The following is a 111,254-nucleotide window of genomic DNA, read 5'->3' on the forward strand; positions in this document are numbered from 1 at the left end:
ATTGATGCAGTAATCATTGGAAGTTTGATTTCACACATCTAACATAGAAACAGTGGCTTTCTCAGAAATAAATAATAATAATAATAATAAAAGGAATGCAATTGGGGATGCGATATTACATATAAAAGGCAGGTGGGCGAAGGGGTCGCGGGTCGCTTGTGGGCGAGGAGGTCACAGAGAGAGAGAGAGAGAGAGAGAGAGAGAGAGAGAGAGAAGAGGCGACGGCTCAGAGGAGAGAGAGAGAGGCAGCTTGGTTTTAAAAAATTTAGGATGCTTTTCCGGTTCCACTTGAAAATGTGGTGAAAAGAAAAGCGAAGTGAAGATTTCATATATTTGGGTTTATGTTATTCGGCATATGAGTAAATTCTGTACCTATTAGAAAAACAATGGTCCTGTTATTGGAGCTTTATTCCATCCATCAATGGGTTAAGGTTAAGCAGAAGTGAATTTCCACTTTTATGAATTTCGAGCTGGCCTTGAGGGTATTGTTTTGAGATGTGATGATGCACGAAAGAATGATGTCATACCAGTTTAGTAGTAAATTGATTAGCAGACTTATTTTAGGTATTGCTGCTTCGAGAGTATATTCTTTTCCTCTTTTATTATTATTGATGATGTTGATGATGGCGGTAGGAGTGAAGAAGTTGTGTTTGTAATAGATTAAGATGGGGTGGTATGCAAGAAAGAAATAAGGTCCACAAAGCAATATAAGTAGTAATTGGAACAATCTTATTATTATTTTAAATTAAAATTATTACATATGCAAGACCTAATTGTCATTTATTTTTCTAGAGCGCAAGACATTCATGCTGCATGCAGCTAGCTAGGCAACAATTGCCAATCCCTTAATTAATATAATTATTCTTGGAGCAGCTCTCATAGCATGATTCCACGAAGCCTTTCACATAGCGCTTATCTACAATATCAAGCAAATAAAACCAAAATACAAAGCATATCAATGACCGAAATATAATTCAAAACGAACATGATAAAGCTAGAGAGAGAGAGAGAGAGAGAGAGAGAGAGAGAAAGAGGTAGATCAAATGGAAATATGTATATTACCAGAATTGGAAGTGCTTGTGGTGGCAATAGAGTTGGCACAGTTATGTGTACAATTATACACAACATCTGAAGGCCTATGTTTGCATCTGATCATGCACATGCCAAGGCATATTGGATTCATCAGGCACTTTGTTGCACATTTTAAACCACAAGAAATAAGATGACTATTTGGAACCACATGATTTGTATTGGAAGGATCAGAGACATCATCAACTTGAGCAAGAGTGTTGCCATCATTTGGAACCGCATTGGTATAGGAAGGATTAATATCAGCTTGAGCTATTGCAAGCACAAGCATGCTCATCAAAAGCACTGCCCTCAAGACACTAGCATCCATACCTCCTCTTTCTTTGTTTCAACTTCTGTTTTTTTTTTGGGGTATTGAACTCTGTTTGATTGCCGGAGTTTTTTGGTGGAGGAAGTGGAAGCTACAAAGCCACAATTTATAGGGAGACCCTTGGGCCATCTATGGTCGTTCTAAGCATGATTGTAGCTAATTACATGAGCTGTAATGCAGCATATATTGAAGCGATACATGCAGGACTATCATTTTGAGCATAATTGAAGGTCTCTCTCTTTTGATTTCATTTGATTAAGTCCGAAATATTTATCTGGTGAGCGTCAAATTATTATTAATTGGCGGATGTAATTTAGGCGGTTTGGTAGTATTCATAATATATATTGTTTTCTCATTGTACGGAAATGACAGAATTATTGTTGATTGTCTTGATCAATTGCAGGTTTGCTTTGATTTAGTTGATCTTGACTGTAATGGAGCCTTTTTCTTTGAAGATCAATTGCATCGAGTCCCTTTTGATTAAGTCTTTTTGTCAGGACAATTATGTGCCTGGTGAAGTTGGTTTTCTATGCTTTTATTTAGTCAACGGGGTCTAACTTAGTAGAAAAGTGTTTTGACTTGCAAACGAGAGGTTTCAAGTTCGAACCTCTATGGCATTTTGATTGTGTGTGTGAGAGAGAAACTCTCCTCCCTTGTAGTTTAGACTATCGTTTGTACTAATAAATAAATAAAAAGCCTTTTTGTCTGGACAAAATTCCTTCATTAATTGGGTTTCACCTCAAAAGTTAATTTATAATTTAGCCATTTTTGGTGTCTATACATCATTATATATATAATTCTAGAGAAAAATAACTTCATATTGGGTGCCTAAATATCGATGATTAATATTTGACGAATTTGCAGTTGTTGGGCAAATCATTATTATTATTTTCACTGTTTTATGATTTACAAAAGAACCAAGTGCCGCCTCTATGTTTCTGAGTAAGAAGTAGATTCACAACTTTTCCAATATATATATATGTATAAATCTTGTTCTTACTTTTTTCTTTTTCTTTTTAAATAAAAGCTAAGTTTCATTAATTCTATATGAACTACAATTTAACATTTTGTCATGCCTCTTTAAAAACAAGTCCAGCTACTCGATTATGTAGTCTAACTCAGAGTAATATAGAAAATTTCAAATTGTTAGTTTCTTTGTTTTCCAGTCCTTGCTTAAAGAAAATTCAATCCACAAAAACCGATTTCCAAATTCTTTTATATGTTCATCCCCAAGTTTGTCTATACACCATTTTAATATATTAATTTTTTATTTATATGATCATCCTGTTCGAACGATATACTATTTGATAAGGGTGATGTTATTTAGCCTGCATTGCTGACCACCTCTCTAATACAGGTGGGTCCTTTCCACAAACACTGTCAGGGCTCATCTCTCTAATAGAGGTGGTTAGCAATGTGGTCAATAAATGTGATCCAAATAACATTATTGATTTGATAATGGCAACAATATTCTGAGTTCCTCATCTGTGATTCTTTTTGAGGTTTTTTAGTAATGTATAACTCAATGTGGATGAAAGCAAACGATGCTAATTAAATTGACTATATTAAAGAATAGATGTCGATTGTTTGGATCTTCAGTTGATTGTAGTACAAGGCAAATATTGCGCATGCGTCCAGCGCCCAACTTTTTAGAATGGTGATGAGGTAAGGGTATGGTTTGAAGGTGCTCAAGCTTGAGTTTCTTGACGGTATGGCTAGAATGAATGAACAGATAAATAAACGAAGAAACTACAGGTACGGCATGGTGAACCCAAAAAAAAAAAAAAAAGGGGCCCATAAAGCAATATAAGTAGTAATTTCGTAAATCTATTTTTTTTTTTTTAATAAGAAGTTTACATATGAAACACATAATTTGTCATTTATTTTCTGCAACAAGACATCCGCATTGAACTAGGGAACAATAACCAATCAATTAATTTATCTAGTTATTCTTGAAGCAACTCTCATAGCATGAATCCACGAAACCTTCCACATAGCACTTATCTACAATCAAGCAAATAAAACAAAAATACAAAGAATATCAATAATAATAAAAAATATAATTTCAAACAAACATGATAAAGTAAAAGTAAAACCGAGTATAGCCACCCAGTGATACTATTTCTTAAATAAAAAAAAATAAAAAAAACAATAAGTCTTTACATTTTTCAGTCTTTCTTCCTATGTTTGGTTGATAATTATGAGGCAAATTAGCTGTCAACATGGACCATTGATTTAGGACTTTAATATCAATCTTCATCTGAGTTTCCATTCAGTTTGGTTGTATTTGGCATGATATTCCTGTAAGATCCTCATGTACCCTTCTTAGTGCTTAGTGTGAGTGAAGATGACCCAGGTCTTCTATGTTTCCTGATGTTCCTGAAATTCATCCCTTGCAATTGTTGAATAATTTCTCTCTTTTATTACGGCATCGGTGAATTTTCTTTCTAATCGTGAGTTAAGGCTTGAATTTATGCTCGTCCTTTGAGTTTAGTTTGGCTGTTGCCAGAGTGTTCATGCAATATTTTTTCATTTTGTATAGTTTACTAGGTTTCGTGTTGGTTCTCTGAAACTCGGTCTTAGCTTTTGTCCTGCGGATTGATGAAGATATTGGTAGTACATGGTTTTATTGCCTTCTCTGGTTGTTGATTTCATCGAGGTCTGGAGGCTGTAGATACCAAAAGCAAACTATTCAAGCAAGCTCCCACTGAGCACTGACAGCCTAAATACTGATAGAATAGAAACTAAAATGCCTTAAAGCAAGATGAAAGCTCGTTACAAACCAGTCCACCAGCAACTAGATAATCAAGCATCCCTGAATATGTATAATATAAGTGGGTTTCTTTTGACTTCTGTTCGCTATCCATAGAAACTTCTTCCCATCCTTCTCAACATAGCCATCATGTGCACTCCATATAAGCCTATTCCAACAAGAAGTACATATAAAAAAATGTTAAAAAATGAAAAGTTGCAAGAAAATCAAATGAACAACAATAAAAGAGTTAGCTGGCTTCTTTCCTACGTGACCATTGAAAAAGCGACCAGACTCAATGCTACCACTGAAATTTCTAACCATACAAAAAATCTTATATTCCTATCTAGCCAACACTACAGCGCACACAGTGTCACCTCCAAAACCTCATCATCAAGCCCTTTCACAGAACCTCCATGTCGATCTAATAACAAACTACGTACTGCTAGATACATATATAGCACCAATTCATCTAATGAGCCAGTTACCATTCATCATACAGATTAATATAGCCAAAATAACTTGCTAGAGATGCATCAAAATTTGATTATAATTCACTGTTTAATCACCTAGACCAAGGTTAAAAAAAAGGTGGCGCAAATCGCGGAAACAAACCGTAGCTCATTCCTTATACCTGGACTATGTTCTTCCCCAAAGCTTTTGATTACATCTCCCACAGCTCTCATCCTGTGCTCAGCGATGAATGCAACGGCCATTAGAGTTTGAATTTTCTGGTGGGAAAGTAATCACGTCCTTGAAACTACATAAATGCTCAGCAAAACTAGAGATTTGGGAAAATTGTTCAGTGCTATATCTGAGCATGAAAGGGGTATTGAATTCACAGAATTTGAGCTTACCCTTTGTGAATGGTCCTCAATTACAAAGGGAAGGAGCTCAGAGTGCGATTCCTGCAAGCAGTTTCAATAAAATGTGGAGTGGACTGTGGAGAGATAAACGAACAATTGGTCTGCTTCTGTTTGGCAGCTGAGAAAATGTATTGTCTAACTTACCAAGGAAAGCGCGATTGCATCGTTTGATCTTTTCCAAGTAGCCCGTGAGATCTGAACCGGTTTGGATATCCTAACGACGTCGTCACAAGTGAAGGCATCATCGGAGGCTAAGACTGATGCAGTACGACAAGTGACAACTTTGTGAAAAGATGGCTGGTTGGAACGAACTGGGAATGATGTCGTAAGCGCCTTGGTGAAAGCACGAAAAGCTTTGGGGGGTAAAACAGAAGGCCAGAGAGTCGACGAGTCTGTGAGAGATGAGGAATGCGGCTGTGCTGCCCATTGGAGCGGGTTCCAAAAAAAAATATTCGAAAAATCAGCCTAGGCGGGTGTTTTTTTTTTTTGGATTCAGGACTACACAGGGAGAAACAATCACCTAGGATTTGCTACAAAGTGTTTGCACTGACTTTCTCAAGTTCCAACCAATCAAAACTCAAGAACCTATATCGCTAAGAGATGATCTCATTTTAAAGAAAAGAAAAAACTACTATGTTTCTATTGTATGTTTGTATTCTCTCTTTCCATGTATAATTTCGTTCTTTTTTTTAAACTACATTCAGACTGAAGTTTCTAAAATAGATGCTTGAACTTTACACTTTGAACGCATGAAACTTTTTGCCTGAAAATGACAGATCACTTTCATGGCTTTCCACTAGTCGAAAGCTCACATGAATCGGCTGACAATCCAAAATGAGCAAAACCCATTTCTAGAAAACACTTATAAAACCTCAAAAGATCACTGAAATTTGCAACCACCTCTAAATCCAAAGTAAAGATAATAACAGTAAGCGGTGCAACCACCTCTAAATCCCTCTACGTATAAAATATTATTATTTTATATTATATTTAAAGCGTATAACCGTGCGGCTATAGTATTTATTAAAAAAATTTAGAAAAACTTCAGTATAGCCGCCAATTATAATAGTATTTTATACGTAGAGGGATGCATTCATCTGTTAAAGACATGTAGAGAAGCATTTTGAATTTGATACGGCACATAGGATTTTAGGACATGGCATGCTTTTGCTTATGCTTCACTTTTCAAACAACACTTTACATAAAGAATACTACCTTATCTCTTACTACTATACCCATAAATCTTTGTTTGAATTTGAAAATTTTGTGAAAAAAAACACGTGTATTAGACATGAAACATATGTACGTACATGTATTGTACATTTGCTTTTTTAAAAAAGTGAATTTTCTAAACTACTCTTATCGATAAACGAAATTCAAGGAAATGTTTTTTTTTTAAGTTAAAAAAAAACCCAGTATAGCCGCCCAGCTATACGATTTATTAAAAAAAACTGAAGTATAGCCGACTGGCTATAGTATTTAATTATATTATATTTAAAGAGAATAGTCCCGAGGATATACTATTTATTTATAATAATAAAATTTTAAAAACTTACGTATAGCCGACCGGCTATACTAATAGTATTTTATACGTAGAGGGATGCATTCATCTCTTAAAGACATGTAGAGAAGCATTTTTAATTTGATACGGCACGTAAAATTTTAGGATATGACATGTTTTTGCTTATGCTTCACTTTTCAAACAACACTTTAATTACATGAAGAATACTACATTCTCTCTTACTACTATACTCATAAATCTTTGTTTGAAATTGAAAATTCTGTATAAAAAAAAAACACGTGTATTAGACATGTAACATACCTATGTACATGTATTGTACGTTTTCTTTTTAAAAAACGTGTATTTTCTAAACTACTCTTATCGATAAATAAAATTCAATGAAATTTTTAAAATTAAAATTTGAAAAAAAAAAACTAAAGAACCCAGTGTAGCAGCACGGCTATACAATTTATTAAGAAAAGTTTAAAAAAAAACGCAAGTATAGCTGCGCGATTATACTATTTATTTAATAAAACTGACATTATATTTAAAGCGTATAGCCGCTCGGCTATACTATTTATTACAACAAACAAAACCTTTAAAAAGCACTGAAGTATTGCCGCGTCGTCTGATTTTCAGGGTTGTCTCATAAGGTTGCTCACAAAATAATTCCTCTTTTTTTTTTTTGGTCGATAATTCCTCCTTTTCCAGCCCTTTTCAAGCAACCAAAATAAATGAATAAATAAATGGGGCAGTTTGGGAATGATTATTATTGCAAAGACTAACCAAAAACGACCAGATTGTGAAAAGATAAAATTCTGAACTGTTACTAAACAAGTCATAGCACAAGATTGGAGATTATTGCTGGTACATACATCTTTGATATACGCAAGGCTTCAAACTTTGACCAATTGCAAAAACAATATAATACCATGAAAGCAGAGCGGGAATTAACCAATAAGTAAATCAGTTGCGACATTTGAAAAATAATAATAATAAAGAAAAAAAAAAAAAAAAAAAAAAAAGGTAAATCAGATGATCATCTCATCAGTTCATTTATTTAGTCTTGTGGAACCAATGATACAATACAACAAACCCACTTCTGTATGCCATCTGTGATCAATAACTAATTCACCTAGAACAAAATTCAAATGATTCCTACAAATAAGATAATCCAACAACTTCACCTCCTGAGTTTGGAGTAGCCTCAACCACTCCATGTGCCCATTTCCTCTATATTAAGAGCAACATCTGTTACCCATCAGAGTACTTCAGCAAGAAATCTTCAGCATTCAATTCTACATATTTAGATACCGAATTTCAGGATGTTCAAGCATACATTTTCATCTGTTTTCATCATAATGCTGATTGCAAATATGCACAATGCAATTGTACTTGTGTCTGCAGTTGATCCTGCACCAGTTGGCAATGAACCGGTTCTTGAAATATACATGCATGACATTCTTGGAGGCAGTAGCCCTACAGCTAGGCCAATCACTGGCTTGCTAGGCAACATCTACAGCAGCCAAGTGCCCTTTGCAAAGCCGATAGGGTTCCTTCCTCCAAATGGTGCGGTGGCTATCCCTAATGCCAATGGTGCCATTCCAACTGTAAATGGTGCCAATGGTCTCCCACTAGGAACCGGCTTATCTGGTACAGCTTTTGCAGGAAATCCTAATGCTCAACAGAATGGCAATCCTGCTACCCAACTAGCACCGGATGGGTTGGGACTAGGCTTTGGGACAATCACTGTCATTGATGACATACTGACCTCTAGTCCCGACTTGGGGTCACAAACGATTGGAAAAGCTCAAGGAGTTTATGTGGCAAGCTCTGCAGATGGAACAAGACAGCTGATGGCATTTACGGCTATGATGGAAGGAGGGGAGTATAATGACAACCTCAACTTTTACGGAGTGTACAAGATTGGGAGTACCAAGTCACAGTTGTCAGTGACTGGAGGGACGGGCAAGTTTAAGAATGCCAATGGGATTGCAGAGCTGCAACCACTTATTCCTCCAGGTCAACATGCAACAGACGGTGCAGAAACATTGCTGAGGATTACTGTCCACTTAAAGTACTGAGACAAAGTGGTCTGTTTGTGTCGATGTCGATGTCAATGTGAGTGTCTGTGATTGTATTAGCTACATGTGTGGAGTATCTTTCAATTGTAACTGTTCTGCTTAACTATGGTAATGCCTAATGAAGAATATCTTGTCAACTGATCTTCTCACTCCTAAAAGAGTAAGGAACAAGATCAAACAAAAACTCGAAATCACCATCATACTAAATGTCATACACCATTACCATATCATGCAAGATGCATTACTGCAGATCACAGCCACCATATAAGTAAAAATTGCATGAGAACATCGCATATAAAACCAAACCTTATTGTCCTCACGGATGGATGACCAGTAACTTACTATCCAATAACGAAAACTATGGCAATGTAATCTTTGGACTACAATTTTCTCTCTAAAGCAAGAGACTCATAAGAGTATTCAATGCGAGGCAACACAAGGTGGGTGCTGCCTATTATTGTAGACTGTAGATGTCAAAATTTTAGTAATTGTAAAGAACGTTAAAAAAAAAAAAAAAAACAGAAGAAGAATGATTAGGGTAGTTCCAGAGAAAAATGATGTGGAAAAGAGAGATGAAAAGTACATGAAATATCAAGGCAGCAAGCTTTCAACAATAATTCCCTTCATTGAGAACTGATTTGTATTCATCGAGCTTCCAACAGAACCCCAAAGAGTCATTATATAATAGAAGATTCTTATAAACTTGAAAATTACACCGTTCTAAGACCTAGAACCATTGACTCAGAGACATCGACTCTTAAGTAGACTCTCTGATTTTCTTAGTTCTTTTTTAACTGATTTGTTGTAGACAACTGTGAGCATTTTCTTTGGACCAAAATGGCCTCATAACCACCATCTTAGTCTTCGACTTTCAAAGAGGATACCTCATCTAAAACCAAATTGTTGCTACGCTATGTAACCCATATAATTAATGTTGGAACAGGCACAGCAGCTTACAACTGGAATGAATTACCAAATTTTTGCTTTTAAACTATCTTTGTATATTTGGAGACTGTTTCTTTATATTACGAAGGAAAAGTTTAAAATACAGGGGAAAAAAATCATAAGTGAAACAAAGTTCAGTTTACAAGGGAATCTTCCAATTACTGTTGTACTTGCCCGTAAATGACTCAGGAACTCTACTTCTAAGAACAAAGTATATGTTATTCGTCATTCACGTAATTGCTCAACATATGGCAAATCTACAAAAAAGAAAAACACAACAAAACAGGTCTAATGGTAAGTAACATACCACACATACAACTCCTCGTCGTTCACGACAAGCTGGTGATTTTAGCATGAGAAAGCACACACGCTTCATCGATCCCATAAAGTGAATCTATCAAATGCATCCGCAATGACGCTGGACCATTTGCCATTTTCATTCCCATCTCACCAGCAATCCCAAATACCGATAACGCCGAAGCTGTAGCTTCCAATACATGTGATTGATCAACCGAAACAAAGGCAGCAATGAGGGCAGTGACTGAACACCCTGTTGCTGTTATCTTTGTCATCATGGCAACCCCATTGTGAGCACCAACAATTCTCTTCCCATCTGTAACAATATCAACAGCTCCAGAAACTGCCACTATGGCACCACTGGCTTGAGCCAGTGACTTTGCTGACTCTATTGCATCTGTTGACTCATGGGAACTGTCTACACCCTAAAAACAACAAAATTCAATTAAAATTGATTTTTAACAACTTTAGTATGCACAAAGAAAAAAACAAAAAAAAAGCAAAAATTTTATCTTTGATATTCAATGAACTGAATCATCATCTTTACTAATAACATGAAGCCAAAAACTTTGACTCAACAATTTAAACACCTAATTTCCCCAACAAAAAAAAAATCAAATTAACAAATTTCAACGGAGTTTTTTTGGTATCAGAAATCCGATTCAAAACACAGGATAACTTGTTCTTCATAACACCTCATGAAAACATTGATCAGACTATTTTTGTGATAAAGCAAGAAAATTTACCTTGGTGGGTTCCACAGAAGCCTTGGCGAGGGCGATTATCTCGGACCCATTTCCCCTGATAACAGTAGGCTTAAGCTCCACAAGCTCCAAGCAAGCCTTTAACCGGAAACCGGAGGCACCGGCCGCAACTGGGTCGAGAACCCAAGGCTTACCGGACTTATGTGCCAGTTCAGCGGCTAGCTTCATGGCCGGTAGCCAGCCGGCGGAAAGTGTGCCCACGTTGACGCAGAGCGCGTGGACCTGAGGCGTGAATTCCGGGAGCTCTTCCAAGGTGTGGAGCATGGCGGGTGATGCACCCGCGGACAAGAGAGTGTTGGCCATCAGATCCATTGACACGAAGTTTGTGATGCATTGGATGAGCGGTGATTGGGATCGAACTGTGGATAGTAGGGCCCATGCTTTCTGGGACCACATGATTGCCTCTGGTGCTTCTTCCTTGTAGTTGGACTTGATTTCCATGCTCTCTCTTTTGCTTGCCTAGAGCTCTGTTTCTGGGGAAGACTCGTTTTAGTAGCAGAAAGAAATCGACTTTATGTATATGTATGTTATAACTTATAAGGCTAAACTGCCGTTTTGCTTAATCATAATTGTCAATTTTTCCTCTAAATAATTTTTTCCATAAATTAAAGGGTATATTCAATTTAGATTTTAAATAATTTTAAAAGCGTTATAAAGTTGATGGAGTTTAATTGAGTTTGACTGAATTATACGAACTCAACATAAATTTTGATTGAATTCATGTATAGATTTTAACTGAGTTTATAACACCCAAAAAACTAAGAATAGAGGTGGTGATGATGGTGATGGCAGTTTGTGGGTGACAGTGGAGATGGTAGTGGTGGTGGCGTTGGTTGTGGGGGTGGTAGTGGTAGTGGTGGTGGCGGTGGGAGTGAGGTGGTGGTGGTGATGGAGCTCGTGGCGGTGGCGGTGATGGCGATGGTGGTGGCAATGATAGTGATGGTGATGATGCTAGCGGTGGCAGTGGTTATCGTGGGGGTGATGGTGGGGTTGATAGTGGTGGTAGTGGTGGTGGGAATGAGGGTGGGGGTGGGGCTGGTGGCAGTGATGGTGATGGTGATGGTGGTGGAGGTGATGTGGAGCTAGTAGTGAGGTGGCGATGGTGGTGGTAATCCTGGGGTGGTGGCGATGGCAGTGGTTGTCATGGTGGGGTGTCAGTGGTGATACCGATGATAAGATGGTATAAAAGTGGTGAAATCATATCTTGAGAATAAAAATAATATATCTATCAAAATCTTGGGGGGAAGCAAAGATTTGTCATGGCCTAAAATTAGTCTAGAATCAAAAGAAATCCAGCACTTTTTATATTTCCTTTAAAATTAATGAGTTCTTAATTCTAAACTAATTTTAGGCCATGACAAATTTTTGCTTCCCAAAATTCAAAGGACTTGGATCAAGGTCTTCATATATATATATATATATATATATATATACATATAACATACTCCCTTAGAAAAAAAAACAAACAAAAAAAGTTATTAATTGACTTGTGTTTTTACATTCATGAGATATAGGTACCACATTTTTTTGCCTTTTTGTTTATGAATCTAAGTTACAGGTAGCATACACTTTACCACTTATCTTTTTTATGTACCGAAGATATAGGTAGCATATAACGTTCGACTTATATTTTTATGCACCTAAGTTATAGGTAATTTAATATTCTGCTTGTCTATTTTTCCAGCTTATTTATAGGTAAGATGTTTTGTGGTTTGTTCACCCAATGGTGTAGATATATTATCCTATGGTATAGGTATATTGTCCTATTGCCCATTACATAGGTATAATATGTGGGTCTTACTTTCATTGATTAAATGGTATATATTAGGTAAATATTATTATGGAAAGAATTCAAAATTCAATTACAAGGAAATAATGCATTAAATTTAGGTTTTCAATATGAAAGTAAATAAAGTCAAAGGACCTACATCTAAAACCAAAAACAAGTGGACTAAACCCAATGACAACTAATCGTTTTGAACCTAAATCTAAGAACCCCTGTTATTTTTGTAATTTCCTAGTTTTAATGTTGAGGCGTATATGCTTCTATTTACCAATCTACCTACTTTTGTTTTTAATAAGTATATCAATTTTAATTTCTTGAACTAAATAAGAAGAGAAGTCTTGAAGAAGTGTATTTTCAGGAAGCACTTTAAATTTTCCAAGTTGTGAATTTCTTGGAAGCATCATCATCATTTTTACTCACCATTTTAAGCCAAATTGTACCATCATCATCATTCTCAACTTATGTTTTTTGAAAATATCATTCTCAACACTTGACAGGTGTCTATGGGCATAACCATGTTTTTGCCCATGAACAGTGGCAGAGCCAGGATTTCACATTAGATGGGGCCTTTCACAAAATTTTAATAATAATTCGAATAGGAGCCCTCAAGCGCTAATTGGTTAATAAAGTTAATAATATCATTTCATATTGATTAATAATTCATCCATTTGTTACAATCATAATTGTTCTTAATTTCATATTTTAAAGTGGATGAATATTAATCTCATCATCTACACTATTAAAGACTCAAAATTTAATAAGTTATACTTCAGCAGAGAGAATAAATACAAAAAATGTTTATAAACCCCGATCTTAAGGTGCCCTACTTAGACATGTAAAATGGGGGAGAGGAGAATTCACGAAGCTTAAGCTAATCAAAAGAGGAATGGAATAAGAAGAAAAAAAGAATAGTTTTTACTCCAAAAAGCAAACATAGAGCAACATGTTGACGTGAGTCTCCTAATTAATCAAGGAGATTTATTTCCTTGATTAATTAAGGGATTTACTTTCATATGCAATATAGTTGACAAATCATTGTATAATTAGGAGATACTATCCTAATTGATTACTGTATCTATTTCCTTGTAAAGCACTCATGTGAACTCCTATATATACCTCCTTATGGAGAAGAATAAAACTCAACCCAAAGTATTCAAACCATATTCATATTTTAGCATGGTATCAGAGCAATCGGTCCTAGATTGTCTCTAAACCCTTATCTCAAATTTCTCATATTCAAATCCAAAACCCTAAATCAAATTCCTCATATTTTTCCCCAAATCCAAATCCTTCAAATCTAAAGTCCTCAAATCCTCTTATCAAAATCCCTAAACGCATACTCTCAAATCTTATACACATACATCTCAAATCCAATTCCTACATCAAATTCCTCAAATCAAATTCCTCCAATCACAATTCCTCATATTCTCATATCGCATCTTACTTCCGCTGCGATGTCAAGAACCCCTACGATTCTCGCCCTTATTGCAGACTCACAAAAGCATGCAGTCAATCCTGTTGACCCAGCTACCAGGACTCATGCTTCTATTGCCACCACCAAAGGTTCTACTTTTCATACGTCCTCTCAAAAATCCACACGGATTATCGACTCGGGTGATACAAATCACATGACATTTGATCCTGGCCAACTTATTAGTTGCAAATCATCCACTCTATCGATGGTGTCTAATGCTAATGGTACCCCCTCCCATGTGGTTGGGGATGGCTTTCTATCTCTCTCTACTTCCCTGCATCTGGATTCTGTATTATTTATTCCATCTTTAGACCATAACTTGCTATCTGTTGCACAACTTACTACTACTTTGGGGTCTACTGTAACATTTTGGCCGAATCATTGTGTTTTTCAGAACATCCTCACAGGAAAGACGATTGATTGTGGTACTCAGCGGGGCAAATTCTGCTACTTGGACTAGGCACCGAATAGTGAGGTCAAGGTTGGTCAAGCTTTCACAACCAGTGGAACTCGTTCTGAGGAGGAGAGAAACAAAATTTGGTTATGGCATAAACTTCTTGGGCATGCCTCGTTCAGTTATCTTAAGAAGTTGTTTCCATCATTATTTTCTAATCTTTACGTTTCCAGCTTTCAGTGTGATACGTGTAAATTGGCTAAGAGCCATCGTGTCTCATTCCCATTAAGTTCAAATAAGAGTTTGGTTCCATTTTCTCTTGTTCATTCTGATGTTTGGGGACCTGCTGAAATTGTCACTCCTGCAAGGGCGCGATGGTTTGTCATGTTTATAGATGATTGCACACGCATAACTTGGGTTTCCCTTCTCAAAACTAAAAGGGAAGTCAGTTCTAGGTTTCAACAGTTTGATCAAATGGTGGAGACTCGGTTTCATCCCAGAATTTAGGTTCTTCGTTTTGACAATAGCAGAGAATTTCTCAACTATGATCTTAACCAGTTCTGACAAGATCATGGCATCATACATCAGCGCTCATGCCTTTACACACTCCAACAGAATGGGGTGGCCGAAAGAAAGAACAAACATTTATTGGAAGTCGTTCGTGCCTCTCTCTTTGGTGCCAATATGCCACGATCCTATTGGAGCGAAGCCGTCGTCTCTGCAACATACCTTATCAATCGGATTCCCTCTAGTATCCTAAATTTCCAAACACCACTTTAAACACTTCACCACCATATCCAAACACCTCCAACCCCAAACCTGGAACCTCAAATTTTTGGTTGTGTTGTATTTGTCCACTTACATGATCACTAACAAAGCAAATTGGATCCCCGAACCGAAAAGTGTGTTTTCATTGGCTATGCACCTCATCAGAAAGGATACTATTATCCTCCTAGTTAAAAGGTCTTTACCTCCATAGATGTTGTATTTTGGGAATATGACTTATATTTTTCAACAACCCATGAGGAGAATCTAGAATCCACCACTGCCCCAATTCTCGATTTTTTTTCTCCAGGACATCACCCTGCATTAAAATGACCATTCGCTAGTGAAAATTAACCGGTGGCCCCCCTTTAGTTCTTCAACTACAAAAACCTGCTTCAAAACGACTGGCCGCTAGTAGACAGCGACCAGTCGCCAGAGGAAAACGATCAGTTGTCTCCACGTTAGCAAAATCAAGATGAGGAAATTGAACCGTTTTATGAGATTTTGCCCGCTTCAGCTCCAGTACTGCACCAATCACCTGCTGAGGAAGTCATTCAGGTAACATCTTTTCCTGAAACTGATAACACTAATGAAATATCCCATGATGATTTGATTTCAGAATGCATAGAGCCTACATATCAGCTTCCAGAAAGGAAGAATCGTGGCAAACCTCGAGTACAATATGAAGCAAATCTTAAAGCCAAAGGGAAATACCCCATCAGCCAATTATCAGAGTCACGTGTGCACTATGTGAAGCAGTTAGCTGACATATCTGTCCCCAATAGTGTAACTGAAGCACTAGAAGACCCAAAATAGAAAGAAGCTATGAATGAAGAAATGCGAGCTCTTCAAAAGAATATCACATGGGAACTCGTGCCCTTACCTCATGGAAAGAAGACAGTAGGATGCAAGTGGATTTATACTGTGAAACTCAAAGCAGATGGATCCGTTGAAAGATATAAAGCTAGATTGGTGGTGAAAGGGTACACACAGAGATATGGGATAGACTACGAGGAGACCTTTGCCCTAGTAGCCAAGATTAACACGATTAGAGTCCTTTTGTCTTTAGCAGCAAATCTCGATTGGCCACTACATCAGTTTGATGTAAAAAATGCATTTACATAGAGACTTGGAAGAAGAAGTATATATGGACTTCCCCCCAGGATGTAATTCAGCTTCTGACAAGAAAAATCAAGTTTGCAAGCACAGAAAGTCATTATATGGGTTAAAGCAATCTTCTAGGGCATAGTTTGGCAGATTTACTAAATCTATAAAGAATTTTGGATATACACAGTAATTAAGATCACACCCTGTTCTTGAAGCGTGATGAAGGAAAACTTACTGCATTGATTGTTTATGTAGATGACATAATCGTAACTGGAAACGACGCAGAAAAGCAACTGAAGTTGCAAAAGTATTTGTCTCAGGAATTTGAGATGAAGGATTTTGGTGATCTGAAGTACTTTCTTGGAATCAAAGTAGTAAGGTCAAAAACTGGTATATTTTTGTCTCAAATGAAGTATGTAATGGATCTACTCACTAAAACAGGAATGCTTGGATGTAAGCCTGCTGACACACCCATTGAGATGAATCATAAGTTGTGTGAAGACATGGACCAAGAACCAACAATAAGGAACAGTACCAACGCCTTGTTGGATGGTTGATATACATGGCACACATAATACCATATATTGCATATGCTGTGAGTGTGGTTAGTTATTTTATGCATTCGCCAAGTGTTTCTCATAGAAATGTAGTTGATCGGATCTTAAGATACTTAAAGTCAGCCCCTGGAAAATGATTAATGTTTTCAAAAAATGGAGATCTTGAAGTTGTTGGATATATATATGCTGATTGGACTGGTTCCATTATAGATAGACACTCTACTTCTGGTTACTTTACATTCGTGGGAGGTAACCTAGTCACTTGGCTGAGTAAAAAGCAAAATGTGGTTTCTCGGTCTAGTGCAGAAGCAGAGTATGGAGGAATGGCTCACAAAGTTTGTGAATTATTGTGGATCAGAAGACTCTTGACAGAATTGGGCTTCAAGCCAGAAAAGCCAATGGAGTTGCATTATGACAACAAGTCAGCTATCGATATTGCCCATAATCCAGTTCAACATTATTGAACCAAACATGTTAAGGTGGATAGACATTTTATTAAAGAAAAAATTGAGAAGAAGACCATCCGCCTACCATTCGTAAAATCATAAGATCAACTTGCAGATATCTTAACAAAAGCTGTTTGTGGCAGAGTATTTCATGGCTCACTTACCAAGTTGGGCATTGGTGACATATATGCACCAACTTAAGGAGGAGTGTTGACGTGAGTCTCCTAATTAATCAAGGAGATTTATTTTCTTGATTAATTAAGGGATTTACTTTCCTATTTATATAGTTGACAAACATTGTGTAATTAGGATATACTATCCTAATTGATTACTGTATCTATTTTCTTGTAAAGCACTCATGTAACCTCGTATATATACCTCCTTATGGAGAAGAATAAAACTCAACCCAAAGTATTCAAACCATATTCATATTTTAGCACAACACATATAAAGTAAAACTTTGTGAAAATAAAAAATATGAGAGAGGGCCTGGGCTCACCCTGGTCCTTAGGTGGCTCTGCCACTGCCCATGAACATGCATCAAGTGTTGAGAAAGGTGATGAAAATACACATTGGGTTAAAGTGATGAACAAAATGTTAGATTTGACAAACATGGAAGGAAAATTTTTAAAAACATCATTTACTCTATATTAAATTTTCCAAGTTGTGAATTTTTTGAAGAAATTGGGCTTCCATTTGGATGGAGATACTTTAAAGAAAGAGCTCATTTTTACTCACTATTTTAACTCAAGTTGTACCATAACCATCATTCTCAACTTACTTTTTTTCGAAAATATCATTATCAATACTTGACACATGTCTATGGGCATAACCATGGTTTCACAAATATAAAGCAAAAAAGTTAACTATGTTTTTGCCCATGAGCACTTATCAAGTGTTGAAAATGGTGATAAGGATACACCTTAAGTTAAAGCGGTGAGAAAAATGAGTTGGATTTGACAAACATGGAAGTAAATTTTTTACCAATAACCAACTTACCAAAAACACTAGAAGACAACAACCAACATAAATTTTATTCCAAAAAACAATTGTTACCAGGTTCTGTGAACCTCATTTAATTAAACCATAAGGAACCTTTATATATAAAAGAAGAAAAAATACCCAAGTGATCTTCCACCAAGAAATACTCCACTACTTTTCACACAAACAATATCAATATGGCTTTGCTCATAAAAAATGTATTGTTGCCGCTAATGGTGTTGGTGTTGTTCCGAACTACTTGCGGTTTAAGTCTTCATCAGCCTACACAAACCGTTATAGCCACTAATGATTTGGGCGCAGAGATGAACATTCACTGTAAATCCAAGCAGGACGATCTTGGTTCCCATCTTATCCCCATTAAAGGCAAGTATGAGTTTTCACTTCGACCCAACTTTTGTGGGACAACACAATTTTATTGCAGTTTCCAATGGGGAACAGAATTTCACTATTCCGATATATGCATAGATTCTAGAGACTTCAAGTTTTGTGATACTAATAAGTGTTTGTGGAGCATAATACCAAAAGGTCCTTGCATGTGGAACTATTAACTGGTTATATTACGACATTTGCTACAAGTGGAACAAGAGTCTGAAATCATATGCTCCTTAATTACTTGCAATTTCTTTGTTGTTACGCGAGATAGAAAATGTAACTCATATTATGCTCTTCTTCATATCTGTAATAAACAAGAGCTTGATTGTACTTACTTGGTATGGACATATAGGCATTGGTTATCTCCCATTGTCGAAATTCACTCCTAGTTATGGACTGACCTAGGACACCAACAAGTTGGACACTGCAAATGGTTAAGATTCCTTTAAATGCACCGATGTTAAATGAAGAGGCTTATAATTCGTGAATGAATGCTATATTAACTTACCTTGATTTTAGAAAATTTAAAAAAAGAAAAAAACTAGGAAATTACTTAACAGTCATGCTCAGAAATATTACTCTGGAATGTTATAATTAATTTTCTTTTTATTCCCACAGAAAACTGTTACTAGGTTCAATGAATCTCATTTAATTAGACTATAAGAAACCTACTATATGAAAGAATATTTTACAAATGTTATTCCACCAAGAAACCCTAGTGTTTTACTACCAAGGAAAACTTCCAACAAGCAATATCATGGCTTTATTCAGTAGAAATGTATTGCTGCTAATGGTAGTTTTTTTCATGATTACAAGGTGCCAGGCAATATTTCGTCACCATACACAAACTATTAGAAGTACTAATGATGTGGGTGCAGAGATGACTGTTCATTGTAAATCCAAGGACGACGATCTCGGTTCTCATTTGATCTCCGTTAAAAGTACATAAGTTTTCATTCAGACCTAATTTTTGGGGGACTACACTGTACTTTTTGTTGGTGTATAAGTGTGGCTGCTGAAATGAAATTAGGATAGGAAGGTTCTATTCTAGTTAGGAAGGCTGCATTGGATCATAGTCCAAGTGTACAGCAGAGAATGTAATAGCTTTAGCCACTTGTCATTATCTCATAGGGTAATGATTAAATGGTTAAGATTGAGTGATGTGTTAGAGAATATACTTTTCTCTAACGGTTTTGTCAGAAATGATATATGCATGATTTTGGTGCTGAGCTAATTGACAGCCAGCTTCTTCTCCAAGCTCTCTCTCTCTCACACAAAAACTCACTACTCTATTCTCTAAAACTCTCTGCATTTTTCTTTGAAATCTATTACATGTTTGATTGATTTAATATGCAAGATAATGGTCTGCATATTCTAACACTTCTGTAGGTTCGAATGGGGGTCGGAATCTCACTATTTCGACATATACATATCGTATAGAGACCACCCACCGTGCAATGTGTGCCTGTGGAGCATAAGACCAAAGGGGCCATGCATGTGGAACTATGAAACCCAGTTTTAGGACATTTGCTTTCAGTGGAACAAGGATAATCTGAGATCATATGCTCCTTAGTTTTAATTTCTTTGTTGTTACGTCACGTTATGCTCTTCTTCATCTGCAATAAACAAGAGCTTTTTTTTAGTACAAACAATAGTCTAAACTAAAGGGGTGGGTGATTTCTTACACACACACAAAACTAAAATGTTATGGGGGTTCAAACCTAAGACCTCTTGTTTGCAAGTTAAGGCCATTTTCTACTGTACTAGATCCCGTTAACAATAATTGGACTTTTTAAAGGTGTACGAACAGCACACACATGCCTTTCGTGTAATTAGTAAATTCCAGGAATCAAATTGCAACAATTGAAACTACAGACACCCCAAACTCAAATTTCACAAAACTACTGGATCATAATCATACTTTGGCCTCCGAAATATTTGTACGGAGAATTGACATTTCTGGTCTTGTTGTTTGATCTGGATTTCAATTTGGTCCATTTAGTTTCAATTAATTGTTTCAATCCAATCAATTCTCGTCCATTTGTTGTTCGTTTTAACCAGGTCCTAACTTCATAATTTCGTTAAGTATTTTGGTGACAGAGTCTGTTTGTAATTGTACGGGTAAGGTCAAAATCATCATTTACTCTATATTAAATTTTCTTGACCAACATGAATACCATCAACATGAATTTTCTTCCCTTTTTGCTGTAACTTATTTCCTTTTGTTCCAAAAGAAAATTGTTGCCCAGGGTCTGTGAACCTCATTTAATTAGACCATAAGGAACCTCTATATAAAAGAAGAAGAAATACCCAAGTGATCTTCCACCAAGAAATACCCCACTACTTTTCACACAAACAATATCAATATGGCTTTGCTCATCAGAAATGTATTGTTGCTGCTAATGGTGTTGGTGTTGTTCCAAACTACTTGCGGTTGGAGGTTTCGTGAGCATAGACTAACTGTTACCGCCACTAATGATTTGGGCACAGAGATGACCATTCACTGTAAATCCCAGCAGGACGATCTTGGTTCCCATCTTATCCCCATTAAAGGCAAGTATGAGTTTTCATTTCGGCCCAACTTTTGGGGGACAACACAATTCTATTGCAGTTTTCAGTGGGGAACTGAATTTCACTATTTCGACATATACATGGGAGATAGGGACCACGAGAATTGTGATAGTTATAAGTGCATATGGAGCATAATACCAAAGGGTCCTTGCATGTGGAACTATTTAACCGGTCATTACGACATTTGCAAAGACTGGAACGATAGTAGTCTGAAATCATATGCTCCTTAATTAGTTGTAATTTCTTTGTTGTTATGGGAGATGGAAAATGTAACTCACATTATGCTCTTCTTCATATATATATAATTATAAAGAGTTTCGGGCTGCTGAATCAAGGGTTTGAATTTTTGTTGGTTTAGGCGTAATTCTCTTCATATCAATTCATTTCATCACTAGAGATGTTGTACCCATTTCGGCACTTTTGTGGCTTTGTATTATGTTCTATTTCTTCAAAAAATACTATCGCTTATTTCAAAAATAAAAAATAAAACTAAAACCAAAACAAGAGCTTGATTGTATTGGTATCGGCATATAGGGATTTTTATTTTTATTTTTATTTTTTTAATGCGAGGCATATATAGGAATTGGTTATCTCCGATTGTTGAAATTAACAAGTTTGTAATTTGCTCGTTTTAATGTTGAGGACTTTATGCTCTATTTATCAAATCTATCTCTTTTGTTCTCTTTACCAAGTGTACGAATTTAAATTTCTCGAAATTAAGAAGAAGATAGGTTTCAAGAAATTTTATATCAACTTTGATTTCATTGGATTTAAATGGAAGATGAACTTATATTTTGTACTTGGCATATGCTATGATAAATTGATTTGATTCACTGGCTTTGTTCATTTTGGTTCCTTCATTTTCATTCAAAGTTTCTCGAGCAGTGCTCGTAGGACCAGTGGTGTAGACAGAGGGTGGTTGCGTTTCGGTTACCGCAACTTTTCAATGAAATTGTGAACCAACCGACATATTGTGGTATGATAAAAAGACGAACCATGAACTGACCGACATATTGGTATAGGGAACAACATAACATTACAGAATTTGCTATCAACAAAAAAAATAAATAAATAAATAAAGGTATGCTCATGCTTAAAAATACTGCTGAAATAAGCAGAACTTTCTATCACTGGCCATGATTCTTTAACTCATATACGGAGAGAATGAACTTTATTATTAAAATAAACCAATAGAATCCACAACCACAATCCTGCTAATGCACAATTAATCAACTAAATAGTTGATTAAAAGCTAGAAATTATCTCAGCTAACCCACTAATAACAACCTAACAAAATTACCAACACAACCGATGTTGCTGCAATACTAATTAAAACCTAGGTTCCTATTAAATAAAAGTTTAATTATTGAAACCCACTAATGCCTCAGATTGAGCCCTAATCCTCACATCGACTTCGAGCCTAGACTCATTCGTGGACAAATTTGGGGACTTCGAGATTTGCTCCACGGACATGGTGGTGCTCTAAATGTCCTGATTGTAGACCATGTCGACCTTGACTTTGTTTGACTCTCTCTCTATACCTGCGACTCCAATTTGTCCAACTTCTTCTTCAGCTCGTTGGCATCAAATAGTAGCAATTATGAGAGAAACAAACAACTGATCAACAATTGCTCAAGTACATATATGTCGACGGCGTTTTAGTGGCGATAGAGACTGTTGCAATAAGAGCTTAGTTCTTTAATGGAGGACTGTTGAATTTCTAGGGTTTTTCAAGGGGAAGGGGGAAGACGGAAAGGATGAGTAGTGTATCCCTTAATCTAAAATCGCTGGGTTTCTTTTTTTTTTTTTTTTTTTTTCTGTTTTTATTGGATCTGTGTGAAATTCTTTTATTTTTCATAACAAATTATGTAATTAAAACAGATAAAATGGCAAATGACATGGGTTGTCATGACATGTGCCACATGTGTTGGTATCCAAAAGTTGGTAAATAAGTTGGTGCCCTTAGCGTTATTGTATACATACAGTGATTATGGACCGGCGGTGGACAACATCAAGTTGGCCACTGCTTTTGGTTCATGGGAAAGGAGACTTGTGGATGGGAAATCAATTACTTTCCCATGTTTGGTAAGTCCAAGCATAGGAAATCGTTGTCTGGCCCATGGGAAAGTAAGGGGGAAAATGAAGTCCTCCTCCCAACTTGGGTTTTGTTTTCCCTGGGAAAGTTTAGGAAAATGAACCAACATTAAATACACATTTTTCATGACCATTTTGTCTCCATTAACAATTTAGAATTACAATATATCATTAAATTCATTTTTTATTTAATTTAATATGGGTATAATTGAAAATTTATACAAACTTTGTTTCCATTCCTACTCAAAACAAACATGGGAAAGGAAATAAAGTATTATCTCCAATTTACTTTCCCAGCATTACCAAACGTGGAAAAGGGATCTTCTATTTTCCATCCCTTGAGAAATGACATGGGAAATGATTTCTCCTCAAATTCATTTCGTGAACCAAACGGGGCCTAAATGCATGTTAAATTAGAGGTTTGGGATCCGTTGATGGATGCTATATTAACTTACTTTGTTTTTATAAAACTCAAAAAAGAAAAAAAAAAAAAAAAAAAAAAAACTTAACTTGTTATATACAAATCATCAAAATTGAAGGAAGTTGAGGCTACACTCTAAAATCAATTGGCAATGGGGGAACCCAATACATTATAAGCCTTTGCAAGGTTTTCTAACTTTTCAATGTGGGACATTTTTCACTTCACATATTCTCACAAAAATCAAGTATATTTTTGCTTCTTCCTTTTTTCCATCTAAATAATTGCACTCGAGTGTTTAATTTTTTATACTCAGTCAACATAACTCAGCGATAATCATGTTTCTATGACCTGAAATTTTTTTTTTTTTTAAAATACAAGCGAAATTGGGGAAAGGGAGAATTGAATTGACATCGTATGTATGAGTAAATACTATTACCTTCTTGAATTACAAGGTTTATGGGCCAATATAAATGTGCATTAATTGTGCTCTTATCCTTATGAATAATTCCATTTTATTCCAATAGAAAATTGTTACCTCATTGATTAGGCCAGGAGGAAACCTAGTATATAAAAGAACATGATGCACCCTCTCGTGGTCGTCCCTCAACAAACTCCAAGTGGTTTGGAGAAAATCCAACAATCAATATCATTACATGGCTTCGCTCATCAGAAATGTGCTACTAATTGTGCCTGTTTTGTTCCTAACTATGTGCCATGCAGACAGCAAAACAACTGTTAGAACCATTAATAATTTGGGTGCAGAGATGACCATTCACTGTAAGTCCAAGGACGATGATCTTGGCACCCATGTCGTCCCCGTCGGTGGCTCTTACGAGTTTTCGTTCAGACCAAATATTTTTGGTAGAACATTATTCTTTTGCAGTTTCGCTTGGGGAACTGAATTTCACTATTTCGACATATATAAAGCAAAAAGAGAGTTCCCGCCATGGCACGACCGCACGTGGAGTATATTGCCGAGCGGTCCCTGCATGTGGAATTATGAGTCGAGTCAATATGACATTTGCTATCAGTGGAATAAGGATTAATCTGAAATCAAATGCTTCTCAAATTTAATTGCTTTGTTGTTAATTATGAGAAATAAGTGCTTGGCAAGGCAAGTTCGTATGGGAGGATTTGGCTCCACCTTGCCTAAGGATGTTCTTGGATAAAGACACAGGGATATGAGGGGTAGTTTTGTTTTGCTGTATTTTGTCTATTGAATGGTTATGATACTCATTTTTCTTGACCGAATTTTCTTCATTTGAGGGATTTTATGACATAGTTTTAACGAGGTTATTGTTATGCCCTCATTTCTTTGGTTCAATCTGATTTGATTTAATGTTTCACCTTTGATTTTTTATTTTTTATTTTAAAAAGTTTTGTGGATCATAATACCAAAGGGTCCTTGCATGTGGAACTATATGATTTGAATAAGTATGACATTTGCTAAGCGTGGAATAAGGAATAATCTGAAATCATATGCTTCTCAATTTCTTTGTTGTATTAGAAAAGGAAAATTTACCTTTGGTTGCTGTTTTTTGTTTTTGTTTTTGTTTTTTTTTTTTTAAACATCTAGAATAAAAAACCTGAAAGATTATAATCTAAATCTCATCCTATTTCTTTCTCTATATTCTCTCACATAAATTTTAAAACCAAGATCATATTTTTCCTTTTGTATTCATGGTCATCATATATGTTCATATTGTTGAGGCCCAAAAAATCCACGGTTCGGCCCAAATGAATTCCCGACCTAGTGCAATGTCTTATTAAGAAAAGACCCAATTTGGAGCACGCAAAAGTTCGTTATTCACGTTCGCACGAGTCATGATCCACGTGTCATACCAAATAAATATGCAATTCGTCATGCTAAAAATTGAAATGAGCTTATAAAAGGCAATGGCTTTACAAGCCCATGCTAAATTGAACGTCATGTCCCTCTTCAAGGACGATGAAATTAAAGCATGCCAAGCGACATGTCATGCCAAGCAGGAAATCATTATTTCACACTCAACCACACTACAAGCCTAAGTGGTCCCAAGCCACGCAAGATGCACGGGGCTTGCTTGAGTGGGTTGTGGTATGGATGGTAATAAATTGATATGAGGCCCATTGATGGGCCGAGAAATGAAAGTCCCGGGGTTGCTTGGGAGCCTCGGAACTCAAGCTCATTTCTTAGGCTCAAACATGTGGGTGAGCACAAAAGAGAAAATAACCCATTACTTCAACCAAAATAGCCCAACACTTGATAAGGTTAATCCATTTACTTTATAAATCAACTTGTTGTCTTAGAAGACCCATACAATTAGAATAAGGAGCTGCAAAAGCCCCAGCACTTGGCTAGAGAACAAAAGCCACGAAGGGAGCCTGGAGTCCACGTACGCAGAGCTGCTGGGAGGCTCCAGCACATAGGGGAAAACAAGTTTCAAGCAAAAACATCCAAAGGACCGAGGGGTATTGGCCCGCAGACTGTTATGAGGGGAGTCACTCTTCGAACCAACGTGCATTCCCATTTCTTTCCCTCATCAAACCTGGCCAAGGAAGAAGGAAGGAAAGAAAGGAAGGAGATGGCTGGGAATAGGAGTTCTCCACTGAGGCAGCTACGGGAAGAGCATTGAGCTCCCAAAATCCTTGTTTTTGTGCAATTGGGCAGAGAGAATTTCACCAAATAGGTAATTCAGAGGAAGGGAGGAGAAAGGAAGGAAAAAGCTTGGCCAAATTGGATAGAAACCATTAGGGTTTCTTGGAAAAGAGTAGCTTCCAATTACTATAAATGAGGCCTCTTCTACCCAACAACCACATCCAGAGAGCAAGCTTCCTCTCTCACCTGCAAAACCTAGCAAATTCATGCTCTATTAATCTTTTTCCCTCATTTTCCCTCTTCTAGCAGACTGTTCTAACACTTGACAGAGCCTCTGTTAAGCTGCCGGAAAAACACTCAAGCCACCCATTCCTTTCTCTTTCCTTTATTCTCAGCCAAACCTTTCTGTAGACCCTTATTCTCTTACCTTAACACCCCCTTTTTCCCCCAAGAATGCATAACTTTCTCTTCAATGCTAAACTCATATCAATTTTTGCTTCCATGCCACAAGCATCTCATGCCAAGCTAGAAAATCTATCTGTAAGCTGTTGTTATTTTTGTTGATGAAGGTAACCAATGTGTTTCCTAAGGCATCTCTGTCATTTCGAAGCATTTTTGGGGCTTGATCTTCGAACTCAGACACAAGGAATAATTTCATCCATTTGCTTTTTACGGCAGCTCGGCCCACAATAGCTATCGGAACGGAAAAACCCTACACATATTTAATTTTCTTAAGAGGATTTGTATAATTAGTTTCTACCGTTTTAATGTTTTACATTAACACCATTTTTTTCACCAAAAAGAAAAAAGAGGATGAAAACCAATTCCTTTTTGCCTATATTTTCATCAATCAAAAGGGAGAAAGCGGACCCATGTTTTCATACAACATGTTGATGTAGTGTATCGGATTCAATCAAATTATATTACCTATATTAGATTGAGTTCAACCTACAGACTTTCAAGTTACAAAATTAGTAATAGTGCACGTCTAAGTTAGGAGGATTCGATCTGTGACACGTGCCGTATCATGTTTCTTTTGAAAAAAAATTTACAACAAGAAATAACAAAGAGTTATTTACACTGACACTCCCTAAGATTTTTGGCTTTTTTTACAAAATTCCTTGAGATTTAGAAATTACACGAACATCTCCTGAGGTTTTAAATTGTTTTCACAAAACCCATTTTCATTAATTTTTCGTCCAAAGATTGATGATTATATACAAAACAATCTCAAAATAACAAAATTGGCCCTTGAGATTAGATTTCATACTTCATTGAGGTTAATTTTTTCATTTGCATAAATTTTTTTATATAATAAAATCATCAATTTTTGGACGAACAATCAACGAAAAGAAGTTTTGTGAAAACAAACTAAAACCTCAAGGAGTATTTGTGTAATTTTTGAGACCTGAAGGGGTTTGTGAAAATATAAAAAACCTTAGGAATTATTAAGGCTTAAATGTCGAAATGGTCCCCGTGTTCTACCTTATCGGCCAATTTAGTCCCTGTGTTATTAATTTGGCCAATTTAGTCCCTGTGTTTGTATATGTTAACAAATTTGATCTTTTCTGTCAAAATTATGTTAAAACCTATAAATAAATAAAAATATTTAAAATTAATTTAAAAATCTGTAATTAATTATAAAGATTTAAACTCAAATAATAATAATGCTAAAATGATTAAAAGCCACACAACCTCAACCTCAAATGGTCTCGATTCCTGTAGGAAAAAAAAGGGTTCTTAGTTGAATTGATGCCAACTCTTTTCTTGCTGCAATTTTACTCTTTTCTTGCTGCAATTTTTCTTCTCTCTTATGTTTAAGATTTTCTCATACTCTACCCTTCATCTCTCTCTCCTCTTCGATCCATTGGCCTGAATATCGTTGACTTTTGCTGTAACGAGGATGATCAATTGGCGGTAGAGCCATCAAGGTTACGGTGACCGGCTATGAAGATCTTCGTGATTTGTCAGAGAGGAAGCCAAGAGAGAGAGAGAGAGAGAGAGAGAGAGAGAGAGAGAGAGTTGTTGTGGTTAGGTGGGGTTGGAATGGTGGTGAGGGTGGCTATGGTTTGGGGTTGGAGTAGTGGTGGTGAGGGTGGCTGGGTTTGGGAGGTGGTTGAGGTGTGTGTGCGAAATTAGGGAATGTGAAATTTAAAAAAAAAATATTCCATTTTCAGATTGAATTTAAAATTTTATAATCAATTACAGTTTTTATTTTAATTAATTTTAAATATTTTATATTTTATATTTTGAAGGGAATGGACCACATTAACTAACATATACAAACACAAGGACCAAATTGGTCAAATTGATAACACAGAGACTAAATTGGCATATAAGATAAAACACAGGGACCATTTTAACATTTAAGCCAATTATTAATGTAAATAAACATCTTCAAACCTTCTTATTAGTTTGTACCTTCCTAGTTTATATAATATCAGACCGTAGTTATCGTTTGCTAAAAGAACTTAATAAAGGCTGAATAGGTTTAGAGTTCTATTCACTTCTTGTTTAAATAAAAATAAATATTTTTTTTTAGGACTTTTCTTACTGAGGGGACTATAGTATACTAAACTCACACATACTACACGAATGTTAGAACTCGATTCAGAGTAATTGCTGCAAAACACTACATCAGTGGGTCTTTTGCAAATCAAACAAATTAAAAATAGAGCAAAATAGAGGAAGAAGACAACTCGATTAAAAATATATATATATAAAGAAAGGAGGAAGGCGATAAAGTAAAATCAGAAAACAGAGTAGGCAGAGAGAATCAAAGTGTGAAAGAGAGAAGCCGAAAGCGAAATTCTAACTCAAACAAAACGCAAGCAACACTCGCAGAGACTTTCACAATCCCAGAGCAGCAATGCAAAACTCAAGCCCATCGCCACCGCCATTATCACCACCTTCATTTCTCTCCACACCCACCGCCCTCTCAGTCAAAGACCCCAAAGCTCTCCTCTCAATCATCCTAGTCTCTTCCCTTTTTGCTCTCCTCCTCTTCCTCTCTTCCTCTTCCTCATCCTCATTCTCATCCTCCTCTTCTTCTCCGCATTCTATACCCGACCCGTATCTCTTCCCGACCCGACAAGCCCACCGCATCGTTTACCACGACAACAACTCCTCAGATCCCATCCCTCCCTCCATAGCCTACCTCTTGTCCGGGTCAAAAGGCGACTTGGGTCGGATCCTCAGACTCCTTTACGCCACTTACCACCCCAGAAACCAATATCTTCTCCACCTTGACCGCTCTGCTTCTGATTCTGAGCGTGAAAAGTTGGCTCTCAAAGTCCAGTCACTCCCCATTTTCAGAGCTGCCCAGAATGTCCATGTCATTGGAAAGGCTGATTTTGTGTACCCAACAGGATCTTCTGGTATCTCCTTTACGCTTCATGGCGCGTCGATTCTGCTTCGCTTGTCGCCCATTTGGGATTGGTTTATCAGCCTCAGTGTTAGTGATTATCCACTTGTTACACAAGACGGTATGGATTTTGTGGCATTGTTGTTGGATTTGAATTACTGTTTCTGTTTTTTTTTTTTTTTTTTTGTATTTTTTGGTTTTATGTCGGATTTTTTATATGGGGTTTTCTGGGTTGTGTAAATCTTCTTCACATTATGTCATTCCTGCCCAAAGATCTAAACTTTGTGAACCATTCAAGTTATATTGGTTGGAGAGAGTACGATCGTATGCCTTTCAGATTTATTGATTTCACATTTGTGTTTGTATTCAAGTTTTGTGTGGATGCTGTAAATGAAATGTAAGGTTTGAATGTGTTTGCTGTTTACAGGTCTAGGAGATTGAAACCGATAATTGTTGATCCGGGGCTTTATCTTTCTCAGAAAACTGAGATGTTCTATGCTGCACAGAAAAGGGTGTTGCCTAATGCTTACCGGTTGTTCACAGGTGCATTTTCTTTGTGAACTAGTTTTTGCTTAAATTAAGTTCTTTATTTCAAGAGGAAATTGTACTACAAAAAATGTGATTGCCTGTGTGTTAGTTTGAGCTTCATTTGCACACAGTATGAGTTGTTTACAGAGCGAATGAACATCAATAGTCTATCTAACTTATCCTCGCAAAATTTTAGTTGAGATTTAGTTATCCATTGTACTTCCATCAATTAGTACTATAATTTGGTCAATTTGCAACGTGTTTAAATTTGAAATTCGAATGATGTTACCAAAGAATAACCTATAAAGTGGTGTGAGCTTCTAGATTGTGTGATTAGGCTAGGTGAGTCCCACTGCTGGATACATAAGGATCCATCAAGCAGTTATCGGATTGAAGCAATCACCTACCCTTGAGCATCTAATGGGTTATCACTTTGTGCTTGCATTGCTAGAGCTGGAGAAAAAGCTGAAAGGTAACAGCCTTCCAGTTTGTTTTTCACTGTCATTGGTGCCAAGAATTTTTTGGGCAAGTGTTATGGTTTTGGTGGTTTAGGATCAAAACCAATTTTGGTTAGAAAAGAATCCAATTCTAGAACACTACTCAATTGGTCTTTTCTATGGTGGTGGAGAACCTGGAGATGCATAGAGGACCTAGGTTGCTTTGTATGAAGCCCTGCAATTTCCATTCGAACAAAGTGAGTTTGAGTTCTTAACTCAAAATTTATCTACTGGTTCCTTTAACTTTGTGTTCAGAACTAAAATTATAATTACTGGTTACTACTTTCCCATCCATAGTGTCAATTGCAGAAAGATATTAGGAATGAGTCAGTTTGACCTTTTAGTTGCCAACAAACTTAGAGATGGAATTAGTGATTCTTCTTTTTTCTTCCCCATAAATACTATGTAATATGTGATATTCTTAAGTTTTGCACACTGATGATGTAAAATATGTATTCTTCTTAAATTTAATTTTTGAGTTCTGTCACAAAGAGGCAGTCTAGATGAGTTAATATCAGCTTTTTACCTGGATTAAACTGAATAGATTCAAGATTACTTGCCTATACAGCAATGACCACAATGTTTTCCAATTACCATATAAAAAAAGGAATAGGCATTGAAGAGTCAGCATAGAAAGACAATCAGAAAGAAGATAAGCATTTGGCATAAACTTTTGGCAAAGAAATGTAACATCCACCCGGTGACCTTCGTCACCGTACTCTCTTGATAGCTTCAATAGTTCACCGAAAGGCTTGAAAATGGGATATAGCGTTGGAAAGGTTATTAAAGTGGGCAGAGAAGCAAAGTAGGGTGATCCAGTCATGAGACTATCTGATTGAAGATCTCGTAACTCTGGTGGTCTTTGGGACTGAGACCATGGACCAATTGATATGTGCCAGTTATGCCTACCGTGATGCCCTTACGCTATCCTGAAATTTGCACTACTACTTTGTAGATATGAACTGTACTGTGCTTAACTGTTCGCTGATCGTTGTTATGTAAAACTTACCTTTTTTGCTCTCTCTTTTTTCCAATTGAGATAGGGATCATTTTGGAAACTTAGTAGTAGCAGTTTATTAAAAATAATTGTCAGACTAACTCGTATGATCATTTTTCTCTGCAGGTTCTTCTTTTGCGATTCTAAGTCGTAATTTTATTGAGTTTTGTGTTGTTGGTACTGATAACCTGCCAAGGACTGTATTGATGTATTTTTCTAACACACCTTCAGCCCTTTCCAACTACTTCCCTACCATTCTTTGCAACTCCTATCAGTTCAATAAAACTGTCATAAACCACAACTTGCTATATGCTAATTTCGACACACCCTCCCGAAAGAAGCCCCAGCCAATCAGTTCCGATGATTATGATGTTATGATTCATCATGGGGCTGCCTTTGCCACAGGATTCCGGTTAGATGATCCAATGCTTGACCGTATAGATAGAGATGTATTAAAGCGCGGTCGAGGAAAAGTTGTGCCTGGTGGCTGGTGTTTAGGCGGGTTTGGAAATGACACGTGCTCAGTCTGGGGAGATGCTGATATTTTGCGGCCTGGTCCAGGTGTAAGAGGACTTGAGAAACTTATGGTTGGATTGCTCTCAAATGGCTCATTTCGATCTCATCAATGTATATATGAGTGATCTGGATCCTCTGTCCCACGAGAGATTGAATGAAAACGATAATGTGAGTTGCCCCTTCAGCATTTGAAAATTTGGGAGAGGAGTATCTGATAGGGACTGATTTTGAAAATTTGGGAGAAGAGTATCTGATAGGGACTGATTTTAGCGAAACTAGGCTTAGTTAAATTGAAATTGTTGTAAAATGTATTACAAATCATTGTGCTTGGAGTTGACCAAGGTGTCCTGTTGTACAAGTGATGTATTACAAAGCATATAACTTGAAATGAATGTCATATATCTCCTTTTGCTATCGAGGTTGAGCTCCAAGCATACAGGTTTGTTGGTGAAAATGCGCCATGCGTTCTGAACCATTATTTTGTTTTCCTTAAAATATGTATTCTGAGTCATTATTTTGCCAGAGTGTTCCAATAATATATTTGCGTGATAATATTAGTTTGTAATTTTTTATTTATGAAATTGACTCGTTTTACTATTGAAAGCCTAGCTCCTTAAAGCTAAATTTGTATATAACGTTGACAATTAAGGTTATGAAATAAAACTGATTTTTTGAAAAGCAAAGGGCAAGGGGAGCCTTGGATGGCTGGATCATTAGGGTTTTTCTTTTTGTAATTCTTTAAGCACAATATGACACTGCTAGCATCCATAACATTAACACCACTAACATTGGGACAACAGCTGCAAATACAAGTGCCGACGATACATTACGACCATATTTATTGTCATTCCTTTTCTAACAATGGCGTTCCCTGGAATTGGAGGAACATCATAGTACAAAGCATCTAGGGAAGCCAATATGGAGATGGTGAAACATCTGCCTCCCCCTTTGTCGAATTTTTGACACACTTCACTACAAACCTGTGCAATATGAATAAGTTCTAGCACATCCTCAGGTCTTCTCTATCTCTACAATAACAATTCCTCCGCCGTCTCCATGAGCAGCATGTTTTCTCATTATTGCAATCAAATCTATCTCTCCCTCTCCCTCTCTTGGGCTTGCAAGAATTTTAGAAAAATCCAAAAAATATGGCTACTGCAAAAACTAGAAACAAACCACCGCCCACATAGCCAACCTGATTGAAGATACCGTGAGTTTAATGTTGTAATATTATAACATCAAGCTACAAGTTTCTAATATTAATAGTATCAAGGGAAGGTTATGGATCTTACCAGTTTTTCAGAAATGTAGTTGGCAAGAAATGCACCTCCTAGAACAGCGATAGATGTTGCAAGTACGTGCCCAGCAATGGCTCCACTTGCTACACCCCATGGAGACTGTATTCAGGAATTATTTTAGGCAAAAACCATCACCAAAATATAGTAAAACATGGAAGGAAAGATATGCTCTGTCTTAAACTAAACATGGTTGCACCTGTGCAGCACCAAGAGCAATCGTGGCAAGCATTGAGCGATCTCCCCATTCCTAGAAGCAAAAACAATATAGTAAAGTTGACATCTGTCCTTCAGGCCATAGTAATACGCATGTAAAATGATTCTGCAAATTAGGCAATATGCTTACAGCAACAAATATAAGGGTGAATGATTTCCAGACAATTTCAAGCGGATTGGAGAGCCTCTTTGACACCTGAGAAAGTGTAAATGATAAGAATGGCTCAGAACAGAATCTTCTAAATGGATTTGGGAAAATATACCACACATGGACACAGACGCACATGCGCCAACACACAGCCAAATCATTGAGAAAAACCAAAATTTGAATTGTGCCCCTGCAATAAAAAATTGCCAAAGGCAGAACTTTGTATATGCACAAAGCCTGAGTATTATAACCTTGTGAACTACTAGACTACCTTCTCTTTCACAAACTCCTCAGCTTCAACATATTCATCAAGCTCAGGGCTGCTCTTATCACCACTCTTAGCAACATTTGATGGAAGGTCCCATGCATCTTTTATTGATTTGAGACCGAAGAATAGTAGAAGAGTTACAGCTGCATATTCTCCAATTGGCAAGGCTGTTGATATGGCAACAGAACAACAAAAGGATGAGATTTAATGTCAAATATGGTTTTACATAATTTCATCAGGCCATTAAAAAATGCATCTCAAAATTGATATAAGTTCATGACATCATTAAAATATCAAGCACAAGTATTTACTGTTCAAATTGTTGACATTCACTGAAAACAGCCAACTATGAAAGGAGTTTAGAATAGAAACTTGCGACTGATCATCCAATCTCATACAATTATATCCAAGCACATACAAATCCATAAAATTGCATAATCCTCATTAATCAACTTACAAATAAATCCACATCAAAAGACACGAGAATTTTATCTCAAAATTCAAATTCTTCATACAAAATCTATAGGCATCCATGGCGGTTTAACATTGGCTTCGATGCACCATGCACAGGTAATTTGGAACTTGGGTTTCTCTAATTCGGTGATTTTCTGGTAGATTTTTGGTTGAGAATTAGGATTGATAGAGAGCAATGATGAAGAATATGATGTCCATTTGGTTTCTTTACAACCCATTTTCATGAAATTGTAGTACTCATCATCATGTGTTACATGCTTCATTTCTGTTGAAATTGATGATTTTGCATAAGAGAGAACCACGAGAAGTATATGTTAGAGTATTACAGAGCATTTGAGCACATGCAGTCCTCCTGTCCGACACACACCAATAAATACTGGGACGAATCCCACTAGGGGAGACCCCAAGAGGTCGGGGTGGTCGAAATCAAGACCATCTCGGAGTAAATCAAAATTGAGTCAAGGCTAACATATCCAGGAACATAATGTTTCTTTGTTTAACATCAATTTAGGCACTATCTAGTAGACATAACCAACTAAGATGCATGAATAGAGAACAAGACAGTTTGCATGTGGAATGGGAAAAAAAAAAAAAAAAAAACCCTTTTTCTTTATAAAAAGCTTAGTTGACTGGCAAGCTGATTAGCATTGGAAGACTATTTACTATTATCTAACTGATCTGCCGGATAGCAGCACATTAATATTCGCCAACCTGTTTTCTGAATACACCTGCAACTATGTTCAAGATGAAGAAATGCCAAGAATTACAACTTACTTGTCTGGAATTGAGCAGGCACCGAGTTAAATATTCGCCCAATAATGACAGACAGGATTGTCATAAGTGAAAGAGCACCAGTTGACCCCAACAGAACCTGTTAAATTAAAGCAAGTAACCCAAGTATTCGTCAATTAATACTGAATCTGTTTTAATATGGCTGTCCGAAATAGCATTTGCAATTTCATCAACACCATTTAACTAAGTTGTTCTCAGAATGACATTTCCATTGTTTTGTATTAAGGGAGCGTGAAGATCCTAAACACAGATTTAGTTCACCAATGGCACTCCAAACTCATGTATTAAGAAAAGGATTTTGCATTAAGTTTTCAAGTTTCTTTTGTCTCCTAAATATCTAGATTATAGGGAGGGTAACATTATGCTTGAACCATTTTGGTTATCAACGTAAGAGGTTCTTGGAATTAATTTCATCTCACTAGTTTCATCAAATTACATGCTGTTGTCTCTTTTGTAATATATGCATTGGGGTTGGTAATTAAATTACTTCAGAACAGTTCAGGCTTTTTGAGATCCTAAGCTATGTATAAACACAATAGAGAGAAAAATAACGATTAGCTCAACTAGAACAAACTAAGGACAACAAAGCATTGTTAGTTGTTGTTTCCTTTTGGGGTTTTATCCCCCAATCTCATCCAAACAAAAAGGGGGCAACAAAGCATTCCTCCATGAATCTTTTGAAATTCAGGACTGAGGAACTCCAATTCCTAATTAGGAATCTACAAAAACAAACTAATCAGTATATTGTTTCTTAATTCAAGAGTAATTCCATATCTTCAAATGGTTTACTAAAGATAACTCTTCCAATAAGGGTTCAGCTACCTTTAGGTTTTAATTATGTCCCGCTTTATATCCAATTACAGTTTTCCCCTCTGTTGCACGTTAAGGGAAGAAAATCAGAAAACAATATATTTTCTGTTGCAAGGAGAAACCACAGTTTGTTTCCTTTTCCATAATAGAAATCAAGGGTTTATCCATATATAAGTATAAATTTGTCAGTTACTAGGTATAAACACTCATCCAACAAAAAATATACATGTATATATGTGTGCCCATACAGATCGGCGAAATAACTGAAGAAAGAACATAATCAACCTTAGTATAGTCAAAATTTAGAGAAGTTAGAAAAATTCATACCAGTGCTTTGTCATATTGCATGGCCAGGAGTGCAGCAATGAAGAATGTCTGGTCAATAAACAGAAAGTATAACTTAGGTCCAACTTTCAACTCTAGTAGCACACATAATAGAAAAATTACGGAGAGTTTCACGTCTTGGAAACTAGCTTTATGACATAGTTTTCAGGTTCAATAGATTAAATTCCTTAATTCATGATGATAGTATATCCAATCTCAGCCAATTCAATAATCAAATGTTAATGACAGTCAACAAGTAGTTAGATCTAAAGGATAATTAAAATTTTCTAAAGGTGAAATCTTCATAATAACAAAATAGAAACTATTATTTTCTTAACCCCAGTACTCAACTTTACCAAAAATTGTCATCTCTCTAGGTTTAGCTACATGAATCTTTCGTGCCATACCACATTACTTAAGGTCACTATTCTGCTCTACTTTGGATTATATCTTGGAAATGGAGACGCATCTTTTACATGTAAAATTCCCAACATCCTTGTCACCAATTGACATGAATATGGAAATAAAATAGAAGACAGCTAAAAAAGTTGAGTTACCTTGTCACCAATTTCAGAAACAAATATTAAAGAAAATGCAGCTGTGAAGCCTGATTTTGCAATTGCTGCTAAAAGTGTTGAAGGTCCTCCTTTCACAAAGGCAATCAGAGAAAAAACTAAGGCACACCCAAGTAGCACAAGACCCACAGATAGAGGATAAGGGATTTGAATTTGACGCTTCTCACTGCCAAATCATGAAATATGAGTATGGTTCAGGTAGCTCATTATGGACTGATAGCAGTTTAATATGCAACAATTCAAAGGAATCAAGTCAGATGATATATAATACACAGCCACACACACTACTACATCATCAATTCAACAGGAAATCAAATCAATTCAATAAAGCTCACATTTCAGATGAACTGTCAGTGGGTGCATCATTGGGAACGATTTTCTCATTCTTGTTTTCCTCCCTGCCATCATAGCCTCCAGATCCAATACTAACGTTAGATGCTTGAACTTGTACTTTGCTGCCCGTGGGCCTTGATATCTCTCTATATCTTACTATAAATAAGTTAGGCAGTGTATTACTCAGAACATGCTATAAACGCACAAAATATATGACCTTATAGATCAAAGAAGAAAGGCAAACAGTATGGCCTTCACAAGTATTACAAGAATTAGCACCTTTGAAACTAGACAGAGTGATTTGTTCAAGAAAAGTCAATAATGTATTACTTCAAACATTTGTAACTAATCACAAGAAGTAAATATACAATGCATTGTTATTGGGTATGCCGTATGCATCTGGATCAACTAACTGAAGCAATTCATGAAAAAACGGCAACTTGTAAACAATCATATGTACCTGCCATCTGAACTGAAACAATTTATGTCCACTACCACCAATAACTGAAGCAACCAGCCTCCTAAACCGAATTCTCACACACTTAACTATACATAAAATTGTTAGATTTACTATGATTCTCCCAACCCAGATGGCACAATTTTCACAAGAATCAATCTACAAGGTCAACCCAGATAGCCAATGAATCTTGTAATTGGTGTCTTATTGGGTAACTGAGTCTAAATTACCAAAAACAATATAGCTCAACTTCCACTAAAAATCTTCTAGCACTCACATTGTATAGGAAGTCATAAAACAAATGTGAATCCAAAAACTAACCAATATGCAAGAAGTCCCTCTTTGAATTCCAGTTAGACAGTAAAGATTCCAACTTGAAAAATAGAAGTGTTTCAGAGAGAAATAATTGGATGAGAACTTACACGAGGGTGAGATGGGCTTTCTAGAAACAGTGGGACAGCTTGGTAGAGTGTCCACCAAAGCTGACAAAGGAAGCTTCTTTCCTGGAATGAATGGTGTATGAGGAAGCCCCAATCCCTGCATTCTTTCTTTCCTGTAAGACTTTTCTTTTTACAGTTTTTTCATCTCCACCCAAAGGACTTTTTTTTTTTTTCTCTTTCCCTCTTTTGTATGTTGGGTTTTGAGTTTTCGCAAAGCAGAACTTGGGATTGAACTGAGAAACCGTTGCCCAGTTGAGCAAGCTCTGTTTTTAAAGCTTTCAAGATGGGTTCCAAGTTCTGAGGGTGGGGATTTTCTAGGCTGCCACGTGTGTTATGGGAGAGATAAAATGGAAGCTTGGTAACGTGCCCACCGAACGACGATGGATGGCTATGTGTACTGGGGCCCGTAGGCTACAAATTGAAGCAAAGAAAATTTGGATTATGCTAGCAATCATCAAAACGCGTTTGAGTGACTGTAAACTGTTAATTAATTAGAAAATTCACATATATCAATGATTCATAATTATTTGAGCGCGTAATTGATTGCAATATTTAAAAATAATAAATAAATAAACTTATCTCCATTTGGTTCATTTACCACTCCTTATGCAATGCTTGACAAGATTTGCTAGCTCTCAATTATAAGAAAAAAACAAAGAACTATAAATAAGAAGGGTTAATTTCAAACGGGAACAACTTGATTTTGATGCAACAAACTCATTTAACTAGCATCGCCATCATTACAAACTTCTTTGTTCTTTTTCAACAATTTCTAAAGAGGCAAGGAGCTGTTTTGGCATGTTGTTTACACACTCTCCTCCTATATATGATTCTTCACGTCACGGCCGTTTTTGGCCTTTACTGGGGCCTTCTGGCTGGTTCTCTTTTTGTTGTAAAGTAAGGCCTTGTGTTTGGATGTTTTGTCAGAGTCCTTCTATGTGTGTTTTTGGTTTCTTGTGTTGGGCTGGTGTAGACTTGTGAGTTTGGACTAGACTTTTGTGCAATTTATGTTCTTATCAATGAAGTTCAGATAAGATGGCCCAAAATTGAAGAAAGGTAAAAACTCTGTTGATCTATGGCTGTCAATCCCACATTTTGGAGAGAGTGTCGATAGGTTGGGGAGTTGGACCCTTCCCTTCATGTAACGCAAAACCAACAATTTACAAAAGGACCGGCGCTTGATGAAGATGCTACCATTGAATAAATTGTACAGGTGCATGTGTGCAGTTTGTGCTGTTGCTGAGTGCTGATTTACTATATAGTAACGAGTTCTCATAACAAGCTATATAGAGTCGCAAGGGTTTGTAACTCAAGTAGTTAAGAACATTTACTTCTACATAATATCACACTGTCTTGAAAAGCTATATAGAGCTTGCCTAACTTAGGATTTTATTTTCCTTTCTATAATTTATTATTTTCATTGGAGATGACTTTTTTAAGAGTGAAGGGGAAAAAAAAAACAGTTCCAGACTTATGGCCATTTTAGCTGGTTAACATTCTAGTAGACGGAATCTTTGAACATTTTAGAAGGGGCAAAGGTGGCTCAATTTTTCATTCCACTTTCCTTCATCCATGTTAGAGAAATAGTCAGACAAACATAAGACTGGAAACAAGTCTCCCAAAAAGCAAATGTGGGGATATTTCAATGTCAAATTTTCCCTTGTTGGATCTATAAACTAAAGTTTTTTGTGTTATATTATCAGTATGCTCGGTTTTCGTTATAATTCGAGTAATGCTACAGACACCAAATCATGTTTGGAGGACTATTGCAAGATTTTTTGCATGGTAAATTAACTTGCACAATCAATTCTTTGAACCTTACTTGTGAGAAGGAGGAGTTTGCTCCAAATGCCATTATATAAATGCCAGCCCAAGTTCTTTTTTCCGAGGTGTGGTCTCCTCTAGGTTTAATAATTCTGCCAAGTTCATCAATCTTACAAATTTGCATCACGCAAGGTAATCAACAAATCAACCTCATCATCATGATGACATTGGATATTTTTGTCAGTATCTTCACATAGATTTGAAATTATACATTAAATACATGCATTCTATCTGATGGAGGGTCCAGCCTCCACCGCCCAATCTCATTACAGTCCTTGACAAATGACTATTTTACTCATAGTTTTTGAATGTATCGTATTATTCAGAAAAACGTGTGAGTTGTGACTTTTTACCATTTATTTGTCTGAGAAACATACATGCATAAAGACATACAAATCTACAGTTTATTTCCTGTAGCAAATGAGGGCAATAATTTGAGTGCTTTGAAAGATTGTGGGGTTGTCTTCAGGGACGGATCTAGGAATTTTGTGTCGTGGGGTCATAGTGTAAAAGTTCAATTTTTTTTGAAAGATTAAAATAACATTGAAAATAAAACTAGAGTACATTCATTCATAATTCATGTAAAAAAAACAACATTACAAATTACAGTTGGCCACGACGAGGCTTCATATTTTGAAAACGTAGCATTATAGCTTCATTTTCAATACAATCAAAAACATCCTTCTCAACATAAACAAGCAAGCTATCACTCAACCATTGATCTCCCATTTTATTCCGAAGTGGACCTTTGATAATATTCATGACGGAGAATGCCCTCTCGACTGAAGCAGTAGCAACCGGTAAAACTAGAGCCAATGTAATAAGCAAATACACATAATTGAATGCTCGATGCATCCTTGTCTCCACCATTTTTTTTGCAAGATCACCAATCCCTTGCAAGTCAGAGAAATCACTACTCGAACTCACATAATGAATATAAAGCTCAAGTTGATCATCAAGTGCCAAAAGATCCCCATCCGAAAAGTCTTGAGGATAAAATTGAGCAAGACGAAGTAACTTTTGTTTATCAAAAGCTACAAATGAATCATTTGGACTCAAACATGCCAAACAAATAAGCAACTCAGTATTTACCTCATTAAAACGATCATCTAACTCCGTAAGTTGCTCGTCAATGACATAAATAAAGAGCTCCACACGATAATAATGACGATTTGTCTTTATTGGAGCATTACGCCTTGACCTCCCTGGAAGTACGAAGGCCTCATCCATGGTAGGAACATCAATATGATGTTTGTCACAAAATGAAGAAACCTCTTCAACCAATGCATCAAACCCATTATTCCTCATCCAATGTAGTTTTTCCTTGCATGATTTCACCAAAGCCATTGCATTCACAATTTCTTGATCTTTCTTTTGCAATGCTTGTGACACATCATTTGTGAGTCCCAATATAGCCTTCATTAAGAATAGGTGAAACACAAACTGAAAAGTAAGCATTTTCCTTTGAATCTTATTTGCTTCACCGGCACTATCATTGGGATTATCATCAATAATCATTTGAAGCACATGAATCACAGATGAAAACATAGAAATGATGCTAATAATGGTACCGTAATGTGAGCTCCATCGTGTGTCACCGGCACGTTTGAGACTTGTTTCTTGATGCAAACCTCGCCCCGTTATAAGACAATCATTTTCAAAAGCTATCACAAGTTCTTCTTGGAGTTGTGCTCTAAGTGCATCACGCCGCTTACACGATGCTCCAACATGGTTAACCACACTATTAGTGGTTGTGAAGAAAGAGGCAATATCAATATTCTTCTTTGCTACGGCAACAAGTGCTAGTTGAAGTTGATGAGCAAAGCAATGAACATAGTATGCACAAGGTTGTTCTCTCAAAATCTTTGTTTTAAGGCCATTCAACTCACCTCTCATATTGCTAGCTCCATCATAACCTTGTCCTCGTAACTTGGAAAAGCTCAAACCATTGGAAGAAAAGAATATGTCAATGGCATCCTTTAGTGTACTTGAAGTGGTGTCGGTAACATGTTCAACCCCCACAAACCTTTCAATTACATGCCCTTTGTCATCCACATAACGCAACACCATAGCCATTTGCTCTTTCACAGAAATATCACGTGCTTCATCCACCAATATAGAAAAGAATCTATCTTTTAAACCACTCATGATGACATCAAGTGTTTCCCTGGCACATGCATTCACAATATCTTTTTGAATCTTTGGAGCTACTAACTTGAGATTCCCCGGAGCATTTTTCAACACAACTTCTTTAACTTTCTCATCATTGTCTGCAAGGAATTGCAATAACTTCAAGTAATTTCCCCTATTGCTTGAAGTGGCACTTTCATCATTTCCACGAAAAGAAAGACCTTGTCTCAATATAAACTTAGTGCACTTGATTGATGCAATTAAGCATCTTCGATATGCCATACGAGCTTGTTCAGAGTGTTTGCTCACAGCCGTTTCAATATGTGTATTTTGATTCATCAAATTTGTAGCGGCTTCTCTAGCTTTATTATGAACACTACCAACCGGTCCAACATGCACCTTCATTCTTTCTCTCCCTTTCTTCCAATTCTTAAACCCTGCTCCAGTGAAGGCTTCACTACCCACTTGTTCAAAATTGGATTTAAAGAGATAGCAATAAAGACAAAATGCAGCATCTTTAGATACACTATACTCCAACCAATCAAATTCATCAAACCATTGGGGAATGAAGCGTCGATTAATTCCTGAGATATTACTTTGTGGGAAAGAATGACCTCTAGGTTGACAAGGTCCTTTTTGTAGATATGCTCTTCGAACCTCATCTCTAATATTAGCATCATACTCAATCATACGAATTCTTAGTCTCGGGTCTGCCTGAAGATTAGCCAAAACCTCATCTAACTCACTTTGTCTTGAACTTGAAGTTCTTGAACTTCCCACACTATCCGAACTACCCAATGATGACTTTCTCTTAAAAAATCTTTCCATAATTCTACATAAATTAATCAAAATAATAACTAAAATCAATTCAAGAGAACACCAAATTTATACCAATTAACCACAAAAAATTCATAAATGAAACATCCAATAAATCTAAACAACACCAAATTTATACCAATTAACCACAAAAAATTCATAAATGAAACATCCAATAAATCTAAACAATATAATACAATCATAAATTCAATTTCAATTTAAGTAATTTAGGTTTAGAGTTAGAATTTACCTTGAATTGTGAGGTGGTGGAAGTGGAGGCAAGCTTTTGGAAGTGACGGAGCTGCTGGCAGCGGCGACAATGGAGGATTTGGGGCTTCAAGGCTTGGTGGGGAAGAGGGTTAAAGGTTTGTGGGGGGTGGAGATTGGGGATTTAGGTTTTAGGGTTCAGAAAATAGGTGTTTTGGAATGAAAATTCGGGAGGAAGAAGAAGGGAAACTGATCTGTGTTTTTTTTTATAACACCTGGACCAAAACGACGTCGTTTTGGCCAGGTCTTTTAAAAAAAAATTCGCTGGTCCAAAACGACGACGTTTTGGCCAGCGGGTTTTAAAAAAAAATTCGCTGGTCCAAAACGACGCCGTTTTGGCCAGCGAGTTTTAAAAAAAAATTCGCGCGTCTAGTCCAAAACGACGCCGTTTTGGCCAGCGCGTTTTTGTCCAAAACGACGCCGTTTTGGCCAGTCTGTTTTTTAAAAAAAATTAGAAGCTGGGCCAAAACGACGCCATTTTGGCCAGCTTCTTTCAAACAGAACAGAGCCCTGTTCATCTTCTTCTTCCTCTTGTCTGCAAATCCCCTCTCTCATGGGGTCATACCCCATTTCAAAGCCACCTTCTACCTCGCTTCCATGGAGTCCATGGGGTCGTTTGACCCCATTGACCCCACTGTGGGTCCGTCTCTGGTTGTCTTACTTAAAAGTTGATCGTCACAAGCTAATTTTCTCTCTTATCACGTGTTGGGATGAAAACATCCGAATTTATAGGAGAAAGGACCAAAAGATAAAAAAAAAAAAAAAAAAGAGGGCAGCAAAGCAAGAAAAGGAAAGCAAAGTAATTGAAGGCGTGACGCAATTTATGAGGCACTAGTTGAAACCCCAGGTGAAGAACGTGGAATTCTAAAATTGTGAGGGGTTAATGCTACAAAGTTATAGATGCATATATTTAGTTGGCACGTGAATTTTTGTCTTTATCATAAAAGTGGGGGGAAAAAAACAAGGACAAGAGAGGAAAGAAAACCCTATGGAAAACAGATCCATCTATTTTGAGAATCAATTTTTTCTTAGTGTCTATAGAACTACGGAATGGTCACGTGGTACATTTTGTATATGTGTTATAATATAAGTGGATATTTATTGATACTATTCTCTAAAATGGGGGAAAATAAACCTATAGTCCACACATGTTATAATGCATGTATAAGATGTATCACGTAGTATTTTATAAGTTCTCGGTCATTTGATCTTACATCGTTTCTATATTATACAAGTACTTATAGTATACTAATTCTTTTTTCTCTCATTTAATTTACTTAATTAGTTTTTGAGAATGAGTACAGATAACCCTATTTAGTTCTGTCGTAGTCCATAAAATTGGTAAAGAGAATATAATAAGCGTTTCCAGACTAAAATAACACCAAAAACAGTTTTTAGGAACAAAGTCAAACCGGCCTTTGTATGATCTGTATGATCATGAGTGCAATATAGTATATAATAAATTGGAAAATTTGTTAGAGAAAAATAATAAGCAAATATTTCTAGACACGTTATATAAGAGGAGGCAATAAATCCAGATCTACTTCCTTACGCGGGTACCTTAATTACTACCACAAGATCTATAAGCTGGTGTCACGAGGTCGTGGCTCCCAGTATGGCCAATTGCATGAGCAGCACGACATCGTGTATGTTAAGCCTTGCCATAGAGATTGATGTCCATTAATTTTTTTTTTTTTTTTTAATCACGATTCTAAACTACTCTAATGTATGAAGAAAAAGAGATCCAACTCGATGTAAAAGGACGCGCGCACACTGCTTTGATTAATTGGCTTAACTCACGTCTGCAAGTCCAACGATTGAATCGATCTTGAGTCCCTTTGGATTAATCTGTCTATTGTATCTGAATCAACAGACTGACGCCGTTTATATGCACCAATATTGCAAGTTCTAAATTGTGTAATGAATATCGTATCTTAGTGGCTTCCACGCCACACTATATATAAAGTCTAGACAAGAGGTCAAGAATGTGTAAAGCAACCATCACATTACCTTGCGGTATGTTTCGAGAAAATTTTGCATCAATGGAAAAGGTTTCAAATTTTGCAATAATGCATGTGACCACACTTTTTCTGAAGTGACGATGAACAAACTACTTCTCCACAACTTGCATCGATCTCACCTTTTTTTCTAACCAGCAAAACCCCAATTTTGACAAAGATGTTTGCACATTTTTTTTCCAAATGAATCACAGTTTTCCCGGAGGAAGATTTGAAGAGGATGACCTCCCGATTTGCTAGGATCATGATGACATAGAAAGGGATTTCAAGTGCAAAAAGAACTATGAGGAGCAATCTCTCCCATCACCTGTTAACAAAAAACTAAAGAGAGCTTTTATATTTTGTTTGGCTTTCATGTTTTTCTTTTAAAATTGCTCCAACAAAATAAATTTGGTGTTAGAAGTGATATTAAAAGTGATATATGTGGTAAGGCGCTTCAAGTGGTTTAGAGTTTTTATCTCTGCACTCGAGGGCTTAAGTTTGATTCCTCCTTTAGTACAGAGAAGAATTTACATGTAACGGGGATGCCACCGTGACGCTATCTCAACCCTATCACGCATTGTCATGTCAGAAAGTTGCATTGACATAAAAAATTTAAATACGCATAACAATGAGTGATTGACTCAGAATAGCTCTCCAGTTCCCTGGTATAAGTAAGTTTTTTCTTCAAAGTGCAAGAATCGTAGCCCTTAAACTGACTCAATAACAAGTTAAAATAAACAGCACTAGATAATTTAACTATGGTTACCAGTGCCAGATACATCACACATGACATCATCTAGCTGCTCTTATTTTTTAATCATGTGTATAATACTATAATATATTATATAACTTTCCACTCATCAATTCTCTTTCCCCCAACTTTGATGAAAGAAATAAAACAAGAAATATTTGTATCCTCTTCTTTTATGCAATTGAAAAAGAAAACATTTCCACGAGGGTGACGGAACTTTCTTAAAGAGTGAAAAATCCAAAACATAAACATGATCCGTAAAATTATTGAGTTATCCAAGATGATCCGTTTTAGCAGTTAACACAATTAAAATTGAAATAATTTTATTTTTAATGGTTGAAACGGGTGATCCGTGAGTTGACAAAAAACAACCAGTTATTATAGCTAAAGTGACTCTCGATTCCACTCGTTATCAATTCTATTCAATAAATCCCAACCCAAACTCGTAAGTTTCTGTGCAAATTTTATCATATAAATGTTGAACAAGGGTAGAATTAGGAATTTTTCGAATGGTGGGTTAGCTAAAATTTTTAGCTTAAAATATAATGATATGTTTTAACTTACAATTTCTATATATTTTTTTTTAGAAATAAAAGTATACATTAAATCATATAACCACGCTAGTTCATAGCCCTATGAACTAATTTCTAATAAGTTTAGCATACAAAAAATACATATTAAATGCAACAAAATGGTTAAAAGAAGAACAATGGAGAAACCGCCAAGAAGACCACATAACATACTTTGGAAAAATAATATTTCCCTATTGGGAAAACTGCCAAGAGGACCATAAACGAGGGCCTCAACCACAAGTGGGAATGGCAAGTTGATGTGCTATATAGGTTCAATTTTGTTTTCTTTAAAAACAGCATATGCTACAATAGGTTTTTAAAAAATCTTCAAAAAGCTACTACAACACAGGATAGCCTTGTACGTAGTTCTGCCCGTGGTGTTAAAGAATACAAAAAGTCTCATATCGGAAACTTAATAAAATAGAAAGTCTCATATAATGAATGGCTCCACTCCTAATAACATTGAAGCATTTTGTATAAAAACTCTACACCTACTAAATAGGTAATTAAATTAGACACAATATCAATGTTGTTAATAATGAGTCATAAATTCATCCCTATAAAATATTAACAATTATTAGTATACTATTTTGCCAGTCTATGCATCATGCATTGGTTTGGTATTAGGAGAACACAAATTTGAAAGGACATCACAAAGAAATAAAAATGAATATAACCTCTATTAACCAACAAAAAAAAATTTCGAAGTTACACTCTTAGTTAGAATACGTATATCAGAGATTTTCTGAATTAATAATTTTTTAAATTAAATTATGATGCAATTCTAAAATTTCTCAACGAAAAAAAAGGTTGGCGGTGCAGTCAAGCTTGGCAGATGAGCCTCCTAACTTAAGGGTCAATGCTAATTAAACAATTAAAAGAAACTCTTCTTTCCTTCCTAATCTTAATCGAATTTAGAGTTGGCACTGAAACCCATAAAGCAAGCACTGCTTCCTATCAAATCAAAACCCGATCTTGTTATCTCATGTGTGAAATTAAATGGTTCTTTTTCCTTTTTGCCATGTTAAAAATCATGTTAGTTGCAGCATATTTATTAGTGGTGGGCAAGTTTTCAATTGTGGAATTGAAAATAGTTTGCAATAGAAAAGGTGTAAAGGAAGGTATCATTGTTAGCAAAGATGAGGGTCATCACTGACATAGTAAATTATAGCTAAGGCATGTGCGCATTTGAAAAGAAAAAACTGATAAAAAGGACTAGACCTAATAAAATAGTTGCTGCTGGGACCTGAAAGTTTAAAAAGTAGAAAAATCAATCAATTAAGCAAATAATCCGATGCTAAATTATTGTTTACAAAAAATTAACTATTGTATAAAAATCAAGCAAGGCTCCTGTTTATTTTTTATCTACAATATAGGATAATTACAATATACTTTTATAATGGATTAATACACCCATAATAAGACTACAATACTACTAACTATACATCAAACTCATCACGAATATATATCGTCTTCGTCATCCATTCGAGTATAACCTAAGACCTCTTCTAACTAAATGACAAATATTTTAGACCAAATGCTAGTCGGTAAGGCTGAAGTTTCAGTTCAGCAACAGTTTTTTTTTACATGCTTTTTTGTTGTTGTACAGTGCTCCACTACATCAGGTGCTTAATTATCGGCTATGGCCTCATTCACACTCCTTTTCAGGTATGTCTAAATATTTATAGATTAAAACCTGACAGTTATAACTGATAAGGATGGAGGAGGGAAGGACATGCTTGCTTTATTAAAAAATAATAAAGGAAATGATAAGCATGGTTTGCACAAAATTCAGAATGTTAATTGGAAATTAACCAACTGAAGTGACATAATTTTGAACAAAGACCTTCGAGAATGTGAGAACATTTAAGCCACAATACTCACATAAATTTTTTTGTTTGTTGCCTTTTTAAGTTTTGTGGATTACATAATATGCTAACGATTAAATATGTCTATTTTCTCTAACACTCAAAATCATAGATTCAATTTCTCCTATCTTAATATTGAAAAAGAGTCTATTTTTTCACCTAAAATGGTAACTGATTGAGTTTTTAGTGGAGGTGAGCCAACCCTCAACATTGTCCAAGTCAAACGGATGTGGCCAGCAAAGAGCCTTACCCTTTTGCTTGTGCCCCAATAGTTATCAACATCTTTCTATCTATAGACCTTTCTTTCTTCCTTTTTGTCTCTGTCAAATTGTGATGTTCTTGAATTTTCATACGGGACCCTCTGATATTCACCTTTCAACATTCCATGATTAGATTAGACATCAGACTCATAACCCACAAATATGGACTGGTTGATGATATGGACATAAAGCCATTGCCTAGTGGTTGGGCAGGCTAGGGATCTATCTCACCCAATTTCCAATTTTCCTACGTCCGTATCCGTTAGATTTGTGGACCATGTGTATTTAACTTTGCCTACCTTGGATTATGATGCTCATTTTATTCATTTATTTGTTTTTGTATTAATCTGGTTTTGGCATAATCCGTTATTTAACTCTTTTGGTAATGTACCAAAACATTAATTGATGTATTTTTTTTTAAAGTAGATAATCGATGGTTGAAAATTAATACTCCGTTGACAAAAAGGAGTATTGCTCATTTTAAAGAAAAAGAAAAAATACCGGTCAAACAAAATTAGAACTAGAAAAACTTTAAAAGAAAAAAAAAAAACTGACATACAACAAATTCGTTGGATAATTTTTTAGAGTCCTATCAAATCTACATGGTTATTTATAGTTATTTATATATATATATATTTTGTAATACAAGTGATAATCTAAACTACAAAAAGATGAGATTTTCACGCATACTATCAAAGCGTCATGAAGATTCGAACTTGAGACTATTGAACTGAACTCCGCTGGTCATTGATAATTATTAAAATAAAAGACATTATTTATTTTTATATGTGCATAGGCTCTTAAAAATAGTCATCATACATTTTAAAATTTCATTTAATTTAACTAATTTCCAATAACATCTCTCTTATAAAAGCGTGTTTAAAGAAAATAAAAATAAAAGGAAAGTGCATGATTACTATTTTCAAATATAATTATCAACTGTTCAATGCTATATGTTGTACATTCTTACAGTGCTTAATATTTTTTTTTTAAAGCATGTCTTCCAAAAAAAAAAGAAAAAAAGAAAAAATATATATATAATTAACAACTCTTACTGAATATATGCAAGAGTTACAATTAAATAAGAAATTTCATAATCTAGTAACTGATAAAGATGAAGTTAAATTTGTATTAAAAAATAACTTGATCAATACAGATAGATGTGATACAAAACGAATTTGTTTTAGAGTAAAGTAGCTACCTACCAACTCAATCTAAGAAAATCCTAAAGCTTTTTACTGAAAAGGATAAAAAAGAAATTCAAACTTTTTTGGTTGCCTAAAAAGTTCACAGTTCCCCTCCCCTCCCTTTCCGAAGCACTAAAAAAGAGGAAAACCGAGTCCCCACAACCATCTTCTTCTCGCGAGAACCAGCATCACACACACAGCGAAAGAGATAGAAGAGATGAGAAAAATATGAAGGCATGCTTTGTCGGCCATTGAAGCTTCAACCCAAGAGCTCTGGTCCCTTCTCTTCCAAAAGATCATTCATGCCCATTATTCCATTCCCGACTCTGAGCCATGAGCTCCAACTGAAGGACTTGGCTTTCCCTCTGTGTGTGTTGCTTTTCATAGTTTGAAAGGGTATTGATATTTCTGGAATAAAATATTCTCAACGAGATCTTTTATATGATTCTATGCACTTTGAGCTCTGAGTTTCTTGGTGCAAAAGCCGCAATAAAGGGGTGGGCTTTGAGATATTTGTGCACAAATCTTGGCCTGTAGACCGGAGATCCCCACCATTTGTGGAAAAGGCGAACTGGGTTTGCCTCACTTTTGTCTTTTGGTTCATAATTCGATGGTTTTCAGCTTGTCATTTCAGGGAGTCAGTGCCAAGAGGTGGACTTGCTGCTTGCATTATCACTTTTTTGATGAGTGATGATCATAGACTTTGAGAGGTATGCTAAAGCTACTAACTTTGTTGTTATTGGTTAATTTATTTTTCAGTTTTGGTGTTTTGGGTTGTTCTTCTTGACTGATTTGTCACTGTTTTCTCTTACACTGGTTAATTTGAATCATTCAGTTTGAGTTCTTGTTGGAAACAGTTCATAGGTTTGCTAAATTCATTAGTTTTGACTTTTGTGTTATTGGGTTGTCCAAAATGATTGTGTCATTTCTTTCCTTTTAGGTGTCAGAATTTGATTTTTAGGCTCTCTATGTTATCTATATGGGTCGCTGAGTTATCTAAATACCGAGTTTTGTTCTTTCAAATGGTTGGTTCCTTAAACTCTTGATATACTTGGATTTTGTACCGTAAAACTGGCTTCTTTAAAGGCAGTTCTTGAATTATCAAATTCTTTTGTGGTGAAAAAATCTGATTGTATTTTACTTGATTTAGTTTTACCGCATTGCATCTGAAGAGTTGTGCATTTGCAGGTGTTAAAATATCTGATTATGTTGTAATTGATCGTTTCAGGGTTACTAAAATGTCCAAAAAATGGGAGTTGAGGAGGGCTTTGGAACTGGAGTTTGCAGGAATTTTACTTGCCTTGACTCTACTTGCTTCTACTTCAGAGGGGCTGAATACCGAGGGGCTGTACCTTTTAGAGCTAAAGAAAAGTATTCAGGATGAATTTTATTTTTTGGGAAATTGGAACTCCTCTGATCAAACACCATGTGGTTGGATAGGTGTAAATTGCTCTTCTGGTTATGCTCCAGTGGTCAAAGGTCTTAATTTAAGTTTCATGAATCTGTCAGGAGTCCTCAGCCCTAGCATTGGTGGTTTGGTTCATCTAACTTTTCTTGATCTTTCACACAATGATTTCTTGGGAGGCATACCCAAGGAGATTGGAAACTGTTTGAGTTTGGAACAACTTTATCTGAACGATAACCAGTTTACGGGCCAAATACCTGTGGAGGTGGGTAAGCTGTCAAATTTAAGAAGTTTGAATATTTGTAATAACAAAATCAATGGTTCTCTTCCTGAGGAGCTTGGGAACTTGTCTTTACTCGTTGATTTTGTGGCATACACCAACAATATTACGGGTTCAATACCCCCATCTTTTGGAAATCTCAAGAATCTGGTAACTTTTAGAGCTGGGCAGAATGCTATTTCTGGTAGCATGCCAGCCGAAATAGGTGGATGTAAGAGCTTGAAACTGCTTGGTCTTGCCCAAAATGCTATAGAGGGGGAATTGCCTAAGGCGATTGGGATGCTTCAGAGCATGACAGATATGATTCTGTGGGGTAACCAGGTATCTGGGCCTATACCAAAGGAGCTTGGAAATTGCACTAGCCTTGAGACTATTGCTTTGTATCAGAACAATCTTGTGGGGCCTATACCTCCAGAACTTGGGAACCTGAAGTCATTGAAGAAGTTGTACATCTACAGGAATGGCTTGAATGGAACCATTCCACAGGAAATTGGAAATCTTTCTTTTGCAACTGAGATTGATTTCTCGGAGAACTATTTGATAGGTGAGATCCCAACAGAGTTAAGTAAGATAAGAGGTCTAAGCTTACTGTACCTTTTCCAGAACCAGCTAACAGGTGTGATTCCAAATGAACTGAGTAGCTTGAGGAACTTGACAAAGCTTGATCTTTCAATGAATTACCTCAAAGGTCCTATTCCAGATGGGTTTCAATATTTGACTGAACTGTACCAGTTACAGCTGTTTAACAATTCTCTAAGCGGTAGCATACCTCGGTGGCTTGGACTTCACAGCGGACTTTGGGTAGTTGATTTTTCCGATAACTTACTGACAGGAAGAATACCTCCATATCTCTGTCAACATTCCAATCTAATTTTGTTGAACCTGGAGGCTAATGATCTTAATGGAAATATTCCACCTGGAGTCGTGAACTGTAAATCATTAGTGCAACTTCGTCTAGTTGGAAACAGGCTAACTGGGAGCTTTCCTTCAGAGTTATGCAATTTGCCAAACCTTTCTGCAATTGAGTTGGACCAGAACAAATTCACTGGTCCAATTCCTCCAGAGATTAGGAACTGCCAAAAGTTGCAAAGGCTTCATATTTCAGACAATTACTTTACATCTGAGTTGCCAAAGGAAATAGGATATCTGTCTCAATTGGTGACTTTCAACATATCATCCAATTTGCTCACCGGGCGGATTCCGCCTGAAATTGTTAACTGCAAGATGCTTCAACGACTTGATCTCAGTAGGAATCGATTTGTAGATGCTTTGCCAAATGAGCTGGGAACCCTTTTGCAATTAGAGCTTCTCAGGCTTTCAGAAAATAATTTCACTGGAAACATACCAGCAACACTAGGAAACCTCTCCCATTTGACAGAGTTGCAGATGGGTGGCAACTTGTTTTCTGGTGAAATACCACCAGAATTGGGTTCGCTTTCAAGCTTGCAGATTGCAATGAATCTCAGTTTTAATAATTTCACTGGGAGAATACCAGCAACGCTTGGAAATCTTAATTTACTTGAATTCCTGCTACTCAATAACAATCACTTGACTGGTGACATTCCCAGCTCATTTGAGAATCTGTCGAGCTTAATGGGCTGCAACTTCTCATACAATGACCTTACTGGACCTTTACCTCCCATCCCACTGTTTCAGAACATGGCAATTAGCAGCTTTATCGGGAACAAAGGTCTTTGTGGTGGACCTCTCATTGGTTGCAGTGTAAATCCGTCTCTTCATTCTGTTCCATCTCTGGAAAGTGGGGGTACTCGACGCGGTAAAATTGTTACAGTAATTGCAGGTGCTGTGGGAGGTGTTTCTCTTATTCTCATTGCTATTATCTTATATTTCATGAGACATCCAGGTCAGACAGTTCCTTCCTTGCAAGATAAAGATACTCTATCTCCTGATATGGATATGTACTTGCCTCCAAAGGAGGGATTCACATTCCAAGATCTAGTTGAGGCGACAAATAACTTTCATGAAAGCTATGTTATTGGAAGGGGAGCTTGTGGAACCGTTTATAAGGCAGTAATGAGAACTGGACAGACAATTGCTGTTAAGAAGCTATCATCGAACCGGGAGGGCAACAACATTGAAAACAGTTTCCAGGCTGAGATTTCGACTTTAGGAAATATAAGGCATCGAAATATTGTGAAGTTATATGGATTCTGTTATCACCAGGGTTCCAATCTTCTTCTTTATGAGTACATGGCAAAGGGTAGCTTGGGTGAATTGCTTCATGGTGCCTCTTGTAGCTTGGACTGGCCTACCCGTTTTATGATTGCCCTTGGAGCTGCTGAAGGTCTTGCTTATTTACATCATGACTGCAAACCCAGGATTGTCCACCGTGATATAAAGTCCAATAACATTTTGCTAGATGAGAAATTCGAAGCCCATGTAGGTGATTTTGGTTTGGCAAAAGTGATTGATATGCCTTATTCAAAATCAATGTCAGCAGTTGCAGGATCGTATGGATATATTGCTCCTGGTAAGCTTCCCATTTGTTCTTCATTATTTACTTAAATAGTTACTGAATTGCCATTTACTCCGAGAATACTGCTGAAGAACAGGTATTCTTTAAGGCTGAAAGAACTAATTTCTAGTCTCCTAAGACCCATATTTCCCCCCCTCTTTTCCCTGATGATTTATTTTGGCGATTCTTTTAAAGTTGGGACATCTTTTCTTACATATTGTAAAGTAAAACTAGAAATCAATTTTCCTCCATGTTGATAGATAATGTTACAGCTACAACTTGGTTGTTGAGGATATGTAAGAAGAGGGAAATTAATCCCCCATTTTGTCATTGGAACCCTTGAATGAGAACGTAAGCAGCAGAAATAATCTGGTTAGGATATTTTATTCTTTTCCTAGTCTCTTTTGAAAGGTGCCAAGGGCAATCACCAAAGTTCAGAAGCTGTCTACAAAAATTTAAAAACTAAAGACAAAACAACACCTAGAAAAGAACTAAAGGATAAGGGAGGAGCCTTATGTGTCCACTAGGAAACTCATTTGTGGATTGGCTTGATGTATGCATATTGATTTATGTGTTTTTTATCCATGTACTGAGAAACATGATAACTTCTCATAAATAAATGGATATATGTTAACTTATCTACGAGGTGCTTGCCCCAATGGCTGGCTGTTGCTGACTTGTTAAATTTGTACTTTTTGGATTTTCATTTGTTCCCTTTCTCTCTCTGCAGTTGCTTAGTTCATTCCTGTTTATCATTTTTAGAGTCAATTTTTTTATTGAATGGTTGATAATGTTACTCTTCTTCATGGCAGAGTATGCATACACCATGAAGGTTACAGAAAAATGCGATATCTATAGCTACGGTGTTGTTCTATTGGAGTTGCTAACTGGAAGAACTCCTGTACAGTCACTAGATCAAGGAGGTGATCTTGTCACCTGGGTGAGGCATTATGTTCAAGACCATTCATTGACATCTGGGATACTTGATGGTCGGTTAAATCTTCAGGACAGAAGTATTGTTGATCACATGCTTAATGTCTTAAAAATTGCTTTGATATGCACAAGCATGACGCCTTTCGACCGTCCTTCAATTCGAGAAGTTGTGCTGATGCTTATTGAGTCTAATGAGCAAGCAGGGGACTTTTCTCCAACTTATGATCTTCCTTTGAAAGTTGATACAGATCTTCTGAAGGATGATGAAGATCTTCCTTTGAAAGACGACACCCGACATCCTCCTTTGAAAGATGATACCCGATGAAAGTATACGACACATCCCTAGATTTTAGTAACTCAGATGATTTTTTTGGGTGCTGATTCTTCCTCGAATTATTTGCAACAAGGAAATGGTAATATCTTGTACATTTTTTCCAACTAGAAATATGAATACTGGAATTTTCCTTTCTAATTTATGAGGGCATTTAAAGTTGCTCTCAAAGTTTGTTTCTTTTCTTACTATACAGTGTATACAGTATAGTAAAAATCAGTGTACAGTTATGATATGTGCATTTTAAATGGCATTATGCTCACTTTTAAATCTTAATCCATTGAATAACAAAGAAGCCTGAATTTAACTTTTGTCATCAATTCAAAACTACAGATTTTGTGGTCACATTTTGTAATTTGATTTTTTTTTCTTCATAAATTTAAAAATAAGAAAAATTAGGCTTGGGCTTCAATGGTGCACAAGGCCTGGCCTGAAGTGATCAATATTTCTCCAATCCAAAATTTTCACAAACCCAATCAACTAGGCGTTGCCGTCAAGTTTGAATCCAAAAATTCGAACTCGAGCCGAATCGGACTGATCCAAAAATTCCACTTGGTATACGCATATTCATTGAAGTACATTTTACAATAAAGTGAAGAGAAGTAACGTTATATTAATAGCAAGTTGAAATCCATGCCCCATTTAGTTGTGGCCTATACACTACAACTTGCTAGAGTAGATTATGAGTTCAGATTTCATGAACGAGGATTCTAGTAAATTTTTCAACTACGAATTTCTTGAACTTGGAAAAATTAAACTTTCATGAACGACAATTCCAATAAAATTTTCAACTGTGAGGAGGAGTTATGTATCACGGACTCATCCAATGATTTACGTGAATGAGCTAGACCATGGTATTTGTTTGCAGTTTAGAATCATAGGATTTGATGTAACGCAAGGTTTAAAGGGATTATATACAAAACAATTAAATTACCAATTGCAAAGCATCAAAATTTTTAATTCAAAATCAATGCACTGGCCAAAATCAGCATTCTTGCACATTCACAGCCTAATGGAATGGCCTAGGGGTTGATGAACCGGCCCGACTGGACCGGCCATGGATAACAATTCTGATCATGAAAACAAATGCCAAGAAAATAAACAGTCCAATAACATTTGCTACATCCATCTCTATCTGCTCTGTAGACATCGTAGTAATGAAACTCTCTTGACCATCTAAAGCTGCAAAAGAACAGTGTGGTTCCAAAAATGTTTTGCCTAAAACGAAACTCAAAGCTCTCCCCAGGATGAAGTACGCGATCGCCAAGATCATCGTCCTTGGATTTACAATGAACAGCGAGGTCTCCGTAGACTCCCAAGGCGTTGGTGATTCGGACAGTTCTTTTTTTAGGAAGGAGACCAGCCTCAACTGATATTATGAGAGCTACTAGCATAAGCAGCATCAGAGGAAGAACACTTGACAAAGATTGACTCATTTTTTTATTAACGTGGGAAATATTTCAAGATGCGTACATATGGTTGAGGCTAACCTTATATAAATTCATAATTTGCATCTATTTCAACAAAAGGTGAATTTGAAGAGATGGGTACATTCTTTTCACATCCCACCACCTCTGAGAATTTAACATTCCATTATAATGATCAATTAATTAGTAGAACTGTTACATAAAAAAACCCTAAACGCTCTCCAAGAAGAAAATCCTAAGGGCATCCACAATCATGCCCTCTATTTTTAAGTTAAAATTTAACTGAAAACACTAGAAAGCTATTTTAGGAGCTCTTTATAAAATTTCAACTCCAACCATACTCCCTAATTTAAAGAGTCATAAATGTTTTTAATGTTTTTTAAATTCAATTTTTGAATAAAGCGTAGACACAAAAGCAACAATAAAAAATAATTTGCTTAAAAAAAATTCTTAAAATAATATTAAATAAAGAAGCATTTAATTATAGGGAGTCACTCGGAGTCCTTTCTCTCTCCTCAGATTTAGGAGCTCCTAGAGGTTTCCCTATTTTAGGTGCTGAATAGGGAGCGTAGTTGGAGGTGAGTTTTTTCAATTCCTCCCTAAATTTAAGCTAAGGAGGTTGTTTAGGGAGCCCATTGTGGATGCTCTAAGGAAAGAAATCTCAGCCGCCTCAGCTACATAAAAAATTAATTGTCATCAATAATTACCATCGCTTTTTCTCCCCAAAAAAAAAAAAAAAAAAGAGAGAGAAAAAAGAAAACCCCCTTCCCCTTAACTTTTTCAAATCAAGAAAAGGAAATAGTTAATTTTCCTTGTAAAGATTAACAAGAACAAAAACAGAATATCAAGCAAGCAATTGAAGAGATGAAATTATTATTTAATATTCATGATGAACCAGAATTACATGGCATCATTATGGTTGAGTTCTTCATTATAAAACCTTATTGAAGTAGGGATACTAGCTCAAGAATTGATTTATGAGTCATGCCACAAAAAGCACTGACCATACAAACACGGGCCAACTTTTTTAACCGTCCAAAAGCATTTGCTACATTCATCCCTTTTTTGAGAGTAGATGTCAAAATAGTGAAGTTTGGGATCCCCAGGCCATCGGAATCCGCAGAAGAATAGTGTGCTCGACTGAAAAAAGTTTCGTCCAAAACTAAATTCATATGTCTCCCCCGGATGCAGCAGGTGCTCGCCAAGATCGTCGTCCTTGGATTTACAATGGACTGTGAGGTCCAGGTTGTCTTCCAAAGTGTTGGTGATCCGAACCGTTATCTTTTTAGGTGGGTTAGACGACTCAACTAGTGTTGTCATATGAACAACTAGTAGCAGCAGCATCAGCGGAAGAACACATGTTGCAGTGAAAGATGGACTCATTTTGCTTGGGGGGAGAAAAGGTTATTTTTCTCTCTATTTTATAGTGAGTGTCCAAGGCGACATGCAATTCATAATAATTTATTTATGGTTCATCCAACCTAGAATGAGTAACTCATTTCCTAATTGATGATTTTTTCCAATTTCCAGGTATGAATGCCATTCGAATTCAAAAGGTTGGTCCCAGAATTCGACCCAATTGGAAAGAAAAAACAACCAAGTGTGGCATAAACACGTCCATGCGCATATGGCTATTTTTTTTGACAGTTTCTCAATCCTGGAAGAAATGTTTGGTAGATTATTTCATTAGATATCTATAGGGATACGTTTCTTGATTAAGAACATTCAAATTTTTTTCCATTTGAAAAAATAGGGTGTAATTGCTATATTAAATTAAAACATATTCAATATAATATTTTTTGTTGGATCTCAATATTTAATGTAATTAATAATAAATTTAATGCATATATTCATACAAGTATAAATTTAAGGAGAATACAATTTCACATAATTAGCATAGAGTGCTGCTATTTCCACTTTTCTGTCCTATTTCCCCACTCACCTTATCTTCCCACCCACCGTGTAAATTTGAAAAAACACAATCCTATCTTTCCACCCACCATTATTCCTAAAATACCATTTAATTATTAATTTATGCAAATTCTCTATATTTTTTAGTGGAAACGATGTATTTATTTCAATAAAACTGAAACCGATTACAACATATCCTCCTCAACCAACAAGTTCTCGATGAAAGCAGGAGGGTCTCTATCCCATGAGAACATGTCAATTGATGAAATAGCGAAATATGCAAGACTATGTGCTACTATATTGGCATCTCTAGAAACAAAACAAACTGAAGAATTATTTAGTTGCGCTGAAACAAAAAAACGCTAAAGTAAAAACAAAAACTACATCAAAGAGTTGAAAATCAACTTATAAAAACTGAAAAATAACTAGAAAATTCAAAGAACAATTTAATCAAGAATATACATGCCTTAACAGCAGAAAAACTGAGCTTCACATCAAAACATTAATATAAAAGAAGAAGATCGAAAAATGCACAGCAGTTTCTAGAAAAACCAAAAGTTCTCATATGTGCAAAGAAAACTTATGAGGCCCTATACGTACAAGTAAAATAATAAATTTTAAAATTTTAAAATCCAAAAATTAAACAAAAATCATCCTTAGTGGCATCAATTACATCTATTTTCACATACTCACAGCCACTAAATTGTCTTTTGCATAATTAAAAAAAAAACCGAAGATAAAAAAAATAAAGCAAGTACAATCATCAACAAGCAGCAATCAAGAACTCAAGTAAGTACAATCATCAACAAGCAAAAAAGTCTGGTAAAATAACTATAAAAATAATATATGGAAAAAGAGTCTACTAAAATAATTACAAAAATAATATACGGAAAGCATTGACAAATTAGGAATTCACCTCCTAATTTTCTTTGTTTTTTCTTGCAATCATATCATGGCTTCAAATTCCAAGTACTTTCTAATATGAGAGAGATGGTGTGGCGTGGAGTGGAGAGCAGAGAGAGCACACACTTTGGCCTTGGCAAAGGAAAGAACAAGTGAAGAAACAATTTGGGCAAAGGAAAAAAACATCAATTTGGGAAAAGGAATGTTGAAAACTTGGAGAGCACGCCTTTTTGTTTGTTGGGAACTTGAGGGAGGAAAACAACATGTTGGAAACTTGGGAGAGGAGATCAGCATCTTGTTGGAAACAAAAACTCTGCCTACCGCCGCCTTTTTTCTCTTGATATCCGGTAAAAATAGGCCGAAGAGAGACAATGAGGCTTTGGAGTCGGCAAGGTCAAGGACCTGAGCTCCCGTGAGGCTGACCTCAACTTCGAGCAGAGAGAGGTCAGAGATCTGATTTTTGCTAGGCTTTTAAACAAAAAAGGTAAAATCATATTTTAACTTTGTAATTTAGACAGGTCCAATGAATCTGGGCCTCATCTTTTCCCAAATTCAAAACAAAATTTGATTCTTAGGTATTAAAACCCAAGCAAAAATACTTTATGTCTCAAATCCTAATTAGTAAGGATTGTTATGTCTAATACCTAATTTTTCTTAAATTTAATGCATAAAATACAAGTAAAAAATATTCATGGTTCTTTTTACAGGCTTGAAATGGCCCATTTTCAAATCAAGGATTTGGATTGTGCTCCATCTAAGGTAGATGTGTCAAACAGATCAAGGATTAGGAAGAAGCCTATGATCTTAAAGCTCTTGTTAAGGTTACTTGATTGTGCATTTGATTGAAATGGTAAATTGTCTTGCTTGCTAAATTTTTTTTATGTGTATTGTATTAGCCTCTTGAAGAACCAGAGAAAATGACCAATATTATTCTTCAAGCTCTGGAAATAACTGGACAGAGAGGCGTCATCAACCGAGGCTAGGGAGGAAAGCCTGATGGAGGTGATGGCTTTGGAGATGCAAGCAGAGACGGTGTTGAACAAGAGAACATGGCTGCTTGGCTTCTTGGCTTCTTGGTGTTAACACCCTCAAAATCCAACCTTTCAAGCTCCCTAATCTCGGTACCAATTTGTTCTTTTTCTGGATCACTGTTTTTTTTTAAAACTCAACTTGTGTCACTTTTCAGGTCAAATTATTATTTGTGATCCTTTTTGCCTAATTGACTTCCTGTGTTCCTTCTTTTCTTGTTTATTTCTTTAGGACCCCGTGATGTTTTAGTTCGACTCAAGGCTGTTGGCATATGCGGCAGTGATGTTCACCACTTCAAGGTCACCTCCTCTTTTCCTTCTTGGTTCTTTATTATATTCGTGATAGAGCAAAGGCTGGGCACACTGCTCTAATCAACTGACCTAACTCATGTAGAGAATTCGATATTTAATGTTTATTAATTGTTAAACAATATATACTTTAAATTAATTGGTAAATGGCCTGTTTTGATTGTTATTGTTTGTTACTATTTTCAGAACATGAGATGTGCAGATTTTGTGGTGAAAGAGCCAATTGGAGTGTGCTGGTTTCGTAGAGGAAGTTGGGAGTGAGGTGAAGCATCCGGTGCCTGGTGACCGCGTGGCACTAGAGCCCGGCATCAATTGCAAGCGATGTGAGCTATGCAAACAAGGCCGATATAATCTATGCCCCGAGATGAACAGGTATCCACGTATTTGCAGCATATTATATGCCAGTTGTAACTAGCCCAAGATGACACGTGGAGCGTTGTAAGCTTGGCACAAGTGGAACTTTTAGTATTGGATAAGGCTGACTAAAGCATGACTGGACTTTGAGTTTATTTTAATTGTGACTTCTTTGAATATGGGTTATGTTGGGGAGGTGTGTTTATTTTAATTGTGACTTCTTTGAATATGGGCTATTCTGGATTTTTGTGCAAGATTTGTGTCTTAGTCTAAAATGTATTTAGGCCTACCAAACATCGATTATAACTATTGTCCAATTGAATTGGACTGGTCTTGCGAGTTGAAATAGTACAAATAACAACACTCACTTTGAGATACTATAGTTTTTTTAGTGGGCAATTCAAATTTGAGGCAGGTGTTTGAGATACGTGGTGTTTTCTTATATTCGTGTTTGTGAGCTTGGAGAAGGGGCAATATGTGAGCCCTTAAGTGTTGGTGTTCATGCTTGTCATTGGGCTAATGTTGGTCCAGAAACAAATGTTTTGGTCATGGGAGCAGGACCTATAGGACTTATTACATTGTTGGCTCCTCGTGCCTTCGAAGCACCTAGAATTGTCGTGGCGGATGTGAATGACCACCGTTTATTCGTTGCAAAGGCTCTTAGTGCACATGAGATCGTCAAAGTTTCCACAAATATTGAGGTACATGCTGCTGTCACATGTTCGGGATTTGTAGGGTGACATCAACCCTTTTTTTTTTAATGAGTTTATGTAAATTATTTTGAAGGAGGTTGCTGAAGAAGTTGCTAAAATAAAAGAAGCTATGGGAACTCGAGTGTATGTAAGCTTCGATTGTGCAGGGTTTAATAAAACCATGGCGACAGCTCTGAGTGCTACTGGTTCCGGTGGCAAAGTTTGCCTTGTGGGAATGGGCCAGAGAGAGTTGACTCTCCCACTCACTTCAGCTGCTGCCAGGTATAAATTGATTAATTCATTTGCTCAGTTTGTAAAACTATTTATATTGTATTTGGTGTCACATTTTTAATAGAGGCATGAGACATGATTTACTTGTGACACGCATTCTTCGTATTATTTAAGATTTCGTGATTTTAATATAGAGAGGTCGATGTGATTGAAATTTTCTGATACAAGAACACGTGGCCCTTGTGCCTTGAATTGTTGAGAAGTAGTAAGGTTGATGTGAAGCCCACGATAACACATCGTTTTGGATTCTCTCAAAAGGAAGTGGAAAAAGCATTTGAAACCAGTGCTGGTGGAGGCAATGCCATTAAGGTCATATTTAATCTGTAAAATTGGCTCAAGGAAATGGAGCCAATCTTTGGTGAAATTTTTGTTGTGCTTTGTTTGCCCAATAATCGGGGTTTGTGGTTGGGTGTTGTATTTATAATTAGCCCATTTTAAACCCATCTTAGTCGAGTACAAGTTTCTGTTGTAAATAATAATAATAATAATAATAATAAATAACTATTAAAAGGACCAATGAGTAAATATTTATATAATTAATTTTGTACTATTTCAACTCTACAAACTAGTAAAATTTTGTTTAGTAATCATTAAAAAATTTGGCAAGTTACAACTGAAAAGTTCAGTCACTAGATAATATTTTAATATAATATATTTAATATTTTAAATATATATTATTTTATTCAATAATATATGAAAATTATGTGTATAATATGTGAATTTTGTGTGTATTATTGAAAATTTTGTAAAAAAATATGTGTATTAAACATGAAAGTGGTAAATTATTCATACGAGTAATAATTCTAGAAAAGTAAAAAATGAAAAGGGGACAATAGAGACTCGGGTAATGTCCTAATAGTAATGGATAATGCTCTAAACTACTCTTAGCGATAAACGAAAATCGGAAAACAAATTTAAAAGAAAAAAAAGATCCCAATATATGTATAAGGATCGAATATACTTTTTTATTATAAAAAAAATAGAAAAAAAAAATCAGAAAAACAAAGTACGCATGGCAATATTTTTATACCAAAAATAAAAAATAAAAAGAATATAACCGCCTTGAAAAATGAGTACAGCCGCGCGGCTATACGTTTTCTAAAAATAAAAAATCTAAGTATAGCCGGCCGGCGGCTATTAAAAAAAGGACCTGTCTTGTGATTCGTCGGCAAGGTAAGAACAACCGTTCGGCTATACTAGCTGCACGGCTGGACTATATATAACAACCACATCAAAAAATGACAATAAAAAAGGATTGCACATATTTAAGATTCAATATATTATAAAGACGACATTCCTGCACTCATCTGAAGTAAATCAATGTGGTAAACAATGCATTGAATTGACTCATAAAGGTTAACTCTTTAAACGTGTCAATGACGATATATATTTCAGACACAGTGAGGCCCTTCCTTATTTTACAGATGGAGTATCTAGCAGACATTCTGATAAGTGCATGGGAAGGTATGTGCTGGAACACATTTTGTCACTTCACCAGATTGAATTTTCTGTAAAATAGCTTCTCTAATATGGAAAAAGCAAGAGTCTATTTCCTTTCTAATATGGAACAGTCCTATAGTGAGTTCACTGGTTTTCACCCATGGTTTTTCATTTGATGCATCTCTTCACCAAGATAGATTGCTAGAAACTAGAAACTATGTCTGTCAAATCATTCATGTATGGTCCCCTCTCGTCATTTGTGGTTACTTACTTTTTGAGTCTTGCTTGTTATGGAAATGAATAATCTGCTACTTAAACTTTTAACATATGCTTATGCTCGGCTGGTCCTCTGGTTGGTATTTAGTTTTGTTTTTTTTATGTGTTATGCTCATACATATGCTAGTTGCTTTGTGTCATGGTCTTTTTTCTGGATTTTCTTCTTCTCTTCTCTTTTACCTGTCGTATCTTCTCCGCCGAGTCCACTAGATCACAATCCTGTGTTAGCAATTGAAAAATTGTGAGAACTATTTCCATTAGTATTGCTTGCTGGCTTGCTGCTGGTGACCTGCCAATTATGCCTGTAGCAAAGGTACTTTTCCTGTCTAGTATTACTTCCCAAAAGTCTCACCTTCATGATTTTGATATCCATACAATTGAACGAGATTACGAAAGTTATGATCCTCGTTCTTCTTGTTGGTTGCAGTTGACAGTCCTGCAAGACCTTGAAGGGCATTTACAAATGCGTCACGGAAACCTTGAAGGGCTTTATATATATTTTCACATTGCACCAACAATAAAAATATAGATTTCTCTGTAGGCTTACCTTTTGCGATGCCTTTTGTGAAAGTCCCACATCAAAAATACACACTCATATAGAGGTGTTTATAAACAAAGCAATATGATAGTCAAGTAAGTGCGGTTAACATTGGGGAGTTGGGCTAATAGCCTTGGCTATGGGCTAGGATTTCATTAATAATAATTATATTAATCAAAGACTTGGGCCTTGGAACAAAAGTAAAGAAACTAATTTGCCTTGGAACAAAAGTAAAGAAACTAATTTTATACTCCAAAAAGTTTTTACAAAAAAAAAAAAAATTTTTTTTTTCAAGAATAAAGAGTATATCCGCGAGGCTATACTATTTCTTGAAAAAATAAATAAAAAGAATCTGGTATAGCCCGGCCCCAGCGTTTGTTTGCCACGTGTCATCCAAGTAGAAACAGACGGCTATACTCTTTTTAAAAACAATTAAGGAAAAACTGAGTATAGCCGTGCGGCTATACTCTTTTAAAAATATATATGTTATTTTTATTCAATAATATGTGAGAATATGTATATAATACGTGAATTTTGTGTGCTTTATTGAAATTTTTGTAAAAAATACGCGTATTAAACATGAGAAATACGTGCGGACGTGTATAATACACTAAACGTGAAAGTAAAAAAGATCTTTATACGTATAATAATTCTGGAAAAGTAAAAAATCAAAAAGGGACAATAGTTAGTCGAGTAATGGCCCAATAGTAACGGATTGGGCTCTTGGGATATGAAGAAATTTAATTAATACACCCAAACGATTTCACAAAACACACAATAAATAGAAATTAATTATTTTGTGCACTTTTTCTTTAATTTTTTTGTATTAAATAGTAATTAAAATATAATTACGAATTAAAGTAATTCAAAAAGGATAAGATATTACTTAATTACATAAAATAAATTAAAGAGGGAGGCCCAAAAAGAAGAGTAAAGAAACTAATTTTATACTCCAAAAAGTTTTTAAAACAAAAAAATAAATTTTTTTTAAAGAATAAAAAATATAGCCGCCCGGCTATACTATTTGTAACATAAAAAAGACCAGCCCAGAGCATAGGCACACGTGTCAAAAGGGTACAGCCGGTCGGCTGTACTGTTTTCTTAAAAAAGGAAAACACGTGTATAGCCGCGCGGCTATACTATTTCTTGAAAAAAAAAAGAAAAAGAATCTGGTATAGCCCGGCCGCAGCGCCTGTTCGCCACGGGTCAACCAAGTAGAAACGGACGGCTATACTCTTTTTAAAAACAATTAAGGAAAAACTGAGTATAGCCGTGCGGCTATACGCTTTATATATATGTTATTTTTATTCAATAATAAGTGAGAATATGTATATAATACGTGAGTTTTGTGTGCTTTATTGAAATTTTTGTATAAAATACGTGTATTAAACATGAGAAATACGTGCGGACGTGTATAATACACTAAACGTGAAAGTAAAAAAGATTTTTGTACGTATAATAATTCTGAAAAAGTAAAAAATCAAAAAGGGACAATAGTTAGTCGAGTAATGGCCTAATAGTAACAGATTGGGCTCTTGGATATGAAGAAATTTAATTAAGACACCCAAACGATTTCACAAAACACTTAATACATAGAAATTAATTGTTTTGTGCACTTTTTCTTTAATTTTTTTGTATTAAATAGTAATTAAAATATAATTACTAATTAAAGTAATTCAAAAAGAATAAGATATTACTTAATTACATATAATAAATTAAAGAGGTAGGCCCAAAACAAAGAGTAAAAAAACTAATTTTATACTCCAAAAAGTTTTTAAAACAAAAATAATAATTTTTTTTAAAAGAATAAAAAGTAATTCAAAAATTATAGGAGACGTGATTTGTTTAAAAATATGGATGTATTATTGAAAAATATGTATGTATGTGTATAATAGAATATTAAAATGGAGAAAATAAAGACTCGGGTAATGGCTTGTGGATAGTGTTATAAACTACTCTTATCGAGAAACGAAAATCACATAAAAAATTTAAAAGATAAAAAGGATCCTTCTATATATATTAATTTTTAAAAAAATAGAATATCTAACTGTATAGCCGTTCGGCTATACGCTATAAATACAATATAATGACTACGAGATAGAATGGATCTCCTTAAATTCATTTGAACACGACCGTCTTCTAGCCCCTCTCTCTCTCTCAGATAACCGGCGACCTCTCTTCTTCAATCCTCATCTCTCTCTCTCTCTCTCTCTCTCTCTCTCTCTCATAGCATCATCGTCATCTCGTCCCTGACCTTAGTGATTCCAAAATGGCTTTTTTTTTTTCCTAGGGGCAAGTGCCTGCCTAGATCGCCGAGCCCCCGCCAAGCGACCGTCTAGCAACCGCCTAGACTGCCTAGCATGCCTAGCCCCAGCCTAGCCGCCTAGCGCCTGCCTAGGGCATTTATTCAGTAATATTAACAATATGAGTGAGTGTGTTCAAGGATTTAACGTGTAAAGAAAATTTCTGAACAACAACAGATAACCCAGAGAAGTTTCATGGAGTTATCACAATGGTGGCTGTTGGCCAAGTAAGTCTCATGGAGATGGTGTTATCACAATGTGCTATTTGCATTAGCTCTTTATCTTTTCTGTTCTTTCTGTTCATGTCTTGTTTTGATTTGTCTCTGTTACGTGCTAGTTCTATTTGACTGAGACCTTTCACTTACATTTCATGAACATTAGTACCCACTTTATATGAGTAGGCTAGTTATTGTTTTTATTTAGTAAACTAGGCTACAAGTACTACTTACCTGACATAGTATCTTTTATTTTAAACATCTTTATTTGCTGATTGTAACCACTTTTCCAATCGAAATCTTCTGGTTTAAAAATGTTGTGGGATACATTTCTGAATGTAATTTGGGAAAGCGTGCCAAACGGTTGTGCTATTCATGATATTTTGATGCTTGTTCACAGAATCCTGACTTGTGTGTTTGTTCTAAAACAATTGGTTAACGTTGTTGCATCTGTCTCGTAGCACTGCTGTGGTTGCTTACTGCAGCATGTATCAAGACGGGGAGGCCTCAGACTGCTAAGAGAGCAATTGAACAGGTGGAGCAGCGGCTCTCAAAAGACGGGTGGCCAGAATACTATGACAGCATGGTAGGGAGACATATCGGGAAGCAAGCGAGGAAGTACCAGACCTGGAGCATCTCAGGATATCTGGTAGCTAAACTGATGATCGAGAACCCAGCCAATCTTTCACTAATCTCTCTTGAAGAGGACAAGAGGATAGCCAAGCCAAGGCTCACCCGCTCCACTTCCTTTTGAGTCGCATTACAGGTATATGAGATTTCTACCCATGAATGCTGGAGGGAAACTAGCTGATTAAACTGGTTGAGTTGCATTTTTGTGATTCATTAACATGATTTGCTAGTATGGTACTGAGATATACAACCCCTACATTTTCCTTTTCAGTTTCTTAATATCGGGTTTTGAATAGTAAATGGTCTATAGGCATTTTGGAAAGTAATGCAACATGGCCATTGTTATGCTTACCAATTATTTGGCTAAGTATTTCAAGCTTTTATGGTGGGAATTTGCCTCCTATTTTCCTGCCAAATTCAGTTTGATAGGCGTGCAAATATTTTTCTTTGTGTTGTTGATAAAATTATTTTTACAAATGTGCCAAATTGTGATTTGGGGAAATAATTAATGTGAGAAACAATATATATTCAAAAGGCTTGTAGCTCAAGTGGTTAAGACAAGTTCAGATTTGTTTTCCTCTCAATATATGGACGGGCAAAAATAACCTATGGCTTTGAGCAAGTGTCAAAGTCTGTACTTTTACTCTTTGGCTGCTGATTATGGCTTTAAGCCCAATGCTCTGGACCCTGTATGTTCTTTGTTCTTCAGGTGATTTCTTTCTGTAAAATTACTACTGGATGTTGTTAAGAAGTGGTAGGGAGAAAATGAAAATTAGTCTTGGGGTTACAATTTTCTCTTCTTGTTTGCACTTTTAGTTCAAAATTTTGTGGTCTTTAGATTTTGGGCTTGAACTTGAGTTGCTAGTTGTGGACCAAATTTGGGTTATGTGATTTGAACTGATTTTGTTATACGACGTCTCTCCTGTTGCCATATCTCATTATCAAAATGATAATGTGAACCAGTTTGTATAGTGAACTGCTTGTAGGACTGGTCATGAAACTAGAACCATATGATGCTCAATGGAATAGTGACAAATTTTCCAAGTTAGAATTTAGAAATAGGTGCAGACATGAAAGGAGTTCGTTATTGCAAAGTACCTTGCCTTCTAGAGGTGCTGTTGATTGTCTTATTTAAAAATTTGTTGTTTCTGTCTGTAAGGATAGCATCTTGGCCTTTGAAACAGATTATGGCTAAGATTAGTGCTGAGGTATTATTAGGTAGTTAAAGACTAGATTGTTTAACGTAAAGCATGTTTTGTCTGACCATCTATATTATAAGGCAGGATGCCTTTAGCTGAGCTGAGATTCTTCTCTGTGTTCATGTTCCTTTTTCCTGTCTTAGAAAACTTTCAATTTCTTCATTGGTAATTGGCGATTGTCATAGGTTCTTTTGATAGATATTGGTTTTGTTGAATAATTTCTATACTTGGTGTACGTTAAGTGTTTGGAAGGCTAATGGCACAAGGTTGTGATGGCAGATTAAGAGGGCGACAGAGTCTGCTGAAGGTTGTGTGAAAGACTTCATCGTTGGATCAAAAGGCAACCTGAAAGAGAAATTGAGAAGCTGGCCCTTAACAGTGCCAAGGAATATCATTAGTCTTTTTTCTACTGTTCTTGTTAGTTTTATGTGGTGATATTTGGACCTTATGTGGTGATATTTCATGTTTTGTTTCATTTCATGTATGATCTTCACCTTGCTGCTGAGATAAAACCAAATTCAGTATGGATATGATTCTTGGGCATTTGAGCAGTGTTTTATAATTTTGGAATCCTTTGCATTATTTGGAAATGGTCACATAACGGTATGGTGGAGTGACCATTATGGATATGAAATGGTCACATAACGGTAGGATATGATATCCATATATTTGAGCAGTGTTTTATAATTTTGGAATCCTTTGCCCGGCTATACGTTTAAAGTATTCTATTTTTAGAGTATAAGTATAGCCGTGCGGCTATATATTTAAAATATTTTATTTATAGAGTATAGCCGACCGGCTATACTACAATAAAAATACGGATTTCTCTATAGGCTTATATTTTGAGGTGTCCTTTTGTGAAAATCCCACATCGAAAATCCACACTCCAATAAAGGTGTTTATAAACAAAGCACCTGATATGCATAAGAATATGTATAGTTATTGCATTTGCTATAATATACCTCACTGGTGACTTACATAAGCACCTGATATGCATGATTATCAAGTTCAAGCATCATTGTGTTACATAAGCACTTGGGATTTTATTTTGTTGCAAATTTAGAAAACCTGCATTCATTTTAGTGGAGTTTATTTCGCCAGTGTATGTTCCCAATCAAATGTTAGTACGAAGTGTCAAAATAGAGATGATTTGTCCACATTCCAGTTTTCTTTTTCCTTGCAAAAGGAATTGAATCTAAAATCTTCAAAAATGACCTCATCTAATACTATTTGAGCTGCATCATCATTTGGTTTGCTAATGTACTTTTTTTTATTAGAAGATGGTGTCTTGCATTTCTCTTTGAAGAGGAACTAGGAAATATTGCTAATCTTTTTTTTTCCCCATTGATAGTTACACAGTTGTTTTTGGGCAAAGGAAGAAAGAAAGGATTTCAATGATGAATGTGTGTGTGAGAGAGAGAGAGAGAGAGAGACTTATTTTAATGAGATTAATTAGCTGTTATTCTCCTTCAAATACATATCACAATCCTGAATCCTCCAAAACCAAAGCAACTTAAATGGCACCAGAAGGTAAAAACTCTGCATGACTATGTGACTAATTGAAAACAAAGTCAACTTATTTCCTCTGAGAACTATCCTCTCAACTGCATACTACTGCTTTAACCCACCTGCTTTAGGAGCAGCAACATTTGCACAGTTGCTCTTGATCAATGGAGGAAATGAAGGAAAGAATGGGAACATTTTCAGCAAGCAATTCTGGTCAATTGCTTGGAAGGCCTTGCAACAAGCAGGGCCTACTACAAATTTACCAGTAGAGATTGAGGTATAAATTTTCCATGCACACCCTGGAACGTTCTGAAGTGAAGACCAACACTTTGCTATGTCATCCGGGTTCCCTGGCAGTGGCAACCCTGGGATCCCTGGTGGCAATAGGCCTGGGATCGGTGGAAGGAGAGGCAATGCTGGTGGGGGTGGCACATGCGCCAGGCCGGTTGCAGCACATGCTGCCATTAGCAGTAGTGAAAATATTGCTTCAACTTTTCTAGACATGGTTATTGGCAAACCTGGAACTCTTACTTTTGCACTATATCAGAAAAGGGTTAGCTAGATTGTCTTTGTTGATGGTTGGAGAGAAGAGGGTAAGGATTTATATAAGAGCAATGAGCCTGAGCCAAGTTGAGACTTTGATGCTCAGCACTGGGTTACAAATGGAATTAAATTGTATTTAGTTATAGTGCAGTTTTTATTTTATTTTAATGAGCATTATTAAGTAACATTATAACTGTTTGCCATAGTGTTTCTGATCTGAGACCATATGAGCTTCAAAAGTTATAACGACCCTCTGCAAAAGTTTATTTCAATTAATTCTCTATTTAGTTTTACTCCAACACTACAAGCTCTTGCTTTACTTTTGGCCACATCACAAGCGTTATTGCTCTCACCAAAATGGACTAAAACCCTTCAGTTTGGGACAATGATACTTGTCATGCATGACTTTGGTGCAATAGTTTCTTAGGAAGAAGCCTATGATCTTAAAGACCTGAATATTCATACCTAATTGGAATGTTCTTTTTTCTTTGGCTTAAGTGCTACAGTGCACCCCTTAAAATATTGGTCAATTCCCACTAAACTCCCTTAAAGTTAAAGTGCCTTCTTGACCGATGTTTTGTGTCTCACTTTGCCCCTCACCGTCAAGTCTGTTAAAAATGCTGATGTGACACCAATGAGATCCATTATTTTGCTAAACTAAGTGCCATATGTGAAAAAAAAAAAATTTTTTAAATTTTATTTTAAAAACTTAATTTAACTATTAAAAATAAAAATAATACTTTAAAACCAAAAAACCAAAAATTCATTATGGAGGTCGAGGGATTGAACCCTCTTTGGCTACAAATTTTTGGATATTTAAGCACTAATGTTAATCGGTTTGGTTCAAGTGAATCGGTGGTTTGACATTTCTCAAACTAAAACATAAAAATAACCAAAACAAAAAACCGAACTAAACAAACCAATTTGGTTTGGCCAGTTTGACCGGTTTGCCCGGTTTCATTTGATCAACCTTGTATATATATAGTCAATATGCTTTGTTATATTTAACATACACACACAATTCCCTTCTTAACATGGTCCATTCTTTTGTTATAAGAAGCAAAAGGGATGACATTTTTTGCCTATAAAAAAAGTTAACTGGTCATTCATGTTTACCAACAAATTTTAAATATTAAAGTAATTGTTTCTCTCTTTTCGGACCAAAACTCCTTCCATCGAAAAGAGGGAAACAGTCAGCAAACATTTCTGGCCAAAGATGTTAGCAAACTTTATTGGTCATTGTTGATGCTCAAAATGGCCCGGCCAATAGTGAGTCCAACTTAGTGATTAGGTATGCGGGGTCTTCAGCAGGGAAGAGAGCTGAGGCCCTTGGTGAAATATAGGTTGATGGGAAACCTGCAGAAGACAAAGTGGGAGAAGCAATCGTTAAGCTTCGGACACCGGTGTGGTGCCGGCCGAAGGCTCTCCGATGCCTAAGTCAGTTACAAGTAGTAATTCTGGCAGAGTAACAGTAAAAGTGGGAGAATAGTTGTTCTTTTTACCTGGGTACTGTTCCCTATTTATAGGGAGGTGAAAGTAGGAGGTTTGCACAAAGTTCCGATGTGGGACTTTGTGCAAGTCGTCGTGGTGGCGACACGTGTCCTGGAGATTAGGTTTGGCAGCTGGGAGCTTTGGTAGGTGTCTGGCACCTCGGAAGTGTGTCTTCCTTCGGCACAGGAGAAGGCGTGGCTGCCTTGGTGCTAGTCACTTTGGTGCTGGGTCTGCTCGGTTCATTATGGTGTAAACAGTAGTCCCCCAAGTTCGCGGTCGAGAAGTAACTTCTGGGTTGGGAACTTGTGAGTTTTGTAATTGTAACCGAGCATTCCAGCTTCGTTGGGAGTCGTAGGGCACTCCCTAGTCCCCCAAGTTGGCAAGCTAGGAGTTGCGTCAACACATGGTAGCTGGGTACCTGGGTATTTGGGCATGTTGCAGATAAGATGGGAGCTGGGTCAGTAGGGGAGCCAGACCTTCGAAGGAGCCAGGTCTTGTGGAAAATTTCGGAGACTCCAATTCTTCCATGGCTCTCGCCGTTCGGCAAGGGTCTAGCTCCCTTCTCTTTTTTTTTTTTTTTTTTGTTTTTTTTTTTGTGAATGGCCGGGCCATTTGGAAATTTTGGACTCTCCATAGTTCCTCCATGGCCCTTGCCGTTCGGCAAGGGTCTAGCCATTTTTTTTTTTTTTTTTTTTGTGAATGGCCGGGCCATTTGGAAATTTTGGACTCTCCATAGTTCCTCCATGGCCCTTGCCGTTCGGCAAGGGTCTAGCCAATTTTTTTGGCTTCGGGAGCTAGACCCATTATTCGGTCACTTGGGCCTTCCATAGGAGCTAGGGCTTGGCAACGTGAAGCTGAGGTGTGGTGAGAAGTGTTAAGAACTTCATACAGCCCTTGCCGTTCGGCAAGGGAGTAGCGCACTGTTTCAAGGGGGAATTTGTTTGTTATAGAAGCCGCTTGCTGTGGCTTCGGCCAGTGAGGATTCTTGTGGGCTTTGCAGGTACGAGCTGGGTCTTTGAGCTGCCGCCTAGCCTCTCAAGCTAGACCGTCCATACGGCAGGTGAGTCCCCCATTTGTTGCTGCCCGTACCTTGCCGTTCGGCAAGTCCAGCTATAATATGTGGTGAACTGGGTTGGGGTGCCGTGATCAAATTTGGGCCCTAGCCTTGTACTAGGATTTGGGTACTCTTGATGCACAAAGCTTGCATGTCGCAAGGCAATGTGCCTAGGCACGAGGGTGCCGAAGGCATAAGAATTGCATGTCGCAAGGTGATGGGCCTAGGCACGAGGGTGCCGAAGGCATAAGAATTGCATGTCGCAAGGTGATGGGCCTAGGCACGAGGGTGACGAAGGCATAAGACTTGCATGTTGCAAGACAATAGAGCTAGGCACGGGGGTGCCGAAGGCAAATGGGATGCCGAAGGCACAAAGCTTGCATGTCGCGAGGCAATGTGCCTAGGCACGAGGGTGCCGAAGGCATAAGAATTGCATGTTGCAAGGCGATGGGCCTAGGCACGAGGGTGCCGAAGGCATAAGACTTGCATGCTGCAAGACAATGGGCCTAGGCACGAGGGTGCCGAAGGTGACACAAAGCTTGCATGTTTGCAAGGCGATGTGCTTAGGCACGGGGGTGCCGAAGGCAAAGGGGATGCCGAAGGTGACACAAAAACTTGCATGTTTGCAAGGCAATGTGCTAGGCTCAGGGATGCTGAATGCAAAGGGATGCCGAAGGGTCACAAAGCTTGCATGTCGCAAGGCGATGTGCCTAGGCACGAGGGTGCCGAAGGCGACACAAAGCTTGCATGTTTGTAAGCCAATATAGCTAGGCTCGGAGGTGCCGAAGGCAAAGGGATGCCGAAGGCACAAAGCTTGCATGTCGCAAGGCAATGTGCCTAGGCACGAGGGTGCCGAAGGCAACACAAAGCTTGCATGTTTGCAAGCCAATATAGCTAGGCTCGGAGGTGCCGAAGGCAAAGGGATGCCGAAGGCACAAAGCTTGCATGTCGCAAGGCAATGTGCCTAGGCACGAGGGTGCCGAAGGCATAAGAATTGCATGTCGCAAGGTGGTGGGCCTAGGCACGAGGGTGCCGAAGGCAACACAAAGCTTGCATGTTTGCAAGCCAATATAGCTAGGCTCGGAGGTGCCGAAGGCAAAGGGGATGCCGAAGGCATAAGAATTGCATGTCGCAAGGGTGCCGAAGGCATAAGAATTGCATGTCGCAAGGTGGTGGGGCTAGGCTCGAGGGTGCCGAAGGCGACACAAAGCTTGCATGTTTGCAAGCCAATATAGCTAGGCTCGGAGGTGCCGAAGGCAAAGGGTGCTGAAGGGAAAAATGCAAGAATGCATTTTTTTATTATTATTTTAGGAAAGAATAATAATAAAAATAGCTTCCCTTTTTATTTTAGGAGAAGCTAAGTGACCTCTTGGGTTTTCGTTATGAGAAAGGCTAGACCTTCGGCAACGATGGGCCTGGGGTGCACACGGCTTGAAAGGAGGAAGAGCCTAAGGAGGTTCAGTGTGGCTCTTGCCGTTTGGCAGGTCTAAAGCTTGAAGAAAAACGAACTTCGGGAGCTGTCATTTCTCCTTCATGGCCCTTGCTGTTCGGCAAGGGTGCCAAATGTTGGCTGGGCTTAGCATGATAATGGATCTGGGCCCATGGGAGATCGTGAGCACGTCTTGAATTTGGTATGACCCTTTAGTGAGCACTAGTTTTGGAGCTAGGCCCTCAACATTTCGACGGGGCTGTAGGTTTGTATTTTGGGTTTAGGCAAGGCCGTAGGGTTTGGAAGGGGCGTGTTCACCTTTTGTTTAGATCAAATCTGCCGTTCGGCAAGGTGCAGTTGAAAGGAGCTACACACGCGATTATGGTTGAGTTGGTAAGTTCGATTCGGCTAGAGCTAAGAGCGGGTCTGGGCAGGTCGGCAAGAGGAGAGTTGTCGCAAGTTTTCGTGGTTCAGCAAGGAGGTGCCGATCGGCAAGGGACAGTCGAGGGGTTTTGGTGAGCTCTCTTCTTGCTGCGCAGCCCTTGCCATTCGGCAAGGGTGATTGAAAAAGTTCTTGGCAAGGGTCTTCTCTGGTTCCGCAAGGGTGTCTTCTCCGATTGTATAGCCCTTGCCGTTCGGCAAGGGTGTTGAAAATTCTGAAGGGGCTGGCATAAGCCCGCCGTTCGGCAATGATGGGCTTGGTAAAAATTCTTCAGCTCGTGGGTCTTTTGGCAAGGTTGGCCTTCGAAGATCTTGAAGCCGTCAGCACAAACCTTGTCGTTCGGCAAGGTTGGCTAGAAGGGATTTTGTGAGTTGAACGGGGCTTCGGCAGCGCGGCGTGGGTTCGAGTTACATTTGGTAAGACTTTCTGCGAGCTCCCATTTGCTTCTGCTTAGCCCTTGCCGTTCGGCAAGGGTGTTTTTGGAAAGGAAGGTGAGTTTCCCACTTCGGCACCTTTGGGATCGTGAGGCCAGTGCGATGATTATTTTGTGGGGAAGCAGACTGTAGCATATGCCTGCCGATCGGCAGGTTTGGTTTGGGAAGTTTTAGAGCTGTAGGGCAAGCTTCAGCGATCAAAAATTCGACTCCGGAAGTTGCAGCACCATCCTTGCCGGCAAGTGTGTAATTTTCGTGACCCCATGTTCTTCGTCCGGTCGACTCTTGTGGTTCAGCAAAATGGTGGTTTGGGTGTCTTGAGGGATTTCGGCATAGAGAAATTTTGACATTGAAAGTCACCCAGTCGTTGCTTACCGTTCAGTAGGTATGGAAGCTTTGAGCATTCGGCTAAGGTATTGAAGTACCTTCTTACTTGCCCCAAGTTCGCTACATGTTGTTGCCCTTTTCTTCTCTCCTTATTTATTTTTTATTTTTGGTTGGTTGAGCAGCCAGCGAAAGCAAGGCTGATATAAGCAGAGTAGCAAGAGCCTCCCAGGTGCACGTTAGCAATGAGGCCTGGCCAACGGCGCTGAGAGATCTGAGAATTTGTGGAGTTTCCTCGTCTGGTGGTTTGGTGTGGCGTTTCTGCGTTTGTGCGCATGAGAGAGAGAAGGAGAGATTGGCTTCTATCTCAGTCGGAGAGAGGAGCCGATGGGCATGACACGGTCCTCCCCTATTCTTCCTTGCGTCCCAGTGGTGGCCTTGCTGGGGATGAACCCATTCTGTTTTGGGTGTCTAAATAAATTTGGTGGTTGGGTGTGGTATCTTGCTTTAATCTGGGACTGCCGAATGGTACTGGGCAGAGTTTTGAAGGTTGATATGGCTTCTGAAAGCCATTGGCTGAAGCTAAAATATTGGAGATGAGCTTAGAAAACTGGGTGCCGTTCTAGTCATCGTATTTTGTCTTCAAATAGAGGGGTTTATGGTGGCTTCAGTGCTGGCATTCCATTGTGTTGACGAATGGCATTTGACAGGTGTTGAACAGCACCTACGCCACAAACTCATGGAAATGGACCATGTGGGCTGCCCTTTGGATTGGCATGTGGGCTTCAGTATGGGTATTTCATGCAAGCCATGCAAAAAATGATATTTTTGGTGAATTGGAGTATTGGGCAAGTGCCAAATTGGAACTTTTTCAAAGTGACTGAATCTGGACAGCTCCTGTTATTCATATTGTTGAATAAGATTTCGTAGTGAATTATTAAAAATTGCATGCTTGCAACTATGTTGAAATAATTCAATACAAGTATAGGAATCTTATCTCATAGTGGGGATGCACGTGGGCATTCTGCAGATTAATTGGGATAGTGTTCTGCTCCTTGGCCATGCAAACAACGTAAGATGATGTTCTTTATGGATGAGAATATTGGGCAATCTCCAAAGTAAACTTTAGACAGTGTCTGATTGGTGGGTGGCTTCGGCAAATATATGTCTTCAACTGGTTGATATTTTGATGACTCATGATTGCTTCAGCACAGGTATTACCGAACGGCAAGTTGGGGGACGTTGATCAAAGGGGTGCCGAAGGGCACGGAAGAAGGGAGAACGACAGAAGCCTTTTGTGTCATTTCCCACAGACGGCGCCAAACTGTTGATGCTCAAAATGGCCCGGCCAATAGTGAGTCCAACTTAGTGATTAGGTATGCGGGGTCTTCAGCAGGGAAGAGAGCTGAGGCCCTTGGTGAAATATAGGTTGATGGGAAACCTGCAGAAGACAAAGTGGGAGAAGCAATCGTTAAGCTTCGGACACCGGTGTGGTGCCGGCCGAAGGCTCTCCGATGCCTAAGTCAGTTACAAGTAGTAATTCTGGCAGAGTAACAGTAAAAGTGGGAGAATAGTTGTTCTTTTTACCTGGGTACTGTTCCCTATTTATAGGGAGGTGAAAGTAGGAGGTTTGCACAAAGTTCCGATGTGGGACTTTGTGCAAGTCGTCGTGGTGGCGACACGTGTCCTGGAGATTAGGTTTGGCAGCTGGGAGCTTCGGTAGGTGTCTGGCACCTCGGAAGTGTGTCTTCCTTCGGCACAGGAGAAGGCGTGGCTGCCTTGGTGCTAGTCACTTTGGTGCTGGGTCTACTCGGTTCATTATGGTGTAAACAGTCATTAAGCTAACAAAAAAGATAACGATTTTTGCTATAGAAAAACGAAAGATAAGTTGATGAAATTTAAGAGCACGAATTTCTCAATTGAAAAACTAGCAAGTTACAAACTCACGGACAATCAAATGAGTTTATTATTTTTTTCATCTTAAGATGACAAGAAAGAGATTTGATATTTGATTGAACGACATAATTAATCTCCATGAAACAACAACTTATTGTTCCAAAGAAAGCAATCATAATCCAACTTCTCATAGTTGTACCTGCATGCTCCTGTCGGTATTATACGCCACACACAAACTTCACAAAATTTTCTGTCTTTTTGGTGAATGTATATATCAAAATAGTGAGATGCACCTTCAAACTCCACACTGCAAAAGAATTGCGTGGTCCCCCAAATATTCGGCAGGAAGCTAAATTCATAGGAGCCAAGGAAAGGGATATCATGAACACCGAGATCATCGTCTTTGGATTGCAGTGAAGGGTTAGGCTCGAATTTTTTCCACCAAAAACCACGTCCAAATCATTAGTGATGGAAACATGCACTTTAGCATCACTCATTGTTAGGAAAAACAGAAGCAGCATTAGCAGTAATACATTTCTGGTGAATAAAGCCATGTCCGTTTGAAGAGGTTCACTCCTTTTCACTCTTCTCTTGTGGGAAAGTAATGTGTGTTGTGCCGTGAGGATGTTAATTATACAGCAGGCTCCATATGGTGTCACGTTTAATAGTATTAGATTGCCAGCATTATGATAAGCAAGAAATAAATGCTCTTCTGATTTTTTGGTGTTACCTTGTGCTTACCTCCAACGAAGTCGTTTTGACTTTTAAGGGTTAATTGCTTTAGGTTTAAAATTTAGGGCCTTCTAAAAAAACTCTTCATTGCATCCTCTAGGGCCGCACCGGGAGAGGAGAGGAAATTGGGGGGGTGGGGGGTGGGGGGTGTGTGGTTGGGGGAAGGTGGCCTCCGCCTCTCCTCGCCACCTCTATCTTTCCTCTCAATCCCTCTCTTTTTCTGTATCCCTCCCTCTCTCTTTTTTTTCCTCTTTCCTTCCCTTTCCTTTTTTATAGATCTTGGTTTTGTTTTTTGTTTTTTGTTTTTTGTTTTTGTTGTTTCTGGCTGCAGGTTTTTTTGATTTAGGTGTTTTTTGCTTGGCTGTAATAAGATTTATCGGTGGGGCTATCTATCCCGGTGGAGATGGAGGTGTCAACGTCGGTGGATGTAGTAACGGTTGCTTTGCTGGTTCATATGTGATGTGGAAGCAGACATTGCAAAACACCATTGTAACCATGATTTAGTTGCCGCTTTTGGCCCACATATACAGGGTTTTGGCTCCAGTTCAGTGTTTGGAGTTACAATAATGAAAGTTACCAGTTTGTGTGGGTTAAGGTTTAGCCGGTGCAACACAAAGGGTTTAGCCAGTATGGCGTTATGTATTTCTTCGGTTGCCAGAGAGGATGTGGAGCGGTGTTCATGTTTCTTGTTTTAAGTCTATTACTCATTAGGAGTTTGCTGTACTTTTTATTTTAATTCTTAGGAACTCTTTAGGAGTTTGCTGTATTTTGTATTCTAGTTTTCGCCGTTTTTGCCGTTGTGCGATTGAGTATTTGTTGGTTTACGCATAATTATCTCCATATCAAATCAACATGTTGTTGTGTCTGGTCATTGACTCACTGGAGATGTTGTACCCATGTTGGCTCTTTTGTGACTTTGTAGTATGATATGTTTCATCAATAGTTACTATCGTTTTTCTAAAATAAGGGTGATTTTGAAAACTAGTTTTCACTCTTTTGAAAACTAAAAATGAAAATTGTTACCAAACATATTTTCAATTTTCAGTTCACCAATTTCACGTCACCACACATACATGTCACTCAAGTTACCAAAACTTGATATTTGGGACGTCTTGACTTGGACCCGACTGCTGGACTATTGCATTCAATTGTGGAGCCAGTTCGAGCCTTGAGACCTTCATATCCAAAATTCACAAAAAATCCATCATAACTCCAAAAAATTCACAGTAAAGTACTACAAATTCTTTGTAACACATGCACTTTCATTCTATGACCTCAAATTCACAATTTGACCCCAAAAGAAATTCATTTCCAAGTTCCACATAAAATTGAAAAATTGAAAACTCAAATTAGTTACCAAACACTTTTAAATAGTTTTTCAGTTTTCGATTTTGAAAAGTAAAATTGGCTACGAAACAAGTTTCATGTTTTCAAATTTTCAGAAAAGAAAACTGAAAATTGAAAACTGAGAACTAAAATTGTTATCAAACGTGCCTTTGGTATTTGAAATTTATATTGAAAATATAAATAAATGGTAGTCTTGAACAACTTTATAAACATAAGCATAAGATTGAGGTTTGATAGCCAACAAGTTGTGTTTATGCCGCTATGGTCTTACTTCGGCAGATTGGGTTGGCTTTGGATGTGCCTTTTCTGGTATAGATGCTCTTTGAGGTGGTGATGCTTGGTCATGTCATATCTACTATTGATTGGCGCATTGGGGACATGGAGTGATTAGGTGGCGCTTTCTATGTCATGTTTCGGAGGAAGATTAGTGGCGTTTGTTCTTCCTTATGTCGGTGTGTTTTAGATTTTTATCGAGAGTGATTCTCTCCAGATTGTTCAGCTTTTCGGCTGGCTCATGTCATTGGGGAAGCTTTTACCCATGTCTGCCATATTGCTATTAGAATGACTCCCATTACTATCTATATCTTTTATACTATTTTTTCTTATTTATTTAATAGAATTCTATTGTCTTTTTATAAATAAAAAAATTACAATACAATATGACTGGTTTAAACGACACTATTTAAGAGGCCTTTTTATTTTATTTTATTTAAAAACGTGCCCCAAGTATTTTATGGATAAAAAGGAAGTTGTTAGGATTATACCATTAAAGGACTGAACAGGCCAAAAGCAAAATGGAAAGCTACATTAAATAATTGGTTCGTGCCCTCCCTTTCAATTATTACTTGTATTATACATATTTCTTATTCATTTCCATTCCAACCATGGAGTAAGAATTTAATTTGAGGCCTCTTCGTTCGGGAAGAATTAAATACATGACTTTTTGAATATAAAATGCTTATATTTAGGGACAAAAATAGTCTTATTACGTATTTTAAAAAAAAGGAAAAAAAGAGAGAAAGAGATTAATGATCATAGTATTCGAAACAATGGAACTGTTAATTATTCTAAATGAAGAGATACTTGAAACAAGTTCATATTATTGATGTAGACGGTAGATAACCATTAACTAGGTGGGTTCCATGGATAGCAAATGTCATATTGCCTGGTCTTGTAGTTGAACAAGCATCCGCCATAGGGTACTATAACCCACATACAAATGTCACACCTATCTTGATCTCTTTTTTGTATGTATATATCAATATAATGAGATGCACCCGGCCACTCCACCAAGCAAAAGTATTGTGTAGTCCACCACATGTTGGGTCGAAATACAAATTCATAGGAGATGAGAGGGGGGAGGACATGGGCACCAAGATCATCGTCTGCGGATTTACAGTGAATAGTGAGCGTCAAGTCTCCGCCCAAATCATTAGTAATGTTCACATGTGTCACATTTGGAAGAGCTCCTACGTTTGGAAGAATTCCTGCATCACACATGGTTAAGGACCAAACAAACACAAGCAGCACTAGCAATCCTACATTCCTAGTGAACAAAGCCATGATGACTGTTTAAACTTTGGATAGGTTTTTCTTTCTTTTCGCCAAGTGAATTTGAGGATGGCTAGGATTTGTTTGTGGTTGCCACTTATATACCAAGGTAATTACTATTATCCATTTATGATATTATACCATTTCTCTACATGATATATTATACCAATTATAGATTAATAGGGTTAAAAACAATTGTGGTGCATGAACTCTTCAATTTTAAACCAATTTGGTCCATATTCATTGACAGTATTGGTATTATTCATATGACAACGTGGCATGTGTAGGGTCCCACAAACAAATGCTACACCTCTTTTTGTCTCTCCTTTGTTTGTATATTGTGAACTGGTGAGATGTCACCTCCCACGCCATGCTGACTTGAGGTTCCCCAAATGCTTGGTCGCAGGGGCGGTGCTACGCCTAGGGCAAGGTAGGCTGCTGCCTACCTCAAAATTTTCAAAAATAAAAAATACTCATATAAAATAGGCCAACTCATGTGAAACATATAAATTTATGCCCACTCAAAAAGCAACCCACATATATGCATAATTTAAAAATTTTCTTCTCTATAGTTATCTTCTTTTTAATTATCTCTTTTTTAATTATCTTCTCTTTAATTACCTAGATTGTCATCTCTGAATTTACAATGAATAATGAGGTCTAACTCTGGACCAAAGTTGTTGTAAATCTAGACCACTGTTTTTTCCAGAAAAAGGCCAGTACTAGATTTTCTACTAAATATACTCAAATAAATGCAGATCCGTATACTATGGTATTAAATTGGGTTAGCAAAATGCGGATTAGTATACTACGTGATGTGGGCTTGGATGGTTTTCTGCGGGTGCCTCTGATTTTTTGCTTAATTCCTTGTGGTGTCTTTTGGCATGTTAGTGCGTTTTCTTGTTTGATTTTCATTAATTTGAAAAGACTGTAACGACATCTTCAATAGAAAAGTCAAAAGTAGAAGGGAAAACATCAGTGAGTAATCCCACATCATTCAGAGTGGATTTTAAGACCTGTAAATCCTGAAAGATGCAAAATGAGAATGAGAAAGATCAGCTACATTGCTTGGAAGGGAAAGGTGAAGTGTCATATATTTGTGTGTACTTGACTTCCTAGCAAGAGGCCTTTTAGATAAGATAGCATAAGCTTAAGTGCAGGAACAAAATGGTGAGGGTTCAGGCCCTTCAATATATCTAACTATCGATTAAATACCAAAAGAGTATCTGAAAAATATCAAATATAATTGTCGACTAAAGACTCGTTTGGAAGTGATTACCCAAAAAATATATGAAAAATATCAATATCCATCATATATCAGAGACTCTAAATTTTTACCTGATACGAAATAATCTACTTTCATTCACAAATTGAAAACAAAATTTCAAGATATAGAACGAACAACAACGAACGAATTCCTTATATTCCAAAGCAACAAGGCTCCCATACATTTCTTATTATGAGCAGAAATCCATTAGCTTTTGTAATGTTCATTATTTTAGCAACACTATTAGCTCATCTGCGGTGGTGGTTTAGGCCACTCAAGAGAGATATCACTGTCTCCGACATTGTAGTCTCTATAACCATAAACTCCACCCTCAGTCACATTCCAAATGCAGTTTGTGGGGCACCTACTCTTATCCCTATCAGCAACATACATGTCAAAGACTCCAAACACGTCCTCCAAACGACCCTGCGGGTAGCGTCGAAAATTTATAGCACAAGTCAAAAGCGTGACCCCTCCAAAGCGAAAACTCCAGTCATAGGCAGTGTTGCAAGCTATTTCATAGACTCCCAAGTCTTCGGTATTTGTTTTACAGTGAATTGTAAAATATTCCAAAGCAATTGGAAGATTGTTGTTGATATGAACAGTGGTTAATGGTGGGTCTGATGCCAAGGTTGCTTGGTTTCTTGCAGAGATGATTGGCAGATTCCAAACAGCAATGCACAACACAAGCAGAAAGACATGTTTGCTAAGAAGAGGATTGCACATTTTTAGATTTTTTTTTTTCTTCCCTTTTGACTTGGTGATTTCAATGGCGATCACGCATTTGCATATTTATGCAACAATTGTAAGGGTGGTAAACAATTTTGAATCCAATTTCTTTTTTTATATAACATATGTGGTAAATCCAATTTAATACATTCCCATTAGGTGTGCGAATCATCATTCTCTTTTTCTGAGTTTTGGAAATGCTGGGGTTATGCTATATTTGGTCCAACTGAATTCAAAATCCATATTCCACATGTAATTTTATAAGGAAAGATTAATTTGATCCTTTGGTATAGTATTATTATAGGAAAGAATCCCTATGTATTATTTCCATTATTATATGGCCCTTGAATTTGCTCAGTTGGATTATGTAGTTGGACAGGATTCATAATCCTAGTTAAATGTTTGGTGGCCTAAAAACAACTTAGATTAGGTTTTTTCTGAACCTACTTGGCCCAAATACAGTAGGATTATGAATCTTACCAAAACGTTGGGATTTGGTTGGTGAATTGGATTATGTATAATCGTACTAAGTCATGTAATAGCACATTTTAATTAATTCAACCCCTTAATCTTGTGTAGTACCCAAGGTCTAAAATATCGATGGTTTTGGAAATATCGATAGTCCAAAAACACAGAAATTTCGATGAAAATATCGGGATATTATCGATATTGATATTAAATACAAACCATGAAAATTGTAAGAAAAACTTGGAAATTTTTCTTGAAACTTTCAAGGATGTTTATTTAGTCAATTATCTATTACTTTATCACAAAAAATTGGAAGGAAATGCAATGCATGATGAGTTTAACTGATTTAAGTTGATTATATAGCGAGCTAACAAATAATGCGTTAGAAAATATGAAGTAATTAATGATAGAAGATTAAACACACCGTAATAATTTATTTATAATGATTTACTACAATATTTTACATTTTATACATTGCATGGTAAGATACATGAGTGACTTAGTAACACTAACATTTCCTGAGGTTTTCGGCTTTTTCACAAAACTCCTTGAGGTTTTAGAAATTACAAGAACATCCCCTGAGGTTTTAAATTGTTTTTTAAAAAAACTCATTTTCATTGATTTTTCATCCAAAGATTGATGATTTTATTTAAAAAAAATTCCCCAAATGACAAAGTTAACCTTTGAGATTAGATTGCATATACTTCATTGAGGTTAATTTTGTCATTTGCATAAGTTTTTTTCTTCAATGAAATCATCAATTTTTGGCCAAACAATCAACGAAAATAGGTTTTATGAAAACAAATTGAAACCTTATGGGGTGTTCGTGTAATTTTTGAGACTTGAGGGGGTTTTGTGAAAACACAAGAAACCTTAGGAGGTGTTAGTGTAAATGACTCTTCAATTTTCCACTGTCTTCATCATCTCCATATTATCGATATTATAACGATATTTTAGCCAAATGTTGCTGAAGTATGAGAGAAATTATCGACGTCAATATGTTCTGATATTATTTTCGATATTATCGATACTTATACGATATGTGTATGGATATGTTCCAAAATATCCTAGACCCGAAAAAACTATAATATCCTCATTATTTTGTCGACATTTTCGATATTTTAGTCCTTGGTAGTACCAAACATATCATTGGATTAATGTTATCATTTCCAATCCAATGTAATCCAATTATACCAATCAAATCCAATCCTAATCGCCAAACATAGGGAGAGAATCCCCATGCATTCTTTCCATTATTTTAAAAAAGTTATTTATTCAAAAACCAATTTTAGCATGACATTATACAAAAACCCATATAAAGCATATTTGGAGAGAAAACTAAAAACTAGCCACTTGTAATTTTCTAATGGTTCTTAATGTGTTAAAATTTTATAAAAACCAATTAGAAAATGACAAGTGACTAGGGGGTGTATTCCATTAAGATTCTAGAGCGTTTAAAAAGATTTTGTTTAAGTGCCAGCTTCCATAGAACTTGATAGACTTTCAGAAGACTTATGTATAATTTTTTAAATAAATTTTCTTAAGCTTTCATAGATTTTGATAGGCTTTTATTCCAGACTTATGTAGACAGTATATTTCATTTTATCCTCATCCTTGTCATTTAAAGAAAGAAACCTGAATTTTTTCAATCAAATTTGGTTTTGTTACCCAAACCAAAAACAAAAGTACTTGTTTGCTATGGAAGAACATATGCACAGTTCAAAATGAAAAGAATAATCTAAGAATGTTGTGTCAAATATGCACAGTACTTTTTGTATGCACAATACCTATTTGACCATGAATGCTCTGTCAAATATGAACAGTACTTTTTGTATGCACAGTACTTTCAATGTTGCCAACGTATATAGTAACTAGTTCATTAGCATACCAACTCTCCATTCATTAGCATTCTGTCATTGTTGTTCTTGTGTTTGGAAAACTAGTTCAGGATCCCCTTCATTAACCGATAACGATGAAGATGAAGAAGATTCGTCCTCCAATTCAACAGGAAATTCGTCAGATCTACACTCTTTTCGAAGAAAATTGTGTAGTTCTACACAAGCTAACACTATCTCTGTTTGTGTCGCATATGGGAATGGAGATGCAGACTTGAAAATTGTAAATCGTGACTGAAATATACCAAATATCCTCTCAATGACATTCCTCAAGGATGAATGACGAAGATTGAACAACTCAACTTCATTTGCAGGTGCACGACCTTGACCACCAAACATGACACATCTTATGTTGAATGGAAAAATGACGCAGTAGGAATTTACAGATTTGGCGTCCGAACTCCGATTGGGGTGTATGATAGCTTTCTGAAAAGGGAACGATGCCACGAGTCAAACTCACAATTTTTTGTGACATATGGTGGATTTTGAGATTTTGAGGTTGTTTAGGCTTCCAAAACAGCATTTAAAAGTTGAAATTTTTGGATTTTCGTTTTTTTTAATGTTCATCTATATTTATCTCAGTTTTTTTGTTCGATTATAGAAAGGTTGTCAATTATTTCAATTTTCTATCTAGTCGTATATAGATATTTCAGAAGAAAAATAAGTAGTAACAATCATAAACCCTGGTAAACAAGCATAAACCCTAGTAACAAGAAAAACACGATGAAGAAAAAATCATGGAAAAAGAAAACCCAACAAGGTATGGATCAAAGAAAAAATATGGAGCATACCTTCACAGATGGAGGAAGGAAGCTGTTCGTCTTCGCAAAGAGAAAAGCTAGGGAAAGAGAAAAACATCTGATGAAATACTTGGGGGGTGGGAGGTTGGATTTATTTTGGTCTTTGTTATTTATAACTCTCCCCTTAAAACCTACGAAAATTTATCACTTAATGAAATCCTTCCAAATATAGGACCTTTCGAATACACCTAAATTTGATTCAACTTTTTTATAATCCTAATTGAATACACCCATATTTGAATGGACTTTTTAAAAGTTCATATAAGTCCGAATTGAATACACCCAGACTTGTAAAACCTCTTTTAAAGTTTGTATAAATCCAAATTGAATACACCCGGATTTTTAAAATCTTTTTAAACGCTTTATAATCCTAATTGAATACACCCCCTAATTTTAGGATTTTCTCTCCAAATAGACTTTATAAAGGTTTTTGTATAATGTGTCATGTTAAAAATACCCACACATAACACATCACATTGGACAAAATGAGAACTGTAAAAGCGCCCTTTTTTTTTTTCCGAGAGAATAACTTCTACAAAACCCAGGAAACGGGGAAAAAGGAACAAAACTTAGGAACCAAAAGCGGGCCAAAGAAGAAAAATAGAGAAAGTACATACACTTAACCACACAAGTCTAATATATAAATAATTTCCCACCACTTTTAGACCAATCCTTGCATCTTCATTGGCTGTTCAATTCAGACCGCGATGCACCCATCTTCAGTTGAAACTGTTAAAATTCGAGGTGTTCATACTAATTTTTTTCCCTTGGGCCTCGCAAAGGAAGGATGATGTGGTAAACGCCCATTGGGCAGGATTTTGGGCCTAGAAACGAAAATACCTAGGCACATAGTTAAAATAGGGGTCGAGCCTAAAAAGCCACGACCGTAGCACAAAAAGCTCGACCCAAGCGACAAGGCTCGGCTCAGGTCTCAAAATGGGACTAACACTACCGCCCAAGGACCATTTGAAATCTCGGCCCAAGCCCAGGTAGCGCCCCAAGTTTTTAAAGCCCGACCCAAACCTTTAAGCATGGTATGAAGTCTAAAATGTAAATACAAACTATGTTGTAAATAATATTGGTGAAGCCCACATAAAGAGAAATGATGGAAGAAAAATGATGGTGTTGAGTATGGTAGTCAAAAGAAGAAATGATGGTGTTAGAAGTGGGATGATTAGTCAAAAGATGAAATTATAATGTTGGGGAGAAATCATTATGTCTCCATTAGAAGCCTTTTACTTTGCCTATAAATAGGCTTGCTCATTCACTTGTAAGACACACCAAAATGAAGAGAAGAATGAGTGAGGAAAGAAAGAAAGGAAAAGAAGGAAGAAAGAGGGTGAGTGAGTTGAGAGGAAAGAGAGCAAGAGAGAAATTCTCCAAGAGAGAAAATTGAGTGAGCCATACTTATTGTAAACACTAAAGTTGTAGCCCTATTATTTTACATAGTGGAAAAGTTACTACTGCTGCTCTCCGGGGACGTAGGCATAGCCGAACCTCGTTAAATACTGTGTCTCATCTACTTTACGTGCAGCTCAATATTCGCACATATCCCAGTTATTTTATAACAAACTATTATATTTGAAAGCTTGGCATCAAACCGTTTTTCCATTCTCTTAATCAGGTTTAATTAAAGATAAACAGTAGGATGCACGTCATCAACTTGAAAAGATTGAAAGGAATTAATTAAAGGAATTTCATAAAGAAAGAATCCGAATCCGGCCCAGTATATACACAAAATTCAGAAGCCTACAAACAGTAACTCGTGTACAAAAAAAATTTCATGCCAAATCCAGCGACCCATTAGGAAATGGATACACGAGGATCTTTAGAGACGAACGGGTGGGTCAAAAGCTGAGCGGCGGTCCACCTCTTTTCGGACTCCTTCTGCAAGCAACACTCTATGAAACTCCGAAACTCCTCTGACACCCCCTCGGGCAAGCTCGGCGGCTCTCCGAAACATATGGCGCACATAAGCGTGGCCCAGTCGGGTTTCTGACCCGGAGGCAACAACGGAAAGTGACCCATGTAAAGCTCCATCAGGGTCAGCCCTAGGCTCCATATGTCACCGGCGTAGCCGTTGTAATTGCCGCCGTAAATATCCGGGTTGAATCTTTCAGGGCTCATGTAAGCACAAGTACCCACGTAGGAATTGCAGGCGTCCAAGGTCCGGCAAAGGATCTTGCTCACGCCAAAGTCGGCGATTTTCATTTCCATGTTGCTGTTCACCAAAACATTGGCGGGTTTGATGTCGCGGTGGATGATCTTGTTGTTGTGGAGGTAGTTGAGGCCGTTAAGAACTTGGCTGGCGACGTGGGCAAGATTGGGCTCGGCGAAGGTGCCTTGGGCTTTAAGCAAGGTCTCGAGGGAGCCGGAGTCCATGTACTCCATGAGGATGCCGATATCTCCCGACGGCTTCTCAAAGATAGCGTGGCAGCGGATGACGTGGGGAGAGTCAGTGCGGCGGAGGATCTCCATCTCGCGGAAGAGTTGACGGCGGACTGTAGGGTCGTTGGAGTTGCCATGGACGCGTTTGAGAGCGTAGGTGGTGGAAGTCTGCTTGTGATTTACCTTGTAGACGGTGCCGCTGTTACCGTGGCCGAGGACTTGAAGTTTCTCGAGATCGGCGGCGGAGATAGCGCCGAAGGAAGGGTTGTTTGTGACGGCGGTGGTAACAGCAGCGGTGGGAGGGAGGGAAACAGAGAAATATGGGCGGCACTCGGAGGGTTCGGGCAAGGGGAGGCTGAGATTAAGCTGGCGGCGTTGTCGAATGAGAGCCATTTTGTTTCTATTTTGGTTGGGGATGTGTTGGTGGTGTGGGTGTGGAGTGGAGTGGAGTGGAGTATTTATATAGGGTTTCCTTTTTCCTAATACAAGTAGTAGTGAGAAAAGAACTTGCGGGCCAAGCAGCCGGCATCATCCAAATGGATCCCAACATTTTCGGTTTAGGATTATTTTGTTTTCTTAACTAATTTAAACATAATTATCTACATTTGGATTTCAAAGCATTTACTAGTAGCTATGATATATTCATAATCTTGTTAAATCCATATCTATCAACGCTTATAGTTATCTGCCAACTTCATTTGCTTTGGGAGTAATCTGACTTTTATAATTAAATATTTTATCATTTTAAAATAGTCGCAAAAAAAAAAAAAAGAGAAATTGTGCAGGATAAAGATTTCAACCTAAAACTCAATTAATCTTCTGGATTTCTTCTGACTGGGTCTTTTCAGGGAGCCATGTTGTCCTTGGATAGATATTATTAATTTTGTGATCTTGATTATATAAGTTGCGAAATTTACCCATTTTGGTAACGCCAAATTTTTATTTGTTTTTCCTACTTCAACGAGGAACGCTAGGTTACTGTTAGTGTTTATAGCTCTATATAAATAAGAGCCTTGTAACCTATGGACAATTAACTTTGATTAATATCTCTTGCTCCATTCCCATTATTCACATTTTTCAATAGGCCAAACATGTACCTGTTTCATTTCTTAGTTGGAGGTACCAATTAGCACAGAAGGCTTGGGGAGAAGACATTGTCATAAACCCTCATACAACCACCGTTCGTATTGACAATGCTATTATCGATAGCAAAAACCTCACGGTTGATTGTAAATCCAAGAACGATGATTTGGGGATTCATGTTACAACCAACAGTCTTTCATACGAGTGGAGTTTGAAGGTTAATTTCTGGGAAACTACACTTTTCTTCTGTCATTTGAGTTTTCAAGACAAATCCAGGGCTGTGTCTGGATCGTTTGAAAAGATGCCCAACATTTGTGTTTGGAGTGTGCAGGAGTCTGGCGCTTATGGCTACAGAGAAACTCGGGCCTCGTTCAATTTGATATTTCCTTTCCATTTAAATAGAGACAAAAATAGAATATTACATATATATATATATATATAGTTCCGATCTCTTGGACCACAGATATCCAAGATATTGTGGTCACCCACCGTTGGATATTAATCCAATGGTTCAAAAAAGTTTTTTAAAAGGAGTGCAAGAGTGAGTGAACTGCTGAATTTACATCTAATGGTGAGTGACCATAAATCTCTTGAACTCCTGTAGTCCAAGAGATCGGGACTATACCCAAGGGATGAGAGGGATGGTAGTAAGACCATATTGTTCACAGAAATTACCTAACTCATATTTGGCTGATTTCCTATCAGACTGTATTTGTCTGCCAATTTTAAAATCAATACACATTTTCATGCCAACTTGGTTGATTGTACTTATAATATTTTCGTATGTCAAACTATCCCAATCTATATGACCTTGTTCATTACTCAGGGTCGTGCGTATTTTATGGGCGAACAAATTTGGAAGACCATTAACAAATTTTTCTTTCCAGAAAGACTGATTACTGTCATCTCTAAGCATGACTCTAGAGATGAAGACATCCTTGTACCATCTGAAATCAGACAACTTGGGACATCTAAGGTTGCTTAGCTGGTCATGTATCCTAGTAGTGGTATTACTAGGAGTTCCAATAAAATGCTCAATTATCTTGTAAAACAAAGTGTTGACTCCGTCTTCTATACCTTGACCTATTTGTTCGTCAAATATAGGGAGACCATCTTCATTAAGTTTTACAGCATATGTGATTCGATTTTTAGACTCAGGGGTCAGATGTTTATCCCACCAGTATCTGAGAGTACCGGTAAATCCAGTAACTAACAGGGAAACAATTTCAGACTGTCTGAAACTGTGATTGGTAATGTAACTGTTGGCAACCATTGACATATGTTGTAACTTATTCAGGATTTCTTGCTCAGAAAGACCATCAATATTCCATTCACACAATTTATCAGAAGAAACTGAAAACTGGGTTTGGAAGTTTCTTTCTTCAAATTGGATATCTGGAGGTGTTGGCCTAGGGTACCAATTTTTGGTTAAGCTAGTGGGGCTTATGTGTCTATCTAATCGTTTGATTTTGGGTTCAACTTGGACTTCTAAATTTTTGAAAGCATTTTCTATTTTTGAAATATTACTAGTTTCAGATTCTGTTGTCTCAGACTCAGAGGAGTTTGCGATTGGAAAAGAATCTAGGGTTTTAAGACCAGATTTTTCACCTTTCTCAGTTTTACTTGGGGTCAACTGCTCTAACATTTCTTCAATTTTCTTCATTGTGAGTTTTATCCTAAGCGTGGGGCTTGACTTAAGATCCTGGAACTGAACTATTGGTTTTTCAATTTTTATTTTAGACTTAATTTCTGGGGAACTTATCTTATCTATTTTAGTTTCAATTGTATCTAATTGTTTTCCTATGACAATTAAACTCTGGTTGGTATAATTATTCTGCTCAATTAGTCTTCTATTATCATCATTACTTTCAAAAGTTTTAAAGGGGGTAGCAGGTATGAGTGTGTTCTTATGTTCAATGATCATGGTATCAACTGGGGGATGACTGGCTTCAACTACAGACTTGTCTACCATTTTTCATTTTTCTTTAGTCAAAGTTTTTAACTCATCATTAGGCATATAATGGCTTTCAATAAAATCAAGGTAAAAGATTTCAACTTTGGCTGACCGTATGTAATCTTTCCATTCATTAAAGATTTTCTGACGGCTTTCACTAGCAGGGTAGGCTTGGTGATAACTATCTCTCCTGGACTGATTTTTTGGGGCTTTGAGATGGCAATTTAAGTGTGTCCAATTAATTTCAAATTTTTTATTAATAGTTCTAAGTTGATTGTCGACTGCTGCAAAATTGTCAATTAAGAAGTCAGATTGTGTTGGTGACTCAGGTGATTCGGACTTATCTTCTTGAACTGGAGCCTTGCCATAACAAGGTTGGGCAACCTGAAAAGATTTTCTCAGGGATTCAAGTTTGAAATCAATCATGGCTTTTTCTAAATCTAAGTCTCGCTCTAAGTTGGATATTAATCTAATGGTTCAAAAGAGTTTCTTAAAAGGATTGCAAGAATGAGTGAACCGTTGAATTTACATCCAACGGTGAGTGACCACAAATCTCTTGGACCCTTGTAGTCCAAAAAATCAGGATATAGTTTACAGGAATGCTGCAAATTGTATTGTGGTGCTTATCCTTTTTTTAAGGGTGTTTTTTGATCTAGTTATTTTATAATAAAAAATTCAACCTGGTTATAACGAGTGACATGCATTAGGCGGCATATTCACTTGTCACTAACTACAAGACATTTTTATTTTTATTTTTAATGAGATAGGGTGGACAAATCCAAAAAGATACGATAATTAACTAGTACATATCAAGCGAGGCCTAATAACACCTAAAAATTCATCCTCCAAGAAAACGCTAATTCAAGCAGAGGCCTCATCCAAATAACAAACCCCCAAATCCAAGTTAAAGCTTCAATTAGCTATACGATCTGCTACAACATTCATTTCTCTGTAAACATGAGCAAGGTGACAGTTGCCAATATGCCTCATAAAAACACAAAAACTCTGACTCAACTACAAGACATTTTTCACTTTGTGCTAAATGGTACTGAATTGGAGTATTGGAGCATCTTCAAAGAGGGGATGCAAATTTAGGGATGGAAAGCCTAATTTACATCACCGTTTATATTTCCTATAGAAAAAATGAGATGTGAGTTATTTATTTCAATAGGGAGTTTTCAAATTTAAGGAGCTAAGCCAACTAACTCAACGAAAAAAGAGTCTTAACTTTAAAAGCTAGTGGTCTTAGATTTGAATTACCGTGGCACTTTAATTGTATGTGCAAGAAACCTCTTTCCCTTTATAATTTAAACTATTATTTCTATTAAAAACAAAATTAAGGAGTTAAAATTTAGAGTTGGTGGTTTAATTTGTTCTGTCGGATGCCCTTAGCCATTCAATCTCAACTATGAGTGACATTGGTGTATGTGGCGCATTCACCAAAAGTCTCCCATGTGCTTCCTTTTGTCGTTGTCCTCTTTTTCAATTTGTGTGATTCGCTATTATAAGATGTAAAGTTAAATGTAAATGTGTATTTGTATTTGTATTTTTTTTTTCCATATACCAGGCGGTTTCTTCATTTACATCCTCAATTATTTACATCTGGCTTGGTGATCCTCTAACTGCAACTACAAGAAGGAACAAATATTTCTTTTAATTAGTTCAATAAATTTGCAAAGTTGGGTACCATACACATTAGTAAAAATACGTTGAGTTCATGCAAATAAAAAATATTAAATAGACAAATTGACCGTCAGACCAAAAACAAAAAACTAGACAAATTGACCGTCAGACCAAAAATAAAAAACTAGACAAATTGACCGCGCAAGTTGGATTTGGGATGCTAGTTTCAGCCCAAGAGCAGGAATGGCATGGGCCGAGCTGAGAAAAGCAATGGATATGGGAAAATTACCGGGTATTGAATGTTTTTCTCCAACTCCTCTCTTACCATTACTGATTTGATTTCCGACGCTCAGGTCCCCCTTTTCCGGTGACCCGTTGTGGCTCGATCATGGAGGCAACATCTTATTTTTTTGTGTTTTTATTTTTATTTTTGTGTTATTTGGGGCCATACTGTTTTAAAGTTTGCGCTTCTTTATGTTATGTTATGTTATGTTTGGCTCAATTAGTGTAGATCGGGAGATCTAGACTCTACTTTTTGGGGAAGGCTACAATGAGGAGACTAATCCCACCATCAAAATATTTAAAATATTTAAGTCTCATGATTTCTTTACATTTGTTGATGGTGAGATTCCCTCCTCAGATAGCTTCCTCAATTTAAACTCCTCATTATAGTCTCTCCGCTACTTTCTTTAATTTTAGAACAAGTAATTTGGGAAGAGGGATTTACACAAATATTTATTGGGTGCCTTGTGATTTTAAATTTCTACCCACGTAAGTGAAGGTATCTACTTTATTGTTTCCTTAGAAAAGTACAAATTCTGGTTCAATGCAATTTCTCCTTATTGGGCCTTTCCAAGGGCTTTTTTGTCTTCCTCTATTCCGGATGTCACAATTGATTTTAGATTAAAATCCAGTAATGTCACGTATTATTGTTGAAGTATGTATTAATTTTTAGTTCATACTACATTTAAAGTCCGTACTATTGTTGAGGTATTATTATTGAGATGAGTAATCAATTGATTTTGGGTCCGATACTTCCACATCAGAGCATGTCACGTCCAACATGTGAAGCCTGTACTATTGAGATAAGCACCCAATTGATTTCAGGTTGATTAAACTTGAATGAAAGAGAGTGTGTCCCCATCCAAGTATTTGAAGGCTATATCATTGAGAAGAGTAACTAGAATTATGCTGTTATGAGATTGGGAAAAAAAAAACACTGTGAAGGGAACAGTGCATAGATAAAAAGAATGGTTGGAAACCAATTGTTTCTTCTTGATACGGAAACAGAAAAAGACTGCAGATGTAGTGCAAGGCATGAATTGTCTCTATCTTCGAAGCACGTAATGGGGATTGAAAATGCCAATGTTGGTTTTGTTGTGACTTTTGCTTTTGCGCTGATAAGTGATATTCATTTCTCTGGGAGAGATAAACTTGCTTTTGTTCCACTGAGCCAGCCCACGCGGTTTTGAATCGACACACAGCCATATCCTCATGATGCTTCTTTAATCCTTTAGTACCAGCACTGCTTCATTAGGACAGCGTACATTCTGCTCACAGTTTTTTCTTCTTCTTATAAAACACACGGGAGGAATTGTATTTCGAGGAGTTTATGATTACTTGTTTCAAATGTCAATAATAGCTCCTGTTTTGTTTTTTGTTAAAATATAGTATGAGGATTAGGTGACACGAAAATAAAACAATTACTCTTTTAAGTCCTGTGTTCGAATCCCCCATTTTCCATTATCACTTGTATGTAAACCTGAAATTATACTATTTGGATTCTGCCTGCATTGGCTTCTCCATCTTTTTGATATATTTGTTTGATAGATCTTTTGTACAATTTTTCCTCAAAAAGAAAACGAAGTTCCACAGAGGAAGTTTGGGAAAGAAAAAAACAAAATTTCCAAACCGACAAAAGGCCTGCCATTAACATTCAGGTAAGCATTACAATTCCAATGCCCTATAGAAAAAAGAATACTATTTTATTACATATTGCTTAGAGTAAACTCATAATTTAACCAAAATTGCATTACAGTCGTTTCTAACATAACACAATTCAACTTGGGGTTCCATCTGTGACTTAGCAAAGCAAAATGGAAATATTTAATTTTAAAAAGGAACCCAAAAACAAAAATACCCTTCAATTTTTTTTTCCAGTAGTCCATGCACTTCGTTAATTATAATGAGAACCGTTTCCCAATCATTAATGTTACCATGAAAAATCTTTTCTCCAGTTTACTTCATCGTTGCTGAAATAGAACCCATCTTCTCTGACCAACCAAGAACACTTCCTAAAAGGACCGCACCTCTGTGTATCCCTGGGAGCCTTAAAGGCCTCAAAGCTCCTTCTTGTTCGGTCCCATTTCATTGTACATTTGAAATGGTCGTTGGTGCCCCAGAAATTGGTCCTCAGACTCCAGCTGAAGTCATCATGCTCCTGAAGCGCACGTCCACCAAGATCACTGTGTTCTGATGCACACCAGATGACAAGAGGCAGGGAGGAGTTGTTTGTGAAGCCGTTGATGACTCGAATATCGTATTCGATGCCGTAGAAGTTCTGGGGTTGTAGTATTGACATGAAGATCACGAAGGACGCTAGGCCACAGATGAGGAGAATGCTGGTGAGGATCTTCATATTTTTGTGAAGTGAAGGTAAATATTATGGTGGAAATGATAAATGAGCAATGCTTTTAAAGCTAGCCATAAAGAAAAAATCGTTTTCCTACTTGAAATGGTAACGTCATAATGGTATACCAACCTCCACCAAGTATTATACCAAATATACAAGTATACAAGATTTTTTTTTCTGTCCTAGGATCAAAGAAAGTAATGTGATATACAACATGGAGAGTGAACCAATATTTTCTCTCTTTTCTAATTCGCGAGAGGAGAAAGCAAGAGTCGAACTTTTGTTGCAGGTGTAACCGTATATGAATAACTTGCTTAATCAGTATCTAGCCACATCCCTTATGTTTAGTTATTTACATGATGTTTGACAGTGGTAGATCTGGATATAATTGGCTTTATAATATTTGAATTATATGAGACTGTGGGGTATATAGGCGACTAATAATGGTTATGCACTACGTGAGGTAAGATCATATGTGATATATATAACTTCCCATACTATTTTTGCATTGATGAAAACTTTATCCGTACAACTATGCAAGGCTCCACATGAATACCAAACAAATTTAAAGCATGGAAATGTCAATGTCACATCACTTCCCAGCATTTTAGATATTAGCTATTTGTGATTCGGACGCTGCCACACTTCAACGCAGCAAGCAGATATATTTATTTCTTTTTCAAGATCTTATAATTCAAGTAATTAAAATTATTTATCTACACACTTGAGGTCTTATTTTCGTATCTGACAAAATGAAAGTGAGGTATCAAATTGAGTTTAACAAACCCAATTAGTTACTTTTTAGCAAACCTAATCTGAATTTTTATGCGACAATCAGGACTGCAAGAAGTAATAATTGCGGATTGAAAAAGATCCATCAAACTAAGACCAAGTTGTAGGCTGGTGGCAGTGGATAAACATGAAGAGTAATCTAGCATATCTCAAGTGGTGCCAGTGGCAGCGTTTTGCTGTTAAAGAGCCGCACATGATAGAATAAGATGTGGTTTTGATCCTTTTGTTGTCCATAGATCTTCTGTATGGCTTAAAGCTAGAAATCTAGGCAAAACGACAACAAAGCCTGATATGTAATATTTTTTATTGTTGCCAAAACCTATGATATGTAATCTATGGCAGAAGATTTTCTTTTTGCCTAACATCCCAAGACGATCTTAATTTAGCCACCTTTCCTTTCTAAATATTCTAGGTCAATTGGGTCATGTTGTCGGACTTTTTGCTCTTTTATCAGCCTTTGCTAGCACTTCAAATCACTTAACAAAAATAAAAAAACGGAAAAGAAGAAAAGCTATAGCACTTGAAATTGGACGTCTCTAAAGTCCAACCCAAGTGTATACGGGCCTTTGCCTTTCTTTATCTATTTCTTCTGGTTGAGGCCAGTGGGACATTTCTTGATTTCTTCATTTCTTTGGGATGAATTTGTAATGGCCAGCCTATGTAAAAGTTTTTGGGCTTAAGGGAGACAATTGACCTTGATACCATACTCCTTTAAGTAATAGGATTGGGTTAGCTTAATCCAATCCCATTATTGTTGCTAAACAATGAATAGGAATATCATAAAAGTGTTATAAATCAAGAGAGAAAATAGAGAGGGAAATGGAGAGGGAATGAAGAGAATGTTTTGCTCTTCATTCTGATTTCTCATTCTCTTAGATGTGTGTATTACAATGAAGGGATGAACCCTTTTATAGAAAAAACCTAAGGAACATGTGGGCTCCACAACTAATTGTTTACAACACTCCCCCTTGGAGACCTCAAATGATATAGAATATGTCTCGTTAAAAACCTTGCCAGTAAAAACCCAGTGGAACAAAAACTGGTCGAAGGGAAAAAGAGTACATAACTATGTGTAACATAAAATTCTATGTATATTGACACGCGTGCGACACTGCCTCGTTAAAACCTTGCCAGGAAAAACCCAGTGGGATAAAAAACCTGGACGAAGGAAAAAGAGTACAGTGTTTGAAGATCTTTATTGATAGCACGCTCCACCTGATGCTTGGCAAAATATCTTTAAGTCATGTTGTTGATCACCTTTCTGAACATCGTAGTTAACACTGCTTCTGTGAGTCAATTTTGAGTGACACTGCCTCGTTAAAACCTTGCCAGGAAAAACCCAGTGGGATAAAAACCTGGATGAAGGAAAAAGAGTACAGTGTATGAAGGTCTTTATAAAAACCATGCTCCCCCTGAAAAATTTAGGACTAGCTTTTGTCCAGTAAGCGACCATAAAAATTTTCATAGTATACCCTAAACCCTTGAGCTGCACTGCCTCGTTAAAACCTTACCAGGAAAAACTCAGTGGGATAAAAACCTGGATGAAGGAAAAAGAGTACAGTGTGAGCTGAGCTCTATCTGGTCTAGTATACTTCCGGAAAATCATTAAAGTGTCCAACGGATAATCCTCATAAAAATGCTTCAATACTTTCTTAGTATAAGCAAGAATCTCGTTGGTATAATGCTCGATCGAGACAAATATTTCATGAATTCTGCAGAATCTTTAATGTGTTGCAATCACATCAATGTACTCACTGAGGTAATTTATGCATATTAATATTGAGTACAAATTTTGTGCTTCAAGCACATGTCCTTTAGGGACTTGCTTTATGCAATGATAATCCTCTCAACGGATTTTGTCTAAAAAGGGATTGAACTTTATGACACATTATATAGCTTTAACCCAGCTATTTATACATCTTTAGGGAATCGCTTCTGGCGATATGCTCTATGCATTTTAATAACCCTTAAAGATAATATGTTGGTCTCCGTAATTGTGTAATAAGGGGGGAGCACAATTGAATCTGTAAATATGGAGAAAAACCCAACATTCCTTGTTTCTGCCAGAAACAGTGTCATACAAAGTATGTATATTCCCTTTTATTCCGAACACCCAAGTATAAATTCAGTATTAACAAATTTTGGGGTTCGTATTATGGGTTTGTTCTTTCATGTTCATTCTTATTTATAATGGAATTACCTCTGTCCATTTTGGCCAATGATATTGTCGACATTTAATAATTGAACGTGGTTCCAATCAACACAGCCCATTGATGATTTGAGTAGCTACTCTAAAAACAAAAAAATTGTCGTTCATCAATTCATGATCAAAAAATGTCATTCATCAATTCATGATCCCACCATTCTCATTTGCATGCGCATGCATCAATTATAAGCATTTCTTTGCTTTTGGGTACCCAAGCCACTTCATGGGGCTTTTATTATGTGAGAATGTGGATTATAACCTCCAGTGGAGCGTTATTTTACATAGGGCGTGGAAGATCTCCATTTAGGGAGTTGGAACATTTAGAACCCATATATCTGTCATGCTGCAAACATGCCACAGATTAATACATACATGTCAATTAATTTCTGGGACTTTAACCTATATTATGGGACTTTAACCCATATAATTTGCTACGCATTAGGCGTGCATAATATCAATATTGACATGTTAAAGGATTGTCCTTTCGGGACTTCAATCCATATCATTTGCTACGCAACAGGCGTGCATCATATTGATCACTGCTATACCCATATTCTGTTCTTATGGGATTTTAATCTGTGGCAGTGTATTATCAATGTATCCAACTTGCAATCTGTAAAATTTGCATTTAATAATTCATGGATACATACAAGCCATTCTTTTGGAACAGACTTATCTTCCCATGTGGTTACATTTCAAGATAAAATATCAAATAAGTATATAAGCATATAATAACACAAATATTGCTTACATCCTTAGGTGGGAGAAACTTTTCTCAAGTATCATTCAAGCTCGTATCGGCCCAGTAAATATAATGTAGCGCTTGATGATCTAGTTATATCCTGCAAGAGCAAAATCACAACCCTTTTTTTTTTTTTTTTTTTTTGTCAAAAACAAATAACCCTCAGAGTTACAAAAAGAGAAAAAATGCAAAAAATTGTGATATGGATTGCAAGAGAAGGTAAGCAATCAAGGAAGGAAGCTGGTGGGAGCAAACAACAAACTCTCATTTCTCCTAGTCTAGAAGGACCTCAGGAGATTGGAGCATAAGGTCGCCTTCACAGTTCCCTAATGCAGCGGAAACGTGATCAGGGATAGTCTCGCTTCCTGAATGGATGATCAGAGATAGTCTTGCTTCTCGGGCACATTAGGTGCTCACTGATAAGAAAAACAAGTAGATATCGCATTGAGAGGGAATTGAGATAGATCAAGTATAGAAATCTGATGTTTCTCATTGAATGTTTTTCTTACTCATGTCTTCTGCAAAGAAAATTTCGTTAGTAGCACATTTATACACAAATACAATGAATAGGTAGAACCGGTGAATTTCAAATTAACCATAGGAAAATTGCGAGATTCTCGGGATACTTTTGATAAAGTAGCTCCGTGAAATCCGCAAAGCAAGATCGGTTTTTGACGAAAATAATATTTTGAAAACGCCGAAAGTGCCGACAAACATTAATGGAGGCCACGTGAAGTTTTGGAATCTGGGAAAGAAAATATGGGGATCCGAAAAGATATTGGGATCCTGAAAAACTGTAGCCATATTTCCTCCTATAGATATTGTCTTTGCAAAACTTGATTGGAGCAACTGCGTTGCAATTTAACTTCCTTCATTTTCTGAAACTTTAGTTTTCTCAAGACTTTCTTCGAAAACTTTCTTAAAAATGGCTTCCTCTTCTTCCTGCCCAAATTATTTCAATTTGAATGATACTCCCACAACAACCAGTGACGCCCAAGTTTGGCGTCCATCCTTTGTATCCAAAAATCGTCATCTCACAGTTAATGATTCTGTGATGATGAATGATGCTACTGCTGTCATAGTAGCTAGGAATTGCATTACTCCAATGGATGAAATGTTGTTGACAGGGAGATCAGAGGAAGAGGCTATTGATGACTCAATGGCCTTTAGCATTCAGAGTGCTGTTTCTGTTTCTAACATGGCTGATCGTTTGCGTGCCAGAGCAAACGAGGTTGAGAATTTAACAACTGAAAATTCGTCTCTCCAAAGAATGCTTCATGAGTCTCAACAGGAGGTTGAGAAACTTAAAGGAGAGAATAATGCCTTGTTGAAACTGGTGAGTTCATACTCTGTTGATACACTGAGAAGGCTAGACATGCTGTAGGTCTCCAATGAAAGAATTTTGGGAGACCATGAGAGACTCATGGCTAAGCTTAAGAGGCGTCGTCCTCTTCCTTCAGAGGCTTCCGGAACATAATGTATTTTTATAGATTTTACCGGGCCTGCACCTTCATTGCAGGAAAAAAAAATCTATCTGTTGTATGTTCCTGTAATAATAATTGCGCACATTCTTAAACTTGCATCTGTGGTTTTTACGTCTTTTCAAAATGACGGTTTGGAACCTTGTGCCTTATAGGTTCAAATAACCACATCGACTCTCCCAAATTCATCATTCTCTTATGCCAAAGAAATATGTGGCGTACCACAATTTGCAATAATACCTCAAGGGTTGTCCATTTAATTGGGAACTTCAGGTTCTCAACACTGTTAGATTTTGAACTTCAGGCCAAAATTACATATGCTCATGGTGTGCACATTTTTACAATTTTCTGTACATATTTCTGGACTTCAAGCCCTTACATAATTGTCCATATTGTGAGGAACTTCTGGCATCTCATTTTAATTGCTCATTCATGAGTTTAAGGAACTGCAGGTTCCCTTTTGAATGGTGATAGTTTACCCAAAATGGTAAATATTTATGCATACATCACTATTCATGTATACGGCACTATACATATATACAGTACATTTGCCAGTACAGTTATCATCCATGTGTACGGCATTATGAACCAGTACGGTACTGTTACATCATTAAGGAACCCCAGGTCCTTATTTACATGTCAAGGATCAAGGACCCTCAAGTCCAATCACATGTTTACAAATATAGTACCGAAGAGACTGCCAGCTCTCATATTGACATCATCATCAAGGATCTTCAAGTCCTGATATAATTGTATGATGAGGATCAAGGAACTTCTGGTCCTGATCTGCATACTGTAAAAATTCATCATACAGCACATTTAATTCATAAAATAAATTGCTAGTAAAGAAATTACTGGTATGAGCGATAAAACCGCACCACCCTTTTAAATAAATGTAAATGTGCGGTAAATTAAATTTATAAAGTATGAGGGTTAATTCCTCATCATACTTTAAGTAAAAGTAAATGTACGATAAAATAAATTGCTTGCTATATGGGCGTTAATTCCGCACCATATCTTAAATAAAATTAAATGTGCGGTAAAGTAAATTCATAAAGTATGAGGGTTAATTCATCATCATACTTTAAGTAAAAGTAAATGTGCAGTAAAATAAATTCATAAAGTATGAGGGTTAATTCCTCATCATACTTTAAGTAAAATTAAATGTGCGGTAAAGTAAATTCATAAAGTATGAGGGTTAATTCCACATCATACTTTAAGTAAAAGTAAATTTACGATAAGGTAAACGTGCTTGTATGGGCACTAATTCTGCTCCATACATTTAAATAAAAGTAAAGGCGTGGGCGATAAACCCGCACCACCCTTTTAAATAAATGTAAATGTGCAGTAAATTAAATTCATAAATTAAATTGTTAGTATTAGTAACGGTCTCCCACTGATAATATGTTTAGTATTACCGAGGGTCCATTTTTGTTAATGGTTAGTAAAAGAAAAGCAGATAAATATAATAGGAAATAATAGGGGAGGTCAGGGAGCAGAGATCTTATCGCTTATGCCCTTGCTGAGTGATTTTTGCTGAGTGATTTCCCTTTTTTTTTTTTTTTCTTTTTTTTTAAATTTAAAATTTTCTTTCTTTAGGTGGGCTTTCACATGCTTTCCACTAGGCCGACCTGTACACATCAACTTGCTGTATCCCACGAGGCTCGATCTCAACACCGACCTGTCAACAAATTTTAGTGGCTTACCTCTATTTTAGAAAAAAGTTTCTTCACTGTTTTTTTTTTTTTTTGACCATACTTCCTCCAGCTCCTTGGAGTTAGGGTCGTCGTCCTCCAGCTTCATGTCAATCCCCTTGCTCCTGCAAATGATCCGATTGCTTTTGTTTCTTTTGTGATGGCCCAGAAATAGTCCCAACCATGCTTGAGAGTTGTTCCTTGATGTAAGTCAATGATCTCAGCATCGCTTCAAGAGTGTCCCTAGTCAGTTGAAACTTTACCTCGATTTCATCTAAAGGAGATTTGGTATAATCTTGCAACTTAAGATTGATGACAGCCACTCTATTAGCCGGCCCTGAGTTACAGTTCTCCATGGTCTAAGTCATTGACTTTAGGCGAGGTAGAATTCCCTGAAGAATTGGAGGAGACATGGGAGTGAGCCGATAGTCGAGACGCATTGGTCCCAGTAACAATCGGTGTTGATGAAGCTCCAAAATCGCTAAATGAGCATGAGCTACCCAAAGTCGTGAAAGATGGCGGCACACTTGTCTTGACCTGATACGAAACACTAGTCCTTGGCAATGAACGCAGCTGTTCTCGGGCTACTTCATCCTTCCATTGAGACTGATACTTGTGGAACAACACCACCAAATTGCTCTGCAAATCGAGCGGTAAATCGGGAGGGAAGAGCTTCAAAAGGTCATCACCAGTGAAGTTTTCATGTACCCATTTTCTGATAAGCGATCGAAGGCATGCCAAAACTGGATGGAGTTGTGAAAGAGAAGGCAGATTGAGGAGAGATTGGAAGTGGGACTTTTGGTGGGGGGAGTGGAGACCGGTTTTCCTGGTTTTCCAGAGAGTGCAAAGCAATTGGTCAAGTGCTTCCTCTGATTTTAGGGCTGATAGCTTATGCAATTGCAGGTGCAGTGTGTCCTCCATGACCTCCATTCTTTTCTCATTTGTTCTGTTTCAGAAGGGTTATTTTGAAACAGTGGAGCAGCAGAGATGGATGGAAGAAGATATCTGGGTTTCAACAGAGAATTCAGCTGGTATTTTTGAAAGCGAATTCGTGCTGATAACGTGTTATAAATCAAGAGAGAAAATAGAGAGGGAAATGGAGAGGGAATGAAGAGAATGTTTTGCTCTTCATTCTGATTTCTCATTCTCTTAGATGTGTGTATTACAATGAAGGGATGAACCCTTTTATAGAAAAAACCTAAGGAACATGTGGGCTCCACAACTAATTGTTTACAACAAAAAGGCACTTTTTAATGTGCATTTTTGTATCATAACTTTTTTTTTTATAGTACAAGTGATAGTCTAAACTACAAGAGAAGGGGGGGTTCTCACACACACTCTCACACAACTAAGATGCCATGGGGGCTTGAACCTGTGACATCTTGTTTGCAAATCCAGACACTTTTCCACTTCGCTAGACCACGTTGGCTTTAGTATCATAATTTAATCCTATATTTGAATGTGCATTTTTCAAGGATAACTTATACTATATATAGTGTTGAATGGAAAATTTTCACAAAAGCAATTAGCCAAGAGTTTGACTTGGGTTAGAATTGAATTTGTTTGTCCCTGCAATCTTATCAAGAAAAACATTTAAAAATAAAATAGATGTATTTCAGTGGTTTTGAAACACCAAGAGATAAGCATCTCGGTTGAGAAGTGGTCATCAGCTTGAATTCAAACTCATCATAAGATAGCCTCTATAAGAGGCATGACATGAGGAAAAAAAAAAAAAGGAAGAGAACAGAGGAGGACAAAAAAAAAACGCAGAGAGAGGAGAATAGCTGCAGGAAAGAAAAGGAGGAGAAAGGAGAACAGCCGCAGGAAGGAAAAATTAGCAAGCATACTTCAGAAAGGGAAGGGCCATTTCAAGGTAAAAATATCAATTTTATGACACAATTTTCTGGTTTTTGCTCAAGACTTTAGGTTTCATTCAACTCAAGGGTTCTTGGCTATGATGATTTCAATCATCATAAACAAAGTTAAGAATCTCTCCAAGGCTTGGCTACGCTCAAATAACTCCAGCGGTGTTTTCAAACATCTGGTCCACAACCAACAGGGGAGGATTGCCTTCCATGATGATTTCAATCATCATATTTCATGGCAGAGTCTATTCCAATAGGCAACGTCGAATAAGCGCTTCCAAGAGCAAAGGATCCCTCAAATCGTGGATGTAGAGATGAACGCACCATGGAATCAAAATCAAAGAACGAAAGCTTGTAATTACAAGTCTCTGCGTAAAACCTCAGTATGAAGCATCTAAAACCAAAAGGGCCTCATGGCAATTGAATTGCTTCCCCATGAGTGTGTGCTGCCAGCAAGCCAACAAAAAAAAAGAAGAGAGCCAGCGGAGGAAGAGATGGTGGAGCAAAAGGAAAAATTGTGGTTTCGTTGTTGTGTTTTGTTTACAGAGATGAAACAAAGAGGAGATAAAAATAAAACAAAAGGGGGGCTGTTCGCACAGCCATCCTCTTTTGATCTGCTTTGACTAAGAACAGGAGTAAAGAAGTAAAAGAAATATGGTGGCTGGTTTTGTTTCTTGTGCAAGAAGACAAAACAAGGGGCAACACAAAAAAAAAAGGTAATGAAATAAAAAGAAGGGGGTTGTGTCGCACAGCCCCTCCCTCTCTTGAATGGTTCTCTTGGTTGATGGAAAATTGAATAAAAGAAAAGGAGATGGGCAATAGTAAAAGTACAGCAATAGTAAACAAAAAAAAGAAGAGGAGTTGGCAAAGCAAATACCACAAGTTTTTCTCTTTGGTGTCTAAAGCAAAAGCAAGGGTTTTCTCCACTAAATAAAGAAATCTCCAAAGCCTTCAATCTCGCAGCACAGTCTATACATGCAAAAAGAGAGAACAAAAAGTCAGAAACATGGAAACAGGCAAAAAAAAAAAAAAAAAGCAAAAGAGAAGGGAGTTTATGGGGTAGACTACCACGTGGAAAGCAAGAGGATTTTCCCCTTTGTGTGTAGCTGGCGATGAGCAAGGAAAAGGGAAGTAGAATTCTACTTCCTGTCAATTGAAAGTCTCAAGGTTCTCTTGGGTTATTGACCTTGGGAAAGTTACAGCACACAATGGACAATAAGAGGATTTGTCTCTTTTGGTTCCAAGTCAGCCCAGAAGCATCCAATTAATTGGAGGGTCTTCTATTGCTACTGCTATTGCTGTCCATGCAGACAAAAGTCCTAGTCAGTTCAATCAATAAATAAAATAAAAGAGAAGAACTAAGGAATGGCATGTGGGTTACCACGTGAAATCCGCTTCCGTTTGATGGTGCAACAGGTGGCTTGAGCAAAGCTAGGTGCTGGTCTGGGAGCAAAGCTATGTGCTGGTCTGGAGAAGCAAACGAAGAATAATGTTAAGACTTTCGTTTTGTGGCTGTTTGCTGGTGCACACATGTTTTTTTTTTTTATAAGGAAGACAACCCAATCCTATGTGGACAAGAAGTTTACTTCACTGGATGATCCAGCAGTTCCAAATCAATAAGGAGTTTAATCCATACTTCACTTGGAGAAGGATTTCTATCCTTTGGGTGTCTTAATCAAATTGAAAGACACCTGTTAATGGCACCAATACGTGAGGGATCCAGCTGGAGCAAAACAAGGAATTTGAATTATGAGTCCAAATTCTATTGCATGAAGCTTATGATAAAAAAAGAATGGTGTTGCTGTGGGGCTGGCGCTGTACAACACGTTGCTCAAGACCAATTCAAGATGGCTAGTTGGCTACCAAAGAAAATTTGATATTGGGTTCTCTTTGATTGTAACAAGGAAAAACAAAAAAAAGGGTTTGATGCAAGATGTGTTTTGCCAAATTTTTATCTCCTCTAATAAGTCGTATGCAAGAGACCGGAGAAGAAAGAATTGGCAAGTTTGACAAAAGCTAACGAACCCAAAGCTGCCAGCTGCATAAATCTGAACACACGAAGTTTGAGTCCAGACTCATGCGAACCGATCCAAAGGAAGGGCAGATTTCTCTAAGTTCATCCTCCACAGTTCAAGCTATCAAGCTTCTAAATAGGAAGGAGCAGAACTATGAAAAAAATAAGATAAATCAAGGAGATACAATACTTTTCTTTTGCTTCATGGAGAAGCAAAAGGCTCCATGCCAATGACAAACGGAAGGGAAAATCAAGCCACAAGAGTAGCTGGCTTGTACCGACATCAAGAAGTCAAAGACGATAGAAAAATAGTCAGAGGCGTGATTGTTTGAGAGGGCCCATTCTTTGTAAATGTCCACTAAGCTCAACAATATGCTTTACAATATAAAACAAGCATTGAGCTTCACACAGATAGAAGACAAAGTGAAGGTTTGAAACCAAGGCCTTTTCAAGTCCCTCACATTACTTTTGGTGACTGCAACAAATGAAAACAAAGTGTCCAGGCACTTGTGCTCCTTTGTATTCCAAGGGACGAAGACGTGAGTTCACTACTTGCAGTACCAAGCTATGCAAGCAAGTGCACAAAAGTGTCAGCAAAGGTTCACGAGAACTAAATTGATTGACGGTCAAGAAGGCTCAATAAAATGCTTACGTCATTCGGGTCTATCTGCCTCAATTCTCAAATGCAAGATGGCTACTAAACATGCCCACAAAATCTCAACAAGAAATATGGGAATCAATCACTGTGGCAAAGAAGCTATTTAGAAAGGAGTGCCAAGCGACTCAATCATACTGTGTCGATGACGCCATTCCAAATAAATGATTGGTCGTGCTACGAGCATTGAGCTCACTCTCAAAAGATACCAAATGAGCATCAATATGGATTAACAGGCTTGTCAACCACAAAAGCCCATTAATCTCAAATCCTCCAAATCATGCATGGATACAAATGCAAATGTCAATTGTAGAGAATTAGTGGGTTCATCAAAATTGCTCATTATTTTTCTTGGACATTGACAAAAAGAAAAATGGTATAAAACTATCCAATTTTCCCCATGGGTCATCTACCCATGCAAATTCCAAATGAGATTAAATTCAAATATCTCAAACACAAATTCTTAATTAGTGCGCCACACTTACCCATTAATTTCCAATTTTTCCCATAGGTCATCTACCTATGAAAATCTCCAAATTGTCCCAAAGACACAAATTCTCAATTAGTGGGCCACAGTTACCCATTAACTTCCAAAATTTGGAACTACGTCGGTTTGATCCCGTCAAGGGTACGTAGGCAGTCTAACATCCCAATAGACGCAACCGCAATCAAATTTAAATATCTGGTTTATCTTAACCAAATTTTGCCAAAACACTTTCCCAAACGCAATTGTCAATGTTTAGGAAAAATTAATGGGATAATTAAAATTACTCATTATTTTTCTTGGACATTGACAACAACGAAAGTGGTACAAAACCATCCAATTTTCCATGGGTCATCTACCCATGAAAACTCTAACGAGATTAAATCCAAGTCTCTCAAACAGAAATTCTCAATTAGTGGGCCACACTTACCCGTTAATTTCTAAATTCCGAACTACGTTGGTTTGATCCCTTTGAAAGGGTACGTAGGCAATCTAGAGATTCAATCTAGATGCAACCATCCCAAATGCAATCCCATATCGAATCCCTGGTTTATTTAGCTAAATTCACTCAAACACTTCTCAACACAATTCAAATCAAATTTCCCTCGCAATGAGTCATTTATTCATTGCGATTCTTTGAACTACGAGTGGCTTGATTCCCGCAAGGGATACGTAGGCATCCTGAGGTTGGACTTGGGAGCAGTTGCAAAAACAAACACACACGTTCTGTTTCTTTATGATGGAATCAAAGGGTGTTCCCTTGAAGCAAGGGATTATAATTAAGAGACTTGCGTCTCGAATGGGTCGAACCTAAAATAATAAAACCCCGTTATTTAATTAGTGGTGGTGAAATTATATTAGGAGGATCACATTTTCCTTCAACATATAGTTAAGGGGGATACATAATCCCACTACTCCAACCGTTAACCTTAGATCAAGACCTAGGAACTGAGACACCAGTGCTAATGAAGGATACTTATCGGCAATGTTTGGTAACTAAGATTTGATTGAATTAGATAGGATTCGATGACATTTTGGATTGGAAATTATAAGTATCCTTCATTTGCACTAGTGTCATATGTCATGATTCCTGCTCTTGGGTCTTGGGTTCGAGACTAGGGCGTTGGAGTAGTAGGATTAAATATCCCACCTTTTTTTATAGGATAAGTTATCGTATAAAAATGCACATAATACTTTTTTTATTTTATTCTAGGCAATTGAAAAAACAGAATTGTTGTTCAGTTATGGGAATATGGTGGGATTATCTTGTGTTCTATCCACATTCATTTTTTAGCCCCAAACATGGCATTGGATTTAGCAAATTCAATCCTACTACTTATCATACTCACCAAACAATGTCATCATTGCGAATCCAATATAAATCTAACACAATCCAATCCTAGTAACTAAATATGAAGAGCACAAAAATGACTAATAACATTTCGATTTTGTCCCATAAAAAGTGGTCATCTTCAATCTTGAACGCAGGTTTCCTCCCTATATAACAAGGAGAGTTTGAGTACTAAAGAATTTGTCTCCGAGTTTGGAAAGGCTTACACGATATCATTTCTCATTTGTGCATCCATATATTTTTTTGGGAATAAATTGCTGGCGGCCAAAAATTAAAGACTAAAACTATAATAGGAATAGACACAAACTCTTATTAATCCAAATATTAGGTTCTCAATGATTGGAATCTAATTATACCTTTAATTTTATATAAGAAAAAGGATAGCCTTTAGATTTTCAGGAGAATTAGGAAATGGCTTATTGATTCCTGCATGGATAAGCCTTATCTAATATACACACACAGAGTAAATTTTGTGTTGGGAAAGATGACAAAAAACCAAAGAGCCAATAAATAAATATGGCACTTTAAGGATCTGACTTTTTTCAGTCTTGCGTAAATAAAATGGGCCAAAATTAACAATCTATCTTCCACTAAGAAAAATAATGGGAATACAATAATAATGTCACCAAACACCGGTGGCTAAACTCTCTGTTGGTTTTTCTCTCAAGAGGATTTTCTTTCTCACACAAATGAGACTTTCTTACCTCTCAAAAACTGTCTAAGTTTTAGTTTTCTAAGGGATGCATTGAACTGAAAGAAAGGCAACTGCTTTTATAGCCAACATTCCTAACTAATTGGTGGCCTGGCATGAGGGAGACTTTTTCTCATTTTCTCTTCCATTCGTTTTCTTCAAATTTTCCAGTCCTTTCTTTTATTTTATTTTAATATTTATTCTCCTTCTTTTTCTCTCCTCTACTAACAAGGGAAACCCATCATTTTGTACTATAAAATGAACGACAAGGTCCTCTTGAACTTTGTCCTGCTTCAATCAAAAGAATTCCAAAAGAAAAAAAGAACCGTTTTCCTGCAGGAACCAAAAATGAGCCCTCCTATCAGAAATGTTGTTATGGCACTGCTAGTTGTGCTTTTAATTACAAGTACTGAGGCCGACGTTCAAATTCCTAGGACCAAAAGACTCAGAATCACCAACTCGTTGGCAAGTAAAGTGGACATGAAGGTCCACTGTAAATCCGGTGCGCATGACCTAGGGGAGCAGATAGTTCGTCCAACGGAGAGCTATGAGTTCCGTTTCAAAACAAATGTTATGGGAACCTCATTGTTTTTCTGCAGCTTTCAGTGGGGGAATGAGTTTCATTATTTCGATGTTTACAAGAACGGTAGGGACGATTGTAGCAAATGCTTTTGGACTATTGTTGAAAAAGGGCCTTGCTTGTATGGCGTTCAGGGTGTCTGCCATGAGTGGAACAAAAATTAGGGTCTTAGGAGTGTCATGAGAGGACTCATTATTATTACAAATTTTTAAAAAATTGATGGGTGAATTACAATTTGTGCCGTATGAATTTGGTCGATGTAATAATGTGCCCGGTACTTGTAATG

At 37.0% G+C, this 111,254-nt stretch overlaps 12 protein-coding genes and 1 pseudogene across 14 annotated transcripts; 4 read left to right on the top strand and 9 right to left on the bottom strand.

Moving 5' to 3' along the window:
* On the bottom strand, positions 7,541-11,133 carry LOC18792685 (hydroxyethylthiazole kinase). Of its 3 annotated transcripts, none has more exons than XM_020555754.1 (3): positions 10,591-11,133; positions 9,855-10,269; positions 7,541-7,769 (listed from the first exon to the last, which is right to left on the bottom strand). In XM_020555754.1, exons 1-2 carry the CDS (start codon positions 11,047-11,049, stop codon positions 9,877-9,879), a joined length of 852 nt encoding a protein of 283 aa, XP_020411343.1. In that variant the 5' UTR covers positions 11,050-11,133; the 3' UTR covers positions 7,541-7,769; positions 9,855-9,876. The 3 variants fall into 3 exon arrangements, with proteins under 3 accessions (XP_020411343.1, XP_020411344.1, XP_007222186.1); XM_020555755.1 differs by lacking the exon at positions 7,541-7,769 and adding an exon at positions 8,670-8,754; XM_007222124.2 differs by lacking the exon at positions 7,541-7,769 and having other exon boundaries at positions 9,580-10,269; positions 10,591-11,132.
* Positions 7,777-8,739, top strand: LOC18792653 (dirigent protein 16). Its single transcript, XM_007226275.2, has one exon. It carries the CDS (start codon positions 7,844-7,846, stop codon positions 8,600-8,602), a length of 759 nt encoding a protein of 252 aa, XP_007226337.1. The 5' UTR covers positions 7,777-7,843; the 3' UTR covers positions 8,603-8,739.
* On the top strand, positions 28,914-32,626 carry LOC18793517 (beta-glucuronosyltransferase GlcAT14A). The gene is made up of 4 exons (XM_020570017.1): positions 28,914-29,660; positions 29,780-29,855; positions 29,967-30,082; positions 31,688-32,626. The coding sequence occupies exons 1-4, from the start codon at positions 29,045-29,047 to the stop codon at positions 32,200-32,202; spliced, it is 1,323 nt and encodes a 440-aa protein (XP_020425606.1). The 5' UTR covers positions 28,914-29,044; the 3' UTR covers positions 32,203-32,626.
* On the bottom strand, positions 32,828-38,644 carry LOC18788326 (protein PAM71-homolog, chloroplastic). The gene is made up of 10 exons (XM_020570024.1): positions 38,192-38,644; positions 37,315-37,468; positions 36,962-37,145; positions 36,408-36,455; positions 35,253-35,349; positions 34,008-34,171; positions 33,719-33,784; positions 33,572-33,622; positions 33,370-33,474; positions 32,828-33,272 (listed from the first exon to the last, which is right to left on the bottom strand). Exons 1-10 carry the CDS (start codon positions 38,310-38,312, stop codon positions 33,207-33,209), a joined length of 1,056 nt encoding a protein of 351 aa, XP_020425613.1. The 5' UTR covers positions 38,313-38,644; the 3' UTR covers positions 32,828-33,206.
* LOC109946722 (zinc finger MYM-type protein 1-like) lies at positions 40,637-42,991 on the bottom strand. Its single transcript, XM_020555363.1, has one exon. It carries the CDS (start codon positions 42,989-42,991, stop codon positions 40,637-40,639), a length of 2,355 nt encoding a protein of 784 aa, XP_020410952.1.
* LOC18793221 (probable leucine-rich repeat receptor-like protein kinase At2g33170) lies at positions 49,755-55,584 on the top strand. Its single transcript, XM_007225360.2, has 3 exons — positions 49,755-50,594; positions 51,113-54,060; positions 54,858-55,584. The coding sequence occupies exons 1-3, from the start codon at positions 50,575-50,577 to the stop codon at positions 55,301-55,303; spliced, it is 3,414 nt and encodes a 1,137-aa protein (XP_007225422.2). The 5' UTR covers positions 49,755-50,574; the 3' UTR covers positions 55,304-55,584.
* On the top strand, positions 60,265-62,697 carry LOC18792851 (annotated as a pseudogene).
* Positions 70,437-70,835, bottom strand: LOC109946726 (egg cell-secreted protein 1.1-like). Its single transcript, XM_020555373.1, has one exon. It carries the CDS (start codon positions 70,833-70,835, stop codon positions 70,437-70,439), a length of 399 nt encoding a protein of 132 aa, XP_020410962.1.
* Positions 83,085-83,567, bottom strand: LOC18793572. Its single transcript, XM_007224814.1, has one exon. The coding sequence runs from the start codon at positions 83,565-83,567 to the stop codon at positions 83,085-83,087; it is 483 nt and encodes a 160-aa protein (XP_007224876.1).
* LOC18791281 lies at positions 85,952-86,272 on the bottom strand. The gene has a single exon (XM_007227561.2). The coding sequence runs from the start codon at positions 86,270-86,272 to the stop codon at positions 85,952-85,954; it is 321 nt and encodes a 106-aa protein (XP_007227623.2).
* LOC18793953 (mitogen-activated protein kinase kinase 9) lies at positions 88,537-89,886 on the bottom strand. The gene has a single exon (XM_007224792.2). It carries the CDS (start codon positions 89,512-89,514, stop codon positions 88,537-88,539), a length of 978 nt encoding a protein of 325 aa, XP_007224854.1. The 5' UTR covers positions 89,515-89,886.
* On the bottom strand, positions 95,685-96,554 carry LOC18791259. The gene has a single exon (XM_007224688.2). The coding sequence runs from the start codon at positions 96,417-96,419 to the stop codon at positions 95,994-95,996; it is 426 nt and encodes a 141-aa protein (XP_007224750.1). The 5' UTR covers positions 96,420-96,554; the 3' UTR covers positions 95,685-95,993.
* LOC18791155 lies at positions 103,080-104,572 on the bottom strand. Its single transcript, XM_020560723.1, has one exon. It carries the CDS (start codon positions 104,256-104,258, stop codon positions 103,671-103,673), a length of 588 nt encoding a protein of 195 aa, XP_020416312.1. The 5' UTR covers positions 104,259-104,572; the 3' UTR covers positions 103,080-103,670.

Source organism: Prunus persica, chromosome G1 (assembly GCF_000346465.2).
Source record: "Prunus persica cultivar Lovell chromosome G1, Prunus_persica_NCBIv2, whole genome shotgun sequence".
In the NCBI taxonomy this organism is placed as follows: Eukaryota; Viridiplantae; Streptophyta; class Magnoliopsida; order Rosales; family Rosaceae; genus Prunus; species Prunus persica.

Bases quoted from the DNA above. Each gene is read 5' to 3' on its own strand.
- LOC18792653 (XM_007226275.2), top strand. From the start codon at position 7,844: ATGTTCAAGCATACATTTTCATCTGTTTTCATCATAATGCTGATTGCA.
- LOC18792685 (XM_020555754.1), bottom strand. From the start codon at position 11,049: ATGGAAATCAAGTCCAACTACAAGGAAGAAGCACCAGAGGCAATCATG. The intron at 10,270-10,590 runs GTAAATTTTCTT...TGTTGTTTTTAG, and splicing joins CTTCTGTGGAACCCACCAAG to GGTGTAGACAGTTCCCATGA.
- LOC18793517 (XM_020570017.1), top strand. From the start codon at position 29,045: ATGCAAAACTCAAGCCCATCGCCACCGCCATTATCACCACCTTCATTT. The intron at 29,661-29,779 runs GTATGGATTTTG...TGGGTTGTGTAA, and splicing joins TCCACTTGTTACACAAGACG to ATCTTCTTCACATTATGTCA. The intron at 30,083-31,687 runs GTGCATTTTCTT...TTTTCTCTGCAG, and splicing joins TGCTTACCGGTTGTTCACAG to GTTCTTCTTTTGCGATTCTA.
- LOC18788326 (XM_020570024.1), bottom strand. From the start codon at position 38,312: ATGCAGGGATTGGGGCTTCCTCATACACCATTCATTCCAGGAAAGAAG. The intron at 37,146-37,314 runs GTGAGCTTTATT...ATGATTTGGCAG, and splicing joins ACTGACAGTTCATCTGAAAT to TGAGAAGCGTCAAATTCAAA. The intron at 34,172-35,252 runs GTAAGTTGTAAT...CCATATCAACAG, and splicing joins GCCTGCTCAATTCCAGACAA to CCTTGCCAATTGGAGAATAT.
- LOC109946722 (XM_020555363.1), bottom strand. From the start codon at position 42,991: ATGGAAAGATTTTTTAAGAGAAAGTCATCATTGGGTAGTTCGGATAGT.
- LOC18793221 (XM_007225360.2), top strand. From the start codon at position 50,575: ATGATCATAGACTTTGAGAG. The intron at 50,595-51,112 runs GTATGCTAAAGC...TGATCGTTTCAG, and splicing joins ATGATCATAGACTTTGAGAG to GGTTACTAAAATGTCCAAAA. The intron at 54,061-54,857 runs GTAAGCTTCCCA...TCTTCATGGCAG, and splicing joins GTATGGATATATTGCTCCTG to AGTATGCATACACCATGAAG.
- LOC109946726 (XM_020555373.1), bottom strand. From the start codon at position 70,835: ATGTCTAGAAAAGTTGAAGCAATATTTTCACTACTGCTAATGGCAGCA.
- LOC18793572 (XM_007224814.1), bottom strand. From the start codon at position 83,567: ATGTGCAATCCTCTTCTTAGCAAACATGTCTTTCTGCTTGTGTTGTGC.
- LOC18791281 (XM_007227561.2), bottom strand. From the start codon at position 86,272: ATGTTTGGTGGTCAAGGTCGTGCACCTGCAAATGAAGTTGAGTTGTTC.
- LOC18793953 (XM_007224792.2), bottom strand. From the start codon at position 89,514: ATGGCTCTCATTCGACAACGCCGCCAGCTTAATCTCAGCCTCCCCTTG.
- LOC18791259 (XM_007224688.2), bottom strand. From the start codon at position 96,419: ATGAAGATCCTCACCAGCATTCTCCTCATCTGTGGCCTAGCGTCCTTC.
- LOC18791155 (XM_020560723.1), bottom strand. From the start codon at position 104,258: ATGGAGGTCATGGAGGACACACTGCACCTGCAATTGCATAAGCTATCA.